At 39.0% G+C, this 102,136-nt stretch overlaps 6 protein-coding genes, 2 long non-coding RNA genes and 1 other non-coding gene across 11 annotated transcripts; 5 read left to right on the top strand and 4 right to left on the bottom strand.

The window, feature by feature from the left end:
- Positions 1-6,020: 6,020 nt before the first annotated feature.
- LOC133734622 (MDIS1-interacting receptor like kinase 2-like) lies at positions 6,021-28,801 on the bottom strand. Its single transcript, XM_062162233.1, has 2 exons — positions 26,074-28,801; positions 6,021-6,479 (listed from the first exon to the last, which is right to left on the bottom strand). The coding sequence occupies exons 1-2, from the start codon at positions 28,751-28,753 to the stop codon at positions 6,133-6,135; spliced, it is 3,027 nt and encodes a 1,008-aa protein (XP_062018217.1). The 5' UTR covers positions 28,754-28,801; the 3' UTR covers positions 6,021-6,132.
- A 7,983-nt stretch (positions 28,802-36,784) lies between these two features.
- LOC133729807 (ubiquitin-activating enzyme E1 1-like) lies at positions 36,785-42,597 on the bottom strand. 2 transcript variants are annotated; one of them, XM_062157385.1, is made up of 7 exons: positions 42,292-42,597; positions 41,681-42,033; positions 41,034-41,251; positions 39,556-40,350; positions 38,422-39,290; positions 37,868-38,300; positions 36,785-37,550 (listed from the first exon to the last, which is right to left on the bottom strand). In XM_062157385.1, exons 2-7 carry the CDS (start codon positions 42,015-42,017, stop codon positions 36,954-36,956), a joined length of 3,249 nt encoding a protein of 1,082 aa, XP_062013369.1. In that variant the 5' UTR covers positions 42,018-42,033; positions 42,292-42,597; the 3' UTR covers positions 36,785-36,953. The 2 variants fall into 2 exon arrangements, with proteins under 2 accessions (XP_062013369.1, XP_062013368.1); XM_062157384.1 differs by having other exon boundaries at positions 41,681-42,030.
- A 2,263-nt stretch (positions 42,598-44,860) lies between these two features.
- On the bottom strand, positions 44,861-48,348 carry LOC133729808 (uncharacterized). Its single transcript, XM_062157386.1, has 3 exons — positions 47,790-48,348; positions 46,578-47,658; positions 44,861-45,462 (listed from the first exon to the last, which is right to left on the bottom strand). Exons 1-3 carry the CDS (start codon positions 48,185-48,187, stop codon positions 45,172-45,174), a joined length of 1,770 nt encoding a protein of 589 aa, XP_062013370.1. The 5' UTR covers positions 48,188-48,348; the 3' UTR covers positions 44,861-45,171.
- Positions 48,349-49,487: 1,139 nt separating this feature from the next.
- On the top strand, positions 49,488-50,867 carry LOC133729238 (uncharacterized). The gene is made up of 5 exons (XR_009856312.1): positions 49,488-49,726; positions 49,852-49,879; positions 50,000-50,142; positions 50,265-50,345; positions 50,764-50,867. It is a non-coding gene; the product is annotated as an uncharacterized LOC133729238 (long non-coding RNA).
- A 1,621-nt stretch (positions 50,868-52,488) lies between these two features.
- Positions 52,489-54,225, top strand: LOC133730316 (uncharacterized). Its single transcript, XM_062157934.1, has one exon. The coding sequence runs from the start codon at positions 52,489-52,491 to the stop codon at positions 54,223-54,225; it is 1,737 nt and encodes a 578-aa protein (XP_062013918.1).
- A 1,037-nt stretch (positions 54,226-55,262) lies between these two features.
- Positions 55,263-63,621, top strand: LOC133731891 (uncharacterized). Of its 2 annotated transcripts, XM_062159333.1 has the most exons (22): positions 55,263-55,521; positions 55,714-55,757; positions 55,847-55,910; positions 56,128-56,236; positions 56,316-56,383; positions 56,468-56,565; positions 56,786-56,957; positions 57,511-57,730; positions 58,271-58,397; positions 58,775-58,884; positions 59,011-59,103; positions 59,187-59,312; positions 59,441-59,574; positions 59,986-60,075; positions 60,191-60,270; positions 61,122-61,305; positions 61,401-61,472; positions 61,950-61,989; positions 62,109-62,386; positions 62,554-62,731; positions 62,845-63,056; positions 63,225-63,621. In XM_062159333.1, the coding sequence occupies exons 1-22, from the start codon at positions 55,453-55,455 to the stop codon at positions 63,519-63,521; spliced, it is 2,865 nt and encodes a 954-aa protein (XP_062015317.1). In that variant the 5' UTR covers positions 55,263-55,452; the 3' UTR covers positions 63,522-63,621. The 2 variants fall into 2 exon arrangements, with proteins under 2 accessions (XP_062015317.1, XP_062015318.1); XM_062159334.1 differs by lacking the exons at positions 55,263-55,521; positions 55,714-55,757; positions 55,847-55,910; positions 56,316-56,383.
- A 424-nt stretch (positions 63,622-64,045) lies between these two features.
- Positions 64,046-64,117, top strand: TRNAP-AGG (transfer RNA proline (anticodon AGG)). Its single transcript has one exon. It is a non-coding gene; the product is annotated as a tRNA-Pro (tRNA).
- Positions 64,118-83,936: 19,819 nt separating this feature from the next.
- Positions 83,937-86,657, top strand: LOC133733838 (protein LIGHT-DEPENDENT SHORT HYPOCOTYLS 6-like). Its single transcript, XM_062161482.1, has 2 exons — positions 83,937-85,024; positions 86,575-86,657. Exon 1 carries the CDS (start codon positions 84,353-84,355, stop codon positions 85,022-85,024), a length of 672 nt encoding a protein of 223 aa, XP_062017466.1. The 5' UTR covers positions 83,937-84,352; the 3' UTR covers positions 86,575-86,657.
- A 9,094-nt stretch (positions 86,658-95,751) lies between these two features.
- Positions 95,752-99,476, bottom strand: LOC133734615 (uncharacterized). Its single transcript, XR_009858433.1, has 6 exons — positions 98,850-99,476; positions 98,592-98,721; positions 98,164-98,225; positions 97,596-97,686; positions 97,081-97,159; positions 95,752-96,489 (listed from the first exon to the last, which is right to left on the bottom strand). It is a non-coding gene; the product is annotated as an uncharacterized LOC133734615 (long non-coding RNA).
- Between the last annotated feature and the right edge of the window lie 2,660 nt (positions 99,477-102,136).

Raw genomic sequence — 102,136 nt, 5'->3', positions numbered from 1 at the left:
AATGGTGTCACGTTCGCGCAGTGCTACATCTATCCAAGAAGTTCACAACAAATGAGGTGTCCGGTCTTGCATTGTGCTAAGTACAATAATGCGTTTATTGTACTCAAGTAAGCACTTCTGCTATTAACACATCTTTGTCATCATCCCTGGGACGAAACGGATCCCTCCTAGAGTCAAGACTACGGACGACCATGGGAGTGCTTTACAGGCTTGACTTTATCAAAATGCCTAAGCATCCATTGACACGGTATTCAAGTTCTAAACCGAGACAAAACTATGTTCTCCCAAGATCTTTCGTCTCAAACTCGAATTTTAGGTGTTCAGCGGTTTCCCTGAACTCATCAAGGGTTCCAATTATAAACCGCAACAATTGCAAATCCATAACTTGTCATGAAAACGTGCGGGCATAGTTCATCATGTCCCTTCCCGATCAAGTAGTCACTTTAGTGAGCGTTTCACCTTCATTGCAAATGCGCTTCGTGGTCTAGAGCCACTTGATTCGGGTAAATGAAGTCCATCATGGACCTTCTTGTATATTTTTGTATCTAGATCCCCATAAAGATACGTAATGACCACATTCGTAAGCTGCATGTTCAGTTATTTGGAAACTACCAGACTGACATGGTAATAGAGTGTAATGTCATCCATTACGAGAGAATATGTCTCCTCATAGTCGATTCCAGGGTGTTGTGAGAAGTCTTGCGCCATGAGGCGAGTCTATAATCCTTTTTTTCTCATCACGCTTTCTAACGAAAACCTATTTGTGTCAACAGGTGTTATGTTAGGAGGTGTCAGCATCTCAGGCCTGAAATCCTTCATCTTCGTTAGTGAATCCAATTCAACCCTAAATCGCATCTTTCTATTTAGGCCATTTTTCTCTACGTTGAAATTTTTCAACGGAGCAAGGTTCGATGTCATTGGTCTCAATAATCTCACGTCCTCATGTACACTAGTGTAGTTTGTAGAGATCTCTATATTCCCAGGAATTGATTCTAACATTGAGGCGTCCCCCAACGATGTCTCTTGGACATAACCACAATCCAGAATATTCTCATGAGGCGGATTTTGAGTATCAATAATCAATGGATCAGGTTGTGCCAAACTCGCTCTCTTCCTAGGGCGAGAATCCATCGAACCTATGGTCTCCTCTACTCTCTAGTAGAACCCACGGCCTGTGACGCCATTATGCCATCTTGTGGTGTCATCATGCCACCATCTATGGTGGCGGCGCCGTGCCCAGCTTCTTTGGGATATGCCATGTCCTCTTAAGGGGACATTGATCCTTGCAGGCATGTTTGCAGCAGGTATATGTGATCTCGTCACTGTTAGGGGATAGAGATGAGACATAATGAGGACAAACCACGACAATTCCTGTCGTCCCTGTTGAACGTTGACGTTCTAATCTCCCCCTAACGATGGGAAGACTGTCTCATCAAAATGACAATCCGCAAATCTAGAGGTAAAGAGATCGCCTGTCAAGGGTTCTACATGGCGGACTTATAGTTGGATATTTATATCCAACACAAATTTGTATGCATTCGCTGCTAATGACCCATTTTGATACACGGTGACAGCGCGATTGGCACACAAACCGCGCACTCAAATATGCGTAAGTACGAGATAGCAGACTCGCACCCAGTCACTACCTGTAACACAAAGAAATGTGAGTGGCGTTGGGTCATAGACGAATTAGCATAGCTGCGTGCAATATTGCATAATCCCAAGCGGAAATATTGGTATTATCCACGAACATATTGAGCAATATAACCGAGAGGTAAAGATTTTAAATACGGGTACTGTACTTCAAGTAGGAGATGGCATTGCTCGTATTTATGGTCTTGATGAAGTAATGGCAAGTGAATTAGTAGAATTTGAAGAATAAATTGTCAAATCAGCCATAACTATTTAGTCAAAACAACAATTGGTTTTGATCGAACCGCGCAGTTTCGTTTGTTTGTTATGGTACATGTCTTGTTTCAAGATTCATCCACTCGAATTAATTCTATTTTATTTCCTTTGCTTTTTTTTGATATAATGTCCGGCCTACCATCGTAGTTGTTTAATGGTGATTTTCCGCGAGACTATTTGGGTGTGTACATGGGAATATGACGCCCAATATGAATCCACAATGATATGCAATAGTCATCGAAAGTCTTCAATGTAAAACTCTCCAGCATTATCAAGTCGAATTGATTGAATTGGATGATCTGGGTAGTGAGCTTGTAGCCACATGATCTGGACCAAAAGTTTATCATAAGCAGCAATATGAATGGACGATAGCGCAACATGTGACCCGCATGTCTACGCGTCAACCAACACCATAAAACATCTAAACGGTCCGCAATTTGGTTGAATCGGTCCACAGAATCCCCTTAGATTCTATGAGAACACATGTGTCCTTTAGGATGGTCTCGATCCTAATTTAGCTAAAGAGCAGGCTTTGCAAAACGAGCGATAGGCCATAGAGCAACCAATGAGGATTGGTTGAGCCATGATATCACAATTAACTTGAGAAGTGGAGAGAGGTGGCACGTTGCCACTCTTGGCGTCAATGCCAAGTTCTTGCCGTATGGGGGTGGCGGCATGGCCCTTCTTCGGCCAGTGACAGAAATCGGTGGCATCGTGAGGCGCAGCGGCATTCCGGGTGTCTACTTGAATCAACTTTTTGATTCTTACTTCTCTTCACTCGGAAGAAAGGATATACGGATCATCATATCATGACTCGGGTGTCTCAAACGGTCATGCCAAAGCCTGTATGTATCGATGTCCCAAAGGTCATCTCTTATGATGTAGTTGGACTCAATTACTCAAATAGTGGTTACATATAACTCACTAGAGTGACACATAAGTTTCTCTAATACTCGTTTTTGTCTGCAGTCATTAGAGAAAATGCGAAGGAACGCATGTCCATTCTCACTATGTGTTTTGACATGAAAACCGTTGGCTCTAATATCTCTAAATCTCAAAATCCGGCCCCAGGAGCGTAGAGATCGAGCTTCAATGACATTAATCAATCTGCCATTTGGCAACAGAAATTGAGCAGGTCCTCAACCATGAATCAATTTAGATGGCCCTGCCATCTCAAGGAATAATTGCCTATGTTAAGGTATAGTATGTGTAGTAGCACTATCCGAAAACTATCCGCGAGACATTTTAGCTCTCCGTGAAACATACCTGAGTAAATAAAGCTCAAATTGAAATAATCGACACTTTATTAATAATAGCCAACTATTACATCAAAGTTTCTAATCCAAAATAATTAGAATCAATACTCGACTAATGGTCGTTACTCAATCCTTTCGGTAACTCCAATTAAGCATGACCAGGAAAGTAAGAGCAAAGTTCGTTTAAGTACCACTTATCTCAACTATTTCCCTAGACATCACACTTAATTGGATGGCCGGCCTACTTGTGAAAGAGTTATAACCAATGTCTTTATTGATAATAGTTTAAAGAAAAATGCCATTACATATATTCTTGGAAAATAAAGACTATTAATCAAAATCTGCGGCATCAACATTGTTTCCCTCACTAGATTTGAAGTCTGTAATAGTGAGATTGACGTCATTATCATCTCCATCTTCTCCTTCAATTGCGAGATAAGCCTTATACTCTCTCATATATTTATACAACTTGTATTGTGCAACTAGTTTTTCCGCATTAAAGTGCTTAAACCAATGCTCTGATGATCCACATCTATAGCATACCTCACCCCTTGATTGAGATGCACCTTGTGCATTAGGACGTCCCCTAGTGACGTTGGTAGCGGCACCACCACTGCCAGCGGCAAAACGGCTTTGCCTCTCCCACGCTGGCCAACGTTGCCACGTGTTCGCACTTCAATCTGGCGGTTTCCTTTGTAGAGTGGTTGTATGGACCCACACGTCCATTTTGTTGTCCCTTAACTTTAAGGGTTCCGCTCCTTACGCCCTCCTTTAGGTGCGCTTTTATAATTCGCTCTTAGTTCCAACGTGTCTTGAATTATAGTTTCTCACGAGTATGTTGTCATATTTCAGCAGTAATAAACTGATGAAACCTTGTGATCCGTCTAGCACTGCACTCAAGCCTATATTGTTTTGCAACCATTAATGTTGAAATTGGGAAGTTTGAGAGGGTTTTCTCAATTAATTCTTGTTTTGTGAGCTCTACTCCACAGAATCCCTATTAGTAGTGAAGTGATTCTCAACGTCATTTACCCATCGGTGATGACCAATGTGACTCGAATCTGGTTTAGTGAAGTCGAGTTTTTTGCAGGTTTGCATTTGACATTCAAAAATAAAGGAGAATAAGTTAGTTTCGGAGTATAATACTTCCATGACAACTAATTAAAGATTTCTGAGCCTCTTTGCTACTAAGAAATTTGGATTAGACCAAAACAATGATGTTTGAATGGTCAATTTTCGATGCTCACGAATGCTCTTAGTTCGTAGCTTATGAACGTCTTAGTATTCGTAGTTTAGCGTGAACTCCCCACGATTCCACTTTTATTAATCGAACCCACGTTACAAGAAAGGTGGGATGTAGAAGAAGGGAGGTTGCAAGTCCCCGAAGAAAAGAAAGAATAATTAAAGTACAGAAAGCAGGAACTTTAATTGAAAACTTAATTGGATTTCTTTTCTTGTTCTTGTTCTTGGTCTTGAACTCAAAAGATGATGGCACACGGGTGCGCAGGAGGATGGCGGCGTTGGAGGTGGTGCTCGGCCAAGGATGGTGTGCATGGTGCTCCTAGGGTTTTGGGGTTCTAGGGATTGATATTTGCGCAGCAGGATGCTTTGCAGAAAAGTATTTGGTTTCTGATTTCAGGGTTGGAACCCGTGCTGATAACGTGTTTAAGGAAAAGAGAATTGTAGAGAGAATTGGGAGAATAGTTGTGTCTTTCATTGATAATAGAAGCCTCTATAAATAGAGGATACAAGTACATAATCTTTGAATACAAGAAATCCTATTCTAATTAGAACTAGGAATCTTAGAACAATCTTCTCTTATTACAACAATAGAAAGTAATCCTAGTTTGGTAAGGCACACATAAATCGAATATCCTTCAACAAATAATGGTTTATAGTCAGGATATGGCCTAATAAAGAGACAAATTAACCTATTTGGGAAAATACTTCGAAGTGAAACCTCTGAAGGCAGATTTAGGTGAGGCGCAATCTCCTAATGGGGAATCTAGGTGAGGAGAAATCCACTCCAGGCGATTTTGGGTGAGAAGTAATTTTCTAAATGCAAATTTGTGTGAGGAGAAATCCTCTCAAGGTTAATCTGGGTGAGGAGAAATACCCTCAAGGCGATTATGGGTGAGAAATACATGATCAGTCATCCAGCTGGATTTATTCTTATTATCCCCTTATAGGGGAACAAGTCGGCAACTCTAATTATATCTATAACTATCATGTTCATCACTATAATTCGTACTATATAGGTCATATGTCTTGTTCTGATTATTGTACATTCGTAGACCAACAAACGACTTTTTTCAACCACCTAGAGTCTTTTTGGATGTAGATGAAGTTAACATTCATATGTATTTATATGTAATTCCAATAAATTGACTCTTTCAAAAAAAAATATTTTCCCGGATATCCCCGATATATCCCCTATATTTTTGTTATCTCCATTTTTCAAAGTTCCAATAATATGTAGATACAGATATTTTAATCCTTGGGGTAGTATCACATCAGTTATGTATCCATCAAATGTGATCATAATACATCAACTTCATGGTGTCCATGTACGCGCCAGAAAGTAGAGGTTGATTACGTTGACCAAGTCCCCTCCGTCCATGTCCATGCCAAAAAGCAGAAGCATCTCTTCTTTTTTTCTTTTCTTTTCTTGGAATTAATTGCAAAATATACTTCCATCTTTGTTAATGTCGACCATTAAGTTACTCAAAAACAAGTGTTGGATTTCTGAGGTTTACTTCAAAGGATCGATGGCAAAAGAACTTCCTCCAATTTGAAAGACAGCCCAAGCAAATTGGGACGAAGAAAGTCTCTCTTATTAAGTGGGTGCAAATTCTTTCTAGAGAACTCAAGTTCAAACAAAATGAAATGATCAAAGAAATCAGTACATGACTGCTCAAACAAGAGCATCTTATTTATGCCATACTCATAGGCCACACAATTCAGATAATTAACTAATGATTTGCGCAAGTGTAATCTCTGGTTGTCCTGAGGAACTTGCAGGGTGGGATGATAAGACCTGAGAAACTCTGTGCATTGTTGGCCTAGGTTGTGGATGAGGATGTTTGCATGCAATTGCTAGCCTTGTAATGGTTACCAATTCATCCTGAACATGAGGTGTAGGAGCAGGGAGGCGTTGGTCCAATACATCCTTCAGCAATTTGCCTCCATTGGCAGATGAAGAAGAAAAATAGGAGATGACTTCACCCAGCTGCTTCCCCATTATCACTTCCAGTGCCAGCACCCCAAAGCTATAAACATCGCATTTCTCAGTTACCTTCATTGTGTAAGCTAGCTCTGCCAAACACATAATGTATGTCCAGATATATTAAAATATATATATGTTGAGAATGTGAAAAATATAACTTCCACATTGGAAAAATATAACATTCCCTATGGGCTTAGAGCAACTCCAACAGGTTCCCTATATTTTCACTACTACAAAAATGTAATCACACAACACCCATTAGATAACGGAACAAAGTTTGTCTGTTGTCTGTTAAGGTGAACTCAATTGTACAACGCTATTAGTCATGTTCTGTTGTGTGAATGTCAGCAAATTGATAACTTTTTTCTCAGAACTATATTACACAACACAATTAAGCATGGTCTGTTGTCTGAATGTTACAAAATTTAGCTGTAGATTTTCCTCCACTTTTAAGTCATAACTCCCTCTCGAAACAATGAAATTTGTTCTACAAGGTGCAACGCTTTAGTTATTTCTGTTGTATGATAGACAACTGGGCACCAAATTTTCAGAAAGCTCGCTTGAATATTTAGGTTGCAATTTCTACTAGGTGTACCTAGTGCAAGATGCAAAAATTGCACAACAGATTGTAGCCATTCTGTTGTCTAAATGAGGAACATAGGCGGCAAAATTTTCATTTTGGCTCAAGTAGGCGGCATGTTTCCCTCCTTGTTTTAGCATTATCTTTTTATGTAATACACTGACTTACAAATAGTGAGGTTTTAGCATTTTGGCCACATTCGTTCGAAAGAAAAAAACCCTCTCGACTGAACAAACATCTAATCAACTAAGAAAAGCAACAGGGTCTTTTTTGTACGCGCCTTACGCGCTTCCCTTATCCTCTACGAAATCAAATCGCTACTAAACCTTGACCTCATCTGCATCGTTGAATCCACCATCTCCGGTCTCTTTTTGTGCTCTTGGTGAGACCTGGTGGCTTCGTCGGCTTTCGTCTTCTCCGCCCTTCCACCGGGAAGTGGCGGAGATGATGATTTTTCTTTTTCACAGAGGAAACGTGTGAAAAATGGTGGTGATATTAGCTCTGACCTTGAGGCTCTGCACATGGAAGATCTAGACTCCAGCATCCAACCGAATCCTGACTTACAACCTCCCATGAGTTTTGCAAGCCTGTTGAAGAACCCGGTCGACCGTTTTAGGCACACCATGACAGAAAACTTTGAAATGACCGATGAGGATTGCACCTATACTGATGGTAAGCATGGTCCTAATGTTTCTTTTTCTGAAAAAGTGCATAATAAGTTGGATTATGAATGGAGGTGTGCGGTGATAGTGAAGCTTATGGGAAAACCCAACTCTACCAATACATTTGATTTCATGTTGAAAGGACTAAGGCGTAAGTGGCAGGTAAAAGGAGGCTGGCACCTTATTGATCTTCCAAATGATTTCTTCATTGTCAAATTCAATTTGGAAGAGGATATGAACCATGCCTTGTGTGGTGGACCGTGGATTATAGGTGGGCAAACTTTGGTAGTTAAGAAATGGAGACCAGACTTCGACCCTATGAATGAGTTCATTGGTAAGATGGCTCTCTGGGTACGTTTTTGTGGTTTGCCTGTGAAGTATTTCAAAGATTACATTGTTGCCAAAATTGGTAATAGTATTGGGGATGTGGTGAAAATTGATCAGGTTACTCTTGGACAAGCTAGAGGCAAGTTTGCTAGAGTGTGTATTGAGATTGATTTGAGTAAGCCTCTACGACCATTTGTTGAAGTTGAGTCTATTGCCTACTCTGTGATCTATGAAGGAATCTCTCTCATTTGTTTTGAATGTGGCTGTTTTGGTCACTCTAAGGACAAGTGTCCTTCTGTGCATGTTGAGACTGGTGATGTGAACAAACAGCAAGAGGCTACTAATACTGAAAGTGGACAAAGTTGTGGTGCTATTGGGAAGGCTACCCCTACTCGTCCTCAGGATATGGAATCCGCTCATAAATTGCCCGCTAATGCTACTAATGGAAGCTCAGTAATTAAGGAGGATATGGGACCATGGATGTTGATGAGTTATCGGAATAAAAAAAGATTTGGTGACAATGGTGGTACTAAAAAGAATGTTGTGAATGGTTCTTGTTTTGCTGTTTTGCAGGAGGAAGATGACAATGTGAATCTGGACTCTGAGAAAAAAACTTGTTAACACTCCTACGCCTCCTATTGTGACCATGCTAACACTCCTACGCCTCCTATTGTGAAATTGTGGAAGAGTTTCCAAGAGAAGCAGAAACTTGTTACCAATGATCCTAACTCCAAAGGAAAAAATATTGCCATCAACAAAAACAAACAAGTGGCAAAGGACAATCCTACAGCTGTGAAGAGCAAGGCTTTCTCTCAATTTCCTATGAAGGATGCCTCCAACAATGCGGGAAGTAGTAGTAGATCAACACCTACTGTGCAATATCAGAGAAAATCTAAAGGTTCGATTTCTTCAGCTACCAATAGCCAGCCTCCTGTTTTCAAAAAGCCTTCTTTTGAAAATATGGCTACTAGTTATTTGGGTGCTGGTGCGATTTTTGGTCACTGTCCTCCTGAGGAAACAATGGTGGTTAGCAGTGAACTAGTAAGTAAAGAAACTGATTCTGAGAGATTTACTTAGCAGACTTTTTCTGCTAATAGTATGTTGACCAGTGACTCTAACTTGCCTTCTCAAGATGGAGAAGGTATGGTTGATATTTGATTTGGGTTTCCACCCTTCCTACTCCACCTCCTCATCAATGTTTAATACTATCTTTTGGAACGTTAGAGGTGCTGGTAGCGAAAAATTTAGGTCAGCTATTGTTGACCTTGTTCAAATTTATTCTGTCGATGTTCTTGCCATTTGTGAACCGCGTGTTCCGTTTAAAAAAGCAGCTGATTGTTTAAAAAAGTTACATTTTTCTCACTTTGAAATTATGGAGGCTGAAGGTTTTTCTGGGGGTTTATGGCTTATGTGGAATTCTTCCAATGTTAAGTTAAAGATCATTGATAAAGCTGCTCAGTTTATTACAGTTGAAGTGTGTTCCCCTCATTGCGCCCCTTGGCTTCTCACAGTCATCTACGCTAGACCTTGTAACACCATGAGGAGTCAACTTTGGAACCAACTTGATACAATAATTTCTACTAATGATTTGCCTGCTGTGTTTATAGGTGATTTCAATGAATTGGTCTCCAATGAAGATAAAAACTTTGGATCTCTCTCTGGCAGGTTTGGTGGCCTTATCTCTTGGATTAATAGAAATGGTTTGCTTGATATGGGTTACGTTGGCTCTAAATTCACCTGGACTAATAACACTGTTAAAGAAAGACTCGACAGAGGTTTCTGTAGTGGTGACTGGAGGCTATCATTTCCTGATGCTGTTATTAAACACCTCCCAAGAATGAAATCCGATCATTGCCCAATCATGCTGCAACTCCATGCCACTATGCACCACTTAAGAAGAAACCCTTTATTCAGATTTCAAGCTATGTGGCTCACTCATTCTGATTTCCCTCAATTTATTGCTTCTACTTGGCAAAATATTTCAGGTAATTTTTGTTCTAAAATTTCTCAATTATCTTCAGCTCTAAAACTTTGGAATGTTAATGTGTTTGGGAATATTTTCAAGAGGAAAAAGAAACTCCTTGCTCGAATAACAGGTATACAAATGAGTAGGGATAGATTTGATAACCCTTTCCTTGTCAATCTGGAAGCTACCTTGGTCAAAGAATATGAGACTATCCGAGATCAGGAGGCTTTGTTTTGGAAACAAAAATCCAGAGATAAGTGGCTAAAAGAGGGTGACAGAAATACAAAGTTCTTCCATCTAACTACAATTGTCAGACGTAGGAGGAATAAAATTGATAGGCTACAGAACTCCAATGGGATGTGGTGCTCTAATCCTGATGAAATGAAGAAAATTGCTGTTTCCTTTTTTGAGAATCTCTTTTCTGAAGGCCACTATGAAGATATCAGGTTCACCATCCCCCTCCTATTTCCTTCTTTGGATCCTGATGCTCTTTTACCTATTTCTAGAAGTGTGTCTCTTCTTGAAGTCAAAACTGCTCTCTTTGCTATTGGTAGCTTAAAGGCACTCGGATATGATGGGTTTCCTGCTGTTTTCTTTCAACGAAATTGGTCCCTGCTTTATGGTGAAGAAATCTTCTCTGTGGTAAGGAATGCTTTCAATAGTGGTGTCATTCCAACTGGCCTGAACCACACCATAATCACTCTTGTTCCTAAGGTTGTGAGCCCCAAAAATATGACCGAATTCAGACCCATCAGTCTTTGCACTACAATATATAAAGTGATATCCAAGATCATTGTTGCAAGAATTAGACCCTTGATGCTGTTATGGCTTAGAGTTTGTTATTCTGTTAATAAGTGTCCTAGTCTTTATGATGTTGTTATAGCTTTGAATTCTTCCTAGTTTAGTTACCACGTTTCTAGCTGATAACGTGGGCTGCATTTGAATTTCTGTTTTATCTTGTAAGGCTATTATATAGCCATATCGCATCTCAAATAAACTAAGTCATTCTCTGAGATTGGTCTTGTGTTCTTGATCTATTGTTATCTTGTGAGATCAATAACTCCTAACAATCTGGTATCAGAGCCCCCCACTGGGGCCTGAGAAAAGAAAGCTGCAGTCTTTCAAGTGACTCACAAACAAGAGAAGAATGAGTGAAGAGAAGAATTTCCTGCAACCTGCCGTACCACGCTTTGATGGTCATTACGACCATTGGAGCATGATTATGGAAAACCTTTTGAGATCTAAAGGTTATTGGAGTCTAGTTGAGACTGGTTATGAAGAATCACAAGCAGGAGCAGCGTTGAGTGAGACGCAGCAAAAGCAATTGGAGGAGTTGAGGGCTAAAGACCTCCAAGTGAAGAATTACCTGTTCCAGGCAATTGATAGGACAATTCTTGAGCAAATTCTGGAGAAACGCACCTCGAAGCAGATATGGGATTCTATGAAGAAAAAGTTCGAGGGAAATGCTAGGGTGAAGCGTTCGGCTCTACAAGCGTTGAGAAGAGATTTCGAGATTCTGGAGATGAAAGTAAGTGAGACTATCACTGATTATTTTGCTCGTGTTATGGCTATTGCTGACAAGATGAGGAGTAATGGTGAGCAAATGAGAGAAGTTACCATTGTGGAGAAGATCCTTAGGACTTTGACCGAGAAATTTAACTATATAGTTGTCTCGATCGAAGAATCTAAGGATATTGATTCACTCACAATTGATGAACTGCAAAGTTCACTCATTGTGCATGAACAGAAGTTTCATAAGAGTCGTGGAGAAGAGCAGGCACTCAAAGTAACACATGAAGAGAGACATAGTGGAAGAGGACGTGGGAGAGCTGTGTTCAGAGGAGGAAGAGGCAGAGGAGGGGGTCGTCAACCCTACAACAAAGCCATCGTTGAGTGTTTCAAATGTCATCAACTTGGACACTATCAATATGAGTGTCCAAAGTGGGATAAACAGGTCAATTATGCGGAGTTGGATGATACAGAAGAAATGCTTCTCATGGCTTACGTAGAGATGCATGGAGCAAGTCGAAATGACGTATGGTTTCTTGACTCAGGTTGTAGTAACCATATGTGTGGTGATCGATCATTGTTTTGTGAGCTGGATGAAGGGTTCAAGCAGATGGTCAAGCTAGGAAACAATATGAAGATGAGTGTAGTTGGAAAGGGTACTGTGAGATTGTCTCTCGATGGTCTCAATCACATAGTAACTGGAGTGTTTTATGTGCCGGAACTGAAGAATCATCTTCTCAGTATAGGTCAGCTGCAGGAAAGAGGGCTAGCTATTCTAATTCAGTCAAACAAATGCAGAATTTATCATCCATCAAGAGGTTTGATCATCCAAACCGACATGACTGCAAATAGAATGTTCGTCCTGCTATCCAACACTCAATTCACTAAGATGCAAACAAAGAAGGAAGTGTGTCTTCAAGCAACCACACAAGACCTAGCTCATCTATGGCATCGTAGATATGGTCATCTAAGTTATAAAGGCCTCAAGACTCTGCAGCTCAAAGAAATGGTGAGAGGTTTGCCTAAGTTCTCTGAATCCAACGCTGTATGCACTGATTGCTTGAAGGGTAAGCAACACCGAGACTCTATTCCCAAAAGAAGCACATGGAGAGCATCCCAGAAGTTGGAACTTGTTCATGCAGATGTATGTGGACCGATTTCTCCGATCTCCAACAGTCATAAAAGGTATCTGATTTGCTTTATAGATGATTTCAGTAGAAAAGCATGGGTGAATTTCCTAGTTGAAAAATCAGATGCATTTGCTTCTTTCAAGTTTTTTAAGAATTGTGTGGAGAAAGAGACTGGTTTGGCCATTAAGTGTTTGAGGACAGATCGTGGTGGGGAATTCACTTCAGGTGAATTCAATGAATATTGCAAGAGGAATGGAATAAAGAGGCAATTAACCACTGCTTATACACCACAACAGAACGGTGTTGCAGAGAGGAAAAACCGGACGGTGATGAACATGGTGAGATGCTTATTATCTGAGAAAGGTATTCCGAAGACCTTCTGGCCTGAGGCTGTGAATTGGACCTTCTATGTGTTGAACAGGTGCCCCACACTATTAGTGAAAGATGTGACTCCAGAGGAAGCATGGAGTGGAGTTAAACCATCTGTAGAACATTTCAGGGTTTTTGGAAGTGTTGCACATGTTCATATTCCTGAAGCTCGGAGGACAAAGCTTGAAGACAAGAGTTATAGCTGTGTTCTATTGGGAGTAAGTGAGGAATCAAAAGGGTATAGGCTTTATGATCCGGTCTCAAAGAAAGTTGTGATCAGCCGTGATGTTGTATTCGAGGAGGACAAGAAGTGGGAATGGGATAAAAGCTACGAAGACCAAATTTTACTAGACTTAGAATGGGGAGACGAGGAGGAGCAAAATGTTTCAAGTGAGTCTGAAAGAGAAGATGCAGATGACAATGAAGAAAGTGATGAAGTACTGCCAAGTCCTATAAGTGTGGAAGGTTCTCCAGAATCCTCTAGTTCAGAAGAAGGTAGGAATCGAAGAGTTCCGGTATGGATGAGGGACTACGAAACTGGTGAAGGTCTCGGCCTCTCTGATGAAGATATTAATGTCAACATGGCTCTCTTTACTAGTGCAGATCCAATATGCTATGAGGAAGCAGTGAAGGTTGATAAATGGAGGCAAGCCATGGACTCTGAGATGAGATCCATTGAGAAGAATGAAACGTGGTTTCTAACAGAGTTACCAAGTGGAGCTAAAAGAATTGGGCTCAAATGGGTATACAAAACGAAGCTGAATGAGCTTGGAGAGGTTGAGAAGTACAAAGCTCGCTTAGTTGCGAAGGGTTATGCACAAGAATATGGAGTTGACTATGAGGAGGTGTTTGCACCAGTTGCTCGAATGGATACGGTTCGAATGATTCTTGCCTTCGCTGCACAAAGAGGTTGGAATATTTACCAACTTGACGTTAAGTCAGCATTCCTCCATGGAGAGTTGACTGAGGATGTCTTTGTTGAACAACCGAGGGGGTATGAAGTGAAGAATGAAGCTCACAAGGTTTATAAGCTCAACAAGGCGCTGTATGGACTCAAGCAAGCACCTAGGGCTTGGTTCAGCCGGATTGAGTCATATTTCCTGAAAGAAGGCTTCGAAAGATGTGATAGTGAGCAAACACTTTTCATCAAAACCAACAAGCAAGGTAAACGTTTGATTATAAGCTTGTATGTTGATGATTTAATTTACACTGGAGATGATGAGGCTATGATCAGTGAGTTCAAAGGTTCAATGATGAAGGAATTCGATATGTCGGATTTGGGAAAAATGAGGTATTTCCTCGGTATTGAAGTGATGCAGTTTGGTGAAGGGATCTTTATAAGCCAGAGGAAGTATGCAATGGAGGTTTTGAAAAGGTTTGGGATGGAGAGTAGCAATGAAGTTCAGAATCCCATCATTCCGGGGTTTAAGATCTTTAAAGATGAGAATGGAGTGGAGGTTGATGGCACTTTTTATAAGCAGTTGGTGGGAAGCATGATGTATCTAACAGCCACAAGACCGGACATAATGTTTGCAGTTAGTCTGATTAGTAGGTATATGTCAAAGCCAACAGAACTTCATCTCATGGCAGCCAAGAGGATTTTGCGTTATCTACAAGGAACAGCTGGCTTTGGGATTCTTTATAGGAAAGGAGGGAATAAGGAGTTAGTTGGCTTCACTGACAGTGATTATGGGGTTGTTTGGAGGATAGAAAGAGCACGTCGGGTTATGCTTTCATTCTGAGCTCTGGAGCAGTTGCTTGGTCGTCACGAAAGCAGCCAATTGTTACTCTTAGTACAACAGAGGCTGAATTCGTGGCTGCTGCAGCGTGTTCATGTCAGGCCGTGTGGATGAAGAGAATTCTGAAGAAACTTGGCTATGAAGGCAGCGAAAGCACTACCATTTTCTGTGACAATAGCTCAGCGATCAAGTTATCCAAGAACCCTGTGATGCATGGTAGAAGCAAACACATAGATGTGCGTTTTCACTTCCTACGGGAGCTGGCTAGGGAAGGAGTCGTGCATTTGAAGCATTGTGGGACACAAGAGCAGGTGGCTGATGTGTTAACTAAACCACTTAAACTGGAGTCATTTCAGAAGTTGAGAGATCAGTTGGGAGTGTGTAAAGCACCTGCAGTAAACTAGTTGCTTAGGCAATCTAGTTTAAGGGAGGGAATGTTATGGCTTAGAGTTTGTTATTCTGTTAATAAGTGTCCTAGTCTTTAGGATGTTGTTATAGCTTTGAATTCTTCCTAGTTTAGTTACCACGTTTCTAGCTGATAACGTGGGCTGGATTTGAATTTCTGTTTTATCTTGTAAGGCTATTATATAGCCATATCGCATCTCAAATAAACTAAGTCATTCTCTCAGATTGGTCTTGTGTTCTTGATCTATTGCTATCTTGTGAGATCAATAACTCCTAACAGATGCAGAAACTAATTTGTCCAAACCAAGTCAGCTATGTCCCCGGACGACATATTTCAGATAACGTGATGATCTCTCAAGAGCTTTTTCAGAAGTTTAGAAATTTGAAAGGTATGAAGGGCTTCCTAGCGTGGAAAGTGGATCTATCTAAAGCCTATGACAGGTTGAGCTGGCATTTTATTGAGATGGTGCTTTCTGAAACTCAATTACCCCCTTCCATGGTTAAACTGATTATGCATTGTATTTCTTCCACAAGTTTCCAGATCAACTTTAATGGAGAGTTAACTCAATCGTTTAAAGCTTCTAGAGGAATAAGACAGGGGGATCCTCTCTCTCCCTACATCTTTGTTTTATGCATGGAAAAGCTTTCTCATCTTATCCATTCTGCTGTTGAAATTGGTCAGTGGAGACCTGTAAGTGCTTCTCAATCTGGACCTAAAATCTCACACCTCTTTTTTGCTGATGATCTTTTACTTTTTGCCGAAGCATCTTGTCACCAAGCTACTGTGTTGAAGAAATGCTTAGATATTTTCTGTTCTTTGTCCGGTCAATCTGTTAGCTTTGAAAAATCTCTCGTATTTTGCTCCCCTAATACTAGCAGAGAGCTTGCTCAATCCATCAGTTCTATTTGTGGTTCCCCCCTCACTAATGATCTGGGGAAGTATTTGGGAATGCCTATTATCCATTCTCGTGTAACTAAAAATACTTATGCTCATATTTTGGATAAGGTTCAGGCAAGACTTGCTAGTTGGAAATGCAAGACTCTCAACATGGCTGGTAGGTTAACTCTTATTCAATCTGTGACCTCTTCAATTCCCATATATACTATGCAAACGGCCAAATTACCCATTGATCTCTGTCATAAATTGGATAAACTTAATAGAGATTTTTTATGGGGTGATTCTGAAAGTCAGAAAAGGGTGCATCTTGTAAATTGGGATTTGGTTTGCTTGCCTAAATACCTTGGTGGCTTGGGTATCAAGAAAACAGAATGCATGAACCAGGCTATGCTTGCCAAGGCAAGTTGGCGGATTTTTAATGGTGATGAAGGTCTTTGGAATTCCATTTACAAGGATAAATATCTCTCTCATTGTTCCCTTACTGATAGTGGTTACAAATACCCTCCTGGAAGTTCCAGCACTTGGAGAAGTGTTGCCCATGGAGCTGAGCTTCTCCGAAATGGTCTCATTTGGCGTGTTGGTGATGGCAAAACCATAAAATTTTGGACTGATTTATGGGTTAGTGAGACTCTTCTCATTACTGTTGCTTTACCAAACTCTCATATTGATATTGATGCTACTGTGTGCTCCTTTTGGGACAACTCTGAATGGAACCTGGATATGTTATCTCTTTGTCTCCCTTTTAACATTATCAAAAAAATTCTTTGCATCTCCCCAGGTGGTGATGGATGTGGACCTGATACTCAAATATGGGGACATACTTCTAATGGTTGTTTTAATGTCAAAAGTGCTTATTGCAGCCTACTTGAGCCTATGGAGCAAAATCAGTTTTATTTGGGGTATGCAGATTCCTCCTAAGCTGAAAATCTTTTTATGGACTATTACTCATGGTAAAATCTTGACTAATATCCAGAGAGCTAGAAGAAGATTTACTAATAATGATAAATGTTATGCTTGCCTTCTAGTTTGTGAGACTCTTTTGCATCTATTTAGGGATTGCCCAAAAGCTTCTGCTATTTGGAAATGCTTCTGCTGGCCTCATTCTATCAAAAATACGTTTCATTTGGGCTGGTCTGGATGGTTCCTTGCCAACCTTCACTGTAAGGCTCCTTTTGGTCAAAATATCCAATGGTGTTGCTTTTTTGTTTTCATCTGTTGGTTTTTATGGAAATGGAGAAACAAATTTGTCTTTGAAAGTGATTTTCAGCTGCCTCTCAATGCTCCTCAAATCATTCTTAATGCTGCAAATGAATGGGTTGCTGCTCAAGCTCAACTTTCTAATGTGGGTGACTTTAGTATTAATATGTTATCTTGGTTGAAGCCCCCTAATGGTGTCATGAAGTTGAATGTTGATGGAACAAGACCTAACCAATCTGGGCTTATTGGTGCTGGTGGTTTAATCAGAGATCATAATGGTGATTGGATTTCTGGTTTTAGTATTAATCTTGGAATTGGTCAAATTATCAATGCTGAAGCTAGAGGTATGCTTTCTGGGCTTAAACTTGCCAATAATCTCAACATCAGAAAAATTGAAGTTGAATCTGATTCAGCCATTCTCATTAAACTCATCCTTGAAGGTTGCTCTGATTCTCATCCTTTGGGGGCTATTATAAAAAGCTGTCAACATTTCCTTAGTATGTTTGATGATGTGAGTGTTAAACACATTTTCAGAGAATGCAACTACACTGCAGATGCTCTTGCTAAGGGCAGCTTGAACCATGATCCTGGCATTGTTCTGTTCTCTAGTCCTCCTCCTCATGCTTCTAATGCTTTTCTAGACGATCTATCTAATTTTTCCAGAGCTAGGAGAGTTAGGGATAGGCCTCTGGGCTAGTTTCTTTCTTTTTCTCCTGTTTAGGCCTTCTTGGCCTCCTTTGTAACCAAAAAAAAAAAAAAAAAAACCCTCTCACCTCTCTCTCCCCTCTCTCAGTCCTCCGCGAAACCTCTTTCTCACCACTCTCATTAGTCCTCCTTTGCCTGGGTTCACTCCAACTTTCTTCCTCATATACCAACCCAAATTCCCACATGGAGCCTCCTCCTCGCTCTCAAATCCCCACACCTTCTCCTCGTCGCCTTCAAACGAGTGTCAATTGAAGACTACACCTTTGCCAAAGCTCTTTAAGACTTCAGATCTCCGACTCCGGCGAATATTACTCAAATCGAGGGCGAGATCATCAGGAAGCCTTGGGACTCACCATCGTCATACGCGGAGGTGAGCACCACCGGCGCCACCAGCAAGCTCAACGAGGTCGACATCGAGTCCGGCGAGGTCTTGTACCCTGGCCTCAGTAAAGGCGAGAAAGCATCACACCTCTTATCCATTCAATTGACAGTGCCGTAATTCTCCGATTTGTTCGATGGAGGAGGAAGCACTTGTCAGGGAGGCCATGGCAGCGGTTTAGGCCATAACCTTTCACTTCTCACCCCAAACCCTAAAAACTGATTCAAATTGGGCAGACTTACTCTTCACTTCTCCAAACTGGTGGTGCGATGCAAACTCTAATAAAAGGTAAAGAGAAAAAGTATCTTCGTTGTTACTGATTTAATATACTTATTAAGGTTAAGAGTTTCCTTTATCTCTGAATTTGAAAGTTGGGGTTGAAATTGGATTATATTTCGTTAATTTGTTCGTATATTTTGTTTGTGTTGAATTGAACTAGTTTATTCCACATGTTGTTTTACTTTTCAGGAAGCTAACAAGCGTAGCAACAATTGGCTACCACCTTCTTGGGCTATTCTTGCCTTGAATTGGTTGTCCTCGGATTTAATGAATTCAGAAATCATGACAGTCTTAAGGTATATACTTTTCTTGTACCAAGGATACATGAAGTTGTTGGTGTTTATCTATACTTATCTATTTTTGTACTTTAATGGCAGAAATCCTTTGTATCTGCTGGTCATCTTTGTTGGCTTTTTACTCTTTAAAGCACTATGGGTGCAGCTAGACATCTTGGCCGAATTCCGCAATGGCGCTGTGAGTGTCAAACTCTGTTCTAATTGTTTATTGTTCTTGTCCTACCCAATCTATTTGGTTTGCTTACAGGATGGTTTCAAAATAGAAGTTAGATCGATATTCAGTTTTGGTCAATCATAAGCTATCTAAATATACAAAATTGCACTTTTAGAGTGGAAATGTCTTAGAAAGAAGAAAATTATAGTTGGATTATGAGAGTGCTAGTCACTTATATAGATCTAGTCTAGCAACAAAAATCAGTTATGAAAGAGTTGTTGCCTAATGTAGTATTGAAAGTTTTAATTTGTCATATAGTTTGAACTTTGAAGAGTGTCTGGGCCAAAAAATTTCCTGTTTATCACGCTGAACTAGTTAACCGTAATAGTTGGCTTAATGATATTTAGTTAATTGTTTGATAATGAACTCGGGTTATAGGTTCTCAAATATGAGAAATTGTAGAAGGTTTTAATAGAGTTGCCTTAATAATTGTTGGCTAATGTGGCTACAGCTTCCGGGACTTCTCCCTTTGTCCACTAAGTTGGTGCCAACTATCATGAACATGATGAAGAGATTACCGGATGAAGGGGAAGCAGCTACTGTGGATAACAATCCTCAAAGAAACCCTGCTGTAGCATCAAAAGGCATAAGCAATGGAGCAAATGCAGGAGGATTCCCTGAAGAGTGATCCAGTAGGAATCCGTGATCAGAGGAAACTTTTCGACCGGCATCACCCAATTGTACCAAGCCAGCGCCACCGGGGAGTGATTGTAACCCCATGGTGCAAATTGCTATATAACTCCTTGCCGCGCGGATTATGTGATCCGCAAATTGCTCTCCAAGCTCTCATCCACAGTTGCCTTCTACCCATCAGCACCACATGTGGTACTAAAGGATATAATTCTCAAGTTTACGCTTTGTGTTATTGAATCAATAGTCACTTTTGCGTATGCACTCTGCAGGGATGCATGGGACATGGCTGCTGAGATATGCCTTTCTTAGCTTCCATTGTTGGTTGAGGATCCTAATGCTGAGTTTCAGGTGTGCTTCATGTCATGTGCAAGTTTCATATTCTTTGATCATGTATGAGAATGGCTATATGCAGACTGATCCATTTCAATAGTGCCATAATTTGTATTTGCGTGATATGCCTATCAATTTGCCTGTGGATTTCTTGATCAGTGGTGTTTATCCTATTGACTTGACTTCTATTATTATTTCTCGCTCTATGCCAGCCAAGTCCATTTTTCACTGAGCAGTTGACTGCTTTTGAGGTATGGCCTGAACACAAGAAACCACCAGAGCAGTTGCCTATTGTTCTTCAGGTCCGATGCTCTACTTTGTCATTCAAACTAGTTTGGGTTGAGTAAAAGCTTGTGGGATTAACATTTAAAAACACTGTAATTAGTCATGTTATTAGTTTTGAGGTTCGGTTGTTATAGTGGGTTGACCAGAGTCATAAAATGTTACTATGCCAGTTGCCTGGTTGGTATTACCAAGCTAGTATCCTATGTGAGGCATTTGATAGAAATTTGGTGTAATTATTGTGTAGTTGGCAATAGTGTATATTATATGTATGCATAACACATTCATTATAGCCAGCTGTAAATTTAAGTGGGCAGAATGACATGGTAGTCATAGGAAGTATTGGTTGAGATGCATGTTAATTCTCATGTATCATCTATGTTTTAGGTCTTAGTCAATGTTATCGGTTTCGAGCTCTGGTTCTCCTCGGGAGATTCCTTGATATGGGACCCTGGGCTGTAGATCTGGTATTTTTTTATATTTTGTTTGCATTTCCATCCTATATTCTATCCGATGTTTTTGAGTAATAACTAATAAGAGATCTTTATTTGGAATCACGTTTGTGTTTTATAGGCATTGTCTGTTGGAATATTTCCATATGTACTAAAGCTGTTGCAAACGATGACACCTGAACTACGACAGATTCTTGTATTCATTTGGACAAAAATTCTTGCACTGGATAAGGTATATCTAGGTTTCTTCAGAACATTCCTTGTTCAGATATTAATATCGTGATATGTATATCAGAATGTGCAACTTGCTGTATGTCATGGTGTTACTATTCTGACTTACTCTAGTCTTAGTCATCCATGTCTACATATTATTATCTTGATAGGCAAGGCATGTCGCTTTATACCTTAGTGATGATTATATCTTAGCCTGAACCGTAAACAAGTACTTAACAATTCCATTTGATTGCAGGGAAAGAAGGGAATTTGGCTTAAGCTATTGGTAGAACGAGCTGAGCTTGTTCCAGTTGCTGTTGAGGTAACTTCTCTATATATATACTTCAAGCTATGAAACTATTCTTTCTTGAGATGACAATCAGTAGATGCATTCATTGGGTTTTACTAATTAAACTAGATCTGAATGAGTGTTTTTATTTTCAATTTTGTTAAATATGATGCCAAATTGCAAGAGTGTAGAGGGGTTAAGTGAAATGATTCTTTGTTTGTTGTCAGTGCTCTCTCTTTATTTCTTGCCTGTCGAAGTATGATATATTTGGAAGAATAGGATGCTTGTAAGTATTTTTAGACATTCTTTTTCTATAAGCATCAATTTAGCATCAGGCTGGGATTGTAGATTATCTTCTTTGTTCATTTTTAATTACTTTTAGAGTCTTAACAATTACCTTGAGTATTAGATATAAGTATTATGATATTTAGTTTGATATAAGTTTATGATTTCTAAATGTTTTAGTTGCCTGCAGGGAGAGACAGCGGTAGCAGCTAGGAGAAGATCTGAGACTACTCCTGAGCTGGACAAGCACAATAACCAGGTAATTCAAACTTTGTCTAACGCAATTATGGCCTATGTAAATTCTACATATGTTTTAGTTAATTTATCTAAATCCCTGTGAGTTCCTTAACAACTAGGATGGGTTCTGTTATGTTATTCAAGTGCTTTTAGGTTAGGGCATTATTAATCAGACAGGGTCAGCTATTTAAATAGATAAGAAAAGGATTCTTTCATTTGTTCATTTGCATAATTTTGGTCATTATTCAATATTTGGAAGATTCTGGTCCTAAAATTATTTTACACAAGTGGACTGGTAGTGATCTGACCGGTGTTGCATGATTAAGAACATGTATAAATGTCTTCGACTCACATTGTCATGTAACTAAGGCTATTATGTTTTCTGTGCTGTAGGAAACACCTGCTATAGTCAAGTCCTACTATGACAAAAGAATAATTGGATGCCCTAGTTATGGAGGTAAACTCCTCCAGCTGCATCTTTTTCTTCCCTGCTGAACTTACATCATTCCGCATTTGCAGCTTACTATAATTTTTGGATATATATGTCTGCTGAAGATGAGCACGATGCTATGTGGTTTTGGCTGGACAAAGGCAAGTCACATGAACGCCCTATCTATGTTATAGTTTGAGTATCTCTTTTATTTTTTACTTTATATTATGGGGGTTAGTTATTATTGGCAATGCTTCTATCATAATGCTATCTATGTGTGTGTGTGTGTGTCTCTGCTTGGGTACTTCTCATATTGGTCTCATATTTTTAACAGTGCGTAAGGGGTTCTGTTGTTCTCTTGGACAGTGATGGTGCAGCTGCATTAGTGCTAGTGAGTGGGAAGAAGACACTTGAATGCAATAGTGCCAGCATGTGTATTTTTTGGAATAATGATATTGTATCAGCTTTTGCTATCTTTCATTGTAATTAGCTAGGATGCAGCAGCCATCAAGCTAGCTAGAATGTCTTCTTTTTGGTTTTATGGTATGGATGGATACATGAATGCTACCTCTTTAGTACATTAGATGGTTGAATTAGAGTATTTCAATGCCTAAATCTTATATTGTGCATTATTTTTGTGCAAATATTTCAGGTAAAGAACCAAAAATAATCAAATAACAATCAATTATATTACGTAGTATGAATACGCATATATCGTATCACACAACAAATCAATTTTAATCACACAACGGTACTTGTAAAATTTTGTCGTCTCATTAATACTCGCACAACAGAATAAATAGATATAAGTTGTTCAATGTTAAATCACATAACGGTCCCTATAAAATTTTGTTGTCTCATTAGTACTCACACAACAGAACAAATATGTATTAGTTGTCCAATGCTAAATCACACAAAGGTCCCTATAAAATTTGTTGTCTCATTAGTACTCACACAACAGGTTCTATATTTTTCTGTTGTATGATAAGTTAACCAACAACAGTATAGTATTACTTTCGTTGTCTGAGTGTCATTTTTCTGTTGTGTGAGAAGTTAACCAACAACGGTCCCTACTTACTTCTGTTGTCTGACCATATCGACACAACAATTGAATGCGCCGCATCCAATTTCTGGCATTGGTATGCACAGAATTGGTGCACCGGTTTTAAGCAGTGCGTTGTGTCTATGATATTCACACAATGGTGTTTCACCGTTGTGTGAGTGTGCTCATCACACTACATCGAGATAGACGACAGATATGGTCCACATCACACAACAGATTTCCACCGTTGTGTGATGCGGTTTTTGTAGTAGTGATTTTTCTCTATTTTAGGAAAAAATGAGACTTTTTTGCTCCAACAAATTCCCTATAACTATTTCCATTTTAGGGATAGTGAAGAAAGAGAAAACCAAATTTCCTAAATTTACAGCAATCTCTAAAATTTTAAAGAAGAATTATGGAGATTTTAGAGATTGCTGTAAAATAGAGAATTTGTTGGAGTTGGAGAAGAAAAAGAGGCTAAAACTTTCACTTTTGCTAAGAGCAACTCCAACAGCTTCCATATAATTTCTGTATTATAGGGAAGCAAAAGTCAAAGCTTTAGCCTCCTTTTCTTCTCCAACTCCAACAGATTCTCTATTTTACAACAATCTCTAAAATCTCCATATTTTTCTTAAAATTTTAGAGTTTGCTGTAAATATAGGGAATTTGGTTTTCTCTTTCCTCACTTTCCCTAAAATAGAGATAGTTATAGGGAATCTGTTGGAGCAAAAGAGACTTATTTTTCCCTAAAGTAGAGAAAAATCAAAATATAGGGAATCTGTTGGAGTTGCTCTAAGGGTTTGGGCCACTCCATCCATTGCCAATTGGTTTTGGATGTGAACCTCAGATTACTTTATCATGGTATCAGAGCGGGTTTCCCACATGCATGGTTTCAGCGATGGTCACATGTGCTCACCGTCACCCAATATAACTTGTCCACGTGTATGGCTTGAGAAATCGCCACACGTGAGGGGGTGTGTTGAGAATGTGAAAAATATAACTCCCACATTGAAAAAAGGGTTAATTACAGTTTACCTCCCTGAGGTTTGGGGTGTCATCATTTCACCCCCCAAACTCTCAATTTCACTTTTTTACCCCCTGAACTTTCCAATTTTTGTCTTCCATGCCCAATTTCTCATTTTCCGTCCAAATTGAATGTTAAGTCTGACTATTTGACCCACTTTGAGGCTAAAATAGTCATTTCAAGGAAAAAAAATAAAAACCCAAAACAAAAAATAAAAAAACCTTTCTCATTCACTCTCTCTCTCTCAAATCTACCGAAATCTATCTCTCCTTCACTCTCTCTCTCTCTCATATCTGCCCAAATCAGTTTGGGGTTTCCGCCTTCCTCTCCTGCTTCTCCATCTCCAAGTCCTCCGGCCACCATCTCATCACGCTGCCACCTCCAATCGATCCAGCACCCAAATCCGACCCAAGCTCAAGCCTTATCGTCGACATGCATCTCCCACAACCACCGTACACGACCACCACAGTCGCAACATCACTGCCCCTCTTCGTTCATCGATTTTCGACCATCACCTCGCCACACCGACACCACCTTCAGACTCAGCAAGCCCTAGAGAGCAAATCCCGAACCATAGCCTCAAGCTTCGATGCCGGAAAACGCTGAACGCACATCGCCGGAACCCGAGACTCTGCATGTCGTCATTTTTCAATTCCTAGCCATGTCTGAGTTACACGACCATCATGGATGAAGTCAGCACCTCAAAGAGCATAACCCTCTAACTTCGACCTCCAATTTCGGCAAGACCCGCCGTACGCGCCGCCGCCGTGCATAGCCGCCGAACTCCCAGACCTTCTTAACTAGGTAATTTCATCCTCTCCCTTTGGATAACGCCTTGAGTCATTGTGAATCGAAAACCCTAATTCACTACTCTCTGATTGGAATTTGAGGTTTGTGGAATCTGGAAAATTGAAGCTTTGGAGAAGAAATGAGCTACTGGGTCAGTTTCGATTGAAATCGAATAAGGTAAGAATCTCGACCTGTGTTTGGATGAGGGTTTTTCATTGATTGTGTATTGTTTGCTAGGAATTCAGATGGTTAATGGTTGTGGATTTCTGCGTTTTTGGAGTGTTGGAAAAGAGAGAAACTATTGTTTCAGCCCAAATGATTTTGGAAATTGGTAAGGGTATTCTGTAGTTTCTGTTTTAGATACAAAAACATTGGTGATGGGTTGATTGTTGAGCTTATACTGTCTACTAGGGATTCAAAAGATTGGTGAGGATGGGGCACAACTATGTGGGATCGAGTTACGGTTTGGAAAAGCAGGAGAGGGAGAGTTGGGAGTTGACGGAGGACTTGGAGATGGAGAAGCAGGAGAGGAAGGCGGAGGTGGACTCAAAGGAAGGGGAGGGGTCAGAGGAGTTGGCGGCGGCGAGGCGCGTGAGGGAGGTATCGAGAGAGAGATAGATTTGGAGATGCAGATCTGAGAGAGAGAGTGTGAAGGAGAAAGGTTTTTTTTTATTTTTTGTTTTGGGTTTTTGTTTTTTTGCCTTGAAATCACTATTTTAGCCTCAAAGTGGGTCAAATAGTCAGACTTAACGTCCAATTTGGACGGAAAATGAGAAATTGGGCACGGAAGACAAAAATTGGAAAGTTCAGGGGGTAAAAAAGTGAAATTGAGAGTTTGGGGGGTGAAATGATGACACCCCAAACCTCAGGGGGGTAAACTGTAATTAACCCTTGAAAAAATATAACCTTCCCTATGAGCTTATAAGGGTTTGGGCTACCAATTGGTTTTGGATATGAACTCCACATTATTTTATCAATATATAGGCTAAAGTAATTTAGGAAACATGTGTTAACTAGTTTACCTGGTGCTGTATATCCATATGTGCCTGCACGGGCAGTCCAATTCGATGAGTCTGCATTTAGAAGCTTAGCGGTGCCAAAGTCTGAAACACAAGGCTCATATTCGTAATTGAGCAAAATGTTGTTGCTTGATATGTCTCGATGCACTATAGGTGGTGAGCAATCATGATGCATATAAGACAGGGCATGAGCTACACCTTTCACAATCCTCACCCTTGTGCTCCAATCCAGTTTGTTGGCTTCGTATTCTTTGCTCAAGATTGAAGCCAAGCTACCTTTTTCTAGGTAGTCATAGACCAAAAACGAGTGATGGGCGTGTGAACAGAAACCAAGAAGTTTCACAATGTTCCGGTGCCGTATTTTTGTTAGTGCCCTTATTTCGTCAAGGAATTCCTTCCCAGACGACTCCTCACCATCAAGTATCGGGTGGAGTTTCTTCACTGCAAAAATGCTTCCTGATAGCAGCTCTGCCTTGTAGACACTTCCGGATCCTCCCTTTCCGATGCAATATTGAGCATCAAAATCATTGGTTGCCTTGATGATTTTGTCATACATTCCTCTCCCATCAAATTCAAATATGGAAAAAACTTCTTTGTGCTGCACATTGCTCTGCTCTGTATCTTGCTCTCTGTTTCTTTTTTTCCTAAGCAAGGCAATTCCAAGGAAGGCAAGTAAAAATAAAAGTGTCCCAAAAACAGGAAAAACAATTATAAACACGAGTCTTCGATCCTTTTTTGTGGCACGCTTATTTTCCATGGAGGGGCAGGGTTGAAGTCCTGCAATATTGCCACACAGTCCTTCATTGCCTTCCAAAGGAGCATCTTGAAATGCTTTGTTGTTGGGGACGGGACCCTGCAACTGGTTGTAGGACATGTCAATTTGAATCAAGCCGTGCATTTGTTCGAAACTTTTGGGTATTGAACCAGAAAGATTATTGTGGGAAAGATTCAGAATCTCCAAGCTTTGCATTTGGCTCATTACTGATGGTATCTGATCCTCAAGTGAATTATGACTCAAGTCTAGCTGGGACAGGTGGACTAATTTCCCCAATTGAAATGGAATTTCTTGGCTGAATTTGTTGTTGCTCAAATTCAAGTAGTGTATTTTAGAAAAGTCACCTAAAATGCTTGGAATTGACCCACTAAATTTGTTGGTTGACAGGTCAAGATATTCAAGATCCTTCAATGAATCAAATTCTGAAGGTATGTGACCCGAAAGTTGATTACCATCCAAATTCAGACGCTGCAAAGAAGTCAATCTCCCAATCTCATTTGGAATCACCCCAACTAAACCATTTGAAGAAAGATTGAGTTCTTGAATTTGGGTTGCATTTCCGATCTCAGGTGGGATGCTGCCAGTCAGGTTGTTTCCTACAATTCGTAGGGTTGCTAACTGAGGACAAAGTCCCCACATGGGTGAGATTTCACCGTAGAAGTTGTTGTGGCTAAGGTCTACTTTTTGAAGATTTGGATAGGCACCAAATACTTCAGATACATTGCCTGTCAAATGGTTATCTTGAAGGAAGACACTTGTTAAATTCTTGCACATTTTCAAGCTTTTGGGGATTGGACCCGTCAATTGGTTGGCTTTTGCAGTAAAGCTTTGCAGTGTTCCACCACGGCAAATATTTTGGGGTAAATGACCAGAAAGTTGGTTAGTATCCAACTGGAGGTAAATCAACTTCTTGAGATTTCCTATCTCTTGGGGGATGGAGCCAGAAAGTTGGTTTTCACGGAGGATTAAGGAAACTAAGTTACTCAAGCCACCAATTGAAGGGGGAATGGAACCATTGAGTTGATTCTCACCCAACTCTAGATCCACAATTGATTTCAAATTCCCAATCTGTTCCGGAATGGTTCCAGATAAGTTATTTTGGCAGAGACGAAGAGAGGTAAGCTTTGTCAGATTACCTAAAGATGGTGGGATTGAGCCAGAAAGTAGATTTTTCTGTAGATGCAAAGTAGTCAGGTTGCTCAAATTGCCTAGAGAAGCAGGTATAGAACCAGAAAGTTGATTTTCATGGAGATACAATGAAGTCAGGTTGTTCAAATTACCCAGAGAAGCCGGGATCATACCTTCTAAACTGTTGTGGCTCAGAGCAAGCTCAGAAAGAAAGTTAAGTTGACTAATCTGGTGAGGAATTGAGCCATTTAACTGGTTTTCATGTAGGTGAAGGACCTCAAGATTCGTTAGAAGACCAATTTCTGGTGGGATTTGCCCAGACAACTGATTAGAAGACAGATCAAGATAGATGAGTTTGGGGAGGAAACTGATCTGAGGTGGGATTGTATCACAGAGTTCATTGAAGCTAAGTTCAAGATATGCAAGATTAGGGAAAGACAAGAATGATAATTCATGGAGCGTACCTTGAATACCAGAATTGGTGAGGTTTATCCCGTTGACACTTCCAGCAGTGTTGCATGAAATGCCTGTCCAACCATTGCATGGACTTGCATTTGCTTTTGGATTGGTGGAATTACTAGGAGAGCAAGTCCATGAGATCAGATTATTCTGGGTTTGGTTTTGAAAACTGGCTTTCCATTCTAGAAGGGCCTCTGCTTCACTGGAACTAGCACTAGAACTAGCAGAAGCAAAAGCATTGTTTGGTGATGAAACCAGCTGAGCATACAAGATAACGCAAGCTACAAAGCAAGCTTCACCATAAAAAGTTGATATGCTCATGTTTTTGAATGTGTTGGCTGTATGAAACGTTTTAGTACTCGAGGGCTTTATTTAGGGAAAATTTCACAAACAGTACACCAAGTAAAGACCACTAATAATTCTTATACATAAAGTTCCAAACCAAACATTTCGGTACACGAAATCTGAAACTCGACCCACTATCAGTACACGACGTCAATTTTTGATACCAAAATGTCCATTATGCCCTCAGTTCTTTTTTTTTTTTAATAAATTTTTTTTTCTGTTATTTTTTTTTTTCCTTCGTTTTTTCTGTTATTTTTTTTTTCTTCCTTCGTTTTTTTTTTTCCTTCATTTTTATCTCTTTCTTCTTCCTTCTTCCGGGTTCACTCTCTCACTTCCAACGCCGCCCTTGCCCTCCAATTGGTGAGATTTATAGTCCTACAGCTTATATTTGTAACTCAGCCTATATTTAGTCATGTGAAAAGAAAGAAAGAAATAAAAACGAATGAAGAAAAAAAAAAAACAGAAAAAACGAAGGAAAAAAAATAATAGAAAAAACGAAGGAAAAAATAATAACAGAAAAAAAAAATTATTAAAAAAAAAAAGAACTGAGGGCATAATGGACATTTTGGTGTCAAAAATTGACGTCGTGTACTGATAGTGGGTCGAGTTTCAGATTTCGTGTACCGAAATGTTTGGTTTGGAACTTTATGTATAAGAATTATTAGTGGCCTTTACTTGGTGTACTGTTTGCGAAATTTTCCACTTTATTTATAGTGCTCTGCATGCATTTGTGGCATTAGCCAGTGTTCTACTTCTACGTGTGCCTTGGTTCAGAATTGAAAAGTCTACTTTGATTTTTGTTAATTTGGGGAGACTATGGAGCTTTGTTTACTTGACTCTTAGAGTCTTGGTCTCTCTGTTATCATTGAATTGGAAATTGGAAACATACATTGCATCTTTTCTTTGATTAATTCAATTAGCTCACGGGTTAGAGCACCCACTGCCTATGTACGAAGTCATGGGTTCGAGTCACCATGGGGGCAGGAGTGAAACTCTTTGATCCTCTTTTTAAATAAAGAAAAAAAAAATTACAATGGCCAAAAAAATGTATTCATTTTTCTTTCGAGTCCTGGGGTAGAAGTTACACCAAATCTCTTTCTGTTATCCCTCAAGTTGAAATTGGAACTTCGCATCTTGTATTTAGCTCATATTCACTCTTTGTTCTTTTCACTAGGCTTCTAAATGCAAGAGGTTTTTTTTTTTTTTTTGAGAAATAAATGCAAGAGGTTTATCCAAGGAAGTAGGTAAACGTGAATCATACGTTGAGTGGAGTAAAGTCACGTAATGGGTCTTTCTAAATGTACCCAGCAAATATCTATTTATACCCAGCAAATCAATTTAATATGAAAAGACAGTTGTATCCTTATACGAAATGACATTAAAGTCATCGTAAATTAAGATAATAACAAAAGAAATCATAAAATCTGAAACTCTTTATTCTATTTGTACCCAGCAGTTCACTGTGTTCAAGTTGTTACGTTGTTTCTTCCGACAAAACTTCAAACCCAAATTTCACTTTTCATTATAATTGTCTCATCTCTCTAGCAAAGTTGTGAGTGCAATTTGCTTGGGAGACCCATAAGGAGACTATGAATCTTGAGTAGTTTGGTGACATATTGGAGGTTGTTGTCATCACTGACAAGGCCGCCGGCAGATCCAAGGGCATATTTATGCATATATACATCTTATCCTTCTCTTCCGTTCATCCATCTCTTCTTCAATTCTTTTGTTTTGATCTTGTTATCACATCCATATATATATATATATATATACAGGGCCCTTCTAATGAGGGATCCCTTTTTTTGGTCTTTTATAGGGATAGGGCATTAGACCAACTTTTCGATTATATTTTCACATCTCAACCGTTCAGTTTTTAGGTCCTAATGTATAGATCACTTCTGCAAATTTTCAGCCAATTTGATGATCATTAAGGCATCCAAAACTGCAATTTACCATTATAAACACGAACGGTTCCGGTTCGACAGATTCGGTCCGTTCGTGTAAATTGCAGTTTTGGATGCCTTAACGATCACCGATTTGGCTGAAAATTTGCATAAGTGATCTACACATTAGGACTTAAAAAATGAACGGTTGAGATGCCGAAATATAATCGAAAAGTTTGTCTAATGTCTATCCCTATAAAAGACCAAAAAAAGGGATCCCTTAGTGGAAGGGCCCTATATATATATATATATATATATATATATATATATATATATATTTTTTCTTTTCTTTTGTAAATATTAAATACATGGCTTCCTAATTGTTTTCAGCCAGATCTTGATGAACATATACATGATTATATTTAATTAATTATGATATTAATCTTGGTTAATTTGTACTAGAGTACTAGTAGCTAATTTAATGGTGTTTATACATATGATCGTATCTATGGGTAGGTAACCTTTCGTGAAGCGGAAGCAGCGATGAGTGCTTGTGTCGACACTACCCCAAAGACTTATTAAAGGCTTCGGTAGTTAGTCACCAAACTAATAGGAAGAGCGAAGGAGGTAGCAATGACGACGAACTCTAAGAGATAAATTTTGAGTTTGGGACTAGGTGTGGATTTTGCTGGGTGTGGGTTTTGGGTGTGAGTTTTGCTGGGTTTAATTAAAAGTGAGGGTATTATTGGAAAATTTGCTAGGTGCAATTAAAAATTATATCATTTTGTTGGGTGTAAATTTTTGCTGGGTCTAGATAGATATTTGCTGGGTACATTTAGAAAGACCCTTTTGGAAAAGAGTGGGGTAACCGTAAATGTGATTCATGTGTTGGAGAAAGTTCATATTCATTATTAAAGAGTGGGGTAACTCTTTGTTCTAAAAGTCACAAAGTTTGGAGAAAGTTCGTATTCATTATTAAAGAGTGGGGTAACTCTTTGTTCTAAAAGTCACAAAGTTTGGAGAAAGTTCATATTCATTATTAAAGAGTGGGGTAACTCTTTGTTCTAAAAGTCACAAAGTTTGGAGAAAGTTCGTATTCATTATTAAAGAGTGGGGTAACTCTTTGTTCTAAAAGTCACAAAGTTTGGAGAAAGTTCATATTCATTATTAGCATTTTTGTAAGACATGAAAAAAACAAAATAATGTAAATGACTCACAACAGAGAATTTTCTGACCAAAGGAAAAGTTTTTCATTAAATTAATAACAGTAAACACATGCAGTCTAAAGTACATGGCAAGGCATCACCGGAAATCACATGGAACATTATAGAGGGAGAAATTTCTTATTTTCCAAACCAATATCAAAAACACTACGATCGTTTCTTTGGTCATTTTAAGAGATTCTTTGTATGACTAACTTTTCAATCACATACCGGCATTTCGTTCTTTCAATTCTTAGGACTCTGTGTATAGGTCAAAGAAAGATTCATTGTGGGACTCACTTTTCCATATGTGAAGCCCTCAGAGAAGCACATAGCATGGTTGAAAGAATCGGTTATCATCTTCGACAGGTAGTTTAGGAAACCTTGGACCTTGGCTTTCAGCCATTGAAATGCTTCGCATATTTTTTTTCCCTACCTATGCTCATTATGCTTGCAATGTTCCCCATGGAGAATTGTGGACTTGCCATAGCTCTAGATGAATCGTGAGATACAAACACAGGGAGCACCACTGTGTATAATGGATGACATAGATTTATATTTAGCAAAGAAAACAAGTAGACTATTGGGAAAATGTCCATTTACCCAAATCTGAGTTACACTAACTCCATTTACTCAAACATCTTATAGGATTGCCCACTTACTCAACAAATTACATATTTTTTGCCCCAATACCCAATTAAGTTGTTTTTTATTGTTTTTTGAGACAATTTTGCCCTCTCTCCCTTTGTCACTTAGAAAGATACTTCGCCGGCTGCCAGAATCCAGTGACCGGTCGTCGGACTCCGGTCACTGGTCACCAGAAGCCGGAATCTAGTGACAGGAGTCCGACAACAGGGGACCGGTGATCGAAGTCCGGCGTCCAATTTTATTGCCCCCAATAATACCTAATAAACTTTTTATTACCCTCCAATAAACTTTTTACTGCCCCCAATAAACTTTTTAATACCCCCTAATAATACCCAACAAAAAGTGCCCCCAATAATACCCAATAAACTTTTTATTGTCCCCTAATAAACTTTATTGCTCCCCAATAAAAATTTATTGGGTTTTATTCGGGGGTAGTAGAAGTCTCTAGCGACCTCTTTGGGAACCTCCTGCCAGTGACCGGATTCCCGCGAAGTCCCCAATTACTTTTTAATTATTTGGAGGGAAAACTTGTCTTTTTACATTTAAATTGAGTAAGTGAGAGCACAAATCTTTTAGTGGAGTAAGTGGGCATTTATTGGGCCCAAATTGGGTAAACTGTCAAGAACCCTAGAATATTTAATTAATTTATTTATTTAATGGATAGATAGTCTAATATCCGTGAATTAATAGTATTCAAGTATTTAACTTCTCCATGGCTAGAGAAGCTGAAACGTAAGAGCATCTTTAGCAAAGCTAGCTATATTTTAGTCATTTTTTAGCTAAAATAGCTAAAAAATTATTTTGGCTAGCCAGTAGGGCTGAGCACGGGCCGGGCCCGTATATCAATTTGCTAGGCCCGGGCCCGAACCCGAAACTTTCGGGCCGGGCCCAAAACGTGTTATTCTTAGGCTGGGACCGAACTGGGCCCGGACCAAAATTTTTCGGGCCGGGTTTGCTTTCGGGCCCAAACAGACTTTAAAAAAAAAAAAAAAAAAAAAAACCACCGCTGAGAAATCACAGCCGCCTGAACTTGTTCATACCCTTCCCCGAAGAGAACAACCCTCTGTCAACAAAAGCATATTCCAAATGTTAAATCCACAGATCTATGATATGGGGCTAGATTTCTCAAGGTTAGAGAAGAAGCCCTTGTCTTTGAATCAACATAAATCTCAGGTCAGAGAAAAGATGTCATCTTCGCCGCGAAAGGCTTACGAACTGGGCTAGCGGGAAATTGGGTTCGGAGGAGAGGTTGAAGTCTTTGTAGTTCCAGACGATCAATAAGAGGCGGATTCGAAGGATGGGTTTTCTTCTAGGTTTGGGTGAGAATGAGGTTTGCAGAAAAAAGGAAGGAAAAGGAAAAAGAAAAGGGAAAACAAAATTGGGTCTGAAGATAGGATTGAAGGAGAAAAAGAAGAGAAAAAATAGGTTGCAGAAGAAAGAGAGGAGGAAGAGGAAGAAAGAAAGGGAAAAAAAATGGGTCTGGGTCCGTCTGAACTAGTTCTAGAGAAATAGAAGAAGGAAGTTTTTCTTTTTAGAAGAATAGAAATCTGAGGAGGAGTAGAAGTCTTGGGTGCTGTGGAAGGGATTATTGGATGGAGTGGAGTGCACTGAATAATAATGGACTTGATTTTTAAACCAATTAAATGGAGACACATGTCATTTGTGATATATTCGGGCCTGATGGACTTTTCTTTTCTGAAATTACTAGGCCTGGGCCCGAACCGTTTCGCACAAAAAAAATTTGGGCCCGGACCGTACGGGCCGGATCGGGCTTTCGGGCTAAAATGCCCAGCCCTACTAGCCAGTTTTAAAACACGTCTGCACCAATGCTCTCTATTATAGCTAACCTTGAATATTTAATTTTGAATTTCGAATTATAAATTACATAACCCTAAGTTTTCAACGGCTATTTTTTATTATGTGAAAAATTGATGTCAACGGTTACTTTTTCTTGGTGATCAAATTGATCAGTTCTTTGCTTGCTGAGAGCAAAGATAGATATCTATTTTCATATCAGAATCCATCTACATGTATAGGTATTGATAATCAACATAAGAAAACATTTAGAGAACATGTCAAAGCAAAGTAACGAAACAAATTGTAAAATGTTAAAATTTAGGTTGCATGGCATCGAAAGAGTGGTTCTGCTTTTATGGTTTGCATCTGTGATCAAATCAAACCTTTTAAATTTCATTCTAGATGCAAGAAGATAGACATCTATGAATATGACACGTTCTTTAAATGAGAACTATCTCAACAAACAAACTATTTTGCTCACCTATCGAATTGAGAATAACCATACAATTCAGGTAATCATATCAAAGAGACTCATTTCTTGCTCAATTACAAATGCTCTCTCTCTCTCTGTGTGTGTGTGTGTGTGTGTGTGTATATATATATATATATTTTAACCCAGGGAAACAACCCAAGCACCTCATCAAGACAAGCACTGAAAGAACACATAAATAAGGACACACAACCAAATTAGCAGAGATAGTCCATAGCCCTAAGCAGATCCCATTATAACCTAAAACATGACTCCAAGAAAAACCCACAATGAAAAGGTCAAATTATATAATAACAATCCTCCACCACTAGAAGAGAAGAAGAACAAAACCAGACACCATGTGATAAAATAACCAAGTTAGACCATCTTGCTGTTGCATACTTCTTCTTTTATGGTTTGCATTATCAAATCAAGTATAGACTGGCCAAGAAAAGATCTATATACATATAGGTATCAGCTCTCAATTCATTCCCGTAATCATCAGCTCTCAATTCATTCCCACTTATCTTTTAATTCCACAACATATACATATAGGCATGATATGTTATAAAAACGTCCAAAGCATACACATAGATAGACAAGCCTCTCTAGAAGCAACATATTAAAGACATAAAAGCATATCACTGAGTAAAACATCAATTAATCTCATTCAAATCTGATTTACATCCATAATCTGATATCCCACCAACGTACTCAAGTTTCAAGAAATTGCAGTGATTCTAGGTATATGATTAATCAAACAAGTTTCATGCTTACCGAACAAAAAAAGAGAATAGCCCCAAATCCCTTTTTCAGGGTTTAAATTTCACCACAAATTTCTGTCACCCAAACCAAAAAGTTTTGAAATCGAAGAACAACAAGGAGAAAGAAAGGCAAGTGAAGAGGAAGACATTACCTAGAGGTTTGAATTTGAACGAATTTGCCCGTTGGAGGAGATAGCGAGCGTCTCGAATTTCTCTCTCCTCTCCTAGATTTGGCGAGCGTAGTAGCGAAAACCATTTTGGCGAACGATATAGCGAGTCTGCTGGAGGCCTGATTTTGCTATTTTCCGCTTCTCACACTCGCTAAAATAGCGTAGAATCAATTTTGGCGAGGCTGGTAAAGTTGCTCTAATGTACCAATGTCCCTGTTCTCCTCATCCCAGAAACAATGCACACTAACACAACTTACTAAGCCTCATAAATGAAAATTATCAAGTCCCAACCTTCCACATAAATGAAACACAATGCACATAAGATTACTAGGGAACTCCTCAGAAAATGACCCTTCTACTTCCAATACCCACAGGCAGAGTTGTTGGAATAAGGCCTCGTTTGGTTGGCAGAAAGGAAAGTAATTATTTTTCCTTTCTCATGAGAATGGAAATGAAATTTCCGAAGAACTTTCCGTTCTAATGTTTAGTAACATAAGGAAATGTCTGAAAAATTGTTAAAAATTTTGTAATTAATGGAATAAAATAAGAGAAATTCTTACGTAGGGCTAACGTACCACGTGGCTGGTAGGGCTGCCCAATCAGTAAACATGTAAGGGGGTGTTTTGGATATTTCATTTTAATAAGTAAGGATAAATTTGGAACACACTTAAAATTTTCTGAGTTTTGATTGAATTGCCCCACCGCCACATGGTACGTTTGCTCCATGTAAGAAAAGCACAGAATCAAGGCGTTGTAATACATTTTCCGGAGAGTTCATGCAGTTTGAATTAAATTCTTTACGCGACAACTGAAAAAGGAAAGGTCGATGCAGAAACAAACCACAAAATAACACAACAATTTGGACCGTCGGCAACCAATGCTTCTTGATGGTATTGCAAAAGCTATAAATTTACAGTTGGAGACTAGGGCCATTGACATAATAAACCTTGCACAACTCTTTATTTTCCCTTTTGGTCTGCAAGACATTCCATGAACTCAGCTTTGTGAACTACCCACAATAATGGATCCGCAGATATATGATCAGCATATTACAAACATGGCAAACCGAATATGAAATTTGGAGTTACTTCCAAAGATATATGAACACGAGAATGTTGTGACAAATTTTTCAAGCTGCGTCATCAACAGAGGAATGAAAGACTATTAGAGTTAACATCCTAAAATGTGGAGTTCTCATCCTAGAATCACAGACCAACGAACTCGGCGGATTCGAGAACACAACCTAACGGAAGTAAACCGACACCAATGGGATGTCAATGTCATTGTCCTCATCATCCTCGCAAGCAACAACGACATCCAAGTGGCAACGATATGGAGGAATTTCCACCTTCGCCACGTCCTTAGCCAGATCCACCAACTTCTTGTCCATTCGGTCTTTGTGTCGAGCAAACATGCTGTTAAAAAGCAGAGAGCTTCCACAAGAGATGCTATAAGCATTCAGTCCCTTATCCTTAAGCCACTGGAGAAGTTCCCTCAGAGTAGGATTGCCCCTCAGGATCCACCTATCCCACACTGTCCAGCTCATGTCCTTGTGCTTAATGACCTTGGGAGGTACCGGCTCAGCCATGGAGAACAAAGGTAGTGCTAGGTTTGCAAATGTATTTCTGTAGTCTTCCAGTTTGTGGTCACCATCCAGAACCTTGTAAAGTTCCAGGCACACAAGTCCTGTGGCCATTGCAGTGGAGGTTGCAATTGCAGGGATAATCCTACCGGCAATAAACTTGGCTTTCAGCTTGTCCACCTCAGGAATGCTGTAATTCCTAGCCCTCATATTGGCAAGCCCAGCTATCATATCCATATGGTAATTGGTATCATCATCCTGCAAATTTATCAGGCACAGTATTAAAAAACTAAGGTGATTCCCAACTTGCAGGCCAAAAAGATATCATGAACCCAAGAGTATTAAGGGCCTGAATAGAAGTTAATATTTGAAGAAATCTACATCCAATTGATCAGCCTGTTCCCCTCATTTTGTCTTGTAAGGAATTTTCTGTACACGCATGTTACCTTAACCCATTATCTTTTTTATTTGTTTTCAAAACCTTAACCTGATTATCAAATCACCCAAATTAATCGGCTCACCATATACACTATAAATAAGGATAGACAGGGAAAGATGCTCTAATATTGCGTTACCTTCTCGAATTGAATCGGTTTCATCCGGAACCCTGGTGGGAGTTTCTCTCGACAATGCTCTAACTTGATAATCAATTCATTAATAACCTGTGCATCATCTATAGATTGAGGAGTTAAATTGGTGGCCTTATCATCTGTCACTATTTTTGCATCTTTCTTGGGCTGAAAGTCTGAGACTTCCACTTTCTCAACAGCTTCAGACAACTTCTTAGAGTTCCTAACCCAGTCGGGGATTGGGATCCCAAATGTCTCTGCCCTGAGTATGGATGCTGCCATAACAAAATGGAGATGACCGGGATCATTAGCTGAGAACTGCAGTGAACGGGGGAATCGCTTGGGGGCAGACCAGAATGGAGCCCCAGTACTAGTTGCAGCATCTTCAGGGAAAGTATATGTCAGCTGTTTCACCCGGTTGGAAAAATAATCTTCAAACCTGTGTAAGCCAGAGCAAATATTAAAATTATTCATACAAAACAAACTATAATTCATGACTATGGAGAGAAAGGAGGGACAAGATAAAACAATATAATAAGGTATATTATCTAAGAAATTACTTGAGGCGCGCCCAGGCAATACAATCTTGGAATGTTTCGCATCTTTCTCTGGAAAGGCACTCAAGAACACGCTCCAAGGTGTCCCTGGCCTGTGCATCCCCAGCATTACTCATTGCAGCGGTATATTCACTTGGCTTGGATAAATATGCATTCACTTCAGCTGGAGTTTTCTCAAGCAAACCCTCAAACTCAGATCGAGCCCATGTCAAACAGTGATCAATGTTGTGTGGAAATGAGTGGACAGTACACATGGGTGCTTGTTTCTCTGGAGGATCTCTAGAGGCACCATAGTTTTCTGTTAGGTGAGGAATAACCATCTGAGTGTTGCATTTCGCACCCAGAGTACCCGACTCAAGAAGTGCCTTCTGGAAATATAAGCACCGCTGATCAACATAGAGCCTGGCATTGACATTATCTAGTGCATTAACAACAACACTTAAATTCTCCCAGTAGGTATCATCAAACACATTCTCAGTTTCAGGGCCAACTCTATTCTGCAATGCTACAATGTTGAGACGGGGATTTATTGATGCAGCAGCAGAAGCGGCAACTGTAGACTTTGCCTGCCCAATGTTCCAATCACGGAAAAGGAACTGCCTACTGAGGTTACTCTTCTCAATTACATCATCATCAGTGATTGTTAGCTTCCCTTGGTCGCCACATGAAGCTCCCATCAGGGCAACATTTTTCAACAACTCACATCCAAGTGCACCAGATCCAACCATGAATACTTTGGCATCCTCCAGTTTCTTCTGTAGCTTGGACCCAAAAACTGAAATCTGTGCATCATAACGGCTATTTAATGGTTTCAAATCACTGGAATCCAGTGGCTCTGTTGGAAGTGATTCTACCGAGTCAAAGTAGAAGAACTGTAGGAACAAGTTAAACATTTGATTAATACGAGCAGGCAAAATAGCAGACGTGAAACATATTTAAATGGTTAAATTTTAGACGATAGTTAGAAACAACTCTTGAGATAATATCAAATCTGCAAAGACCCAATGTGTCTGTGTGTTGTGAAGCCTTGTCCACACAATTATGGACGCTTAAGCATTGCACACAATTATACTGGCAGGGAGATGAAGAACAAGTTCAACTCATTGAAACATAAGAGAAACAAGAATGTGTACTGACCTGGAAGAGTGGATGAAACTTTCCAGAGCAAGCTTTTACAACCTCTTGACCAACGATACCACCAAACATGGCAGCCATGGGATTTAGTACCGCCTTTGCACCAAAGGCGAAGTGGCGCAAAAGTTTTGGATTAAGATCTTCCAGCCTGCCATCTCCTAGTTTATCATTAATGTTAGTAGCAACAGATATAAGCTTCTGAGCATCCTCTTCAGAACCAGCAACAGGGAATCGTCCCAACTCAGAAACAAATTTGTCCAGTGCTTGAAATGCTAAGTGTAGGAGAGGAGGGCGATCAAACTTGGAGAAATCACTAAGAAGAAAATCACCGGGATTCTTGAGTGCTTCCCCCAATGGCTTGAAGTTCAACACTTTTGGCTGCTTCACTTGTGTGACAATGCCACCTTTCTCATAGGTACCAAAACCTGAGGTATCCTCCTCAAGAGTAAATGAGTAAGCCCTAGCATTTTTTATCTTCCTTGGCCTTCCATCATTTAGTTCTGTCATTCCATGTACTTCTGAGAACACAACAAGATCCCCATCCTGAAATTCAAGTCTTTCATCATCGACACATGACACAATAGCAGGGTTGTCGTTGCTGATTGATGCAATAATACCCGTGTGTGGTTCCTCCCCATCAACATCAAAAACAGTGAATTCAGGTCCAAAGTCACAAAATACAGAACCAAAAAGGCCTCTAACTTCGGTTCTTATGAAGGCGATTGGCGGCTGATGATTATGACAATAATCATTGAATTCAATAGCTTTCTCGTAACTGGTATCAGTGAATACAACAGCCTAAACAACAGAAAATAAGTAATGTCTGTACAAAACAATAAGCAGAATAGCAAAGTTCAAATAAAACAAACAAAGATGTGGTTTTTACATGCCTTGGCAAGATAGAGGCATTTACAATTTTGAATATTTGGCTGATAACTAAACTATGAATTGTCAGTTCTAAATATCTACTTCTTCTTGGCAAAGATAGAAAATTGAAAATAAGTCGCATCAACTAAATAATGTTAGAACAATAGCGGTGGGACGTGATTTGTACTTTAGTTTTGCCTAATAGAAGGCAAGTACATGAGAGTCACATCTACATTATCCTCCCTTTCTCCAAACAGAAAAATGAATACCTTTACAGTTCCACTTGATGGCTTCTTTATATATAGGCTAGAAAAATTCTAGTCCTTCGCTCGTATCAGATGTTAGACATGCTTTATAGTTATCTTTCATTCGCTTGTATCAGATGTTAGACATGCTTTAACATTATCTTTCATTATCTGTATAAAACCCATGAAACACAATATTATGTAGGCTGCTCATCCATTTCTCAAAACAACTAGTCATTCTAATAAAGCAGTAAACAATTGGATAAAACATAATTTAGCAATTAAGACTCAAGTGGGCTTCCAGACTCAACCACACTTCAATAATTTCATAACACTTAGCAAACAGTGAATAACTAAATGACAACACACCTGGAAATCAGAAAGCTGCTCCGTAGTCAATGGAGTTGTCAAGGTATGAACAATCACAGCATTGTTGAGTTCCTGCAACTTTTGAACAGAAGCAAGTGCCCTGTTCTTACCAACATCATCCTCTGTAAAAATAAAATTGCTGGACAAATCCCAAAGCTCCACAGTCCCTTCATCATGCAAGGTCACAGACTTCACACCAGCAAGAATGAGATTTTTGGCTGCAGGAAGCAAAAGTTCACATTGAAAAACAGTGGCGAAAGCAAATGAATACACACGAGCATGTACATACACATAAGTGAAACGATATTTTCACAAAAACAGAACAAAGTAAACACCAATCATATATAAATATGGACAAGATCCAGCTCATAGAAAGAATCTAATCAGGAACATAGCGGGGTGATATGTCTAGCAGGATTGTTAATACGGAAGGTAAATCTATAACCAGATAGAGATATAACAGTTCACGAAGCACCTCCACAATCCAACTCTATTCTTACTCACTAATCAGTAATCACAAAACTACACGGAAAACGATAAACAAAACCAAATAGAGAAATCCAACTCTATCATTTCATACTCTCATCAAACAGTAATCATAAAACTACATGAAAATGATAAACCAAACCGAACAGAGGTTTTCGTACCAATCTCAGCACCGAGGCCCTGTACCCCTGAGATCAGAACATTGGATGCAAAGAGCCTCCTCATCGTCTCCCGGCCATAGACGGCAAGCTGCCGGCTGTGCAGATCCTCATCGATATCTCCGGCGTTGGAATCTCCCAAAGCCATGATCGGCACGTCGTTCTCAACCACGCTCCCGCTACCGTTGCTGCTGCTGTTGTTGATGGCCGATTCGGCAACGTTGGATTCGATCCGAAGCTTCTTGATCAAAGACGCAGAAGCCGCCGAGCTGGTACCAGTGGTCTTGTTAACGTCACCGTCTCCTTCTTCTCCTTCACAAGGTCTCTTTCTAGGAAGCATATAGTGCAGTAAGCTGCTGAACACGCCACAAAACCCGACGATCACCGAAACAACCAAACACAAAACCGGAAAATCAACCGAATCGGCACCGTCGCCGACGCCGGAGTAGCTTCGGAACGCCAATCCGACAAAGATCGGCGCCGAAGCTACAGCAACCCACCCCCAAAACTTTAAACCTAATTTGACCATTTTTGATTCTAAAGCAAAAGCAAGCGATTGATTAATTAATTGAAAAGGGGGAGAGAGAGAGAGAAAGAGAGAGATAAAAACGTACCGATTAGGACTGTGAGAGGAAGATTGGAATCTGGAAGAAGGAGCTTGATGATTGGATTAGGCTTTGCTTTGGTTTTGTGCGAGGGTTTTATGCTTTGCTTGGATTCTCGGGTTTGTGAAAGAGTGAGATTGTGGATATGGGGTGTGGGTTTATAGGAAGGAGGGAGGTGGAAGAAGAAGGGTAATTATGGAATTGCGTGAATTTGTTTCATTTCTAAGGGGTTCTGGGAGCTTTGGACAGGTGGTGGCTGAGGACGGTGCTAATGTATCATCGCCCTCCGCTGACCGCTGAGAGAGAGAGGAATCAGATACTGTGGGCTTTGTTAGGCAGCTTTCCAGCCAACGTCGTCGTTTTTGTCTTGACCATGAACTTTCTTTCTGCTTTTTTTTTTTTCAACTTTTTACTGCACAAGATTTACCTGCACAGTGTTTTCAAAGAGTAATTACTCTACCGGCACTTTTAAGCCCATGCTGAGAAATTCTAACGTAAGGAAGCCATGCCACATGTCTGTGTAACTGAATCAGCTGCCCAATCAAAACTCAGAAACTATATGGGTTCTAGCTTTTAAAATTTCACTCTTCATTATTAAGTGAAATATTCAGTTGTAATACAATCAAACGTTTCTCTCTCCCCTCGAGAAACCCTAAGGCCTACGCCGTTCAAATTCTCGATCTCGTTCGGCGGCGCCCGGATGTTGGGATAGCCTCTGGCCTCTCACCGTCATGGGGTTGCTGCCGGACAGGAGAACTACTGCCCACGGTGATTTTGTCGGAGGAATGCGCTCTGGCTTTTCAGTTGGTTCGGTTGGGATGGTTTAGATGGTGGTGGTCGGACTGTACGGGCCGGTATTACGATCTCTACTGATGGGTTTCCTGGATTGCAGACGTAAGGGATCTCGATCGATGGTGGTGGGGTTTTGGGCAGCCTGGATCGGGGATGGTTTTGGTCCGTAGTGATGCAGGTCGTGGCGGCGGAGCTTGGGCCACGTGGTGTTGCAGGGTCGTTGGGGTTTGGAACGCCAAGAGGGTGGCGTGGCAGTGCAAAGCGTGGCGACGTGGATCGGACGACGTGGGTCGGACGGATCTTGCCGGACAGTGCAGTGCGACGGGGGGATGGGAGGAGCAGGCTGACTGGCCCGAATCGGTTGATGGGCTTGGGGAGAATTTCCTTGAAGACTACCATGTTGGGCTACAAATTGTTGGGCTGGGTTTCTGCCCTAGTCCAATGTTATTTGGGCTAGGGTTTAGGGCCTAGGCTCAACCCTATGTTTTTTAGTTTTATCTAAATTATAATAATTCCTTGTATTAGGAAACTAAGCACCGATGTGCACTCTATGTCTCTTTAGCGTTTCTGGAGTATTACCGAACGAGGATATCCGCTATCTCTACGATCTGAAATGTATAATGAGTGGGTCTATTTCTACGTACCATTGTGGGTACTACCACTACCTTCTTGTCTGTCTATGTCCTTAAATGACAGCGGAAGGGTATGTAATGACCTATTCTGGCTTGTGATGAATATACTATTTCGCCCCGTGGGGCTTGATTCAAAAAAAAAAAAAAACAAAACAAAAAAGAAAGTGAAATATTCAAAACACCTTCATTCATATGCACTAATTGGTCAGCTCTACAAACACGTAGCATAGGTGTCCTATGTAAGAATCTCTTAAGAATAATCCATTGGTCCATCGAGTTCAGCTGAATGGCAAAGTTATCAAGTTCGACTTATATGTTTTTTTTTTTTTTTTGAAGCGTAAATTTTGCGTGAAATTGAATTATTAATTTGAAATGATTTAACTTCGGCAATTCTTTAGAACTTGGTTTAACTCATCGATTATTTTTCCAAGCTCAACGTCGCCAATGATCAACTCAATTGAATTGAATGATACCAAAGACTTTTCGTGCTTGAGTCATTATGTAATAGTACGTAAAAGAGGATTAACCCTTTCACCACGCACGCACCACATCTCTTATAATCCAAAACTATCCTAGTCCACTTCACCCACATCATGTTTCACAATGTCATCATAGTTGGCTCATGCTGACTACGCTAGTAACACAATTCACCATAGCAATGTTTCAAAACTCGCTCCCGATAGATAATCTGTATTGAATAAAATATCAACGATAGCCTGGAATATATAAAATATATCGCTCAAAATATTGATAAGGCAAACGAGTTCACACAGTGTTGATCAAAACCTTGCTTGATGCAAGAAATTAGGTGTAAACAATTTTGCACTTTTAAGTCATATGCCCTACAAATTTGCGGTTGCAGGTGCTGGATTCATTGCTCATGGGACCAAGAGACAAGATGGACACTCCCTTGTCCGTCAGATAGTTAATAATACAGAAGACACCCTTTTAATTTGGCACAGAAGTAACAAAACACAGAAAAAGAAAGAGAGGTGTGAGCATATGATTTCTCACAGCTTGTCCCCTATCCTACTAATTATATCCACCATTACTTGCATATGAAAATCATAAGCTTTTACATGCAATTGTCAAATTCCCTACTCAATCAATGATGGCACATTGGCACAACGAAAATGAATTAAATATTCCCACTACCAAAATCATCACCATAATGAATTATGGTAGGTAGGTTTAGCTAACACATCAAAGGACCACAATCATACAAAGGAACTCTTGGATTTTCTTTTTTTCTCTATTTTTTTGGATACAAAATTACAATGTGGAGATAGATATAAAGAGAAGTAATTTGCAATGTAGATGAAGGAAGACTTTTCCTTAATTCAGCTACACAGTCTATTTTTGCACCTACATTAAGCACTCACTCCTCCCCAAAATTCGGGGTAGTTTTACATTAGTACTAAACATTAATAAATTACGGTCCTCATACCATTGAGAATACAGATCCTCACCTTACATTGTTGTTGGTCCGCAGCAATAGTGATAGAATTTCAGAGAATTGAGGACGCTTTGAGGGGGAGTTGTTCCAGCACTTGGTCATCAAGGATCTCAGCATTTGTGGACAGTCCTTTGGAATCTCAGGTCTGAGGCCACAGGCAGCTATCCCAACTGCTGCTTGGACCGGTGAACATGCGGAGTAGGCTGCCTCACCAGTCACCATCTCCCAAATCACCATCCCGAAACTATATACATTACTCATCCATGTCTCACTAACACTTTCTGGATCACCAGCAATGATCTGTGTAAAACCAAAGAGGTAAAAGAAAACAGTAAATACTTTAGTGGGATATACCATAGAAAAAGATGTGGCAAAGGTTTAGTGAAACAAACACTATAAATTCAAATCAGAGGTGAGCTGTAATTTATAAGGAAGAACAGCTCTTAACTTTCCTTATTATTAGAACTGTATTATGATATCACAGAGCAAGTTGATCAATGGAGCTAGAGGGAGAAAGGTGGTCCTAACTCCTAAGTTAAATAAACAAAAGCAAATCTAATCAACCCACACTTAAGATATTTGCATTTCATCATCAAGTGGAATTAGAGGTTGGAACCTAATGATTATCCAAAAGCTAATGAAAGTTGGATAAAATATGTGTTTACAGAGTGACATGAAAACTTGATCCGATAGGGTACAATGCTTTATAACTATCATGATGCTAAACACTTAAAAGCTTCATCTGGGGGCTCCACACATCATCCCTATATTGTTCAAAGTAGCAGTAGTATAAGGTTGCGGCTGAGCTGCTTTGTTCAGTGGAATGCATAGAAGAGGTTATAGTGTTTAATGGAATTTATTGTTCTAAAGACAATGGTAAACACTATATTAAAGTACCAGGAATTACAATCATGATGATGACATGTTAGGCATGCTTAAACAATTGCATGGGAAGAAATGACATAAAGTATCTTTAAGTAATAATGGACCGATCAAGAAAAGCTGAAGTAGATACACTGACTCTATTATGAATGCTGGTAAAAACCTAACAGAAGTTAATCATAGAAAAGAAGGCAAAATGATGTCTATATATATAACTATATTGTCTGCAAATAGATCATTTCCATCAGTCCTTGAAAAATAATCTAAGGGGAATTTGGGTATCCAATGGAGAAGGATTGTTCCCAGAGGCCTGAAGATGCAGATTGACAAGACAAAAGTTTATGGTCATTGACGAAGTCATTTTAAGCTTAAACAGGTCTGAAACACAAAATGCATGGAATGACGCCATCACCATGGTTGTGCAAGATGTAGTCTGAATAGCTAGCTTAACTTCTAAAATGAAAATATCAGGAACATTTCTGAGTCCTAGTTATAATAATTCACTGAACTGTAACTGAGGAAACAGAACAAACCTCAGGAGCTAGCCACCGGTATCCATCAGTTTCATACTCCGTTGCCTCACCAACACCTTTGCAAGCAGAGACTATACCCATGTCACCTAAGCAAGCATTCCCATTTCGATCTAACAAGATACGCTGTGTGTTGAGGTCTCTATATGCAACGCCATGATCATTCATGAACTTGATCCCCTCTGCAACATCAACGGCAATCCTTATTACATCCTTAGTCTGAACCTTCTTGCTTTTAATCATCAAGTCATATACGGATCCACCTTCCATCAACTTTGTCACAACGCACAACCCATGATTCTCATCAATGCAAACACCATAAAATTGCAGAATGTTCTTGTTCCCAAACGTCATGAGCTCCAAGAGATCTCTTCGGAGCTCAAAGTCATAAGAGTTCCCCTTGTCACACCCTTTTAGCTTCTCAATTCCAACCCTTTTGCCCTTGTAAACTCCCTTAAACGTATTGGGTCCAATCTGATCGACAAAGTCAAGACTATCAGAGTTCAACAGCCACTTCCCTATCTCATCTCCACCAGATTGGATTGTCTGCCATTCATCTACAGACACAAAGACTGACGTAGTGGGTAGGGGTGTCGGAAGCTGAATCTTTTGACTCGAAATCTCAATCCCATTTCTATAATTTTGTTCACCAATGTCTTCCTCCATCTCTCCCATATCTCTCCCCTTGGTACTTTCTTCCTGACACCCACACAGCCCAAATGGGAGCTTTACTGTGTTGAGTTTGGGCTTCTTTACAGCTGATTTCAACGCAATTTCAACCCGGTTTCTGAACGACTTCTCCTGCCCAGCTTGAACCATAAGTAGAACAATGCCAAGAGTACAACCCTTCTTCTCAAAGATCTGTATCTTTTTGCAGCAAATGGATGCGGTTTCAAGCGCATCCGACATCACCGGCCGCGAAACCAAAGAGTTACAAGCAAATGTGAGCTTGTAGACAGACCCCTGACCTTCATGTTCAGACACCTCTTGAATCAACATTGCAGGGTGGTCGTCCACCGCTGCCTGCTCTATCAATTTTATATGAAGAAACACTTCTTTCATCTCAAACCCCGCCTGAGCATAACTGTTCAACAAAAAACCGAAATCAGTAAATCGACAGAAGCAATGCACCCTAAATTCGGAACCAAAATCTTTACTGCTAACAATTAACAAACCACTCAGCTCGATTCAATCCAAAGTAAAAAGGCTTCGAACCTGAGGGGAAGAGAATCATAATGCTTGCGAAGATTGGAGACGAGCTTTTCCGGTAACTGACTACCAGGATATAGCTGAGTGAGGTTCCTCACCACGCTTCCCCACACTACCTTCCTACAGCTCTCGATCTTAGACGACGTCGTTTGCGAGTCAGTGGCCGAGTCAAGATTCAGCGAGTTCTTGAGCGAGGCAATCGCCTCGCTCACGTTCCTGCTCAGCCTCTGCAGCTTCTTCTGCATCGCCGACGACTCTTTAACTCCGGCGACGGTGGCCGAGCTCTCCGCCGACGACGACTTCATCCCCTCGGATCTGTCCTCCGTCCTCATCAGCACGGCCTGCTCCACCATGTCCTCGTCCGTACTCGCCCGGCTCGACCAGCACTCCAACGCTGCCGCCATAGCTAGGTAGAGCTCAATGCGGTTCGACTCGGCTCACTCGGCCAGTTTCCCTATCTATCAAAATTTACAGAGAGAGAGTCGTTGCTTTCACATTTCTGAGCTTCCATACTTTCTGACAGAAAGAGAGAGTGAGAGTGGTGGCCTAGTGGGTTTGTTACTTTTGTGTTTGGGAGCGTGTGATTAAAATTAGTTAAAAGAACTTTGGTGGTCGAGGGTTAGGATTGGGTGCGTTGAGGAGCATCGTAACCCGATGGTTACGGACTTGATCGGACGGTTGTGGGACCTCCTGTCCCGCGGTTTGTGTCAGTTTGTCTTCCCTTGTTCTGCGGGATTGGATTGGAGAGGTTTTTGGCGTTTTATCGTTGATTTTGGACATTGCTGTCTCGGCTGTTCCTCGGAGATTCATTGCGGTTCGGAGCTTTTTGGGGTGTTTTATAGCGTTTTGGAGTTTTATACTTTTATTATATGTAGTATATCACAAACAACACCAAGTAATCTAACAGCTTTACCGACTCCAGAGTTTCACTACTCTACTCTTAAGTACGCAACACTTTTGCTTCTTTCATTTTATTGGATCCAATTTTGTGTTAGCAAAGATACCAAAGCAAAGTAGTAGAGATGTTTTGATAAAATAATTAGCCAACTACGTAAAAGAAAATTGGTCAAAAAGCATCTTTTTATTACAAGAGAATAAATACGGCCCATTGGAACTAAATACTGCCTTATCTCTCCTCGTGACTGTAAGATTAGTTTTAGTATAATAAACTAGACCAAAACACACACTGTGTGTGGATTTAATTTTAAAATTTTAGAGAGAGAGATAAGGCAGTATTTAGTTCCAATAGGCCGTATCCCCCCCCCCCCTCTCTTTTGTTGTGGAAGTGGGAAGTTATAGAGAGAGATTTTAAGGAAAAATAAATTAAAATTTTATTAGGTTATTTTGTTTATTACGATTATGTCCTCTATTTATTAAAAGATACTTTTAAATAATCTATGATCTAAGGATTTAGTCGTCTTTTCAAGTCCACATAGATTTTTTTTTTTTTTTGGTTACAAGTCCACATAGATTATTGTGGTTGTCTAAACTATAAATATCTGGAACTGTTTAATTTTTTTCTATCTCTACTACAATAAAGCGAAGCGTCTAAAAGCTTCACCAAATTTTGAACTGCCTAATTTACCCATATTTCATCTGACTCTGACAAACAAACACAAGGTTATTACTGTAAAAAAACCAAACAAAAAGAAATTGAATTTGTTTATCCGGGGAGAGAGTCGGACGTGGGAGACGCACGAAATACCCACTCAACTGAGAATTGCCTCCTTCACCGGTAATAACCAACCAGAAAACTCACGATCTTAACATGAACGTGGGAAGTTATCGGCGCTCAATGGGCTCACCACGATTTACCAACTATAAAAGAGGCAAGATGGATGATCAACCCAGAACAAGGAAAAAGAAGAAAATCAAATTCCTGCAATTTCAATTTGGATTTCGATTTGGTTCGGAAGAGCACTCAACTGAATCGTGTTTAGAAGGTATAATCATACTCTTTGTTTTTTTTTCTTTTTCTTTTTCTTTTTTCTGGTACATCCCAGAAAAAGGGAAACAAGAAAAATAAATTCCTTCGATTCTACTAATGGTGTTGTTATATGTGTAACAGGATTGGTGAGAATCAGTGAGCAATTAAGGTATCAAATTTGGTCGTTACAAAAAAAAAAAAAGGTATCAAATTTGGACAGAGTTCTAAGGTTATATTAATTGATTTCTAGAATCAGTTCATATCTTTATTTTTCTTTATGTGATTGCAGCTAGATGTGCAATACCTTCATGTTAATGCAGCTATTGATTCCAGCATAGGCCTTAACCCAGCCCCTCTTTTAGAGTTATCAGCAACAATTGGAAGTAAGGATCTTAGGAAGGTTGATGAAATTGGAATTCAAGTCCTTATTAGGTATGCCATTACATGCTTGATTAGCAATTCCATTGGTTTGTAGTTTTCTTTTACACTTAATTTATGATTGGTTGTGTATGCATCATTTGAGAGAGGAGAATTGGTAACTTGCTCCATATCAGATTAACAGGACGGGTGAGCAATTAAGGAAGAATTGATTGAAGCTGTGAGGAATTAAGGAGCATATTGAACAAAGCTTTAAGGTTATTACTTGATTTCTAGAGTCTGTTAAAACATCTAATTTTCTTAAAATAATATAAATGTTATGTTCACTATATACGTAGGAAGTAATTGCTTCTGCAGATTACTAGGAACAGTCAGATGGCATGCAAACTGTGTTCTTTTTATTGCTCAAAGTTAATCATTCAAGGCCAGATCTCTCTATGTCTTCTACCTCATTCATGTTGTTGGCTTTTTCTAATCTTAATTTCTAATATTGTTTACCGGTCAAAATTGATTATAGAGGGTTGTTATTTGTTTCCTTTACTTTTGTTTCTAATACTGAAACTGTGAAGATTCTTAACAAACAAAATGAGGTGACTTTCTGCTTATTGAGTGCTTCGCTTTACTTTGATTTTGTTTTACTTAGTAAAATTGATTTCAGATGCTCTGTGGTGGCAGTAAAGTTGAGAGTTCATAGGCAACGGTGAAGCAAACCACTGAATTACTTCGCTCGGTGCGCGTATACCCTACACAGATCAAGTTGGGGCTTTGATTGATGTTGCCACTATGTCAAAAAATGCTTCATACCATACCCCTCAGACGACAGAAGACATTTTTTCTGTTGTCTGATTTTTTTGAACGTCTTCAGACAACAGATTTAACTATTTATGTCGTCTAAATGGTATCAAAATCAACACCAATTCAACTTTTTCAAGTTTGTTATAATTTAGAAAATTCAGACAACAGATTCTGTTGTCTGAGTAAATGGAAAAGTTATTTCTCCTTGTGTGGACAAAAAAAGGTTTTTCGCCTAACTACAAGTCCCTCTTCTTCTGACCTAGACCCCGAGTTCCACCACTTGGTGGAAAAATGAAAAAGCTCACTGTCTTCGTTCATTCTTAGTTTTCCCTCGCCCGACCTAGCAGCTCCTCTTCTTCGCTGCTCTTCCTCCATCACTGCTCTCTCGTATCGGTCTACAAAGTACAAACCAACAACCAAAGCAGCCTCTCACCCCGTGCTTTCCCGTACCCAGTGAAAAAAATCAAAACATCTCTTTTTTACCTCGCGCTCTCCTGACCTAGAGCAACTAGAGCTAGCTATCAGATCGATTCATTCCTCTCATCTCAAAACCATGAGAGGTTCTTCTTCCCCAGAAGAGACGGAAGCTAGAGACGCACCGCCCGAGCTAGGTTTTGGACACAAAAGATTCTTCTTCAACCTCTCCTCAGCTAACTTGGGTTTTGGTTGAGTTCTTCAATTTCACGAACGATTCCGAAGTATTGATTCACTATTGTTGGATGGTAAGCCTCTTTCTTCGATCATTTTAGGGTTTCAACTTTGATTTGTTTTGGGTTTTAGGGTTCTCTTGGGATATTGATTTGGGTGTTTTTGCTAATGTCCTTTGCAATTAGGTTTGGGTGTTTGGGCTTCTATCGATTTAGAGATGTGGGTGACTGAAATAGAGTTGGGTCTTACTCTAATTTAGGAATTTGCTGCTGGGTTTATGGATTTGGGGATGGTTTGTTCTTCAAATCGATTTGGTTGGTATTTGGGTTCAGGGATTTGGGGATGGTTTGTTCTTGAAGTCAATTTAGGTGTTCTTGAAGTCATTCGTTGTTATATATTTCATAAAACATGTATGATGGTCCGTATGATATTCCTTACAGATTTGTACCTTTTGGGAATGGTCAGTCCAATCCCAGTTATGATGAGCTTGTGAAGATGGTTGCACAAAATGTAAGTATACTTTACTGGCTTTAGAATTGGTATTATCCAAAGAATGTTTAAAATGTGAGTCTGCTTTAGGGTAAGATAACGTACCAATACATGGAAACATGATGTATGAGTTAGCACATGCAGATCGCTTGAAACAATCTACATGCCGAGTATGAACTGGAAATTTAGTTTGATGGAGAACCATAGTAATATTTATCTACTTCATTTGATCAACACCTTCTTTGTAATCGAAAATTTTGGCAGGTATTTGATGCAGCTGTTGGGGACATTGCAATTGTGAAAAACCGCACAATGATTGTGGATTTTTCTCAGCCCTATGCTACCACTGGGTTAGTGATAGTGGCGCCTGTTTCCAATTCAAAGTCAAATGCTTGGGTCTTTCTTCAACCATTTACTTGGGAGCTGTGGTCTGTCACAGCAGCTTCGTTTGTGATTGTTGCAGTGGTTATGTGGACTCTTGAGCATCGAGGCAATGATGATTGTTTAAGAAGATTGTTTGTCACCATCCTGGTTTATTGCATGCCCCATGAAGTACGCAGTTTGTGGGATGAATTTTATCCATTCATGATAGAGGATTATCCTTCTTCGAGCACCACGGACAATGTACGTATCACAAATAGACTTTTACGAGACTTGAACGAGTTGTTGGTGCAGCACAGTAAGTCCGTTTTTGATTATGACTTGCCAGAAATGACTCAAGATGGTGGTGAAAATTCTTCAATGCCAAGGCTAATACAAGATGAAATTTCAATTAACATTCCTCAAGAAGACCGGGATGCAGTTCATCATTTGAATGAGGATCAAACTTTTGCATACAATTCCATAATATCTGCTATTGAGTGTCATGACAATGCCATATTTTTTGTTGATGGTCCAGGAGGAACTGGAAAGACATACTTATATCGTGCATTATTAGCAAGCTTGAGAAGCAATGATCATATTGTATTGACAACAGCAACTTCTGGCATAGCAGCAACAATACTACCTGGTGGGAGGACGGCACACTCTAGGTTTAAAATTCCTCTTAATCTTGATGCATCTTCAACATGTTGTATTAGTAAACAATCTGATTTAGCAGAGTTGATAAGAAAGTCATCGGCAATTGTTTGGGATGAAGCACCAATGATGAATCGATATGGGTTTGAAGCTCTTGATCGAACATTTAGAGACATAACAAGTGTCGATTTCCCATTTGGAGGAAAGGTGATGATCTTCGGGGGTGATTTCCGACAAGTTCTTCCTGTTATCCATAAGGGTACGAGATTTGAGATGGTGCAAGCCAGTTTGATTAATGCTTCATTTTGGAAGGATGTGAAGATTCTTCGTTTGACACAGAATATGAGATCCATCAACGATCCAGATTTCTCAGAGTTCTTACTTCGTGTTGGTAATGGAGAACAACCAACTGTGGTTGAAGACATAATACAAATACCTTGGCCCATGATCATACCATGGGAGAATGAAGAATCAATCAACCAGTTGGTTAATCAAGTCTTCCCTAATTTGGATCGTCATGTAAATGATGCCGGGTACATGGTTGAAAGAGCAATAATTACTCCAAAAAATGATGATGTTGACGTACTCAATGAAAGAATCATACAACACTTTCCAGGGCCTGAACGAATCTTATACTCTTTCGACTCAGTTGAGGATGACACCAGAAATATGTATCAACAAGAATTTTTAAATTCGATTTCACCTTCTGGTATGCCGCCACATCAGTTGATTATAAAGAAAGGTGCCCCAATTATGCTTTTGAGGAATATTGACCCAAAGATGGGGTTGTGCAACTGTACAAGATTGACTTGCCGCGGAGCATATAACAATCTAATTGATGCAGAGATTTTAACAGGACATTTTTCGGGAACTAGAGTTTTCTTGCCAAGAATCGCTCTTAAGAGTGCCGAAAGTTCTGGACTCCCGTTTGAGATGACAAGAAAGCAGTTCCCCGTAAAGTTGAGTTTTGCACTTACCATAAATAAATCACAAGGCCAGACAATACCAAATGTTGGTATTTACCTTCCTGATCATGTGTTCAGCCATGGACAGCTGTACGTGGCTTTATCGAGAGGAGTTTCAGAGGCAAGCACCAAAGTTTTGGTAAAAAAAGGTTCATTAGAGGGTGAGGAAGGGGTATTCACAGTAAACGTTGTGTATAAAGAAATTTTGCTTCCTTCCACATAATGCAATTTTAGAAGGTACCTAAGACGATTGATTATTTTTTTTATAAAAGAAATTTTTTTTAGTTGATAAAGCTGCATATTTAAGACATTTATATTTTTTAGGACACCATGAGATTGCTAATCTTAAGAGCCGCAAGGAAGATAACTTTTCAAAGGAAAAAGAATCCGTGAATGCAAGTGTGTAGAAGCTGGTCTTCATGTTACGGTGATCATAATACTTTTTATTATTTTTTTAAAGCTTTTTGTATTGGCAGCATTATATAAGGTACTTATATTTTGTTAGTTTTTTTTTTCTTATCATTGTCATTTGTGTTTATTTAATCTGGGTACAAACAGCAAATATATGAGATGCCTTTTTTTTTTTTTTTTTCCACTGTTATTGGAAGTCATTGTTTCTTAGGTAATGGTAGTAGAAGCTCAACTTAGTTTGTAGAGGATTAAGAGGGTCTCTTTGTCCGGTGCAAACTTTTTTTCGAGGGATAAGGCTTTCACGTCCCCTTGACTAAGTGTTTTTTTTTTTTTTTCAAAAAAAAAAAAAAATTTCCTCGCACTTTCGAGGTTTTCTTATATAAAATTAAAGATGCGGCTTCATAATAGTTACGGCACTAGATTGGAAGTAGACACATTTCAGATGCAAAAGTAATTGTGAAAACATCGTACAAAGATAATAGCCCGCAAATAATAAAAAAAACACAGAACCTAATCGCACACGCGAGCGCGGCCCTTCTGCACAGAAATGGATAAAATTCATCCCACAAACTACGTACACCATTCAAAGAGTTAGGTAACATGCAACACAGAAATTATATTTCACTCATGAGTAACATTTCAAACATGCGTAGCAAGAAAGGAAAAACAATACGCACGCGCGAGAGCGGCCCTTCCGCATCGCGCGTGCAGGAAGGCTAGTACGTATAACTTGGAGATGAAGGGACACATGTGGCGGTTTTGTGAACTCGGAGGGGACATATTGCAAATCCGGATTAACTGGGGGGAGTTTTAGGAATTAACAAAAAGCTTGATAAGGTAAGTGCAATTTGCATAAAACGTAACCCAGCGGGAAGCAGTAAGTCTCTGCAATTCCCGCACTTTACAGATCCTAATCGTATTCCTTCAATCCCACAGATCTCGATCTCAGCCATCGTCGTCGTCGTCGTCAATTAGATACAAACCTATACGACGCCGTATCTACAGTCCGAGATTCACATTTTTTCTCTTACTTAAATAAATGGCTTCTTCCAGCAAGATGGAATCTTCCGCAGACGACCAAGCTCAACAGGAGGAGGAGGAGGACGAGGTTTCAACTTCATTGCTTTCAATTTTCTATTTTTTTTTTTTTTTTAATTTCAATTTTTTCTTACTAAATTGGAATTTGCCTGAACTTTTGCCAAAAAAAAAAAAAATCATTACTTTTAAAGCCACTAATGAGATTAGTAATAGTCTTTATAAGCTTAATCTGAACACTCAAGGTAATTTTTTTTTTTGGCAGGTTGAGCATTTTGATGATTTCACTCTTGCCTCTTCATGGGAAAGGTAATTCATTTTATTTTTTTATCAGTGCTTGTTCTGAAATTTTTTGACTGATGTAACTAATTTTGGTTCATATATTTGATGTTTTACAGGTTCATTTCTGATATAGAGGCGGTTTGTAGGCAATGGATAGCCGACGGTCCGAAAAATCTGTTGGTATGCTTAAAAAGCTTGGTTTTGTTATCAAATGTGTTGTGTGAATGAAACATACTGCAACAATTACTTGTAATTTGAGTGTCATTGGTACTTTGCATTGTCAAGTTTGATTTTTGTGGCCGTTGGCATTATGGTGAAATTATATTGTGTTTGATCATGTCGAGAGAAGAAGCTTTTTTGCGATTATTTGATTGTTTTATGTATTCTTTGGTTGTAGAAAAAGGATGCAAGGGAGGTTTCAGAGGAGTTTTATAAGGTTAAATATGAGTTGAAGTTTGCAGTGAAAAGTTACTGCATGGAATACTACTTTGGATCTAAAAATGACGGTACTAAAGAATTTCTTTTGGTTTTCATCACAATACTAGGATGGTAGGCTAATATCTTTTTTTTATCCTGGATGCACAGGTAAAGTTATGGATTGGGATCCCAGATTGCATGATTTGCAGTTGTGCTTTGGGGTCAAAGATTTTTTGGTTTGTTTTAACCTGACATCTTTTCCCCTTTATGTTCTTTACTGATATTTTTGCATGTAAAATTTGATGAGCATAATCCTTCAGGTAATTGCTCCACAAAGTGCCAGCGGAGTGGTTCTTGACGCTCCTGAGGCTAGCAAGCTTTTAAGTGCAGTTGCAATTGCTTTATCAAATTGTTCAAGGTGGGTGGGATGCTTAGTTGAAAGTTGAAACTCTACTCTTGTAACTTTGAATTCTTTTACATATCCTGATCAATTGTAGTCTGGTGTTAGATCACTATGAACATGCTGTTCCTTTACAATTAGTAGACTAAAGTTTATTGATCTATTATCATGCTGTCGGATAATTTTATGTGAATAAAGCACAGTGACTCATGAAATCATTTAAAACTTGGGTATGCAGTTTGTGGCCCGCATTTGTCCCGGTGCATGTTCCTGCTAGGAAAGCTTACATTGGCATTCAGAATATGGGAACAGTTTTCACTAGAAGATTTGAGGCTGATCATATTGGTAGCCAGGTTCCAGTAAAACTTATGCATTTGGAAGGATTATACGAGTTGTTTGTTTCTAAATTTGTAAGTTCTACCACCTCTATACCATTTTCTTTGGTTTTTATATTATCTACTGCTATACATTGGTTGTTTCTTTATTTTGTTGAGCTTGCAATCACCACTTTGCTTGGCGGATATAATGTTATGCTGTACTAATTTCTCCATGTTGTGCCTCTTGTTCATTTCCTGCTCTGTTTCATATAATAATGCTAATGGGTAGGTTGGAAAGAACAATTTTTTTGTTATTATTTTTTATATTCCTTTATGCAAGGTGTTATATTTAAGTTTGCCTTGTGAGAAGCAACCTTTTTTCTTTTTCCTTTTTGCAAGTGCAAATGCCTATGTCGGTTTCCTTCATTATGGATCAGTTATTATTATTATTATTATTATTATTTGTATGCCGTCGGTTTACCTATCTCGTTCTAGATATTTGCTATGAGCCCTGTGATTACATCATATTCGCACGCCCAAGTTTTTAGCTCTGGAATTTGCAGTTACCTGAAACTGTATTTTCTTTAAGATTACATTTGGTTTCTCTTTTTGCCAAGTTCTAATATATTGTCATTTGATTCTGAAGGCCTACTCCACATTGGACTTTTCCATGCATCTCTTCAAAGTCCATTTTACTATGAAGCTAACCTACAGATCCCTTCCGCCTGATGACGATGATGTACAAAGAGCTGATGCTGATGTTACTGAATCTGGAGACGATCTTGGTGGTGACATGCACAATAGAACACAATGGGATGATGATTGTCCATGGAGTGAGTGGTATTCTGCTGAAGACCCTGTAAAAGGTAATCGTAAATTTTATTGCTTGTGTACTGAGGTTTTTCCAGTCATGTCATTTCTGTTTTGCACAATATATACTTGGGTATACTAGATAACTCAATGTGGACTAGATGTTCTCTTTATTTCCTGATGCACTTATTCTTTCTATGCAGTCCTAATAAGTGACCGACCCTATTTTGTTGTTAATGACAAACTTCTTTATATTCATCTTGCTTTATGCTTGTTGAATGTGAAGGACATGTGGGATTCCATTTGGTCGTAATTTTCAAATATAGGGGTTTCAGATAAATGGTTGTAGATAAATTGCTTATATTCAATGTTAAGAGGTACCTAAATGTTTGTATTTATGTGGTAAGAAATGGAAGAATACAAGGATGTCAATTACTCACTGAAAATAGTCATTTCAAATACATTGTGTTTGGTACTTTCATGGGTTCTCTAACCAGTGGAAGCTTATTGTTGAAATCCAACTCCATTATTTGGAATCCCCTCATCCAAATGGACTATTATTTCATTTTGTCTGATTATGTATTGTCTCCATACAGGGTTTGAGTTGGTTGCCTTGTGGTCTGAAAAGGTGGTCGAGAGCTCCCTGGAGATGGCTGAACTGGAAAATTCTTCACCCCATGAGGCTCAAAAATGGATATTATCTCCTAATATGTCTTCAACTTTGTGAGTAAATACTTTATACAGCTGTCATTTTATACAATTTTGTTAAGTACAAGCTATGCCGGAGTGTTTGTGTCATTGTGATGGCTTTTATCGATGTAAATTGTGAACATTTACGGGATCTTGATTCTGTCTCTCTTCTCTACTGTATACCGCAATATGACAAGAGAACTAGTTTCTAGCTACTTTGTAATTGTACACTTGAAATTTATGTAAATTTGAACTTGGTCTTTGGAAGCAATATTCAGTGAAGTGCATCTGCAAAGTGCTAGTATGTCATTTATATATTGATTGGGGATTATATGGAGCATCTAACATCGGGTATTCTTGTGTAGTGTGCTTAACTCTTTTTAAGGTTTCTGATAATTACTTTCTTTCAGAACTGATTCTTCCATAGGAAACAGAATTGGATTTGCTAGCCAGCTGTGCCTTTTGGTTGATGCATTGAACAAGTCGTTTGAGGCTCAGTTTATGGAAGATTTCGTGTCAGGTTTGATTTACCTGTCATACCAACTTGGACTCAGGACCTTTTTTGTTTAATTGCAATTCTTTGTTTTGTGAGCTGGAGATGTCATTTTCTATTGTTTGATATGCTCAAAATCTTTTTTTTTGGTAGTTGAAAACCCAGGTTCTGATAATTTGAACTCCTCCATGGTTATACCTCCTCCTACAGTTATTGATCGTGTGCTCAAGGAACTCTTTCATGATGGTACTGTCCCTTCCTGCACTTACATGTTCATGTAGTTAACTAAACAACACATTAAATTAAAATGCCATGGTGTTAAATTCCAGGTGCACAATTCCCCAGTTTTGCCTCTGGTGAGCACAAGACTTCTCGAATAAAGGCTGCACCTCTGGAATCCCTTTTTGCACAGTTTTGCCTGCATTCTCTTTGGTTTGGAAACTGCAATATACGTGGTATTTTAAGAATACATTTATATTATTCGGGCAGTAAAACCTAGTGTACGGCATTCAGCTTCTGGATTCATTTTCTAGGAGAGTTCCTAATTATGACAATCTGTTGGGTTTTGTTTATATTTGTTCAGCTATTTCTGTTATCTGGATAGAGTTTGTTCGAGAAGTTCGGTGGTGTTGGGAAGAGTCACAGCCATTGCCCTTAATGTCAGCCTTTGGTTCAATTGATCTGTCCACTTGTATGATTTACCAGAAACTTCATATGGTAATTATCTGCACATATCACACAGGAGTATGGTGAAATTCTTTTCGACGCAGTTGTTAAGAATTGGGTTAGAAAAGGTTTAAACCTTTGCTTATCTGTCCCATATGAACACAGGTTTAGGCTTATGATTTTGGCTGCACGGCACCATAGTCCCTACTCAATCTACAAGATATACATAAACACAAAAATTATACCATCATGTGGTTAAATATTGGAAAAAAAAATATATATATATATATATATATATATATATATATATATATATATATATATATATATATATATTCTGCTTGACATGTGAATATTAATATTAAGATGGTGCAAATTTGACAGTGTATCATGTGTAATTCCTATAAAGCACAGAAGAAACAAAGCCAAAATCATATCTCATCTGATTTCCTTTTCGTTCAGCTTGCTATATGCATCGAGAGGAAGCGTCAATTGAATGAAGAATTTCAAGATTGTGTTGGAAGCATGGATCATTCATCTCCTAGTATTGAGGTCATAACGGTGCTTTGTTTTATTTTTTCGTACTAGGTCATTCTGTTTGCTTTCTATTTATGATGCTAGCTCGTTCTTACTTTAGCATGACCCTCTTAGTTGAATGAAAATGCAGGAAGATGGTCTGGATGAGGGGTCAGAGGACTCATGTATTATGCAAACACCTGGTGAAAACCTTGATGGGAAACGAGACAGGTGAACTAAGCAAGTGAGATCTCCTTGGTTTTCTTCATATAATACGAACTAATTCGTTTGGATTATCTTTCTTTTTTCAAACTTGATTCCTTTTTCCATAATTTACCAGTTCGCAAGCAGATAATTTGTCACTGTGTGTGTGTGTGTGTAAATATATACATTCATTTAAGTGCTGAGACTGCACGAATCACTTTCCTGAAATAATGGGTTGATGCTTACTTTTAACAATCACCCATCCTCACGAGTTTCTCCATTGTTTCATGCCTAATGGTTCATTAACTGTTTCACATGCTTAGAATGAGATAGGTGCTCGAGCATGTTACAATATTGGTCTTTTGTAATTCAAGATTAATTTTTCTGGTCATGGAGAGGTAGGTATCTAGCAAGTTCAGCTGATGCAGAGATTTGGCGGGTTGTTATTCTGGCATTAACTAACCAAGCACAGGCTAATCCAAGCACAGGTTGATACTTGGATTAGCCTGTGCGTGGTGTTATAGACTGGTGCCCTTGGATATCCTATTAGGTGATGTGAACCGAAGTGGTGCGATGATTCAAGAAATTTTGCCACATTTGAGTAACTAGATTAATGATTTATGCAGTAGACTGCCTCGCCTGTTGCTTTGGAATTTAAGTCAAGTTGCTTATAGTTCATCTATGTTAAGGGTTTATCTATGTTAAAGCAAAGGGAAAGTCTAGTGTTATATTGAGTAAGACTTTTCAAATTTCTTTGTTCTCCTTGATTGACTTGTGTGGAATTTAAAGTCAGTAGAGACTAAGGAAGAGAATTTTCAATTTACAAAGAGAGATAAGTTTGCATCTTATTTATGCACTTTACTTTGCTCATGCTGCAGCCCTGCAATTCCAGATGATTTGCAAGACTCTAAACAGAGTGTATCAAGTCTTGGTGCTAGGCCTGAACATGCTGCAGTGTCTGCTGATCTAAAACCCTCAGATTGTATCAGAAGGGGTTCAGCTGGTGAGGCAGGTATGATGCTTCTGAAATCAAAACAGAGAATGCATGCACCATTCACGCAGGTTAGTGTAACACTATTTGGCAACCATATCATATTTTATGCTCTCGGAGGTCTGAAGATTTTGAAAGTATATGTTTTTCTACTTCATCACTATAGGAGGCACCACTCATGACAGAAGACATGCATGAAGAACGGCTCCAGGCCGTGGAAGCCTTTGGTGACTCACTTGTAAGATATAGAGATTACTTCTATTTCACTTGGATTCTCACAAGGCTCTTTTTATTAATATGGTAGTTCTGCCAGTTAAGTTTTCTTACTCTGTCCATGCCAATCTATCACATGCATTACAATGAAAGTGAACTGAGACCGGGGATAAGGGGTTTTGTGCCATTCTGGGTTTAGGGAATTTCTTTATTTGGCTTTCAAGTAGTTTGAAGTTTTCGAATATTTTATTCTTTTAGCTTATTGTAATTTCCAGGAGATGGGGAAATTAAATGATTTATGGGGTTTATCTAACCTGAGGTGTAGGGCAGCCTTTAGCCCTTAATTATTAGTCCTACCATTATTCGGCAATAACTTTCCAATTCATCCTTAATTATCATGGTACTTCCATGATATGCTTAGCAAATTTCTTTCACTAGATGAATAATTGTTATGTTACTATTGAGTATTGCCTTTAATAATCTTATTAATTATCTATCGCAGAACTTTTCTGCTTTTTTGGAGAGAGAGATCTTAGCTTCAGGTAATAAGCTTTAAATGCTCGTTTTTCTTTATCAATTGGAGTTGCACAATGATCATAAAAACAATAGTGGGTATCATTAGCCAGATGCTATCACTTACGTGCTGTAAAATTTGAATTAGACATGTCAGCATTCAAAGCAGCAAATCCAGACGCTGTTTTTGAAGATTTTATTCGCTGGCATTCTCCTGGAGATTGGGAGAGTGATGTTACAAAAGAGAGCGGATCATCCAATAATCCTGCAACAGAGGGTTCAAAAGATGACTGGCCCCCTCGAGGGCGGCTGTCAAAGAGAATGTCTGAGAGTGGGAATTTGTGGCGAAAGATTTGGAATGACGCACCTGCTTTGCCAGCTTCTGAGCAGAAGCCGCTAATGGATCCAAATAGAGAGGGAGAAAAGGTACTTCACTTTACTTCCCAAGATTATAACAGTTATATGTGGTGCGTGCTTTTAAATAGGAAAAGGGTTCTTTTAACCAATCATTTACTTAGCTTGACTTGCATTCCTGGGTCGTCATGGTTTTTCCCAAACCCTCCTTAATGCTTTTCTTTGATTGAGTTTCATAGAGTCTTCATTACCTGGAAACCTTACGACCACATCAGTTGCTCGAGCAAATGATATGTACTGCCTTCAGCGCGGCAGCAGATACTTTGAATCAGACTCATTTTGGAGGCTTGAAGCAGATGACAACCAAACTCGATCAACTTTACCTTACTATGACATCTGCATTGAGGCCTTTGCAAGGTTAGCTAGTCTGAATTTTCAAAGAAAATGAAACTAATATATGTGAGATAAGTATATATATACAGATAACTGTAAGTTGGTATTATAACTTACACTTTTGGTTTCCATTCCAGCAAATCGGCTATCTGCTGACACTGATACTATTGAAGACATAAAACGGCTGTGTGGTGTTTTTGAACATGTTGAGAAGCTACTCACTATTGCAGCTTCTCTTCATCGCAAGTTCTTGCACGCCCCACGCCTCTCTGAAGCAATATTCCGTGACTGCTGCAACTTTTATTTTCCAAGGATGGGAACAAGCTCCTCAGGCGACAATACTCCAAAGGTACGCTGCCTGTATTCATGAACCATCCTTATTAAGCAGAAGTCGAACAAATAATGTTACTCATGCCTCGAGGGTGTTAGTTAAGCAGCTTAAACTTCTGGAGGGATCCAAATTTCCTCTTCATTGTTTTATCACACATTTAAGATTTGAGCCATGTTATCTTTGCAGGAGTTTGAGAAGCAGCAAATAGTAACGATGAACGAAAGACCGGTGGTGTCAAATATGTTTACGCCTCCCACTGCTAACCAGTCATGGCGAAAAGTTTTGAGCTTGGGCAATCTTCTCAACGGCCATGAACCCGTCTTGAGAGAGATCATCTTTTCCAAGCGTGATAAAGTGAGCGGAAATCACTATGCTGCCCGTACTCCAAATGCTTATCAAGATGAACTAGAAACATATAGAATGTACATATGTGGAACCTCAAATGACCTCCGTATAGCACTTTCTGTTGTTTCTTGTGATTAACATTCTCGAGATATTGTACAGTGGTTAAATTCCATTCTTTAAAGCAATCTGACACCAGTCATATCAAGCAGACTATTTTTCATATTTGATTCTGCTGAGATTTGGAGTGTTGGGAGAGTCTGCTGATCTCTGATACGGGCTCCATTGTTACTTAAAATTTTTCAAGCTTCTGTAAAACTTAAATTCTTGCGCACTTCCCACCCTAGCCACCCCACTGGGGACATCCTAACACCTGGAATCTGATTAGGAGAGAAGCTCGGAGAGTTGCCGGCTTGCCGCTAAACAATCAGACAGAAGCAGGTAGTTTGACCCCTTACCTGTCATAAAACACAAGGTGGAGAACTGGAGACGTATCGGCCTATATTCCGACCAATAATAATGGAGACACATTATGTGAAAGCTCTTTTTTTTTTTGAAAGAAATGTGAAAGCTCTTTTAGACCAGGTGAAAGGGGAAATAGAATATTATCGTATGTCTCCGCTTTTTTGCAATTTATTCCTTTAAATTTACTACAGCACCAGCAAGGGCATTTGGTCTAGTGGTATGATTCTCGCTTAGGGTGCGAGAGGTCCCGAGTTCAATTCTCGGAATGCCCCCTCTATTAATTTTTTTTTTTTTTTTTTTCTTTCTTCTTTTTGGAATTTTATTAATAAGACTTGGGAGAAAGAAAACAAAGTTACAAAGGCCCAGAAACTCCTTTAAAAGTACCTTATAATGTACGGAAGTGAACGAGTGGGGTGACATTAGAGTCTGCTTTTATTCATAGTCAAGAAAGGAAGAGACAAATGAAAAAAGTTAGGCCCATCAGATATACGCACTCATGAAAGAAATTGTACCTTAACTTTGATACACAAGTCTAGCTAACTAAATTGTGACACCAAACCCTTTACAGAAAGGATGATAAGAAAATAGACCCATCGTTTTCCAATTAGTAATTATTGATAACTAGGTAGTAATTATTGACTTGTTATAGCAATAATTGTTGAGATGATGGAATTTCGATGCTCTAGTATGATGATGACTTCAAATTGAAACTCAAAACTTTGTTAACTTTTTTTCTTTTGCAATCTTTTCATTTCAGTGTGTAGTATGATTTTGTAGTATTACAATAAGTACATTCAATTTTTTGATTAATAGTCTATTCATTGATAAACTACCTTGCTAGATGAGACTGAGTAACATGAAAATTATTCCAAAAACATGGTGTTCAAACTTTAAATACCCGCTAATGTGGAACTTTTTTTTTTTTTTTACATGTCTTCCTATATGGTTTTGCTTTTAACATCACTTATTTCTAACATTTTATGTCATATGCCTTATTGAAATTTAAGGAAACCTTTTGATCATTCTGGATGGGTTATGTGATAATAACTATACAGGCTAAGTTTTTTCAAGTTTCTTTTTATCTCTTTTTCGTTTTTGGGTTTATGCAATCAGTCATATAATAGCTCTCATGGCTTTTAGGTCAACATCACAAGAAAATAGACCCTACATGAGAATGGAAACACCAGGCATGAAATCATGAATGGTGGGTGGGAGGTAATAAATAATACAATGACATGTGTACTACATGTAGAAATATATAATTTATAAGATGCCTAAATAAACACCAACGCTTTCAATAAAGATTATACACCACCAATGGTACATATATTTTGCTTGAATAATGAATGAAATAGAACTTATGTTATTTAATATTTTCTAAAGTTTTGTTTTCCCTAATGTTTAGCTCAATCAGTCTTAATTATGGTCTACAATTTCCATCTTTCCATCTCTCATTCACTTTTTTTTTTTTTTTTTTGAAAGGATCTCTCATTCACTTTAGAATTATACAGATTATTTGATTCATTAAATTTATATGTAAATCTATAATGACTTTGACCCTTCATAGATATCAGAAAATTTTATCCTTTTCCGTGTTCAATTATTGATTTCCTGTTCAACAACTTGATTGGATGGATAACTTCATAGCTCACTTGTCTAATAAGAAAATTTCAATTATTAGCGTTAAATAGTTTGTTGAAATTCTCTCTAACCTCGGGAGAGAAACCCTAAAACCCCCAAAGTCCAGTTTTTTTCCACTCCAATATTCGATCTCATCCAGCGGCTCCTCGAACGGTGCTGGCCTCCGGGCCTTGCCATCGTCTTGGGGTTGCTGCCGGACGGACTTTCGATCCGATTTAGCCCGAGAATCATTCATGGGTGGTGCGCTTCGGGTTCCAGACGGCTCGGGGTTGGGTTTTTTATGGCCGTATCTCAATCGGAGGAGGGGTGTGCTGATCAGGACCAGCGGGTTTTCGGACGGCGTGAGGCGCAACATGAGCTGTGGCGGCGTGTCTCAGGCATGAGCTATGGCGGCGTGAGACGCGGTGGTTTGGGCCGAAGCGGTGAGTAGTCGCGGCAGCGGAGATCGGCGTGGCATGGATCGTGGCAGAGTGGGTCAAGCAGTGCTGTTGGGTTTGTGACGTACGGCATGTCGTCAGGAAGCTGGGATTGTGGCAAACGACATGTCGTCGAGGACGAATGGGCTAGGGCCAGACCAGCTGGATGGGCTCTGGAGTTGGACTTTTCCTTTGGATGCTCTTGGGCCTACTATTTTGGGCTAGGGTTGTTGCCCTAGGCCTTTACTATGTTTTAGCTTGTCTTTTACAATAAATTCCTTGATTTAGGAACCAATGCACTACTGTGCACCCAATGTCTCTTTAGCGTTTCTGGAGTAGTACCGAATGATGATATCCGCTATCTCTACGTATTTGACTGTACAATGAGTAGGACTATATGTACGTACCATTTGTAGGTACTACCACTAGCTTCTTGTCTGTCTATAAATGACAGCGGAAGGGTATGTAACGACCTATTCTGGCTTGTGATGAATATACTATTTCGCCCCCGTGGCATTACTAAAAAAAAATAAGAAAATTTCAATTTATACATATAGATAAAAATCTCTTACTTTTTTTGTGAATAATAGAATTCATGAAGTATGTATGTAGATAAACATGCCTTGTATTGAAGTGATCATATATAACTAACTCTTTAGATGTTTATAAGTTCTTGTAATTGATGGGTTGATGCTTAACACGGTAATTATAAGGTGCATGTTTCTTTTCTTAAGCTCATAAACACCTCATTAAAGACATTAATTATTTTTGTTGAATCCATAAGATGAAATGAGTTTCCATTGATTAGCATCATTGATGTACGTCTGTAACTATTTTAGCATGCAAATTTTATCATGAAATACTTACATGAACGACTGACAATCGTTTTTCCGATGATTAAAAAAACAACAACAAATGCTAAAATGAAGCCCCTATTAAACAACCAACACCAGAAATATCCAAGTAGAAAGTAGGCAATTGACGATCGTTCATGTCTTAATATATATATATATATATATAAGATTCTATCCAGAGCGGAGCTCCGCTTTGAAATTAACATGTGAAGTTCGAGTTTTTGGTCACTTTTCGGTCGCATATCTACATCTCGACCGTTCAGTTTTTAGGTACTACTGTATAGATCATCTCTGCAAATTTTCAGCCAAATTGATGATCGTTAAGGCATCTAACTCGCTTAAACCAATGGACAGACTGAATCTGTCAACCTGAACCTTACTAGCTTTAAAGCAGTTATCAATGCCTTAACGATCATCAATTTGGCTGAAAATTTGCAGAGATGATCTATACGCTAGTATCTAAAAACTGAGCGGTCGAGATGTTGATATGCGACCGACAAGTGACCAAAAACTCGAACTTCATACGTTAATTTCAAAGCGGAGCTCCGCTCTGGATAGGATTTATATATATATATATATATATATATATATATATATATATATATATATATATATTCCTTTTGATTATATCACTTATACCCTAACCTATCGTAGCCTAACAGATGTGTTTAGCCAGTACAATTATATAATAACAATCATGAAATTGTTCTTCTTCCCCTTTTTAGGGTGATGAATGAGTGAATGACACATACGTGAAGAAATTTTTCATTGACCAGTGGTCGATATATGTGTAAGTTATTAAATGACTTGATGTAAGCGAAATTTATCAAGAACTCTACTTCCATCAACAACTAATAAGAATCGTTTGTGGTGTTATCTCAGTAAATCTCATAACAATTATCAAAGTCATTTGTCTTATCCGCTTTCTTTGGCGAGTGAATGAGAAAGATTGAGATTGGATAAGTTTGGGTTAGGCATATGGATATCCTGCCATCTACAAGGAGGAATCATTTTGGTAGTCATCTTTGATTGCTTAAGATGATGAACGATTAAGAGGAATCGTTTCTGGTGGGACAATCTTCTACCATTGAGTAAACACACACACGTTGTATTTGTATTTGAATACTAGAAAAAGGAAATTGTGGGGTTTCGAAATCGTCATAGTCTTGTCTCAAGTTTAGGGTCTAAGAACTTAAAATGTCCGTAGGAGAGAAGGCATTGGATACTAGCTATTTCATTTGCAATAAACTAAATGATCTTTTTCTTTGCCAAGAGATTGCATAGACCACACGATTTAAGTTATAATTAAGTAATTAACCACCATTTTCTAATCCCCTACGCTACTCTTTGTTAATCATAAATTACTAACAATCGTTTAATTTTAATTCCTAGATATACAAATATATGTATGTTATCTTAGGAGTGGTGGTGCCCTAGTCCTAGTTGCAAGTTATCTTAAGATGAGTACCTACATTTATATGTTAATTACTTGAATTGAGTGGGAATGCCCTATGAAACAAATGAAAATGAAAAATATTTCATGTTGGAAGTCCTTCAATGGTGATCAATCATAGAAGAGTGCTTTAGAGAGAATTAATTAGTTTCACTAAGCGGGGAATCATTTTTATAAAAATGAACCTACAAGCCTACGAGCTAACTAACTGTCAGAATATTAACCACTGCAAGTGGGCTAGTGGTTCTTACCTAGTTGGGTGTGCTCCCCAACCTAGGTTCGAACCCCGAAGCTGTCAAAGTGACCAGGCACTGTGCTGCAATGCACAGTTGGAGCATTTCACATGCGCCGAAGGGGTTTATCTTGGGCCTAGGAAGCCTTTAGGTTCCCCCTGACAAAGTCAAAAAAAAAAAAACTATTAGAATATTAAATCGAAATTAAACCTTTTAGCCATTTTTTTTTTTTTGAAGTAAAGGTTAATTGCATTAGATAACCAGTCAAAAAGTTAAAATCTACAGACACTTAAAAACAGAACAACAAGTTCCTATCTAAGCACTGCAAACTCATTACAAGTCTAGTTGAATCCGCTATTGAAGCGAACCCATAAACAAAGAACAACTCCGTGTCTTCTGAGGAAAAATTATCTTCTAACCCTTCATCCGCCAAGCACACAATTGTGGTACGAAAAGAAAGCTACTTCCTTGCAAGCAAATAGGAGTCAATTCCTCATCCATAAGCCGCTTCCTCCAGTTCAACTCGAGATAATTACCAATTCTGTAGAACTATGATTTGAATTACGACTGGCACTTTAGAGACCATAAAGGAAGGCCCAACCTCACCCAAGGCGGTCCAACTCTCGGGCCAGGCCAGCCCAAAGTACTAAGTAATGAAAGAAGGTGTCAAGGCACCCTCCAAACTGGCCCAATTCTGAATAGAATCAGACCTACTCAAATGAGCCGAAGGAAGATTGAGCCCAAATGGCCCAGGCCCACACCAAGAACACCAAACCTAGGCAACGAGGCTAGCTTGAGACGTATGCCATCTCTGCAAACCTGCCACCGCCGCCACCACCATCTTCGGCGGCCGACCTCGATCAGTATCAAGCCCGATCATAGTGACCCCAAAGCTGTCCACCACCAATCGCAATCAACACAAGCCAAAAACCAGAAATCTGCAACCCAAGAGCCGCCGCTCCCCTGCACCCCAAGCCGCTCGACTTGCCGGAAATAGAGAGATCGAAGCCTTCCGAATCCGACCCACTAACCCACCGTCACGCTTCCAACACCACAACGGCACAGAGATCAGCCGGTAGCAGCCCAACGTACCTAGTCAATCTGCCTCCCAGGAAAACCCGCTGATCTACCTCAATCCGACAACACCAAATCCGGCCACCAAGATCCGGCTAAGATACTAGTATAGCTGGATCTTTCTAACCCTTTGTCACCACCAAACAGATACTGAGATCTGTAACGTGCGGCTTACAACGAGAGCTCGCCGGTGAAGACTACCGCGCCGCCGCCACACTCTGCTCAGAAACCCTAGGGCTCTGCTTGACTACGTGTGTGCATCTCTTGTTTTCTTTACCTTTTAGCCATTTGATTATTGTCAATGTCATTTCTAAAAGAGAAAAATTCAGCTACCGTCCCCAAACTATTTTGCCAAGGCCAATTTGATACCCGAACTCTCAAAAGTATCAATGTGATACCCAAACACCTAAATTGGTATCAACGTGATACTTCCGTCAAAATTTTCAGACGGCGCCGTCTGTTTGCTGACGTGGCAAGCACGTAGTCAAAAAAAAAAGTGAAATGACCAATTTACATTTTTTTTTTTTTAGAAAAATTCATCTATCGTCCCCAAACTATTTTGCCAAGACCAATTTGATGCCCAAACTCTCAAAAGTATCAATGTGATACCCAAAGACCTAAATTGGTATCAACGTGATACCTCCGTCCAAAATTTCTGATAGCGCCGTATGTTTGCTGACGTGGCAAGCACGTAGGTCCCAAAAAAAGTGAAATGACTAATTTACCTTTTTTTTTTTTTGCTAATTCATTTTTTTCCTTTTCTTTTCATTTCATTTTCTGCCTTCTTCTTCTGGGATTTTCTTCTTCTTCTTCTTCTTAGGGTTTCGCGGCGCCAAGCAGCTTGGGGCTGAAGCTTCCAATCGAACCCGATACCGGTCGAAGAACCTGCTGGTGCTGAGATGATCAACGACCCGTCGGCATAAATTGGGGCCGCCGAGTTGTTGAGCGAGACGAGGCGTTCAGCCGGAAGGTACCGTGAGAGAGTGGCCGACGAGGCGGAGTATGTAAGGTCTTCGAATGGAAGGCGGTCCAGTTCTAGGGATGCCATTTTAGCTATTCTTCTTCTTCTTCTTCTTCTCTCTCCTCTCCTTCTCCTCCGCCCAAACCATCACTAACGCCGCCGAGATCCTCTCCAATTCCTGCTAGAAATCCATCTCGGAGGCGTTAGTGATGGTTTAGGCGAAGGAGAAGGAGAGGAGAGAGAGAGAGGAGGAGAGAGAAGAAGAAGAAGAATAGCTAAAATGGCATCCCTAGAACTGGACCGCCTTCCATTCGGAGACCGTACATACTCCGCCTCGACGGTCACTCTCTCACGGTACCTTCCGGCTGAACGCCTCGTCTCGCCCAACAGCTCGACGGCCCCAATTTACGCGGACGGGTCGTTGATCATCTCAGCACCAGCAGGTTCTTCGACCGGTATCGGGTTCGATTGGAAGCTTCAGCCCCAAGCTGCTTGGCGCCGCGAAACCCTAAGAAGAAGAAGAAGAAGAAGATCCCAGAATAAGAAGAAGGAATCACGTTGATACCAATTTAGGTCTTTGGGTATCACATTGATACTTTTGAGAGTTCGGGTATCAAATTGGCCTTGGCAAAATAGTTTGGGGACGGTAGATGAATTTTTCTAAAAAAAAAAAGGGTAAATTTGTCATTTCACTTTTTTTTGGGACCCACGTGCTTGCCACGTCAGCAAACAGACGACGCCGTTAGAAAATTTTGACGGAAGTATCACGTTGATACCAATTTAGGTCTTTGGGTATCACATTGATACTTTTGAGAGTTCGGGTATCAAATTGGCCTTGGCAGCATAGTTTGGGGACGGTACCTGAATTTTTCTCTTTCTAAAAACACTCGAATTATTTGTTTGATCACAACTAAATTGTGAAAATACTTCACATTTATTTATTTTTATATAGGAGTGGGGAACCTAAAAATGAATGGTTTAAAACTTTAAATGATGAGATAATTCATTATTCGTAATTGATATGATGAGCTTAGAATGGCGGTGGTTAATCCTAAAACGACTTTTTGACTAGTACATGTCTATAAATGCAAGAATAATAATTGGCCATTTTAAGCTTATCATTAGGAAGCAAGTGTCAAAAATTCTGTTGATTAATACGATGGTGAGTGGAATTTCATAACTTTTATCTTACAAGATTATCGTTATGAAAAGAAAAAAAAAAGTTTCAAACTAGTTAATTGACTGGATTGGCTTTGGTGGTGTGAAACTCATCCCTTATTCATAGCAAAGTAGAAGTGTTTGATTCTCCCATCCAACCTCTTCAATATTCATCTTCCTCTACATTATCATTCAATTTTTTTTTTTTTTTTTTTAAATAATCATTCAAAAAAAATTAATAAAGCAGAAAAATCTTTTTACAGTTTTCACACGAAATTAATATGATCAGTGATCATGAGTTTATGACCAATTTTTTTTTCCCTTAATTAAGACGTAGTCATTTGGATGTAGAAGGTTATATTAGTCGTGATTAGGAACAAATACAAAAGTGCAAGCATTCTACTTCTTGATAATCCTGAGACGGTAATCTAGTTGCCGAAAAATATTTTCAAAGGTCAGAGTGTTAAAGGAGTATGAAGGAACATCACAAGAAACCTATGAGTTGATATTGAAGAATGTGTTGGGGGAATTTGTTTATAAACTTAAAAAGCTATATATAGATTATTTGACAGGAATTGTCCCGTATTTCACCCTGAAATCCGAAGTGGCCCTCCAAAGTTCACCTTAGGAGAAATTTTATCAAAAAATTGGCAAAATTACCCCTAAGATGGACTACCCAAAAATCAGACATGTAAACAAGATTTTAACCCAAAGATTGCAACAGCTAAATTCAAATTTCAAATGCTTAACTTTACAATACAATTCAATAATCTGGTGATCAGAGCAATTTAAGAATTAAACCGATGTGAAAGATCTACTCTTTTTATTTGCTCCTAATATGGTAGTGCTCCTAGAACAGCTTAATATGGTAGCACATAGGCTAGCTGCCTTAGCTTTTGAATCCAATACCAATCAGGTATGGATAGGTCAAGCTCCAGACTATATAATGGATGCGTTAGACTTTGATTGTAACCATTTACCCTAATTAATGGAAACTGCTTTGTGTTTTTACTCAAAAAAAAAAAAAAAAAAAAGGTTAAACAGTAACCTACAACGAAGATGGAAGTGGTGGACACTATCTATGTCTCGACTCATATACACGCTCGACCTTAACTAATCTGCAGCTTGGGCACGAAAAACCGAAAGCCCAGGGGAAAATATTTAGAAATTTTTTTAGATTGAGTGTGGATGAAAAATAAATAATTTTAAGAAAATAAAATAAAATTTAATGCTTTCCCAATTTTAATCTCTTAAAAACTGAGCATGCAGTGCAGATTCGATAAGACAGTTTCAAATCACATCACCAATACAAATAATCTCATAAACTGATATAAGTATCTCAAGAAAAATTATTTCAGACCGTCACATTAAGGTCTCGTGAAAATACTTTTAATCATTATGTGGTACTAATATCTCAAATCATATTGTAAGTTCATCTCATAAAATACGCGCATCTCAAAACCATTTCGAAACCTCACATGATGAAATATCTCAAATAAGCGATGACTAGAGGGTACTACTGACTATTCATCTCATGTCACCTGGAGGGTACTGCCCACTAGGTGACGCATCAAAGGGTACTGCCGATCGGAATACGATGAGGCGATGGCTAGAGAGTATTGCCGACTAACCATCTCATGTCATTTGGAGGGTACTGCCGATCCGGTGACTCATCGGAGGGTATTGCCGACCGGAATACTATGAGGTGCTGGCTAGAGGGTACTGCCGACTAACTATCTCATGTCATCTGGAGGGTACTACCAACCGGAATATATTCTGGAGGATACTGTCGACCAGGTAATGCATGTATGCTCTAACAATAAGATTAACCTCCTCAAATACATAATATGAACTCATTAATTCTCATAAAATTTCCTTAACTCATCCCCTTTCCGAAAATAAATTCTCAATAATCTATAAAATCTCCATAAATTATCCATACTCAAACATGATTCATAAAAACCTCAATAACTCATCATCTTTCTGAAAGAAAATCTCAATAACTCAAAATTTAAATAACTTGATAATTAATGAAAGTTTTCGAAAAGGAAATTTAATATCAATTTCGTTAATCTTCAATAAATTGGCGAAAACATGATTTCATGGAATTCCGATAAATCAACAATTTATGGAAATCAATAAATCGTAAAATCAATATATCAAATCTCAATATGAAAATAATAGTATTGCATGTACATTTCATTTAAAAGCAAATGTCCACTCACAAAATTATGGCTATGACAGCCATCCGATGATTCCTCCTCGAGCTCGCTCTGCATGTCGTCCTGCAGCTAAGGTCAATTCGATCGAGATCGGCCGAAATTAGCTTCGAAAGCTTCAACACCCAAAAAATTCAATCGTTCGATTCTCTCAACTCCGATCGATTTGTGCTATAAGGCTTGTATTGGGATGATCAGTAGAACATGGGCTTAAAACTCAGGTGGTGGTGTTGCCGGAGATGGTCGAAAAATGGCAATCGAATCGTTGCTACAGCGCGGTAGCGAGATGAATTTTGCTTCGATTCTCTCTCCTCATGGTTGGGTAGCTTGAACCATGATCATGAGTCTGTAAAGGAGGAGAAGGCAGGTTGAACGACACCGGTGGCGTGGCCAGAGAAGGTCCGAAGGCAGAGAACCCTTTGGATCTCGGTTTCGGGTCGGGCTGCAATACAGGTCTGTGTCGAAAGAATTGGGAATAGGATATTCTGACCGAAATGGAAACTTTCCAGAAATAGAAGGATGAAATTGCTATTTATAGTAGGTTTCTTGAAATAGTAACTTCTGTTTTTCATATCGTAACTTCTTCATACGAACTCTAATTTTTGCGTGCCGAGCATCCAAGGACTCGGTCACACTCTACAACTTTGCAAAAGGAAGTTGTTCACAAAGTGAATCATAGAAAAAGTCAACATTTAGAGCTCCTAAAAGTTCAAAATGAAAGTAAAAAAGTAAAGATTTTAAACGTTTACCGTCTAAATAAACAGTAAACAGGTAAATCTAAATACGGGGCGTAACATTATTCCTCTTAAATATAGTAATACGAATACATACTTTACCCTCAGTATTGATGCATGTCTCTAAGTAGTAGTACCATTGCACAACCAAGTGGGTTGTGAACCTAAATTGTGACACGCCATTAAAATTGCATATATAAGTATATAACTCTATGCAACATGATCTAACTTAAATAAACCAAAGAACCAACTCAGTCATTCACACTACATATTAGTAAGTCCCAATAATGGTGAATACATGTATCATTTTGGAGTGCAAGGGAGAATATTATGACATATAATGAATTAAAATTATATAAGCCCTTGTTTCGCAGTGGTCAATATTTTTAAAACTTTAACTTAGAATGAGTATTACAATAAGGCAAATAATTTCATTAGATGACTTTCACTGCGTTTATTTTTTATTTTTGAAATAAAGGGTTGGTGCAGCTGCCCTCAAGTCTTGATTAATGAAACTGTCGAATACAAAGGGGGAACATTGAGCCTAAACTCCTGATTACAATAAACATATAGAGAACGTCATGTAATAATAACATGAGTCCCTACTGAATAATTATATTCAACCAGGCACCAACTAGCAAAGAGTGCTCTACTGGTTACTCTATTTGTTTTGACATAGCGGTGACATAATGGAAAGATAACTCAAAATGTTACTCGATTACAACATAGCATAATTACCATACGCACAGCTTTTCTACTATGTTGCCGTCGGAGAGTAAAGCCGACGACTTTCACTGCCTTTATTAACATGCACAAATATATATATATATATATATATATATATATATATATATATATATATATAATGAAAATAGAATTGACCCCAATAAAAATTAGAAAGTTAACCCGAAATTCAATAATTGAAGGGAGAGTTTTGGGAGATAATTCAGAGTACCAACGTGCACTTGCACCGACATGAACGAACGACTAGATTGCATTAAATACACTTTTTCTTTATTGAAATAAAAAAGTTGATTATAATCGAGGGTTTAGATCATAGGGAGCGTCGTGCTTTCCAGACCAGACAGAGGCGAGTGGACGGCGGCGTGGGTTTGGAGAGGCCGTGGTCTCTTCTGCAACGGCATCAGAATCTCGACCAAGTTTTTCGAAGGCTCCGGTTGAGGCAATTCTCGGCTGAGGGTGGTTCTGTGAAAGTGGATTGCCGGATCGGATCGGATCGGAGCCGTGGCGTTGGTGTCGACGCTGGCAGGTTTCGGGGCGACTGGAATCTGCGTCGTTGTGGCGGCGTCAGCTGGCCAAGGTTAGGCTCAAGTCGGGGCTGCTGGAGACACTGGTTTCAGTGGCGTTGGGCTATGCGGCTGTGCCGGGCTTCGTGGAGGCGGCAGGAGGGCCGGCGAGGACTGGGCCGGTGGTTGGGACTGGTGCGCTGGAGATCAGTGTGGCAGAAGGTCGCAGGGAAGGAGACAGTCCGGAAAAATTGGCAGGAAGCCCTAGTTTTGAACTAGGGTTGACTATTAGTTTGACTGGGCTGGCTTCTGGGCCTATTTGGCTAAAATCTGAAGATGGGGGCTATATGCTGAAGACCCTCAAGAACAGCCCAAGGAGCAACCTGATGCCGAGGTTGTTGGTTACTGTGGGGGCTGCAGATGGTGCTGATTCCAACCCTACGGGGAAGGGACTCGCGCTTTCTTAAGTGTCCTAAGCTTCTAGACATTCTGGACTCGAGCCTTTTGAAGTAGGGGTAATTTCTATAAGCTTTTTTAAGACGTTTCTAGTTGATATTTGTACCACAATTGCGTGCTTGGCAGATTAGACTAGATGAATATTTTTCGTTAGAGAGCGAGATTATTCTTGCATGCTGTTCAGCGAGCGTCCCTTTAGACTTTAATGAGTTTAGTTGTGACTTAGATAGGTTACCCGGTTTGTCCCAGGATTTCTTATGTAAGTTCTGTTAGACTCTGGCCTATTTCATGGCTTGATTACTAATGCAATCAACTCCTTTTCAAAAAAAAAAAAAGGGTTTAGATCATTTTATAAGTGTTGGGTCACTTACACTATCGGTGCATGAAAGAATTTCCAGAGTAGATGATCAAACTAGTTTTTGTTCTTATTCAAGAGAATTAGTAAAAAAGTATTGAGTTAGGAATCACGTATACCATTTTCTAATTCCATTTGGTCTTCAACAACTTGACGGAAAGATTTAATGCTTTTATAGACACAAAGCCAACAAATTAAAGTGTTGGGTCACTTACACCATCGGTGCATGAAAGAATTTCCAGAGTAGATGATCAAACTAGTTTTTGTTCTTATTCAAGAGAATTAGTAAAAATGTATTGAGTTAGGAATCACGTATACCATTTTCTAATTCCATTTGGTCTTCAACAACTTGACGGAAAGATTTAATGCTTTTATAGACACAAAGCCAACAAATTAATGCTCTACATCTTTGATAAAAAAAGAAGTAATAAAAAAATTGATTTGAAAAGCTAAAATAAATCAAATTGCGTTTGATATGATTCTGGACAATGTGTCACGGGGGTCATCCATAAATAATACCCACCACCTTTCTTAAGATTAAGCTAATGAGAATTAGAATCACAATTATCACAACTTGTAATCCCACTTCAAGAATCTCCAGTCAAATTGGTCTCCTAAAAGACTATGCATATATCGATCACTCTCTCTTTTTGGTTAATGGGGTCATCAGTCATGGGTTGAATTAATGGGGTATAAATAGATTAATTGAATGATGCTCTGAACGTTGAAACCCCTCTCTTCCAATTCACGGATTAAACCAAAAATGCACAAGTATCATATTTGGATCAGATTTTGTAGATCTTGTTCTGCCTTTTTATTTCTTTTTTCCTTCTTAATTTCTCATGGAGAATCTGCCTTTTGAAATGTAAGTCACACGAAATTATTTTACATGTTTCATTCTAATTAGCACACTAGCTAGTGTAGTACTTGTTCATTTTATTTTGTTACTTACCGGAATAATTAATTTGTGATTGTCAGTATTTTTTTTTTTTTTGAGAAAATATAATTTAATTACTTATTCATGGCTTAAAGGCACATTACATGATTCTAAAAAAAAAAAAAAAGGCACATTACATCAATTGTTGTATTATATCAAAGTCATAGATGATACAAGCCGCCAAAACAATTTGATCAGTAACCCTCATTGCAAACAAAATAAGCTCACTTATTCAAGCCTAAAAACAAAAGGACCCAAACCCTCACAAATTAACTCTCCTTCAAAGTAAATCTAGTAATTGGTGTACAACTTGAAAAACTAAGAATTAAGCCGACAAAGACCCAAATCCATTTGCAGGCAAATAACTAAAAAACTAGATTGGGCCAAAACCCTCTTCCACCAAAAACTGGTACATGCAGCCCAGCCGACCCAAGAAGAAAACAGCTCCAAGGCCTAATGTGACTGGCCCGACCCAATTTTAGCCTCCACCCCTCTGAGCAAACAAACGCACGCACACCGGAGCGTACATCCAACACAACCGCCATCACGCCTAAAGGACACCATCACCACTGCGATGTCGCCAATTGGAAGACACCACCAAGCCCTAAACGTACTAGCCACACCCAAATACTGTTGAATTTGGATCGCTCCGCACCCCAAGCCTCCAATAGATCCTCAAAAAAACGCCATCGCCGCCGCCAAGTCAAGACCAAACCACGCTGCTGACGTTGTCCCATGAAGCGGTGTCCGCGACTACCCAAACCACAGAGGAGTATCGAACCTGAACAACACCGCCCACTCACTATCAAACCCCAAGCACTGCGATCTCAAAAGCCAGAGGGCAATAGAAAACCATTCCCTTCCGGTAGCAACTCATCATCAACAAGGCAAGTGCCAGCACTGTCGGCAGATTGCCGTTGGACGAGCGGAAGGATCTCAGAGTTCTTACTGCCTTCGCACTCTCTCTCTCTCTCTCTCTGCGTTTTCATAGGAAACCTAGAAATGAATTTTATGTACGTGAGCGTCAGTATTTTTGTAATGAGTGTTGTACAATTATTGTCGAGGGAAAATGATTTGTGGCCTCAATGAGACCTAAGATTTGTGGCCTCAATCTTAGGTGTCATGCCATGTCACCTACACACATCACTAATTTGTCATATCATGACATGTAATTCTTGAGAAAAAGACAATCTTATCATTCCAAAATCTAATGAATCTAAGTTACTTTGGCTTTCTTCTAAACAAAAATTATTTTGGTTTTTTTTTTTTTCATTTTTTCTTTTCATTACTCTCATGCTTAGATTTAAACAACAATTTTTTTCTTCAATCAAGAATGGAAAAAAATTTCATGTAATTCAGTCAATAGATTTGCACATACACTCGATCAATAGATTTGCATAACACATGTATATGAATTCAACCTTTGTTGGGTTCTTGTAAATTTTGAAAGTATAATGTGAAAAGTACATATTCATATGATTATATGTATTCTTATGTTAATTTTTTTTTCTTCTCTATATGTAGCTAGGGTTTACATGTTATATTTTGAGTTTATTATTATTTTTGTTTGTTTTTTTTCCTTATATTTAGATTTGTAGATGATAATTAATCGATGAAATTTTTTTTTTTTTTGAATGAATGGTAATTCCATTGATAATAGCACATGCCAAGAAGGCCATTACATACTCACCCGCTGACACATAACAATGGCCAGATCAAGGTTTCGTGGAGGAGCCACAGTAGTACATAGGATAGACCAACTATATTCGAACTAATCGCTCACTTTAAAAGCGAGCCTAAAAGTTATGGGAACATAGCGAATAGACAAGCCAAACTACACTCGGTAGGTTTCTAATACAAGAAACTTATTGTAATTAGACAAAAGCTAAAAACATAGGTTTGGGCCAAGAGCCTAAACCCCAGCCCAAAATAGCAATGGACTAGGGCAAAACCCCAGCCCAACAGTTAGCGGCCCAATAGGAAGTCCACCAAGAAGAACTTGCTTCAGGCCCATCACGCTGGTTCGGGCCAGTCCACCTTGCCTCCCACCATCCCTTCGGACCTCCACCGACCGGACCTCGCTCCGGTTGACCCACATCGCCCGACCCGCGTCGCCCTGTCCGCCTTGCCTCCAAGCCGTCCCAAGTCAACACCGCCACGAGATGCATCCAGCACAGAAAACCAACGCTGTTCCAGGCCCGTGACCGTACCCCGCCGTCAAATCGAAATCCAGGGCACCCCATCGAACACCATCGCAGCGAGGATCGACGACCGGATCCGTAAAGCCACGAACACCCCATCGAACAAACCCAGCCGAATTGGTGACAAAACCCGAGCAAATTCCCTCCGACAATCCCATTGAGCATTTAGACCTCCCGTCCGGCAGCAAACCCATGGTAGCGGTGAGGCTGGAGACCCCCCGGCGACCGGGCGCCGTCGGACGAGAATATTTTCAAGGTTCTGAAGCCTCCTTAGGGTTTCCTCAGAGAGAGAGAGAGATTACCCTAGAAAATTCTTGCTATTTATTGTGACCAGATGTCTATCGATGAAATTTTTTCTTACCTCTTAATTTGGACATATGTATTTTTCAAATTCAATTTATTAATGCTATTTTTTTGGAGGAAATTAATCAATATTTGAAAAGAAAAGTTAAATGCCTATTTCTTGACTATATTGATGCTATTTGGAAAGAAAAATTATAGGAAAGAATTTAATTAAATGAAGAAAAATAATTGTCAAAGAATTTATAGACATATCTCTTAAATGAATACATAATTAATAGCTTATCTTTTTTTTTCGTCACCTAATTTAATTCTTTAATGTAATTGATTCATCCCCTAACATCTAAAAGAAAATTTAAAAGGGTAAAGTTGGTGTTGCAATAGTATGATGTGACAAGATTTATTATGTGGAATTGAAAATAAAATTTGAATTTGCTTACATGGCATGACACCTTGGATTTGAGGCCACAAATCTTAGGCCTCATTGAGGCCCTATATCATTGCCCATTGCCGAGTTACTTAATGAGTTTTGTTTAGTGTATAGGCTATTATGGCTGTCGGCTTTGATTCATTATTATTTATTAATGTAATGATCATTTCCTTTAAAGAAAAGATTTAGAGAGCAAATTTATTTATTTACACTCCTCTTAATTAAACTGACGTTGATCTTTGTAGCAAAAAAAAACTGACGTTGATCTTCAATAATATTGATGTCAATATTCCTTGGGAAAAAATTGTCATTCTCTTTTCGCTGAATAGAAAAAGCAACGCAATAAAAATTTTTCTTTCTAGTAGCAAATATATACTTCATGTAGTGTAATAAGTTTTCACAAAAAGTGGTTGGTTTCAATCACGAAATTTGTCTCCTAAGGATATAGGACTTAATTTTTGGTTGGTTACCCTGTGATGTGTCTCTAAAACGTAATTCTTAGACTCACGAGTCCTTCTCATTGTGTTGCTTGTTAGTTTTACATCAAACCTTAGAGGTATCAACTATTGTCCGAACTTTTGAATTTAATCAATATAGTAGTATTTCATTCACAATTAAGTTTTTTTTTTTTTTTTTGAAGAAATTAAGCTTTGTTCTTTGGATTGATGAAAAAATGTTGAGAAACATTACCATATAAAAAATAAAATTATGAATTAAGATTCATCAAAACTTCAATCATTATGCATGTGATTAACAATTAATCATACGTTGATGAAACGAAGTGCAAAATTGTGAGTGCGCGGCCGATAATCAAGGGTGTGAGCCCCCCGAAATGCAGTGTCGGATCCACCAGATCAGCGGTGCATAAGTCCAGCTCAAATAATTTTTGTACTAGCAGGTGCCACACTCTGTGTGTGGGTGTTTTGTTTTTTCGGTAAGGAAGTGGATAATTTCTTAACCAAAGCGGTTTTTTACATCAATAGCTATTAATAATAGTATAGATAGATAAATAAATAATGACTCAGGTGATGGAGTAAATTCTAATATCCAGAGAGTAATCCATGCATGAGATGTACTCTTAACATTGTGGGCACCGAGCAATGAATGCATGTTTGGAACCTGCAAGTAATTATGATGAGCGATACGACTTACACAGGCACCTCTCGATTCGAAATTGATTCTTTCTCATTTTACGTAATAACCAGAGAGATACGTACAGTACCCGACTCAGCACAGCACACTCAATTATTTCTCCTGAAAATTCAAGGAGATTTAATGGAGGAGTAGTCACAGTGATCCATCAGTTGCTATATCTGAGGGGAACAGAGAGGTCAAGGATTAGGTTGAAGTTAAGGGTCATTTCATCAAGTCAAATCTGTCAATTAATTTAGCAGGTGTTTTGTGTTAGGCACGTTAATACTGAAGCAACACTTCCCTAATTTGGCATGGATACCTTTCGCAGGGTTCCTTATATATCTATTCATGTGCTGTAATACAACGACCACTCTGCTTTACCCTTTAAAAAAAAAAAAAAAAAAAAAAAAGACGACCACCACTCCGGAGACATAACCATGAAGAACATGGAAGTTAATTGAAGGTGTTTTGTTGTAACCCTCCACCCTCCTATAATTGAAAGTTTCAATATATCATAAAAACAGCTATCTGATTAATTATACACGCTGAAAAGATATGATTTAAATTTTAGTTTCTAAAATCTTACATCATCATAAAAATAAAGAGTTATCTATTGAATTGTGAGACATAGAACTGTATATATTAAGACTGAGATTTTATATAAAAACCTCATACCCATTTTCAACCAAGTGTCTAAAATAAATAACTCGTAACATAACATACAATATACTTACAAGTCAAGACCCTCAGGCGAGACTATAGTGACCGTGAAAACAGTACTACTTAATAAGAAACTAAGTTCATCCAGATTGCATCTAATAGTGTGGGTTAAGCTTCTAGAATTAAATCAAATTTTTTGATAAATAAAACTGGTCATCATAATCCCTTTTCAATTTAGTCACCAATTTCCTCTTGATCTCTGCACTATTAACCATTAATCTTGGCGCTGTTAACACATTTATATTCCCGGGTACAAGATAATGTGTGGAAGACTGGAAGCAGATGTACGTGTGAAGCAAAGATTAAGCTAGCACTTTTAATGAATGGGGCAACCATATCATCATAATCTCCTTTTGAAATAGTGGGTTTTCCATTTCTGTCCTTAAATGGCCTGAATGATTGACCTTACTGAGACTCCAATTCATTGCCATCCGCTTCAAGCCAGTGCAGTAATCACACGCACCAAACTTAGATGTTGCAAACACGCAATCATATATATTTGGCCATATTAATAATGATTCAGATTTTCTATTTTTTGGTGACATTGTCACACTAGCATTATTTTATGTGAGTATGTTGAGCTTTACTACATTACATTGGCTTTTTTCCCCTAAAACCATAATAGACGGGGAAATGTTATATTCATGATGGTAACTATATATTATTTCATTTTATAAATTGGTATGACGTTTCCAACCATACATCTTAAAATGTCATTGTTAATGTGTAATCTTGTATTAGTTTATACATACGTACGATTCGATAGGTTCTTCGAACTTATAAAACAAAAAAAATGTATTTTTTAGTTAATAAATAAGTACACAAAAGTTGTGCAATTAAAAATACATACATATATAATACATTAGAGTCATCATAGATAGTTTGTAAAAAGTTAGCAATATAATAAGTATGATAATTGTCAATTTGGCACATCTCAACTATTGATTCACTCCTTCCTCCCTCACCGTCACGAATGCTTAACGGCTTTGTCAAACTTATGAAAGGTAAATCATTAGTGTCAAGAATTTTTCAAGTGAGCACATAGGAAAAATTAAGAATCAAACCATACCACCTATAAAGAAATACAAAAAGGATGTTGTTCACGTTTTTAGTGAGGCTTCATGTAGTAGTACGAATAAAAAAAACATCATTATGATAGTTTTATTTGCAAAATTGCAAGTCTGATAAAAACAGCGAATTAGTGTAAAAAAAAAAAATCATTAACGGTGCGACGAATAATGTTGTCCAAATTTTACTCTTAATGCCCCATTAACCATTAATCTTAGCTCCAGAATTAAGCTGCATGAACGAAGATAATAATTAATTTTTTCTTTTGTGCGGTAAAAAAACTAAAAGTAAAAGTTAAGTATAGTATACAAGCGCCCTATGGTGAGTATAAATGGAAAGTGGTAAAAAAACGGTAATGGATTGCTACTGCAGAGTGCAGATAGGGATTAGGGAGTTGAATAGTAAATATGTCACTTCCATTGGGGCCACCATGTGAAAATATTTGTGAATACCACCTTCCTTCTTCATCTCCTTCTATCTATACCCCTCGATCTCACTACACAAACCCTCCCCTTCTCTCTCTCTCTCATTTTCTTAGATGAGAGTGAGAGTCTCATTCATCATATTCATTCATCCATACTTTTCACGTCCCATCACCAAACGCTCCCCTCCTTCTTCCATATCTCTCTCTCTCTCTAAAACCCATTTCTTAGCTTTCTCTCTCTAAAACCCTCTATTTCTCAAACACAAAACAAAAACAAAAAACTCAAGAACTTTTCCCGTGAAAAATCCACAGTAACTCACCCCTCCCCCCTGAAGCTCCCAATTCTCATTTCACATGGAGGAAGGGAGAGAGAGCTAGCTACACATATATATATATATATATAGCTTATATTCTTAGAGAGCTAGCTAGCCCACAGATACATACTCAATTGCTAAACAAAACAGAATCATTGTGTAGTCCCTGTTCTTCTTGATGGATTCAGCTTCCGGTGGACCATCCGACCCTAATAGCGTCGGAGGCGAGGCTCCACCCGCCGCAACCGGGTCCGCCACAACAACAGCTTCGGCTTCGTCATCTCCAGCTCCGCCGAGCCGTTACGAGTCGCAGAAGCGGCGAGACTGGAACACGTTCCTGCAGTACCTGAAGAACCACAAGCCGCCACTGACGTTGGCGCGGTGCAGCGGGGCCCACGTGATCGAGTTCCTCAAGTACCTCGATCAGTTCGGGAAGACTAAGGTGCACAATTCGGGGTGTCCATATTTCGGTCATCCGAATCCTCCGGCGCCGTGCGCCTGCCCACTCAAGCAGGCGTGGGGTAGCCTCGACGCGCTCATCGGACGGCTGAGGGCGGCCTACGAGGAGAACGGCGGACGGCCCGAGTCGAACCCGTTCGGGGCACGCGCGGTGAGAATCTACTTGAGGGAGGTCAGGGAGGGTCAGGCCAAGGCCAGGGGTATTCCCTACGAGAAAAAGAAGCGGAAACGGCCAAGTACCGTTACGGTGGCCGGGAATGTGTCGGTGGGTTCCAGTAGTGCTGCTCAACAAGGCGGCGATGCTGCCGCTGGCGGAGGTGACGGTGCTCCAACTGGTCAATCTACTGCTGCTGCTGCTGCTGCTGTTACAACTACTACTGCCGCAGTATAGGTTCCACTAATTTTCTCTCCTTTTTTTCTTAAAAATATTATTCCCCGTTTAAAATTGTGATTATGAGGTATGTATATCAAGGCGATTCTCTGATGATAATTGGATCGACCCAAATGAACGAAAATTTTAGAAATTAATTTCGATCTTTTGAAGATCGGATTACCCAGACATCTATTGCATGTTCGATGGAAATTCCCCGAAAGGCTAAGTGTAGGTTCGATCTTCTCCCCGTAGGAGGAACAATAGGGCCGTTCTTATGCTCATTGCAAGACTTATTTCGCTGATTTGTTGCTACAGTTTCAAAGCTCTAACTATGTTGCTATTATAATTGATTATTATTCTCGGAAATTTGCAGTCCCGTCGAGTGAAAACCATTACTATTATGATTGATATTTAGATTTCTTCACATGGGACAGATTGCAGAGATACAACTACACAGCGCAATAGTCCTTGAAACGATTAATAAAGTTTTAGATTTGCTTTATTTCAACGAGAATTTTATGATATTCCGGAGTATAAGACGTACTGGAATCTAGAGTCATTAACCCCAACTGAGTGCAATATATATCATACAAAAACCCTCCTCCTAGCCTCCTTCAAAGACAAAGCTCATGACTAAACCAACACATCATAACTGATGTAAATTGATAGTGATACCCCTTACTTAAACAACCCAATTTACCATATCATTGAGGTTCATTTAATATATTCGATCTCCTCTATTATTTATATCCCCATCTGCAAACTACTGTTGTTACTCGTTTGGTTTATATAGCAAGTATATCAGTGCGGACTGTGGAGGGTCACAACCCTATTTACTGAGCATAGGGTTGGTTCATCTGGTCCCCGATTTTCTTTTGTCACTCTAAAACCCCCACGTGCGCTTCTGATTCACTTCATTTCTTATACTCACAGTTTCAGGTGTTCTCCATCTTTGAATCTCAGATTTTGTTTCTCAGATATGTAACATTAATTCTTCGGGTTTTGGTTTCTTGGTATTTGTAATCTGGATCGTTTTAACTCTTTCAGATTGAGTAGCCTGCTCTCTGTTTCATTGTTCTTCCTGAAAACAACGTTTCTTTCTCGCTCTCTGAAAACAAACAAACAAGCTAGGATGATGGGGAGGAGGAGAAAAACCTTATGTGATTGCTTGCTTGCTCTTATTTTATATTTGGAGTAAACTCCACCTCAGTGTGAAAACGACCACCAGCCAACCCTTTTTTGCTTCCATTTTTATTTATACATATCTTTGTAAACTATTATATACCAATTTGTTATAATAGCAGAGACTACCCACCAGGCACTAGTCACTCAGAAACAAAAACTCATTTCTGGATTTCAAAGATTAAATTAGCAGTAGTACTCCATATCCAATTGAAATGTCATCATGCTACATTTATTGTCCTATTCATGAAGCTGCTAAAATTAAATTATAGTATTTTTTATTTATCAATCTCTGGTTTTTTTGTTTGCTTCATTTTGCTATTCCTTGACCTTTTCTTTTTCTTATTTAATTATGAACATTATTGACATCCTTGTGCACTTTGCAGGGTGCTTTCACTTTCTAGCTTTTTCAAGAATCACTACTGTTGCGATATTTTGTCCCTCTTTTCCCCAACTATTTGCCCTTTTACGTCTCTGCCTCAAGTTAGTCGTTTGCTCCATTTCACTCTTTAACTAATTAATTTTACCACATTATATAAGGTATTCTGCTAAGTAATTAAGAAAAATCCTCATAATTCATGTAATAAGTACATCTTAAAAGCGATATAATTAATATGATTAGCTAATCTATACTATTATTAAGAGAAGAGAGCTTGCTCTCCAAAACTGAATTTTTTTACCAATTTAACCTTTATTTATTAAAAAACTATGAATTATAATGAATCAATAAGGATAATATAGTAAATTGAATAATAGAAAACAAAAGAATAAAAAAAAAGCAGAAAATGTGGTAGTTGTACTAGAAATTTCTCCACTATCTTTAACTTCTCTTCACACACATAGTGGGTGGGCCCTGCTAGTTTTATTAAAAGAATGTAGTCGCTCTAAATCTCTCCATATTAGGCATCACATGTTTTATAATCTAAAAAATTCTCTTAAAACTATAATCCTAACCCTAACAGTACTATTTTTTATTTTAATCTTTTTACTTTCTCTTCTTCTTTTTGTCAAATGGAAGTTCTGATTACACATGCACCTAATTTTTTTCATCTTAATCTTCTGAATTTGCCCCATATCTCAACAACCCCATACCGCCCATCTCACCATTTTTACCTCTTCCATCTCATCCATCCGGCCCCTCCAACCTAGATCGTGTTGACATATCCTTCTCCTGGGTGATTTTTGCTGTGTTTTATATATGTGTAATTGCCAGTTAGGGTTTGGGTTCCACAACAGGAGAGAAGCTAGGAAAAGGGGCGGAAGTGACTCGATCGGTGTGCGGAAATAAAATCTTTTTTGAGGAAAGGAAATTTCATTGAACTAGCGATAGAAATCGCTCAAGAGGGCATCCCAATGGGGAGTATATAAAGGCCAAGAAAGATTTAATCCTAGAGCTAAAATAGAACAAATTAGAAGGTGTACTACACCAATGACTTGTCCATGTACAATAGAACACTGCTCTGAAACACTTATAGGAAAACTAGCAGATAAATCCTCAGTCTCCTCAAGATAATTACCAACAATAAAACTATTGTCACGACCTTGAGATTTGTATATCAAACCATTAGAATATGCAATCTGGGCATGCAAAAAATCGGCCAACCAATCAAATCTAGACTCATCCCAGCCTAAAACGCACTGCTCGCCAAGGCACGCAATTGTGGTACTCACAACGTGAATGTACTGAGACTCTTTATAAAATGTAGAAAAGAATAGTCTACCGGAAAGTAAAACCAGCATCCCCAGCGAAAAGAAAACAGGAGAATTGAACAACATCATCGCATCTCCTGGGTCCCAAATCCACCCCCTAGAGAGGTTTAGGCCATTGAATGGATTCAGATCTGGGCCCAACAACAACCCAAAGCCTTAGCCAGATTTGATCTGGACACCCAACTTCTGTTTGGCACCCAATCATGCCATCTCCGCGCGGCCATCAGCACTGACCGCTTCTACATCTCTGACGTAGCCCTACTGAAAAGCGCCGCAATCAACCACCACTTTAGCAGACCACCAAACCCCATCACGACACAGAGCAGATCCTCCGTCGTTGACCTTACGTGTGCACAGCCCCACACCACTACCATCACCATCAATGACATAGCTACAAGGAAGCAGCGAAGTCACCATCTAGGACCGGGATCCCAGAGCCATATTAGATCCCTTGAGCTGACAACCTTGCCTAAACAGCGATCAGCGCTCGCTTGATCCTGGTGAAAGAAAATAGATCCATATGATTGTCTGTTGAAATGATGGTATAAGGGCAGCGTGCTACCCTTTGTCGCGGTTACGGTGGGCTTCGCTGGAATCAAGCACATGAGCACTCGGTGTTGGGGAAGCCTCAAGTGCTTCCATGGCTGAGATACGCCGCTGGCGGCGTTAGGTAAGCGAGAAGGGTTCTTGCTCATAGGGTTATGTGGCATCATAGATAGCTTACATTAATGATTTTTTCACATTTGAGGAAATAAAATCTTGATAAAAGAAAAAAAAAAAATTTACGTAGTGACTGAATTTTTTTCTCTTTTTCTTTTCCTTTATTTATTTATTCATTTTTATTTTTTTCATGTTGAAGTGAAAGTTTGAATAATAATGTGAAGGTTTGACTAAGAGTCTAGAACCTCGATCTATTTGTCAAATTTTCTATAGAAAGCTAATTTTGTGATCAACGACTTCATGAAAATGGTTAGGATGGTACCTAAGAGCATCTCCATGAAGTACCTTTTTGAAACGAAAGAGGTCAACCCAATTTTATAATTTAGGACTTACAAAGAACCTATTCTAGCCAAATAGAAACTCCGCAATCCAGAGTACACCCACCTTTTAGGAAATCCACGCACCATTATTCTAATAAAACCTAAGTACTAAGAAGGTCTACTAGATGACATCAGGCAAGAACTTCATCAGAGGAGAGATATTGTAGTGAAGCATACAACAAGGGTTTGTAATAGAGTTGCTCACTGTCTAGCAAACTCGGTCTATGACGTGGGAAATGCCTGTGTTTGGCAGACCCAACCTCCAGCTCTAATTCTGGAGTTACTGAAGCACGATTGTAAACAATTGGGGTAGATCCCATTTTATGAATGAATTTCTTTGGTTAAAAAAAAAAAAAGCTGTTTAAATAAATGTTTCAACCGAGCACTAGATTTTGTGACCCAAACTGAAATTAAATATTACTAGTAGTCATAGCTTCCTTCAAAGAAGAGGGAAGGATGAATAAACCTAAAATATAACATAAAATAAGGAAAAAGGCCTTAAGGGCCTTGTAGACCCAAAACAGCCCAGTCCAGCCTAATTAAGCCCAACATCCAAAATGGAGTCCAATAGTCCAAGGTTGCAGAAACCCTAGCAATCAACTGCTCCCTCCCGCAGCCACCACTAACGACTATGCTGACTATACCATCAGTATTGTTTTCCCAAGCCTCAGGATCAACACCGCCACAAATGACACATCCACCGCTTGAACAACCACCAATGTCGCCGTACCTACCACTACTACCGCAACACCTACTAGTGTTCAAGCTACTAGCACCATCCACATCAAGGGAAGACATATTCGATACCATCACCACTGCAGTGCTCGCCGCTGTCAAATCCACCCAAGATTCGGGCATACCCAATCTGGTCCCATCACCCACGACCGCGTTCAAGAACCATACACACGGAGCACTCAGATCTCCGAGCTCCTTCATCCACTCTGCAATCCGAGCAACCGAGACCCCATTTCAAACAAAGACATCTCGGTTTATCATCGAGCACAACACCCGATCAGCGCCACCGACCCTGGTTGCAATACCCGCATCCGTAGCCGCAATGTCACCAAAACCTGACACGTACCCTCACAAAACCATTGTTACCCAACACAACTAAAAGGAGAATAAGCAGCCTAGAGGCCACCATTGACAAACAATAGGGAGATACGAGAAGCCGCCGCGAGAGGTTTCTCAAACCCTAACAGACCGCTAGGTTAGTGCTGCTCATATGAAACAGATAAACATTGAAATTGAAAGAAAAAATTAAAAATTGGAAGTAAGTTTGCTTTTGCATAGCTAAAAGTAGCTAAAACTGGAATATAACTAGTTACTTATTGAGTTAGAGCATCTTTAGCCGACTCTCTATTTTGGCTTCTTAGCCATTTTGGAGAGTGTGTTTAGCTTTTTATATATTTAAGCAGCTGCACCAGACTCCTAAGTGGCTCTCCATTATAACTTTTAGTTATCTCGCTCCTAAATATAGAGAGCGAGATGAATATAGAGAGCGAGATTATGCTCTCTATAATTTAAAACATTCATTTTGAGTTATTTTATGTAACTTCTAAGTACATTTAAACTATTTAATCTTCATTTAAAAAATAATATAAATTCAAAACTAGCTAAAATAGAGAGCATTGGTGCAAACGTATTTCTAAAGTGGCTAGTCAAAATTACTTTTTAGCTATTTTGGCTAAAATTTAACTCAAATATGGCTAACATTACTAAAGATGCTCTTATTATCCAGTAGAATATCTAAAGTCCAAGTTAAATTTAAGTTTTAGTTAAATTCTTTCTCCTCTCTAGCTGAGAGCATCTTTAACAGACTCTCTATTGTGGCTCCTTAGCTATTTTGGAGAGCATGTTTAGCTTTTTATTTATTTTAGCAACTGCACCAGACTTCTAAGTGGCTCTCTATTATAACTTTTAGCTATCTCGCTCCTAAATATAGAGAGCGGGATGAGACTCTCTATAATTTAAAACATTCATTTTAAGTTATTTTATGTAATTTATAAATACATTTAAACTATTTAATATTCATTTAAAAAATAATATAAATTCAAAACTAGCTAAAATAGAGAGCATTGATGCAGACATAATTTTAAAGTGGCTAGCTAAAATGACTTTTTAGCTACTTTAGCTAAAATTTGACTCAAAAATGGCTAGCATTGCTAAAGATGCTATGAATATAGCTAGGTTTTTTTTTTTTGAAAGGATATAGCTAGGTTTTTTAGCTAAAGTTAAATTTAGCTTTTGTTTAGCTAGTCTGCTGGATATCAAACTTAGCCTAAAATTAGTTAAATTAATTTTTTTTTTTTAAATAAGTATTATGATGGAGATGCCCGAAGATATGATGATAACAGACATAGCAAATGGGAAGCTTTGACCAGCTAGTTACCTCCATTTGTCAGATAATAGTCTGTACTCTGTAGGAAATAAATTAGGACGGTAATAGAAACAGTATGGGTAAAAAAAAAAAAAAAAGGGGTTTTAAACTTTTAAACAAGAAAAGCAAATATATACTTTGGCATTTAGTCTGAAAAGAAAAAAGAATATAGGCCATGTATATTGCAACAGTAAGTGGGGCAGAGAATTCTGAACGGAATTTAAGTGCAGAAAGAGCAGTAGTCACAAGAATGTGATTGTACAAAGAGAAAGCTCTTCAACGCATGCAAGGTATCTCTGCTTGTTTCTGATCAAATTTCTTTTTCCTGATATTGTCGCCATATATTCGTATCATATCCAGTCCTTTCTCACATGGACCATGCCATATGGTAATAAGATCATCGATCGACTTCATTTATTTTCATTTTCATTTTCATTTCCATTTCCATTTCTTTTCACAGAGAGAGAGAGAGAGAGAGAGGTGGGTTTGGCATCGCATGGGGGTTGTGAGGTTTCTTTAAGCACCTAACCGACTGGACTTGTCCTCATTGGAGTCGGCAGTGTTATAATTGACGTATGGATTTGGATACAGAAGAATATGTATACTATATCTATAGTCGTATATACTTAGCGTTTAGCCCTTTAGCCTCTTGTCTACGACGACCATATATACCTAATTGAATCCAAATGGGGACACCCACATGCCCCTTGTTTTATAAGGTATGCAGAGAGACATACGAACAATATGTGTACACGTCCGTGGGGCTTGGTACCAGCATGCACCAATTTGTATCACATGCGTGCATATGTGTTACAACCATTCATAATGTTCAGTACATGTTTTGTCCTTGGATGATGCCCTAGTTAGAGGGAACTAGGAAAAGATCGATCGAGTTGGGGGACATATAGTTCGTATAAGAAGTTAGGAGGTGCAAGATGTAAAAGTTAGAAAAGAAACAAAATGTTTTGCTCTATTTAAGAATCCAGGAAAATTACTTTCGGTAAACAATAAGAAAATGATTTGATCTTCGACAACTCATAAGTTTATATTTGAATTTTCGAGAGATAAGAAGTTAGAAATACGTGGCCAGCCGTAAAAAGAGAAAGATAAAACATTTGTTTCATTCAGGCAACGAGCGAGGAAAACTATTGATGATCCAATGGTAAAAGGTTGTAAATTTAAATGGCTTAGGTTTGAGCTCTCACATTCGCAACAAGACTCAAGTTACTTATTTTAGCAAAATCACCCATCAGAGCCATCATTAACTATTGGTCGTTGAGGTGTATTTACGAGTGACTTCATAAATAATTTCACAAGTATAGTTGGATATCTTGAGACCTAGTTTCTTACTGCATGAGTACGAAAGGATTGAAGTAAATTCAGAATATGTTCAATCACTTTCCGAACTACGTACAAAGCTTTATTCAAAAATCAAGTAGTACATCTCATGACCTATGCTTGTCATTCATCAATGGTATGGCCAGGTAGGTATTGCCTCCAGTGTCCAAGGCTCCTCGGCAACTTTTCCGGACAGTACAGCATGCTCCTCTAAGTTGGTGAAAATTGATTTTTGGCAACCTAATAATATTGATTTTTTTTGTTTTGTTTTATTTGTCTAATTATTATTATTATTATTTTTTGAGTAAAATGAGGTAAGCCCTTTATTGAAATTAAATGATTACAACGATGTGATGCCAAAAAGCATCAATAAAGAAAATAAACTGTGCGAACGGAAAAGATGCAAAAACTTCATCTGAATTACAAAGAAATAAAGGTGCTACAGCAACGTCGAAACGCAACACTTATTTTACACTACGGATAACAGCCATGTAGTGAATTGAGTAGTCGGTGGTTTGACTATCCATGCAATTCCAACACACAAATTGACAATAGCCAATTTGGCCCCAGAATGAGGGCACTCTCCCATCTAAAGAACGAAGCCGGCCAAGGTTGTCAGAACATGGCCAAGTTGGCAGACGATCTTTCACGAACAGATACCATAAACCTTGGTCCCAAATCCAATACTAGTACCGAGCAGAGGCTCCAAGCCATTCCAAAAATTGAAAAACAGCCCAATGAATAGAGTGGGCTAGAACCCAAGCCCAACAAATAAAGTGGGCCAGAAACCCAACCCAACATTGAGAATGGGTTGAAGCCCAATCCCACGGCCCGCCTGGATCCCAAATCCGGGTTCTCTTGCTCCGGTCCCAGACCCGATACGTCTTGTGCGCCACCCAACTCCACCGCTGGCAAGACGAGCCCGACACCACCGCTGCCTCAATTGCATCTCTTCCACAATCAAGTCAAAACACAACCAGGCAATCGTGGAACTCGTTCCCAGCCTTCCAAAACCGCAGATGCGGCGCTCCCTGAAGTATGCCACCATCGCAATGTACATCACTACCGGGGTTAGCCTCACACCAACGCTAGAAGCCGCCTGATGTCAGTCCGTCCACCATATCAGAACCTTCATCAAATCTCATCCACACCAACAATGGGCAGAACAAATCACCAGCCCCAACGAGAAGAAGCGAGAAGAAGCATAAAGGAGAATAGCAGGCCAAGACCTGTAGATTTATCCACGGGTAGGAAGAGGTATAAGAGCTGCATTCGCTAGGGACGATGGCTCAGAAACCCTAGCAGAGCTAGGTCATTAAATTTTTATATGAATGTTATTAACTTTTTTGTCTAATTATCTTTAACTTAACTTCTTTGAAAAGAAAAAAATAAGCACATTATTTTTTTAATACGTTTTAAGAATTAATAAAACGAAACACATAGAATTTTTCAGGACTTTAGTGGCTTAACATAGATTAATTAACAATTAAACACTTAAGATTAGCCCAAGCGGTAAAGAGGAGATTGAGAATTTGGTTAGAATTAGACTAGATCAGGAGTTTCCTCTCATGTAACCAAAAAGATTAACTATTACTTTCATTATCATCCTAAATTCGTCAATGTTTTCATGAAATGTATCTCGGTGTGTTTTTCAAACTCAATTTGCTTTCTTGGGTTAGGGGTAAAGTGCTTGGCACCTTGTTAGTAGATGTAACCAAAAAGATCAACAATTACTTTAATTATCATATTAAATTCGTCAACATTTTCATGAGATTTATCACGGTATGTCTTTCAAATCCAGTTTATTTTCTTGGGTTAGGGATAAAGTGTTTGGCACCTTGTTAGTAGACGTAGCAAAAAAAAATTAGAAAATTAACCATTACTTTCATAATCACTTTAAATACGTCAATATTTTCATGAGATTTATCTCGATGTATCTTATAAACCCAATTTGTTTTCTTAGGTTAGGGGTAAAGTGCTTGGCACCTTGTTAGTAGAACTATAAACTAATTGCTCTACAAATTTTTAAATTTCACAGCCACAGATACATGACGACAAAACCTCCCATCAGAATTAAGAACCGACCAATAAGATATGTAGTTTGTGTTCACATTTTATTGTCTAATGTAGTAGGTAGAGGATAAACTAAAATGTGTGCAGGGAACATCTATTGTTTATCAACAGCTATTATTAAAATAATGAAAGCTAAAAAGAAATTATTAGAGTTTACAAAATCGAATGAGGTCATCGTGTTCTAGAAGAGATTCGGGCTTATGGATTTTATTCAAATGCACTTCAACTTCAGATATTGATCCGAATTTTCACTCTTAAGTGTTAACGTGAGTGGTACAGATTCAATGTATCAATTAACATTAATTTTCTGTATCAAATAGGAGTGATTGTAGAGATAGTATAGTTAACTTGCCTTGTATGTACACTAATGTAATTATTTACAAACCTTATTGAGAGATGACACTACTACACAAAAGGCTTCACACGACGGTTTAAAACTGTCGTCTCACGTTTTGCATTTCCGTGGTCTATCGAGGCGTCGTCTGATGAAACGCTGTCAAACGACGGTTTTCAACCGTCGTATATCGATCATTGGGTCGACGGTTTTCAGCTAAATCCATGGTCTGATGGACCGGCAGATCTGCCGACATGCTGTCGACAAGATGTCGACAGAAATATGCCGTGGTGTGACTTCTACTCATACCACGGTTTTTAGGATTCCAGCCTTGTCTCTTGATTGTTCAGAAGTCAGTTTTTATTTTTAAGACGTTGTGTGAATTGTATACACACGACAGTTCTTTCAGCATAAAATGTGGTGTGATGACCTAAAAGTTCAGTGTATGTGTGCCTTCACACGACAGATATAACTCAAACCGTTGTATTGTAACATTTGAGACAATGGTTTTTGCTAATACTTGTTGTCTGTGTGCATCCAACAATGATATCGATAAGAACCGTCATGTGAATTGTTGAAAATTTGTCTGATTCAGCCCTATAATCCTCATCAAACGACATATTTTCCTTTTTTCCTACTATTGTTTGATTTGGTAATGGCAAGATTCAGATTTAGCTGGAACCAAAAATTGACCAAATGAACAATAATTTTCTTATAATAAATAGCTGTTATAATCCCATAAATGGATCCGATAATGCTAATTGTATGCAAAAAATAGAAAAGATCACATCTACGGATCTCTCATACCAAAAAAAAACATCTACAAATGTGGCTAAAATAGTCTCATCCGTACATGATCACATCTATAGATGAAATGCAATTCAGGCCAACCCAAAAAGGACCAACATCTTGCCTAATGCACTTCAGACCTTGCATATACCCAAAAAAGACCAACAATGATTCATCCCAGCACACTTCCCAACTTTAGCAGGTTCTTCACCTCATAATTTGCGAGTTCATTACGCAGTTCATCAACTTCAGTGTTTGTTGCGAACTAAAGAGAGGTGGTCGATGAGTGCCCCATAGTGATCCTCATTGATGATTTAATGTGTGCCAGGCAAGTCTCCATAATGCAGATTCCCCCTAAAAATAAAAAGATTGAAACGTCATATGTTGCTAAGGCTGTATGAGATATTACAGTAAACATACTAACCTCAGGAACTATCCTATTGAGGAACGTCTCTGTATTAGTACGAACATAAGAGTCAGTTCTCATTGATAGTAAGGGGAGCACTTATGTGCGGTGCTCAAAGAATAATCCAAATAAAAAACCTCATGACCAATTTACGTGTCTAATTTTCTCAGTACCAGTTGCAGCAATGAAATCAGGAAGCTGAAACGGTTGTTTCTCGATACCATGTTTACCCTGCAAAATCAATCAAGTCTCGATGAGATACCAGTAATGGTATAGTTCTTTACTCAAATCAGCAGTCTACTATATTAAAATTATAGATGAAGTCCAGAGCACTAAGCATTATGGGATGGCCTTTGAAAGTTCAAAGCAAATACATTGGTACCTTTAAAATGTATAAAATGTGTACAATATGCTAAGTATATCCCCAAATATGGCCTTAGTTATGCTTATATCCCCCAATCAACACTAGCAGATACATATGAAGATAAATCAATCAAGGGTGACTTTTGCCAAACACCTATTACTAGTAAGAAATTCCTGGCTTTTCAATTTGTTCACAGAATACCTAGAACTGCAGGTGAGCAGGTTTATGTTCTTTTGTTAAATAAAATTGCAAGAAAGTTAGTAGTAGAGGAGGACCACGGCTTAGAGAAAGTGTTAATTTAGCATTCCTATATTCCCATATTATTCTGCATTTTTAATTCTATACACTACATTTCGATGACTTTGTGAACATGTTATGCACTCAGAATCTCATAATTCATGAACCACTGATTAATCTAAACCAGAGTAGAATTAGAAAAGCTAGGTAGATCTAATTACCAGATTCAGTGTGTAAGAAATTCCTGTACGATTTCAAAAAGACCAGCAATTTAGGATCAGCTGCAGTTGCATCCCACACCTAGAAACATATTAACAGTTAAACAATCTTAATATCAAAGCTGTACAAATGAAAAAAAAAAAAACAACAGAGAGAAACATACATGAGCTATTTATCTTGCATATAGTCCAAGTATTTACCAGGTCAATTATGCCTATATCCCCCAATCAACTCCAAGATTGTATTGAAACCATTTGAATTAGTTACACTACTACGTACTACCGTTTCATACCAAAACCCAAACCAAAAAAATCAAACAGAAGTAAAAAACTTAAACTTCCTTTCTTGAGCAAATGAAACATCATAGATGAAAAAGTAGAGCCTATAAAACAAAAGCCTTAAGAGTCCCATAACTTGTAGAGCTAGAGTTCAAGTACAAAACCAATTAAGCCACTGCACAATCTCCTTCTCTTTGTGAACCGAAAACTGAAAATTCATGAGAACAAAGTTCACAAACCTTTAAGGTTGTATTCAAGTTATTTCTCGCATTGCTGAGAAGCTTTATCTTATCATGGTTTTCAATCAAAGTTTGACATTCTTGACATAGCCTGATGCAGAAGGAAATCATATCAACCATCAAAAACAGATTAATGTTGCACAACGTCGACTTATAAAAAGCATTCATCTAAGCTACAAAATAGACAATAAAATAATCGTGCAGCTACTTTCCTAGTAGGCCAAGAGAACAGAAATAAAATATTGATACATAGAAAAGACTTGAATGCTTAGAGGAAGAATAGAAAAGCATATTCACTAGTAAGAAACAGAAACCAAAATCAACTGATGTAAATGAATAGCAGACCCTGTCCTACTCCATCCAAAGCTTTAGAATACCTCTAAGCAGCGACATATATATGCAACAAAATAAGCATATACTATCAAGGCACATGCCTATTACAATAACCACTAAGAAGGAACAAAAGAAAATTAAGGATTTCTCAACAGTCATGCTGAGAGTTTAGTCCAATATGCATGGTAGTTAACTTGCACTAGCAGATTTGTACAGTTGCTGAGCTCCATGTTACCTTATATTGCGCTAAGAAGCTGTCATAACTCCAAGTTTAGTCCATGACCTGTGATGGGATACCTGTGGAAAGAAAATGAGATGACTTTTTAGCTAAATGATTTACCAGTTCTGCCTAGCAGTACCTCTACTTCAATTTCAAGGCAATACTAAAAGTTATAACATTATCTCGAATACAGCTATGAAGGATTTAATCATGATAGAAGATATCCTAGCATTGACACCAGCCATAACAGCAAAGTTCCAAGCTTGTATCCATAGACCCTTACATATCAACACAATTCCATCTAATAAAAACTCAACTCCCATACACAATTAACCACCACGCCATCATCAAAGTACCAATGTTTACCTCTTCAAAACCCTAATTTGTAATCTCAATTCCCAAATTGGAGTGGAAAATGACAATAGAGAGATAAAGATAAATACCTGAGCTTTCTTGAATAAGACCATGGTTTGGGGGTTGAGGTTGAAAATTGAAACCCTAGAAAATTGGGGATTTCGAATTCAGCAAAGAATGAATGGGGATCTGGCCTCGTCGTTGTTGAAGGAAAGGTACCTAAAGTCATTGTGTGGGTTGGTATGATTAGCCAATGGAGAAGGCTGTACAGAAATGGTAGCAGAGATAAAATTCTAGGGAAATCAAAGAAATTTAGATTTCCAATCTCAAAACCCAGACAAATCTACCTATGTTGCCTCAGAACAAAATTGATTTGAGAGTTCGATTCAGATCTACAGTCGCCAGAACTCAATTTCAACCTTTCACGAGACCAACCACCGCCTCCAAAGCTACAACCACTGCCGAATCGAAGCCAACACCACCACCGAAGCCAATCGAAGCCACAAGCAACCAAATAAAGCAACAATCACCACCGCCTCCAAAGCTACAACCACTGCCGAATCGAAGCCAACACCACCGCCGAAGCCAATCGAAGCCACAAGCAACCAAATAAAGCAAAAATCACCACCGCCAATAGATCTGAAGAACCCTACAGCAATGGGAAGGGAATAACCCTGAAGCGATGGGACGGGAAGGGAAGCGATTTGAAGAACCCTTGAAACAGAGTTGGTTCTAAGATTAGCATTGTCGAAGAGTACTGATGGTCACGGTCGGGGTCGGGGTTTGTCGAAGAGTGATAGTCATGGTCGGGGTCGCGGTTTGTAGAGGAATGGTTTTGTTGAATACAAGTTGTCGAGAGAAAGGCCAAGGAAGAAAGTTGTCGAAGATAGAGAGAAAGGCTAGCTATGTCGAAGAGAGTTTTAATTTTTTGCCCTAGTGTAGAGGGCAACCCCTCGTTTAGAGCATGGACACGGGCATGGGCACGAGCTCATTAGTTAATGGACAAGCCCTCATACAATCATGTTGTCCGGACATTGGATCCAAATGTTCAAATTTTGAATTTTGGGTTTGCGCTTTGGGGGGACATATTTCTAATTTCTCTCTTGCTAATTGACTTCATTCATACCACAGTTTTAGACTTATCCGTTGTACCAACCAATATATGTTCTAACTTTCTTGATATCCGATGAAGCTAAAGCTTAGGGTTTGGGGTGAAAACTGGCACCACTAAATGGTGGGAAGATTGGCGCTCAAAGTTTTTCACAGTCACACCACGCTTCTATTTATAAACGTCTTCTGAAGCAATACATAATTTCAACATGAAAAACACCCGTTGGTTGAATATATATTAGAAGATGGAAATTTTACAACCGTCGTCTCAATAATGAGAAATTATTCACACCACGGAAAACAGTGTGACGTCGTCTGAGAGGTGTCGTGTGATTCATTTTCTGTAGTAGTGTGAATAGAATATCAAATTATTTCTATATACTGTTTTATATGGTATCAGAGCGATACGTATTTAAAACCTAAAAAATTTCTCACACCCAATTCCGCTGCAGAAATATCAAATATCATAAGAACTTTTTTGAAGTTCTTCATTTTACCCTACCAATACCAATACTAGATTCATAACCATACCAATACCAGATTCATACCAATACCATATAGCTGTATCCAAATACCCATATCATATACCCAGAGATCATCTTCGAATCTAGGTTCGAATTCCATTAGAAGATCAAACTTAAACTCAGTCTAGGTCCGGCAGAGATCAGACTCGAACCAGATTGCCAACCGGCATGGAAGCCACAATCATCGGTTATGTTAGACCAAATTGATCTCAGACCTAGAGAAGGACAGCTTGCCGATCATACCCGTTCAATGATCTCTGATCAGGTCACCACTGGTCAGCGTCGACCACTAGACTTTGTGAGATTCTTACTGACGCCAGACCACTCCGGTAAGATCTTTCGCAGACTGACTAGACCTCCGATGAGGCTAGAATGATTCTCTCATCAGAACTAGATGATCGAGCATGCCCCTGATCTCTAGTCCTGGACCGAATGCTCCTATTTGTAGAGGACTCGTTGATCAAGAATCCAATCCACCTTCGTTGACGCTGAGTCTAGCGGCAACATCCTTATCTTCAGGCAACAATCCATGCCACATCGTTGATCTCGTGCCTAAACCATTGACGACAAGCCGACAATCCAGATTTGTTAACCCTTTCGATATAGTTGGGCAACAGAAAATGAAGATATGAAGATCTTATTCGATTTTGAAGATCCGACACAAATTGACTTGCTTTCCAAAAAAAAAAAAATTTCATTCAGTTGAAAACCCGAAGGGGCGGCTCAAGTAAAAGTTAGAACAAGATGTTTCAGTGGTAGAAATGGGGTCGTCGTGAGAGCTTCCACCTCCGATATCCGTACATGCCAACCATGAACAGAGGTCAGAGGGAAGACCGGGCTAGCCGGTCTTCGACCCTCCGATGCCTAAGTCAGATACATGTAAGAATGTAGACTAGGTAGGAGTAAATGGATAGTGGTGGCTTACCTTGAATGAGTGGAGAGACATGTATTTATAGTGTGGGGATGGGCTTGTCACCCCTTTATTTCTAATGTGGGACTAGTTGTGGTCCACCCAATACCACAAGTGTATGGTATCGACATCATGTCTGGGCTTTATTGGCGTTACTTTAAGTGGCTAATGAGCCTTGTGCTTCCGATCGATACTTTTGCCTGAGAGGTATCTATACCAATTAACAAGTCCCCCAAGTCCTCGGTCAAGAGTTCTCTTGGGTGGGGAGTTTGTCCATGGTAGAAGTATCGGAAGTGCAAGGCGAGTATCCTCGCCATATGGCTTCCGTACAACCATTACCCCCAGTCCCCCAAGTCCCCAGCTAAGAGGAGTCTTGACTGGGGTGGTGATCGATTTCATTTTTCAAGTAAAAACGGCGCAAGCATTCATTGGACATTTGGCGAGAGTGTCTTCCTTGGGGTAACCAGTCCCCCGAGTCCTTCAGTAATAGGGTTTGGACCAGGGTTCGTTAGCAAGTGGCGTTATCTGTTGCTCGCTATAAGGTGTGCTTGGTACACTTGGTGTCTGTTGGGATAACCTTGGCTATGTCAGCCCACTTTTGCATATGGCGATATAATAATTGTGATGTGAAGCCGATAATGGCTGTAATGAATGTAGCCGATAGTGGCTTGAATGTACGTGGTGATATAGTTGTTGTTAAGCTTGGCACAGCCTTTCGTTTCGCTGTTGTTAAGCTCGGAGGTTCGAACCCTACTTCTAGCGCCAAATGTTTCAGTGGTAGAAACGGGGTTGTCGTGACAGCTTCAACCTCCGATATCCGTACCCGCCAACCATGAACAGAGGTCAGAGGGAAGACCAAGCTAGCTGGCCTTTGACCCTCCGATGCCTAAGTCAGATACATGTAAGAATCTAGACTAGGTACGAGTAAATGGAGAGTGGTGGCTTACCTTGAATGAGTGGAGAGACATGTATTTATAGTGTGGGGATGGACTTGTCACCCCTTTATTTCCAATGTGGGACTAGCTGTGGTTGTAAGACCCTGGAAATTCGTTATTAATTTCTAAATGTTTTGGGAACTATTAAAGTGTTC

This window comes from Rosa rugosa, chromosome 2 (genome assembly GCF_958449725.1).
Source record: "Rosa rugosa chromosome 2, drRosRugo1.1, whole genome shotgun sequence".
Lineage (NCBI taxonomy): Eukaryota > Viridiplantae > Streptophyta > Magnoliopsida > Rosales > Rosaceae > Rosa > Rosa rugosa.
This window is presented reverse-complemented; position numbering and strand designations above follow the sequence as displayed.

Bases quoted from the DNA above. Each gene is read 5' to 3' on its own strand.
- LOC133729808 (XM_062157386.1), bottom strand. From the start codon at position 48,187: ATGGCGGCAGCGTTGGAGTGCTGGTCGAGCCGGGCGAGTACGGACGAG. The intron at 47,659-47,789 runs GTTCGAAGCCTT...TTTGTTGAACAG, and splicing joins TATGATTCTCTTCCCCTCAG to TTATGCTCAGGCGGGGTTTG. The intron at 45,463-46,577 runs GTTTGTTCTGTT...GGTTTTACACAG, and splicing joins ACCGGTGGCTAGCTCCTGAG to ATCATTGCTGGTGATCCAGA.
- LOC133729807 (XM_062157385.1), bottom strand. From the start codon at position 42,017: ATGCTTCCTAGAAAGAGACCTTGTGAAGGAGAAGAAGGAGACGGTGAC. The intron at 40,351-41,033 runs GTGTGTTGTCAT...TCTGTTGTTTAG, and splicing joins AGCAGCTTTCTGATTTCCAG to GCTGTTGTATTCACTGATAC. The intron at 37,551-37,867 runs GTAACGCAATAT...ATAAATTTGCAG, and splicing joins AACCGATTCAATTCGAGAAG to GATGATGATACCAATTACCA.
- LOC133733838 (XM_062161482.1), top strand. From the start codon at position 84,353: ATGGATTCAGCTTCCGGTGGACCATCCGACCCTAATAGCGTCGGAGGC.
- LOC133734622 (XM_062162233.1), bottom strand. From the start codon at position 28,753: ATGAGCATATCAACTTTTTATGGTGAAGCTTGCTTTGTAGCTTGCGTT. The intron at 6,480-26,073 runs GTAAACTAGTTA...TGTGTTTGGCAG, and splicing joins ATATGGATATACAGCACCAG to AGCTAGCTTACACAATGAAG.
- LOC133730316 (XM_062157934.1), top strand. From the start codon at position 52,489: ATGTGGACTCTTGAGCATCGAGGCAATGATGATTGTTTAAGAAGATTG.
- LOC133731891 (XM_062159333.1), top strand. From the start codon at position 55,453: ATGGCTTCTTCCAGCAAGATGGAATCTTCCGCAGACGACCAAGCTCAA. The intron at 60,076-60,190 runs GTCATAACGGTG...ATGAAAATGCAG, and splicing joins ATTCATCTCCTAGTATTGAG to GAAGATGGTCTGGATGAGGG. The intron at 62,387-62,553 runs GTACTTCACTTT...TGAGTTTCATAG, and splicing joins CAAATAGAGAGGGAGAAAAG to AGTCTTCATTACCTGGAAAC.